Below are 144,179 nucleotides of genomic sequence, written 5' to 3'. Positions count from 1 at the left end.
TACTCACCAGTTACTGAAATTTACCCAGAAATATAAGACCGCTGGCTTTTTCTGCTATCTGATATGATGTTGTTAATCTTCATTCATTCCTTACTGATGGGTTATCGGTTCCGTCCGTGGAACCGTGCCAGCCAATATCAAGCTCGCATCAGCCAAAAACTCTCGAGCCAAGGTCCTACTCAGAATGCTCTGCTCCCTGTTACCTCAGATCTCGTTTGCCATGTTGCTGAACAGCCATGTCAAGCCACTCTCTCAGCTAAGTGTCTAATTTTTTTGACAGTTTATATATTGTTATTACTCTAAATTTTTTTCTCAAAAGTTTATTCTAATATTTTCTTACCCTATCGGCACCGTTGGTGCAGTCACCTTCGGCTCCAAGTATGACTCTTCTGCACGCCAAGGCACAGACTTTTTCAACACCGACATGTACTTCGGTGCAGTCCTTCTCGGCGCCGTCCTTATTGCCAGTGCAGACACTTTCCACTATGGCACCGTAGCCTTAGGGGAAGACCTTTGCCTATACAGTGCAGACACCTTCAACTACTGTGGAGCTGACATTTTCGGCACAGACCTTTTCCACACCATTTTCTTCAGTGCAGACTTCCTCGGTTCCGTGCTCTGCACCTATTGAATTAGCAAGGACAGAATATTCCCCTTCACTGGATCATTATGCAAGCAGTCAGTATAGTCCTTTCCTAGAAAGGCCAGAATTGCCATCAGTTTCCTCCATGAGGTCAACCAAGAGTCTTTCTGAGCAGGATGTGTTGCGGCTTGTTGACCAGTTGATTGTAGCCAGAGTTCTCTCTCAACCATCGAAGTCCATGTTCCCTCATTCAGGTGAGTGTATTTTGCATCAAACCCCAAAGTATACTCCTCCTTCGACTTCCACTCAAGTTTTGAAGGCTATTACTCTGACAGCAGCTTTCCTCCCTCCGACTCCAATAGTGAATCTCACTTTGGAACCAGAGTTGTCCTTGTGGCTTTGGTGCACTGGGCATCAGGCTCTTCTCAGGCCAGTGGCTGTGCCGATGGGGAAGGCATTCCTGGCTCCACGCTGATTTTTTTCTATGGCACCTTCCAAGGATGATCTCTCAATTATGATTCATGGTCCTCTTGAGACTCCTGGTCTGGGGTGGGCTTGTCGGGGTGGGATGTGACCCCGGTTCCAAGGTTGTTGTGCTCAGTTCTGGGCTCCCATCCCTCCTTGAGTGGGCCAGCCTTCCAGGCCATGGAGAGGGAGCTTGCCTCTGCTGGCAAAGTTAATTTGTCGAAGTCCTCTCCTCCCCTCTGTGCCGCAGCTGCCACATGCTTCAACTCCCGGACACAGGGCACAAGAGCCTCAGGTCTCTCCTCCTCAGGAGACCCCCTCTTTGCAGTCTTCCCTAGAACCTCCCATTAAGGAAGCACCCTGCAAAGCATCGTGTAAGAGGAAGCACATGGACTCCACTGAGGAGTCATTGACTGAAGATACGGATTTTGATGATGAGGAAGGGTCCCCACAGTCACCCCCTGATGAGGTGTCCTTTGGTGACATCCTCGAGATCCTTAGACAGAGCAGTGACTGGAAGCCCTCTAATCCTTCCTCTGAGGAATTTGAATTTGTGCAGGCTTTTTGTGCCCGGCCCCCTACCTCCTGGGTCACCCCGCCTGCTGATGAGTTCATCCAGCTCATCGACAGTGCGCATGGAAGGCTCCCGATACCATGGAAGCAATACCTAAGAGGCCAGAAAAAATATTATTGCCCCTTGCTGAGCACCCCCACTGGTCACGTTGTCTTCCACTAGATGCTATGGTGGTGGCAGCTACTACTAAAAAGGATTTGGCAGAAGAGAGTCAAACTGTTCATCCGCCCAACAAGGAGTCCCTGGCGATTGCCAAGAATAGGGAAGGATGTGTTTGCTTCATCAACCTTTGCTGTAAGGTCTTTGAATTATTTGGCACATTTTACCAGGCTTCAGCGAGATCTTATCAACCAGCTCTCTGAAACCTTAGCAGGAGCTGTTTCTGATGAAGTCCGTGATAATGTGGCTTCTCAGATAGCCACCCTAGAGCCCATTTCTAACTCTTCTATGTGTCTTATTTCTCATGCAATGGAAGGGGTGGCTAGAGCAGCAGGCACAGGTATAGTAGCCAGATGACATGCTTGGATGAGCCTTTGTGCCTTTATGGACTCCTTTAAGGATTCTTTCATGAATGCCCCTATAGAGGCAGCTTCTTTGTTTGGCCCTAAAGTCAAGCATATGCTGGCACAGTGCGAACAAGATGGCAAGGCCTTGTCTACCATTGGTGTCAGACACTACACTCCTCAGCGATTCTATTCCAGAAATCAGAGGAGCAGAAAGATCTGACACAAGAAATCACAGGGTTCTTTCTGGGATGCACATGCCGAGTTTTCCCCTAGAGGCAGAGGGGGAAACTCCAATGGAAGATGCCTCTTTCAGGGCAGAGGAGGTCTGTGAAACTGGGGTTCCAGAGATTCTTTCTCTGGCCAACCGTATCAGTGCTCCTGAAGCGTTGCCCGACTGATCACCTCTGGAAGCAGTCATGGGTCATTTCTCCTTGTACCCCACTGCCTGGCAAAAGATAAAAACTGACTCTTGGGTACAACAGATTATATCCAGAGGCTATCACATCCCCTTCCATCTTTGCCCAGTCACCTCAAGAGTATTACCCGATGTTCCACTCAGTCAAAGGGAAACAACAGCACATGAAATCTAAAGGCTGCTACAAAAAAAAGAGTCATCCAGACGGTCCCCCCAGACCAGATAGGATCCAGATTTTACTCAAGGTTCTTTTTAGTGCCAAAAAAGTCAGGGGACTGGAGATCAATTCTGGATCTCAGTACACTAAACAAATTTGTAAAAATAGAGAAATTCCGGATGATCACGGTTCAGTCTATCCTTCCTCTTCTGGAAGAAGATGATTGGATGTGCTCTGTAGGTCTTCAGGATGCGTATTACCACATAACAATTGACAAACACTCAAGAAGATACCTCTGCTTCCATATAGGAGCCAGTCACTACCAGTTTTGAGCCCTGCCCTTCGGTCTCTCTACAGCCCCCAGAGTGTTCACAAAATGCATGGCAGTGGTTATCGCTCACTTTCGACTTCAAGGATTCCAGGCATTTCCATATCTAGACGACTGGCTCCTTACTGGTCCCACCAAGCGTCTACTGGAAGAAGCCTTGCAGTATACTCTCTTAACAGCTCGAAGCCTGGGAATCACTATAAACTGGGAGAAATCCAACACAACCCCAGCTCAGTCTTTGGAATTTATAGGGGTACTGTTGGACATGAGAAATTGCACAGCATCCTTCCAGAGCACAGACTTCAGAGAATAAGCAACAAGTTCAACCGCTGCTCTGTCACCCCAAATCCCCAGCTCAATCTGTACTTCAGCTATTGGGGTCAAATGGCAGCTTCGATTACCATTGTTCTTCTAGCCGAATTACACATGAGACTTCTTCAGTGATTACCTCTCACTCAGTGGTACCCTCTACAGCATTCTTTGTCTTTTCAAATAAGTGTAACTCATAGATGCAAGCAAGATTTACTCTGGTGGATGTCTCAAAAACCCCAACAATGGTCTCGCCCTTTCAACCCCCATTAACCGATAGCCACGGTGACCACTGACGCCTCCCTGATAGAGTGGGGGGGGCTATGTCAGGGAAACTTGGGCCAAGGCACCTGGTCAGAGACAGAGGCCCTTTTGCATATCAATGTCCTGGAACTGAGGGTGGTGCTTCTAGCATTGCAGGCATTTCACTCCATCCTTCCGTCAGGGACTATTGCGATCCAGTCAGACAACATGTCAGTTGTCTGGTACATCAACAAACAAGGGGGCACCAGATCTTACCCGTTATGCCGGGAGACCTTGAGAATATGGCAATAGGTGATAGCTCACAACCGCTTTCTGATTGCAATGCACATTCCTGGGAGCTCTAATGTGATAGCAGACAAATTGAGCAGGTGCATTCTACAGCCTCACAAATGGTCCCTCAATCCTCTGATAGTGGCAAAAATCTTCAACCGCTGGGGCCAGCCTTGCTGCGACCTATTTGCCTCCCCAACCAACTACAAGTGCAGCAACTACTTTGTCCTGATCGCCCCCAGGGACAGTCACCAAGGGAGACTCTAGTCCACGTTTGGCCCTCAGGTCTTCTTTATGCCTGTCCTCCTCTCCCCCTAATCTCCCAATTTCTAAAGAAAGGATGACACTTGAAGAGCAAAGTGATCCTCATTGCTCCATATTTGCCTCAACAAGTCTGGTTTCCCTTCCTGTGGCCTCACCTGCTAGATCAACCATGGATCCTCAATCCATCCCCGACATTGATCTCCCATCCACAGGGTCTGATTCACCCCAATCTAACAACCCTGAAACTGACAGCTTGGTTTCTCCACTTCCTATGATTGCCAGGCATGAAAAGCTTTTGTCCCTTGTGCGCAATATTCTTATTGCATCTCATAAATCATCCACCAGACTAATCTATCTTAACAAATGGAAGAGGTTCTGTCTATGGGCAGCAGATAAGCAAATAGACCCCTTATCAGTCCCGGTCTCGGTGGTGTTGGATTACTTATCACATCTTTTCCACTCTGGGGTGTCTGCCGCCACTATCTGTGTACATTTAGCTGCTATCTCAAATTTTCATATTGGTTTTCAAGATTCTTCACTTATGTCACACAGACTCTGTAAGACTTTCTTGAAAGGGGTTATCCATCTAAAACCTCCCTTTAGAGAAACCATGGCTTTGGTTCTGCAAGCTTTAATATCTCCACCCTTTGAACCTGCGTCTTCTTGTGATGTAAGATATCTCTCTTGGAAAACTTTGTTTCTGATTGTAATCACATCGGCCAGGTGATTGTCAGAACTTCAGGCCTTATGCATCAAACCTCCCTATCTTATCTTCCATAAGGATAGGGTATCATTGAGAACCACTTCTACCTTTTTACCAAAAGTGGTGTCAGAACAATCTATCAACTAGTCTATTGCTCTCCCAGTGTTCTTCCCTAACCATTCTAACAAGGGAGATTTTATCTGAACAGAACAAAATTCACCCGTAGATCAGACGAACTGTTTCTGGCTTTTTCTGGACCTAGATGGCATCATCCTGCATCAAAAGTTACATTGGCTTCATGGTTGAGACATTGTATCACCTTTATCTACAACAAAAACAATCACACCTTGCCTCATAGAGTCAAAGCACATTCTAAAAGATCTATGGCAACTTCAGTAGCTTTCCATGCTTAGGCTTCCCTCAATGATATTTGCTCAGCTGCAACTTGGGCCAAACCTCATATCTTTATTCTTCATTACAAATTGGACTTGGCCTCCAGAGGTAGAGCTTCCTTTGGCTCCATGGTGCTCAGGAATGTCCTTCCATGAGGGCCAACCAGGAATACAGGTATCTGAGCTGGGGACTCTGTTCCACCAGTAAGGAATGAACGAAGATTAACAACATCAGATAAAGAAGTTATGTCTTACCATAACATTCCATCTGTGTTGTTGATCTTCGTTCATTCATTACTTCCCACCCTCCCTCCCCTTTCTGGAGGTACTTGGTTGATCTCATGTACTTCTTTCTTGTAGGTCTGTTATGACCAGAGGTAGCCTCTACTTTTATCTATCAACTTGCAAACTCGATCTGAGGTAACAAGGAGCAGAGCATTCTGGGTAGGACCTTGGCTAGAGAGTTTTTGGCTGATGCGAGCTTGATATTGGCTGGCTCAGTTCCGAAGACGGAACTGATAACCCATCAGTAATGAATGAACAAAGATCAATAACACAGCTGGAATGTTATGGTAAGACATAACTTCTTTTTTTCACTCTAGGAGAGCTAGAATTAAGCTGTGACTCAATGTGCAGCCATCTTCAAAGTCCTTCTTTTACCCTGTGTTTTCATTAGGGAAAAATGAAGTTTATATCAGGTACATATTCTTATAAAGACTCAAGTTGCTCAAAGTTGAATAAATTATCAGAAGCACAAAAAAAAAACTTCATCAAAACTGTGACACCCGTGCCCTGGCCCAGTAATCAAGGAGCCTCAGTCCTCGCCACTAACACCAGTGAGGGGCATCTCATATAGGAGGAAAGGATAACAGATACACACAGTAAAGTGCAATTTCCCTTAAAAGCACACAGAAATCACAGTCAGTCCAGGGCTGGTTGCTCCCTTGCTCTCCAAGTCCCCAATAAGACTCCCGACTGGCACAGCTATAGGGTCCAGATCTCAGCCTAGTGGGCAAACTAAAACCTCCAGCACCCTCTCTGTCCAATCAGTGCTTTGTGTCCCTGCCCAAGTAGCTGACACACACACACACACACACACACACACACACACACACACACACACACACACACACACACACACACTTAGAGAAGAGTTTATACAACCACACAGACACTCCTGGGGAAGGCTGTCACAGATTCTCCAGCTGTACCCCTTTTTCCCAGACTGTACAGTAGTATCAGCTGCCACCACCCACTAATATTTATCCCCTACTCAAAGGCCCTTAAAAGAGTGTCCAATTATTACTGCACAATATTATTATCCAACTAGTAAGTGTGACTAAACAGTCAAGGCTTATTAGAGTGACTTAGTACAGGATCACTATATACATGCAATGTACTCTAGCGTTTAAAGTATCTCTACACAAACAGCCACAGTTAAAAGGGTTTAAAAATATTTAATAATAAATAAAATTACAAGACAATGCTTTTTACTACACAGTGCTAGTCCAGAGTTCAGAGATCACAGAGAAATACTTAAAATAATTCAGTAGTACAGTTCTGACATCACAAAAAACACAGTCTAATCTCTCTAGTTTCTAGCTATTTCTAAGAGAAAACACAAGTCTAAGATAAACTTACATATAGTGCAAAGGCAGAGTGCTGATGAGTTGGATGGTCAAGACAAAAATGCTTAATGCTCTCTGATTCTCTCCTTTTTTTAAATCTCATTCCTGGCTCACATTACATCATTTTTCACACTTCCCTGGGTTCACATTACATCATTCTTCACACTTTCCTGGGTTCCCAGGCTAACAAAAACTACATTTGCATTCTTCGACTCTGAGCAGAAACTAGAGCAATAAAAGATATTTATGCATGCAAATTCTGGCCATTAACTCTGACCTTAACACAATAGCAACAATTCCTTCATCTAGATTGGCCGGAGCTGTGTTTACATCAAATGGTCACAACATGCTTTACTTGGTCAGTAGAGTGCACTGTTTTCCATTTCCACATGTAACACTATTTTTACTATTTAAGACAACAAGCCTGTGGCTTACATTAATATTTACAAATGACAGAATTATCTATAAAATTCTATCTAGCTTGGCTGGCAGCCTTCACAAAATCTGTTCATAAAGCCATAAAAATTATTATACTTTTTATTATTATCTCAGAAGTTATTAAAACAAAACTTTTCAAATGCAATTTCCTACACAATTTAAAATAATCAGCTTGTAATTTATAGTAACAGGGTCAAATATTAGATATGCATTTCAGATCTGTAGACAACAGAGCCAACATTCCATGATCAAAATCCATCCCTGTTTGTAGAATACCAACTTATGCATTTTTACTCAAAACTCTGTTGTTTCTGCTTTTTATTTTGTTGATAATGATTACTTCCTGAAGTTTCTCTTGGAGGTGAAAACTTATACCATGGCATCATGACAGACCAAACCCACAACGCCTTACTACCTAAATTAATGTAAAGACTACTGTATTTCAATGCTAAGTTCCCAGTAAGAGTTTTTTACTTCCTAGAAAGGCAAGTTTGCAACTAGCTCTTGCAGGTAGACTACCTTATATTTAAAACCAATGAAATTATGTGGTAGTGAAACCACAGTGTAAGAGGCTGCTCTTCTAAAGAGATATGCCATTTTGCTTACTGAAAATGTTATGCAGATGCATGTAAATCCTTGCCCAGTACCTACCATAACATCAGTTTGTGGGTGCAGTTTTACAGAAAGCCGAATAAACAGTGAAATTTAAAAAAAGTCAAACAACTCACTAAAATCCATTTTTTTAAATCTTTTGCAACTTTAACAAGATTAGATCTAGAAATTAAATTAACTGAGCGATAAACTTTAAAAAATAAAATAAAGATTACTTAAATGTGTCATATTAAAAAGAGTGAGACTCCATGTTTTCAACTGCCAAATCTATATCTGAGTTACATCTTACCCAAAATGATTTCACTTCAACCGAAACTTGGATGTCAAACAACCATCTTGCTCTACATCCTAATAAAACCAAACTTCTAATATCCCCCTCCAAAAAAATGCCACTCTGTACAAAAATGCTTTTTCTGTCCAATCCCATAATAGTACTCTCACTGAAGTTGTTCCAAGTACCAAATTGCTAGGAGTTATTATTGATGAAAATCTAATATTTGACCTCCATATCCATAGCAAGATAAAAAAACACATAAAAAATTAGCTACCCTATATAGACACAAACACTATCTTAATATGACTGCTAAAAAAACTCTAGCATCATCCTTCCTGCTACCATCTCTACTATATGCTGCCCTAATCCTCACCAACGTCCAGTCCTCCTTGGAAACCAAACTGGACTCATGTTACAACAAGACTGCCAAATTTGTAACAAATTCTAAAAACTCAGCACACCACTGCTTATCTCTAAAACAGCTAAACTGGCTTAAACTCCCATACTACCTCACTTATTCGCAGTTAACCAATGCACATAAACTCATATACAAGCCTTCAACATGCCCCTCCCTCTCCTCCTTATTGACTACATACCACCCTAACAGGCCACTAAGATCCAAAAACACAATGATACTGAAAGTTGAAAAACCTAACCTTGCAGCTGGTCAAATGCTGTACTCTTTTACTGTCTCAGAACTATGGAATGCCTTCCCACCTTTTATCATAACAATCAGTAATCCTGCTCTTTTTAAGAAGTCTCTCAGATCACACATCTCTTCTCTCTGGCAATGTACTTGTGCCAAAATAGTACCTCCTAACACCTGATCCACTACTATATCCCTCTACAATATCTGACTTGCTAAATTCAACTGCTTATGCCTACAAAACTCCAAAAGAAGCAATTAAAACTGTTGCCCTACCTGACTAACTCCATCCTCAGTGATCAAATTGTATACAATGTTGATGTGTAATGTCTGTAAATAACTTGCACCATTGTGTTTAATATTTATTTCCATTCATTGAGACTGCATATACACTGTATATTGTGCTTTTTCTTGTATGCCCTATTAATGTTATTGTGGAGCTTTTCTCCTCGGGCCGCTACTGAAAATGGGCTCACCTAGGCCCAATAGACTTTCCCAGTTAACACATGCAATAAATAAATAAATAAATAAACTGGCTTCATGACAAATGAAACATGAAAAATAAACTATTAGATTTTCAAAATTAAATTATTAAGTTGGAAAGAAAATTGAAGTGAAAACTGCCTTTTATATTAAATAGCAACTGTCTCAAATGATATGTACTGCAGAAAACATTCTTGCTAGCATGTAAAACTTAGTATAGCTAAGATTGTATAACTTTAGTTAACTTAAGGCAAAGTAAGAAAATGAATTACACCAGACAGAAGCTTTGAAAGATTCAAATTAAACAACTTCATTGTACTCCTTTGATATGATGATAAAGATTTTGCAACCCTGCATTGCTCATTTAAACTAGAGACTTTGTCCGTCCATTGTCAAAGTAGGTGATCACACTGATAACGGAGTCCTCTTGTCTGGGATGGAATGAACATATAAATGGTCACACAGCCAAAGGATTTGATCCTTAGAATCAAAACTTCATATCAGTATGTTGGAAATAAGTGCAGTATGGCAGCAGTATTCCTGGATCTTCACAAACTGGAGTCTTGGATTTTTAAGGGTCAGGTGCTAAGATTGTTAGACAGCATCCTGTTGATCTGGTAAACAATAAAGAAGGGGCAATCCATTCATATCTATAATGCAGGGAGACCACTAAATGCTGAGAAAGTGGGCTATTCAGATTAACAGGCCTGTGGTAGCAGTACATATTTGAGGGAAGTCCTGCTGTCATACAAACAAACTGAACCTAAATGTACTGTTTCTCCATATTATGATCCACAGCCAAGCCCGGTGTTCAAGAAGTGCTTTTGCCTTGGATGCACCATGTTTGCCTCTTCATCTAGCATCAAGTATTGGGTTATTTTCTACTGTTTCTTTCCTAGTGGCAAGTAGGAAGACATTGTGATGTTTTATTGGTGCCAAAGGACACAGTATACCTTTCTATCCCTATGTTTGATACCCAGGTTCTGTTTAAGTACCTCAGCGCCATGTTGATATTAATTGCTCCTTACTTTCCCAGATATATTTGATTTCCAGTTCTTAACAGTTGTTCCCTAGTTCTACCACTTCATCTCACGTGTCAAAAATATCTTTTGACACATCCCTCGGGCACATAGCATTACTAAGCTTAATGCACTCAAACTAGTAGCATTGTTCATCCATTTCCATTAGTAGACAATTTAGTGGAATTTTAGAACAGGTAGCATTAGTAAATGGACCTATGTGCAGTCGGACTTTCCTAGTAAACAAATGTTAAATAAATAAATAAATAAATTTGTCATGAAGGACTTCAAAAGTCTTTTTTAAAAAAGGAAGTAAAGAGAAACATTTTTGTCTATTTCAGATATTTGTAGGGTCACAGATCCTTTTTTTTTTTCAATAATTTTTATTTTTATTTTTACATTAATAAATGTCACAAATAAAAACTATCTTACAACATGACCGTATATAAATATATATATATATATATATATATATATATATATATATATATATATATATGTTATACATTGATGTCAAATACCACAGGATATAGGTCATACAACATATCTATTTACACTATGTACATAGATGCTTTCACTGTTAGTTCCACAGTTATATAGACAGTATATACATTCGTAATATCCAAGTTATTATTTAATATCTGAACTTGTATGTGTTCTTTGGTTCCATTTTAGTGTATTTCTAAGTTGCTGTGTGATGAATTATGCTAATATGATATTAAAGGTTTTTTCACAAATTTCTCTGGATTTCATGTTTTTGTTTCTTTTATCTATTAATATTTTATGAGCTAAAAGGTGTTGTATAGCTACTTGTTTAAAACCCTCCCAAGAGATATTTATCGTATCTAGCCATTTAAAAGCTATATACAGTTTCATTAGTAGGAAAATTGTTAAAAGTGTATTTGCTTGTTTTCTTGGTATGTTGGGTGGGAGAATGTGTAATAGAGTGAATTCCCAAGTTAATGTTGATGTTTGATAACCTGTTTTTTGTAATTGTACCTTGAGAGAGTTCCAGAATTTATAGACACATTTACAGCTCCAAAATACATGGATTATGTCAGCTATCTGGTCCTTACAGTGTGGGCAGAAAGGTGATGTTGATGTGTTAAATTTGTGTAGGATTGCAGGTGTAAAATAAGCATTATTATTGATCATGAGCTGAGTGTATGCTAACTTTTTGAGGGGTATAATCTTCAGTGTTAGATTGATTGCCTGGCTTATTTTCTGATCATCTATGGATGGTTTAATTTTTCTCCAGTAGTTAGAGAAGAGGAGGTCTTTCTGGTATTTGATTTCATTTATCATTTTATATGAATTAGTAATAGTTTTCTTTGTTGTGATAATAGTTTTCCAAAACCTGCTACAAGTTTCTATGTCACTATTGGTCATAGTAACATTTTGGAGGTAAATGGAACACAGTTCTTTCATTTGTCTTAGGATTATTATGTGTGATTTAGGGAGGTTTAAGTTGGTCCTCATTTCTTGTATTGAACAGTTAAGGTAGAGATAAATATCTTGGATTGTTTTATCTTTCAGTCTGGGAAAAGGGACTAAGTCCAGCATCTTATTGTTTATTTTTAAATTTGTTTTTTTATGAAGGGGTTGCAGTATTGTTATGGCTTGTCTAAGGTTCAAGAATTGAAAGAGTTTTTGCGCTAAGTTGATAGAATGTTTTAAGGGTTCTATAATATTATAAGTTTGTATTTCTTTCTGCTTCAGGAATGGAAGTGCTTTGGGATTGAAACCTAGAGCTTTAATATAACTATAATCGATTGTCAAAGAGGAGACCAATTTTCCATTGACGGGTTATGTTCAGCTATTCTTAATATTCTGTTAGTGTTAATGATCGAGTAGTACATTTTAAAATCTAGTAGATTTAGTCCTCCTTTGCTTTTGGGTAGTGTTAATTTTGGATAGGAGATTCTGTTTTTTTTGGGGTTCCCATATAAATTTTGCTAGGAACGTATGAATTTGTTTGAAGAATTTATTATGTATTGTTGTCTGTGATGTCATGAATATATACATTAGTCTAGGTAAAATGTTCATTTTGATTATTGATACTTTGGCCAAGAATGGTAGTTTTAGGTTGCTCCATCTTTTACAGTCTTGCATTATATTTTGCCATTTAAGGTTTACATTGTGTTGGTAGAAGTCTTTGTTATTCTGGAAAAAGGTGATTCCCAGATACTTAGTTTCTTCTTTTTTTTTTATTGTGTTTAACAATGGTATTAGTGAGATGAGTTTGGGTGTTTTTAGGGGGAAAATATTAGTTTTATTGAGGTTTAGTTTGTAGTTAGACATAGTCGAGAAATGCTCAATTGCAGCAATTATTTTGTTTATATCTGAATTTGGTGTAGTGCAGTATATGTTCAGATAATTCGCAAATGCAGTGAGGTATATTTTGAAGTTGTGTATTGATGGAGGATTGTGGTATGTATTTTGTTTAATGTATAGAAAGAGTGGTTCTAGGTATAGGTTAAACAGGAAGGGTGATAATGGGCATCCTTGTCTTGTTACATTTTTCATTAGGATCCTATTTGACCAAGTTTTATTTATATATAGAGATGTGTATGGGTTGCTATAAAGAGTTTGGATGATCTGAATGAAGTTATTGGGTATATTAAAGTAAGGTAGTGTTTGGAGTAAGAATTCTAGATTAACCCTATCAAATGCCTTGTGGGCATCCACTACCATTGTGTAGATGTTGATATTGTATCGGTTAGCATAGGATATTAGTGGATCTAATGTTAATGTATTGTCACTGGTCTGTCTATGTGGTGTAAAACCAGATTGTTCTGAGGAAATGATTTTCTCTATCAGATTTTTCATTCTGTTTGCAAGTATAGAGGTAAATATTTTAGTATATATATTTAAGAGGGAGATGGGTCTGTAGCTGTCGGGGTTTTTGGGATCTGTGTGTTCTTTTAATATAAAGATGGTTTTAGAGGCATTAAAGTGGATATCATTTATTTTATAGCTTATTATGTAATTCAGTGTATAGGTTCATAGGTTCATAGGTTCATACTAGGCTATCTGCCCTAGGGCATTTATAAGCCTAGCCAGAATGTGTTTGGCTTTCGCCACCCATTTTAAATTTATTTTGCTATGCCCTTTTTCGAGGTTAATATACTGTGCCTCTGTCTAACAGTGACACAAAAGTGATACCCGGGGTAAACCTATGATCTCCCATCCACTCATCAAGATTCCTCTTGAAGAGAGTCAATGAGGGACTCTGCCTAACCTGGACTGGGATTTTATTCCAGAGTGAAGGGAGCCTCTGGGTTATGAATCTGTCCCTCCAGCATGTCCTATTTATTTCAGTGCTGAGGTTCAAGTCTCTCGAGCATGTAGCTCGATGGGATTTGGATTTTCTGAGGTGCAGCATGTCCATTAATTCTGGGTTGGACATGGCTTTATACGTCAGGCACAGATCGCCTCTGAACAGGCGGTATGCCACTGAGTAGAGCTGGAGTTTCTTTAACCGGACAGCATATGGCATCTGTTTGAGCCCTGTGATCCTCTTGGTGAGGTACTTTTGGGGTCTTTCCAGTTGCTGCAGGTGTCTGGTAAGGTACATCCCAAAAGGGCATTGTACCCAATTATGGGCCTGATGAGGAATGAGAAAAGAGGCACGATGACCTCCCTGATCTAGATGTGAATCCCTTCATGATTAGGTGGGCTATATAAAATGTTTTTCTAACCACTTTGGCCACGTGGTTGTCAAATGAGAGATTGTTATCAACTTGGGTCCCCAGGTCCCTAATTACTTCTTCTGTACTTAATGGATTACCACCTATGTGGTAATTTGTGGGCACTTTGTTTTTGCCAAAGGGGATGACTATACACTTTTGGAATTTAGCTTGAGGCCATGGCTCTGGCACCAGTTGTCTGTTTCTATGAGGCCCTTTTGGAGGATGCTTGTGTCGGCTGGAGAGTCGATTATGGCCCAGTTTGCAGTCATCTGCGAACTTGGTCAGCCACAGTCCTTCCGTGTTGGCCTGTACCTCCGAGAAATATATACCGAACAAGAGAGGTCCCAGGACTGAGCCTTGTGGGACACCACTTGTAACTGGTTTGGAGTCTGACATGGCTCCAGCAATTCTAACCATGTGGGTTCTGTCCTTGAGCCAGTTTGCAATCCATCTAGTGACATAGGGGTTTATATTTAAGCTGGTGAGCTTATCTATAATGCCCGAGTGGGGTATTGTATCAAAGGCTTTTGCGAGGTCCAGGTAGGCTGTGTGGACCACCTTCCCTCGTCAATGGCCTTGGTGACTGTTTCAAAGAAATCAACCAGGTTTAAGAGGCAGGATCTGCCCTTAACAAAGCTGAACTGGGTAGGATCCAGTGTCTGTAGGTCCCCAATATCTTTATTTATGAGGTCCATGATGATCCTTTCCATAGCTTTGCAGACCAAGCTAGTCAGGCTTATGGGGCGATAGTTTCCAGGATCCGTTGAGGCACCACCTTTATGGAGAGGGACCACTGTTGCTGTACGCCACTCTTTGGGCACATATCCTGTAGTAAGGCTGAGATTGAACAGTAGTTTTATGTTTGGGTTTAGCTCTTCTTGGAGTTCATGTAGGACGCAGCCCGGGACACCGTCTGGTCCCATTGATGCTGTGTTTTTTGCTTTGGAGAGGGCGGCTCTTACCTGAGCATCTGAGATGTCAGGGGGCAGCACTCTGCTGGGATAGATTTTTGCCTTTTTGGTGGGGGGGGGGGGGGAGTTTGCACTGAACCTGTCAGTCAGGATGTTGGCAATGTCTGTGGGTTCAGTGTATTTTTTGTCGTTTTGGACTAATTCTGAGCATATCTGGGAATTACCACCCAGGTCCCTAACATAACTAAAGAAAGCCTTGTGATTATCCTTAGTGTCCTGTGCAATTTTTCTCTCAAGCTGGCCTTAGACAATTTTATGAGTGCCCGTAGTTTTTGCTAATACTGATCAGTGATGCCTTCCCTTTTGGGATTTTGCTCTATCATTTAGTAGCTTCCTCCTTCTATTGTATAGTTTGTTTATGGCTGGGGTCCACCAGACAGGACGTCTGCCTTTGGAGGATTGGGTCTTGGTTTTATTTGGGATCGATGATCCATGCATTCCTGAAGGTGTTCATAGAATGCGTTTATAAAGGATTCTGCGGTCTGGGCGTATTTTCCACAGGCCGGGGCTTTGAAGGATTCCACCTCGGTTTTGAGGAGTGTGAAATTTGCTTTAGAGAAGTTTTTCACTGTGGTTTTCTGGGCAGGGGGTGGTCTCGGGATGTGAATATCCAGTGAGATTAGTTTATGGTCTGATCTTACCAGTGAGGGATACACTTCTGGTCTGGAGCATAGAGTCCCCATGTTGGTGATGATCAGGTCCAGTATGTTTTCTCCTCTTGTGGGAGTGGTAACAAGTTGTTCCATAGCATTTGAGTTTATAAATTCTAGGAAGCTTTGGGCTAGGGTGTTGGAGCTAGAGTAATGCTCCCAGTCTATGTTTGGGTAGTTGAAGTTGCCCAATATAATGGTGTTTGGAGAGACCTTCATATTTTCCAGTGTTCTCAGGAAGGCCGAGTGGGGTTCCTGGGTTTGGGAGGGTGGTCTGTAGCAGGCTATAAACTGGAAGGCAGTTTTACCCACTGTTAGTTGCACATGGATAGTCTCTGATGCTTCGTGCTTTGCCACCAACCTGGAGGTGTGGGTATCTTTGATGAATATCGATACTCCCCTCCTTTTGTGGTTTGGTCCAAGTTTTGGGGCGAAAAGCATGGTATGAGGTATAACCTGGTAGTGCTGGGGTGCTCTCGGAGCCCTGAACCAGGTTTCTGTTACTGCACAGATATCGATGTTCTCCATGCTAAGGAGAGTTTCGAAAGCGTGCATCTTGAGGTTTAGACTTCTGGCATTGAGTAGCATTACTCTTAGTTTCTTATCCCTTGTGATACCTATGGAGGTGGGTTTGTCTTTGAGCCTTGCCTAAAAAGGCACTATGGGGTAGCAAGAGCCTTTGCCAATATCCGAAGCCCAGGGGTGACAGGTGCAAGCCGTCCCTAGTGAAGCATCGTGGCTTGTCGAGCATATCATCCCAAGCTGACAGGCATTGGATCCCCTTTGAATGACACCAGTACTTAAGCCAATTGTTGAAATTGATCATCTTGTCTACATATTGTGGCATCATTCTTGGTGAGGGTAAAATGCTACTCAAGGTCAGGGTCATACCGGCCTGGGCTACATGCTCAGAGAGCTCCTTTATGTCTCTTTTCATGTAGTCCAGGGAGGTGCCTCAGGTCATTCACACCAGCATGGACAATGACTGAGTCATATTTGTACTTGCCTTGGAGTGACCTGAGTGCTTGTGTTATGTGGCGGATCCTAGCCCGACAGGCTGCTCACCGTGACCCTCTCCTTGTTCAGCCTGGTGTGCGGGACGCCAGTGTGCCTGACGATAGTGTCACCTATTACAAGTGTATCAGGTGTGTTGTTTAGTCTTAAGGGCTGTGACTGTTCGGCACACTGGCTTTGTGAGATATGTGTTGCACGTGTTTTGTTTTGGGGTAGCGGTTGCTTGGGTGTCTGCTTTGGAGGTCTCTGCTGCTTAGGCAGATCTTTATTTAGAGCCTCCAGTATGTTTTGTGTGATTATGTGTTTGGTTTGCTGTCGTGGTAGGTCTATGTGAGACTGGAATTGTAGTGAGTGTGGTTTCCTTCTCCTCCTGACTGGTTATGCCAGTACTGAGTTGAGAGAGCTTAGCCTCCAGTTTGGCTATATGGTTGCATCTCTCACATGTGTTGGAATTTGTTGGGAGGAGGAGAGGGTTGTCTGTGTACATGAGGCAGTTGTAACATTGCCTCAAGATTCCCAGATTCACCAGCTGGACCGAGAGGAGATTGACAACTGACCTTTGGACATGCTAGAATAATATTGGGAATTCCTTAATAATTGAAAACAAGGGCCAGTGGGGAGTGAGGGTGTAGTGCTTTTAATTTTAGTGCTGACTTATATAATTGCTTTAGTGAGCAAGTGCCAGGTAACTTAAGTGCAATGTGTTACAGGTAACTTAAATGCAAAATGACAAACAGTAACTTTCTTTCAAGTGAAACAAGGAAATAAGTACAGTAAGCAATGCAGATATCACTAGTGATCCACAGAAGTGCTGAGAAGCTGCGTATTAGGTGGAATTAGCGTTCCAGGAAATAACAAGCAAACAAACAACAAGCATATAAACAAAGCTAGATTCAGCAGGCCTGGATCTAGTCTTTGCTACAGCAAACAAGGTGTACCAATTTCAGTAAGATACAGTTCAAATATTCAGGCACTATAAACCTTTAACCAGAAATTCCCAGCTCAGAAGGGCAGAGTCCAGCCTCTTCTCCCACAAGAGTGCAGACCACGAACCTTCTTAATGTAAAATAACTGGCCTGAAGCCCAAGTGCTTAAACCAGAACTAATACACTTTAAGAATAACAGACACTGGGCTCTCAATCAGCAGTTCCCAACTTAGAAGGATGAAAGCTACCTGTCCTGCCACAACAGTGCATGCCACAAACCTTCCTAATGTAAAACAACTGGTCTAAAGCCCAAGTGCTTAATCCAAAAGACTTAGAATGATAGCTACACTTTAATCAAGTTACTACCAAGAAGTAATAAATACAATTGAATACTTTAGAGAATTCCTGGATTAGTGCTCAAGTTACACAAACAAAGCTAGATCCAGCAGGCCCGAATCCAATCTATGCAACAGCAAACAAGGCGCACCAACTTCAGTAAGAAGCAGATCAGATATGCATGCACTATAAGCCTTTAACCAGAAATTCCCAGCTCAGAAGGGCAGAGTCCAGCCTCTCCTCCCACAAGAGTGCAGACCACGAACCCTCTTAATGTAAAATAACTGGCCTGAAAGCCCAAGTGCTTAAACCAGAATTAATACACTTTTAGAATAACAGACACTGAGCCCTCAATCAGCAGTTCCCAACCTAGAAGGATGTAAGCTACCTGTTCTGCCACTACAGTGCAGACCACAAACCCTCTCAGTGCAAAACAACTGGTCCAAGCCCAAGTGTTTAAACCAAAAGGCTTAGAATGAGTTACACCAAGCAGTAATAAATACAACTGAGTACTTTTAAGATGATGCAAAAGTAAAATAAAGTAGGTAGAAACACAAGTACAGTAAAAGCAGATGAAATTTTTTTTTTTTTTTTTCTGAACAAGTGCTGAGATCAAAGAAACAGATTTGAGTGCTGAAACTAGAAAACTGGCTAGTTATAAGAAAAAAAAACTAAGCTAGAAGGCTTCCCTCCAACACAGAAGGGCTTGGGGGCTCAAAAGCCTACATATAGTCTATACCACTTAACAGGAAAGGCAGGAAACAAGCTTAAATTTTTTTTTTCTGTTTCCCAGATGCTCTCTTTGTACACAGTAGGAGTGCCTGAAATCAGAATATGATCTCACTGCACTCAGTTGAGTGAGCAAATGAGATTGGCCCAGAAGGAGTATCCAAACACAAATTTACAAGAGGGGCTGGCAGTTTCAAGGCCACTAAGATTAACACCAAAACAAAAACAGGGAGAGTGGGTGTAACTGAAGAGCAGAGTCAAAACTTCCAGTTCAGTTAATATTCCTGCAACACAGTCAAAATCAATTTAAATAAGTACAGATAAAGGTACTTAAATTCTCTTATACGTCCAGTTGAAAACAGCAAGTTCTTAGCCGGCCAAAGCTGAGGTTTTTAAGCAGAAAATATTTCACACTGTACCACTTAAATAGGCAAGGACAGGAAATCAAAGAATGTGGCTACCCCCACACCTGTAATTACTAGCAAATAACAAAATTCAGCAAACACTGACTAACTTCCAGTTCAGTTAATATTCCTGCAACACAGTCAAAATCAATTTAAATACTGTATTTTTTGAAAAAAGTGCAGATAAAGGTACTTAAATTCTCTTATACGTCCAGTTGAATACAACAAGTTCTTAGCCAGCCAAACCTGAGGTTTTTAAGCAGAAAATATTTCACACTGTACCACTTAAATAGGCAAGGACAGGAAATCAAAGAATGTGGCTACCCCACACCCTACTAGCAAATAACAAAATTCAGCAAACACTGACTAACTTCCAGTTCAGTTAATATTCCTGCAACACAGTCAAAATCAATTTAAATACTGTATTTTTTTGAAAAAAAAGTGCAGATAAAGGTACTTAAATTCTCTTATACGTCCAGTTGAATACAGCAAGTTCTTAGCCGTCCAAAGCTGAAGTTTTTAAGCTTTAGTAGTAGTATAGTATAGTAGTTTGGCTATCAAGGGGGCAAATGCTTTGTAAAATTCTGATGTGAGTCCATCCGGACCCGGAGCCTTATGCGCTTTTTAAGTATTTGATTGTTGTAATAATTTCACTGATGGATATCGGTTCAGTTAGTTTTTTTTGTTGGTCTAAATTGAGTTTAGGGAATTTCAGTTTTTGAAGGAAAAGAGTTCTATCTTCCTTTGAGGTTTGTAGTATTTGTGCTTTATATATTTGAGAGTATATTTGTTCAAATGTTTTAATAATGTCTTCATTTTTTGTGTAGTTTTTGTCTCTGTAGTTTATTTCTGATATATTGGAGGCATTTTTGTGTTGGGAGATAATTCTGGCCAGAGCTCTAGATGGTATTTGAGCTTTTTCTGCATAAGTGGCTAACATTCTGGCTTCATAAAAAGATAAGTTCCTGGTTTCTAACATATATAGATCCCTTTGCAGTTTTAAAAGTTCTGCTTCTGTTTGGTTCTTAGGGTTATTTATTAGTTCTTTTTCAAGATGCTCTATTTTCCCTTTCAGTATATGCTCTTCTTTCAGTTGTATTTTTTTATAGTATGCTGCTTTTTTGATAAACAATCCTCTAATCTGTGCTTTGGTTGCAGCCCATTCTATGTCAGTTAGTACTTGGGAGTTAGTGATATTTGTAAGAGCTATTTTTAGTATTGCTTCTGTTTCTTTTATTACATCCATTTTGGAAAGTAAATTAGGGTTTAATGACCAATTATGACCCCTATTCTCTAAATATATCTTTTTGTCCCAGTTAATGTTCAGTGTGATTTTGGAGTGATCTGAAAAGAACCTGGTATGTATAGTTATTGTTGGGTCCATGTTAATGAATATGTCAGAGATTAAGAAGAAGTCTATCCTTGACCACATTTTGTGGCATTGCAAATAGAATGTGAATTTCCCTGTTTTATCTGCACTGTTCCCATATTTAAAAGGGTCATATCATTTGAAATCTTGTTTGAGTTCATTAAGGGCTAATGTGGCTTGTTTATTATGTGATTTGGTCAGATTAGATTTATCCTTTTCTGGGTTTTGATATGTGTTCCAGTCACCTCCAATCACCAGGTAGTGATCTTTAAATTGGTTTAAGGTTGGGTATAATGACATAAAAAAGTGTTGTTGGTTATTACAGGGTGCATAAACATTAAGTACCATTATAGGTTTTGGTATTGTAGGACTACTAAATGTTACATAACACCATCTTCCTTCCTTGTCAGCTTTGGTTTTAAGTATTTTTTCCTTAAATTAGTTTTTAATTATTATGGCAGCCCCAGCACTGTTTGTTTTCCCCTCTGAAGCTATAATTTGACTTATCCATTTCTTTCTGCTAATTTCTGCCCATTGCTCTGCAGTCAAGTGTGTTTCTTGTATTAGTATGAGGTTGGCTGTAGTTTTTAATGTAAGGTGAAAGAATAGTTTTCTTTTCTTCTTGTTTTGGAGCCCTTTAGCATTCCATGATTCTATTTCCCACATTTATTTATTAGGTGTATTCTGTAGATATGACATGTATATTACTTTTGTTTTGTTATCTTTGTATGTGTTACTGTGTGATGGTTTAGGAAAGCATCTATTTATCCCTGTCCCTACTCTGTGCCTAACCACTATATCCCTGGACCAGGAATAATCAGGGGGGGAGGATGAAGGTTCATTATATGGTTTACCTTTACGTCTAATCTTGGAATGTGTTTTCTTTTTAGATATAGATTTAACCCATAGTATCCCCCCTGTGTTACTATAAACAATGTGGACAAAGCTGAACAAACTAATTCCCTCAACAAACACTGCTACTTAATATCCCTAGCCTCTTCCAACATATTATTTATACAATTATGGTATTTCATTTAAGGTAAAGCATGTATTGTTTTTGTCTTGTGACTAATTCATTTTAATAGTATTTTTAAAACAGCACATTAATATACATTTCTTAGTAAATTATAGCAATATATGTACCATAGTAATATTGTTAAACAATCAATCTTGTCATTTTTACATTTTTCTTTCATTTGACTTCTTTTTCCTCCCCTTTATTTATTCAGATTTTGGCCTTCTTTGGTGCTTGTAATGTTTTTCCACATCAATCTGTGTGGGTTATAAAATATATACTTGGCACCTATTTATCAGAGGTAGGAAGTATAGAGAGACATAAAAAAAAAAAACAGCTTAGCTAAACAGTCCTTCTGCTATAGTTAATATATTAAGGCTATATTTACATTACCCCAAGATTGTTAGGTTATTTTACTATTTTCCTGAGATTACTTCTCTCCAGGATCCTTTAACACATTTCTAGTGTTTACATAAAACATTTAACAATTTTTTTTCCCTTTTTTTCCCAGTATTAATCTATGAGCTAGCCTGTTTCTGACAGTTTATTTCTTGCCTATTATTTAAGGCTGGATTTTCATTCACCTACACAGTACTGGGTATACTGTTTTAGTGAATGGTTCAGTTCAACAGTACCTTATTTCTTCAAGGTTTTGCTTGCAGGTTGATTGACATCTAAGGTGCAGCTTTCTTCTTTTAGCTGGTGCAGATCAATTTTCATTTTTCAGGCAGTAAAATCTTTTGGAGCTTGCTGAAATCCATTTTGACTGACTGTTCTTAATGGAGTCCTCAAAATCATAGGGGGACTGAATTTGCAGACCAATGTCCCAGAAGGAGGCTCCTTCCTATATTCATGCATCGGAAATGGCAGTTGATTTTTGGTTCCTACCCAGGCTGTACTTCCTTTTCCTGTGTTCCTCATAGCTCACATCATGGATTTAAGGGCTTAGACAGCAAGGGGAAGCTTTCAGAGTTGGATCCCAGCTAGAGTGCTCGTGAATGGGGTCGTTTTTTCACCCAAGGGTCCTTTATCATTTTTTGTGGATTTATTTCACTTCTGAAGGTGGAATTTGCTTGAAAACAGCCAGGAATGTCTCTTTTGCCTCTTTGGGGTTAGTGACCATGTATTTAACCTCTTTGATGTAGAAGATTAACTGATTTGGGTATTTCATCTGGAATTTGATTTTTTTTTTTCTATTAGGAACCTGCAGTATGGAGATATTAGTTGTCTTGCTTGTCTTATTTGTATTGGGAGGTCTTCAGCAAAGGAGATTTTATTATTATTCCAGGTGAGTGTGCCTTTTTTCTTTGCTGCCAGTATGATTTTATTTACATCTTGGTAGTTTAATATTTTAATATAGACAGGTCTTGGTTTCAGTGGTGTTTGCATTTCCCTTCAGGTTCTCCTAGCAGGGAGTTCATTATTTGCTTGATTGTTGGTATTAGATTGTTATGAAGTACAGTTTCAGGTATTCCTCTGATGATGATATTGTTCCTTTGAGATCTTGCTTCCAGGTCTGTTATTTTTGCTTGTAAGTTTTGTATTTCTTTGTCATGGGCATCAGTTCTTTAAGAAATATAGTCTATTTTTATTTCATTTTCTATTATTTTGGACTCAGATTTTTCCATTCTGGATATTATTTGGCTGAATGAGTCACCAAAGGTTTGAAATTGTAATGATAAGTCCTTTATTGCTTGCTTGCTGGATAGGTAATAAGGCAGATTTTATGTCTTCCAGATTAGCTGGCTGGTCTGTCTTGGATTTATTTGTAGTTTTAGAGTTGTCAGTTTGTTTAGTTGTCTTTTCGCTTTTTGAAGTTGTGTCTTTCTCAGGTGAGGCTAGTACTGAGAATTTGGTCTTAGTTATTGTTGTTTCCATATTATTTTCCTCTTTTGACATCTTGCTGTATAGTGTTTTACCAATCTTGCAGTCAGATGCAGGGCCTTAGTAGCACATTGCTTAAGCTGTTATTCAGACATCTTAGTTAATCCTGCTGTTTCTGAGCTGAATCTGTCACTTTTTCTTCCTCTTTTGTTTGCTGGATGATATTAGCAGTAAATATCTACAGTTATTTCTGAATTATTAATTCTGCGTTGCCTTCTGGGTTTGTTTTAATCCAGGGTATATCAGAGACCTAGGTGATAGCAGTGCTCATCGAACAGCGGCTATTTTGAACCAAAACACACCGATCCTTTTTACCCCCCCCTACTGTTTCATTACTTCCCTATCTGGCAGAACTTTTAATTCAGATCTAAGGCGTGCTTCATTTAAGCTCATTTAGAGTTGCTTTTAACCATTATGTTGGTAAGAATTAAACTGTGCTATCTTTTAGTATATGGTGACTTTCAAGAATGGTATTTCTTCTCTATTGAAGTAAATATGTAAATTGAATGTCTGGCAATACTGATTCTTACAGGCATACCTCTCAACCTGGAAACATCAAAAATCTGGACAAGGCCCATGAAAAACAGGTACAAATCTGTACACTGATTAGCATAAAATTTGGATATATAATTACATAACCCCACCCACTCCAATGGAATTGTGGGATGCAAGCTTTCAAATGCAAACTGAAGAACAGACAACCAAAATATGGGACCAGAGTCCCCCTGCAGCCATTCCAATGTTCCATTACCTGACTGTTTAGCCCCATTTACCATAAACACTAATGTATATACTGCTTTACTTCTACAATGATTATTTGGATTTTATATTTACATTTTATGGCACAATGCACAAACATTAATAGACATCTGCCAAACAAAGCAATACTGACTCACAATGAAAATAGACTTAGCATTAAAACTGAAACTCACATTCATTGAAACAGCATTGAAACCCACACCACACCCAAAGAAAATGTATCTGGTCAGTGTTGGATAAAGATTACCTTTGGGCTGTTTTCAAATCATAAGCCCCTTGTACACAAAACAAGATACATACATGTGTTCACGGATACACCTTCCTGACTTTATTAAATTATATTCCTTTTATAATGCAGCATACTTGTTAGACTTAGAGCGCATTTTAAATTTTCTAGTAGGCAATGAAACAAAACCAATAATGACAAAACTGCCCAATTCAGAACATTTCCATCATAAAAGTCTACTTCCACACATACATACACACACACACATTTTATATATATGTGTGTGTGTGTGTACATATATATACACATATATATATATATATATATATATATATATATATATGTATATATATATGACAGTAGTCATCATATGCATATGAAATCAGTCATCATGAAGATATCCAAATAGTAGGAAATAGTCTGACCAGCTTGTGTTTTTCTAATACTTGTTTTAATAACCTAACTTACACTGATATCATCAATTTTATGCTGAGCTGCAGACTAATAAATGCTTAAAACTGTTTATTTCTGATTTCTCATACATACATATTATTGTTCAAGTATATAAGAGCTGACAACATTTAAGTGCATATGGAAATGTAACTCACAAAAGAAAAAGTGCTATATTTTTAAATGAAATGCCCAAATTAACTGCAATCAACACTTAGCTAAAATGTTGTAAGCAGCTGAAAAAATCACAAATTATTCCTTGGGTACAGTATAGTACCTGGAAATCTAACATTAGTTGCAGTATGTGTGAAACACATGAAGAGAGATGGATAAAATTGTCTCTAGGAAGTGGTAGGATAACTAAAATAATTTTGTTATAACCATTAAAACTGCATTTAATAAGCACATTGATGCAAGTTTTCTTCATAATCTGAACAGTGATAACTTGTTCTTTACTTATTTGTAGAAAACATGAAGACTTATTTTTCAAACATGCATCTTTAAAAAAATGTACATGAATAAGGAATGCAATTATGAGTCTTATGTTAAGTTATGGGAAGAAAACTCTATTAAAAATATAAACCAGCAGAAAGACTTTCTTCCAAAAAATAATATTTCAGAGTAAAGAGTGGACACACCCTTAAATGATGCACTTAAATAAATAGTAAATTTCTAAAAATCCAAAGTACTATATACATTAAACACAGACAATGAAGGTGTGTGTTCTCCCATTCACATATGCATATATTTTACTTTTAGTTCTGAAATATCTCATTCTCACTCTCTCTGTTTTACTGATAGTAATGTACAATTAAATAAATAAATAACCTTTCTTTTCTATCTAGGTAATCCTATAATTCTCTTTAAACTATCCAACGAATGGAAAGGAGAGAATGTATCTAGTTTCTATTTTATAAATTAGAGTCCAGTCAAACTGATATGTCAGTTAGAAGCTTTGAATGCAAAGACCCTGGTCCAAGAAAATCAATACTAAAGAAATATCTGATTCAAACCTAGTTAAACCTAGACTATATGATTCATCATCTTTGAATGCTCTATGACTATGCTAGTGAAGCAGCTGAAAAATAATAGTGGTAGTGTCGTCTTTCCCTCATACAAATATGAAACACAGTGAAGCAGCTGAGAAATGGCAAAAGTGCTAGAGTGCCATCTCTCCTTCATACAAATATGCAACACAGGCAAGTGAGAACAGAGCAGAGGCAGTACATCAACTCAACGCACTTGAATCCAGGTTCAGAAGCATATTCCTCTCCCCAGCACATACATCAAATAATCAAAGACTGAAAATGAGAGGTAGCACATTTCATTGTTCCTTTTTAAACCACTGCTCAGATAATCAACTAGAACAATTATAAACCTGAAGCCAAATGTCCTACCTCAAGTCCTGGAAGACAGCTCTGAAGAAGTACATCTTTCAATCAGAACGTAAGATAGACTATCTCTGGATTTACAATTTTTTTTGCCCTTTTACTAAGTTATCAGAGAAAATCTGACCATGCTGCTGGAACATCATCTTTCACACGGGCGCACACACACACACACACACACACACACACACACACACACACACACACACACACACACACACACACACACACACACACACACACACACACCAGTTCCAACCCTAAATAAGCAGCTCCACCACAAAATGAAGGCTGAAGTAGATCCAGGCAGAAAGCAGTCCATTCTTTCCTATGAAGCAGCAGAAGAGAAGGCGTTCTTCTCACTCCCACCAGATCGATGCAGAAAGCAGCAGCAGCTGTTGCCTTCCTGCTCGCTTGCATTCACACATCGGAAATGCACATGCGAGTTGAGCTCAGTTCTGACAGGCTGATGGAGCTGACGTCATCACACATGTGATGACATCAGCTCAAAGCCAGGAAAAAATAAAATTTTAGAGAAGTTGGGAAAATCGGAAATAAAGGGGTGCCACTCAGGAATCGCGGCACCCCATTATTTGACCCCAAAACTCGTTAAAAAATGCGTAATTCAGTATGGCTGGGAGGTATGCTTACAGGCAAATTATATAAGCTTTGACCATGGTATTAAGAGAGAGAAATCCAATTTACAGCAGTGAGGGTTATTATTGTTTTGACTGGCAAATGAAACAAAGTGTCATCTAAGCTTTTTAACTCATATTTGCATAGCATCTGTTTATTCAACCACTTCACAAATTCTAGACTGGGCTACAGTATCAACAATCTGTCTGTAACAAATTTCATGAATATATCTGAAGTTTAAGTAAGACAATGGGACTGATAAATTTTGAAAGATATGTTTTTATAAGTATAGAGAGTCCCAGTGGATTTTTGGTATCTGGAGCACTAAGCTTTAAGGACTGCAGCCCTCTACTTTTCTTGAGGCCCTGTTTTTTCATTTTGTCATAAACAGACATGGTGGCATGCCTAATCACATTTTCATCCGCCTTAATCATTAAACTGTCTGCTTTGAAACAATGCAGTCCTGCTCTCCCACTGTGTGTAAAATACAACCCAATGTCAAATAATTGCTAAGGCAAGGCAAAAGTACTTTTGGATTGTCATTTTATATCTACAAAGCATTGGAATGCACTTTATCTGTAGCCCCTGCTAGGAGTGGTGGGTGATGACAGGACCTATCCTTTGAGTGTTTTTCTAACTAGTTTAGTATGGCTGTGATTTTTTTTTTTGAGTTCTCTTTACTTTAGAACAGAAAAGCTGGCCTTCTCAGACGGTTAACTAGAAATATGTTCACATAAGACAAGATTATATTTAGCAGCATATATTACATCATTCATTATATACATTCTTCATGGAAGGCAGACACTGTCTCTTCTGATAACACTGATGAAGTGATGATTACAGTTGTGATATTTCTTAGTCAGATTTTGAATATATTTGTAGATCATAGTGACCCTTACTTGATGTTTACGTAACATATGTTAAACTCCTTTTCATTTGCAAAACTTATGGAAGGGTGAACTTGAAATTAAATAAATTTAGATAATGTTGAACTACTAGGAAGAGTTTCTTGTACACTATGTCTGAATCTTAACTGAATTCAAATGCATATAGTAGAGGCTGATCCACAGAAACAATTTATTTCTCATAAAACAAATAAAATGCATAAACTTTCACATTTACACATAACTCTTCATCATTTTTCCTGGTTTTATGCTGGCTAGAAAGCATTAATTCCATATGTGAAAAACAAAGCTGGCATACTTATTTTGTTATGGAATTCAAATACTAAATCCACTCATTTGAATGTCAGCTGCCATTTTGGTAGAATGGCATTTGTACAGGAATATAACCTAAGATTTTAAGGGTTACATAGTGTAATCCATGCTTTAGTCTATTTTTTGTGGGACAGTTTGCTGATTCAGTGAAACAGTGAAGGGATTTAGATACATGTATTATGACAGTAAGGTTATTTTCTGACTGTCTTCAGTCATAGGTTAAACCATTGTAGAAGGACTCAATAATGAACTATTGAACTTCATTGTGTTTAAAACAGTGCAACTAAATCAACCAAAACATATAAAAATGTTGAAATAGAAAACATTGCAAAAAATAAACTTAATTTTTGTAGAAGGGCTGGGGATCTTCATCTGCACCGCCATCCCTAAATATATTATTTCCAAGGCCTTACAACCTGAGAGGAAATGGAAAAGTAAGAAAAAAAAAATTAAAAAACTCATCTCTTATTTTTACTCTGAATTGTCTGATCTCAGACACAATATTAATCTGTACTGGTGTCAACCCAACAGCTAATGCAAAGATATATCACACTTCTAAGTATCAGGGAAACCTTTTCTGACATGAAGCAGCCACCACTATCAATTGGAAAGCAATCTTTTGGGATAAGGACGATTCCATTTTATCTGCAGGCAACATTACATTTCCAAAGGTTTTAGCAGCCAGTATGATGAATGCCATTATAAACACAAAAAGGTAATAAAGACTGTGAACAAATATAAATCTGTAGTGGAGTAATTAATAAAGTAAAACATATAAGCTATGAAGTAGTCAGTTATTTGTACAATTTGTTAAGACAGTAACATTCTACTTGTACATCTGAACAGAATTCTATGCCTATGAATTATTTGACAAATATTCCACGATTAACATTCAGCAATATCAGTACAAGTAAAATTGGGCAAAACAAAAAAATAAAGTAGGTAGTCTTACGATTTTAAGGAGTATATGGCCATGGCGGTGTGGGTGGCTGTGTTGGTGCAGCAGTTAGCATTGTCACCTCACAGCAAGAGGTTCTCCGGTTCGATTCTTAGCTGGGGTGCCTACCATGTGGAGAGTGCATGATCTTCCTGTGGTCACATGGGTTTCTTCCAGGTGCTGCGGTTTCCTCCCACATTCCAAAGACATGCAGTAGGTGGACTGGACACTCTAACTAGGCTGTAAGTGAGAGTACGTGTGCGAGTGAGTGGTACAAACTAACTACCGTGGCAGGGCTAGCCACTTGGCAGTATATACCTTGGCTCAAGGTGATTGTCACTGGTGAAGTGACACTCCAACCCCATGTGCAAAATGGGAAAAGGGGTCGAGAATGGATGAATGTGGAAAAACATGGTTACAGTGATGCAAGTTTAGCCTACTCCTGCACATTCTTGAAGAAACTGGAAGCATGCATATTTAACCATTCAATACATTTTCCAAAGAAACTGGTCAGATCTCAGTGAGGTGTGTGTGTGTGTGTGTGTGTGTGTGTGTGTGTGTGTGTGCGTGCGTGCGTGCGTGCGTGTGTGTGTGTGTGTGTGTGTGTGTGTGTGTGAGACAGGGGAACGTTGCCTGTTGATGACTGGTGCATGAATCAGCCTCAGTACACTAGTGATGATGTACAAGTTGAGTAGCTCAAATGACCTGAAAAGATGTAGCTGCATCAATGTTTTAACTTAAAAAAAGACAGATTCAATTGAATCAAGAACTAATAGGCAAGATATCACAGGCCCAAAAGATGCCTAGCCATATTCTTTTAGCAGAATCTTTTTCAACTTAATAGTGCTCACACAAATAGACATACACACACACACACACACACACACACACACACACACACACACACACACACACACACACACACACACACACACACACACAGACACACACACACAAATGCATATGTATATGCAGACATACTTATACACACACAGAAACACATGCATGCACTCATTCACACACATTATGACTTAACTACATCAGCAATCTAAGCAAGGTGAAGCAAATTTGCTTCACTTTCCACAAACGCCCATCACTGAAATTCTTAGACCTGCACAGATCTTTCATAATATTCACATCTATGAATCCCATCTAATGCATGTCTCCACTGGGAAGCATTTTGCATAGACACCACCCTCAGACAGCTGCACTTATTTCCAGCTGTAGATAGCTCACTGCCTATTAATACACAGTGGTGCTTATAGCAGAGAGTGAGGTTCTATGATTAGGGACATTCTAGAAGAGTAGTATTGCAAGGCAGCTTGAGCTCACCTTGCATACTTCACAAACAGACTATGAATATTAGCTAAGGAGTTCTTCAAAACAAGAAGAGAAGCAAACTGGCACAATTTAAAAAAAATTAAATCACATGACAAAATGCAAACCAAACACGTCATTTAGCAACCAGCTGGTTCACATAATTCAAACACTATTAAAAGCAAACATTTTTGGAACATCAACAAAAAAAAAGCTTAAAGTTCATTTTAGGAGAATCATAAGAGCTTTAAATAAAAATGTCTTCCACAGGAAAATCTGTGAGCACTGTACAAAATACAAATTTGTGAATACACTGTGTGTGCATGTATGTATATATATGTGTGTGTGTGTGTGTGTGTGTGTGTGTGTGTGTGTGTGTGTGCATGTCACATGCATGACTGTGTGTATGTGCGTACATATCTATATATGTATATAAATAAATATGATATATATGTATTTGTATATATGTTTCTCTAAATAAAATATACACAAGTGCACACACCTGCACATTTGCTCGTGCGTGCGCGCACACACACACACACACACACACACACACACACACACACACACACACACACACACACACACACACACACACACAAAAGCTATAATAGACTTTCATTCTTTTCATTAAAGGATTCATATTTTTGTTTTTAATATTCCAGTTTAGCTAGAATATGTATTTTAATGCACTTCTTCATCTACATTGCTAACATATATACATGAAATTATTTATACTCGTCAAACTAGCACAACGTCGGCAAGCAGTGTATCGATGTACTATCACTGAAACTTGAAACGTTGACATGTTGTGCGGATGCTCCAAGAATTACTCTGGAGTGGGCTAAACCAACAGCAATTATTTTTTGAGGAAGGCAAGCTCCCCTGATCCCCTCCCCCACACCTCCTTCTAATTATGTATACTAACTCCAAGATCACACAGTCCCCAGGGAAATGGAATCTTCTCCTACCTGGGAATTATCAACATCTTGCAAATGTCACAACCAAACAGATGCTGATGTTTTACTCATTTGAAGAGTAATTTTACAGACGTGTGTGTGTGTGTGTGTGTGTGTGTGTGTGTGTGTGTGTGTGTGTGTGTGTGTGTGTGTATCTGTGTGTGTGTGTGTGTGTGTGTGTGTGTGTGTGAGTGTGTGTGTGTGTGTGCTTGCTACACACACACACACACACACACACACACACACACACACACACACACACACACACATATATATATATATATATATATATATATATATATATATATAAAAGACAAGTAACCAAAGCCAAATGCACTGAAAGTGAAGTGTCCAAAAGAGTAGGAATCAAACCAGCTGGATACCAACAATGTTTATTATGTTATAATGAAATACTCAATCTATAGATCTAATCTTCTTCTGCAACATTAACAAAATGGTTTGGAGGGACAGGTATATCTGGCAGAGGATACCTCTTCTGTTTAACAGACTCCCCATCCATGTAAAACAAAGTTCTTCCCTGTCCATATTCAAGAAAAACCTAGGTCTATAGATAGGAAACAGATAATTTACCCAGGACTGCCTCTGTACTACTAATGGACAGAGGCAGCTGATGAATGCTTTAAACCGTGCATTGGTCCCCTCAAATTATCTATGATCCCAGTTATTTTCATTAGGGTAATATATAAGTATAGACAGTGGGATGGGTAAGGTCAGTCTATAACCAAATGAGATAGGTTATTTCCAGCACAACTATAAACTTATGAACAAATTTTAGAACAAAAATGGGAGAATCACAAAATGCTGAATTTCTCATAAGAGTGAATCACAAAGCATCAAATACTTCTCTACCACTAAAAAATGCCCTAGATCAGTAAACCCCAGCTATGAAACCAAGATCAAGTGTTGTCTTGGTAGTGATACAGTTAGGGAAAGAGTTTTTAGTAACGTAATGTGTAGGAATGGGGTCAGGGGGCAGGGTCCTGCACCACCTTAGTAATGAGTATAATTCTGATGTTAATACTGCCCTTTCCCGCAACCCTAACCCTACACCTTACCTTCATAAAACACTTCCCATAACACTGCCACTGCACATGACACACTGGGCCACACAAACTTTCACAAACACACACAAAAACAATATATTCCCTAACCTAACCATGACCCTAACCCTAAAATACACAAACTTGCACACAAACATACAACACCTATCCTTCACTTATCCCCAACCCTATCCCTGACTTCCCTAACTCACATACACATGCACATTCTCACCCCTCCAACCCCACTTGTCTCAAAATAATACATCAACAACATTTCCTCCTCTTGGCTAGCCATACCACCGACATTAATCCATGCCCCCTGCATTTGTCGAAGAAGTGTTATTCAACAAAATGATATATATATATATATATATATATATATATATATATATATGTATATATACACACACACACACACACACACACACATATATATATATATATATATATATATATATATATATATATATATATCTATAGATATCAATGGAAGGTGATGTGGTCATCAAAACTGATACTCACCACAATGGGTTCTGCCACTTTTCGAATTAATTAAAAAGCAATGCAAAGTTAAAATGTTGTGTGATTTCTTGATAAGCTTTTTTTATCACTGGATGACTACATGGTTAGCATATAAAAGTTTAGGAGTTTGCACCCCCCCTACTGGGTTGTTTTTAATATTTTTTTGTTTACTTCTTCATTTAGTCTTTCACTGGTTGTAAGCTAATATTTATTTTATGATTATTTTTTCAGCCTTTGCTTAATTCCATGTATTTGAATTTCTTTCTTGATAAATTATGGTTAAATTACTTTTGGTACAAACTGGTTAGTTTTGATTGTTGTTGTTCTATTCTGGTTCACTGGAAAGAAATTTCTAGTTTTGATACAGAACCTATGGGTGTGTGTGAGTTTTTGTGTGTATGTGTGTCTGTTTATCTATGTGTATATATTATATATACAAGTATGCGGAAGTGAATTCAGATGAATTTCCCTTTAGTTGACATTTGTTTAATCAACAAAATGTAGTCGACTGCACAGATAGTCAACAGTTGTGTGAGATCGACAATCCTTGGGTAGGGGAATATTCCCTTCCCTGGGGATTGTACAGAAGATTGCCTTTCCTGGGGACTGTGTGATCTTGGAGTTTATATAATTATCAGGGGGTGTGGGGGGTACAGGCGGGGTTGGTCTCTGCAAAAAACAATGTTTTATTCTGTTTTTTTATGTTGTTTTGCACGCAGCAAGATTTTTATTCGGCACATGCATAATAGTGCGTTGACATTTGCAAAGCTGCCCTTTTGTGGTCAGTCTAGTGATCACTGATATTTTGGTCATTTGTTATTTTTCAGTAGACCTATGTATATGATGTATGTAAGATAACTAGTCTGCAAAAGATCAAAGCAAAGATTTTTGACAAAAATTGATTAGCTCTCAAAATGCTCACAGCCCAACACACATCCTCCAAAACACAAAAGTGGAGCATGCAAAGTGAGAAATATCATTTTTAAGGGGGGGGGGGGTTTCAAATCTTACTTCATGCCTCCATGTAGGAGGCTGCACCCTCACACCCCCTGTATAAACCAACTCTTGAGATTGCACAATAGTGGAGAAAAGGTATATTTTACATCTCTCTGCTATTAGAGTGATCTTGCATCAGCAACTTAGATCATCTGATATGTTGCCAAACAAAGTAAACAGAACAGCTATCGAACAAACACAAAATGATAAACCCATATATTGTATATAACAGCGGTCTCCAACCTTTTTTGAACCAAGGACCGGTTTCATGTAAGTCAATTTTCCATAGACAGTCCATCGTGCACATAACAAAACATAACAAAGTGCACATCATTTATTTATTTATTTGACATTTATTTACCAGGGAGGTCCGACTGGACTAGAAGTCCATTCTCAGCCGAAACCCAGGGAGAAAAGCTCCAAAGTACAATAAAAACACAACTGGACAATAATTGCCAAAAAAAGTGTACATTCTGCTTAACAGCATAACATTGATCTGCTGTTGTCAAGAGGTACATAAACCTAATGGCAACCTAATTGACTTTCCAAGTTTATAAGAGCAGTATTTAAAATCAGTCCCTATTATTTGGCTCTGTCCAGATTTATTGTGCAAGAGGCTGAGTGGTATGGTCAAGAGGTACTTAACCTAATGGCAACCTCATTGATTTTCTAAGTTTATAAAAGCAATATTTAAAATCTGTCCCTATTATTTTTGGCTCTGTCCAGATTTATTGTGCGAGAGGTTGAGTGGTATGGTTGAGAGGTCCGCAAACTTTATTGCTGCTGCTACTACTGCCAGGGATCACTGTCACTCTCTCTCGCACATACATGCACACACACACACACACACACACACACACACACACACACACACACACACACACACACACACACACACACACACACACACACACATACACACACATACAGACACACACACACACACACACACACACGCACTCACACACGCAGACAGAAACATACAGACACACACACACATACACACAATGTCTCTTCTACTTTCATGCAAGCATTCACTCACACGCAGCCAGAAACTTATATACACCCACAAATGCACACTTTTTTCAGTTTCCTTGACTTTTATTTTACACTGACTAAACAGCAAAAGCGCTGCTTAGCGAGTGTAAAATAACAGCTCAACTGATCTCACTGTTCACTCTCTCTCTAATACATACACAGTCTCTTCTTCTTTTACACACACACACATACATTCTGCTTTGATGCACGCATTCACTCACACATGCAGACAGACACAAACACATTCATATACATACATACACACACACACATTCATTTTTTTCATTTCATTCCATGCCTGGAGGCCTGCTACCAAATGATCCATGGCCCAGTGGTTGGGGATGGCTGGTATATATATATATATATATATATATATATATATATATATATATATATATATATATATAGTGTATGTCTTGATAAAGAGCATATTTATATGTGTGTGTGTGTGTGTGTGTGTGTGTGTGGGGGGGTCTAGTTCTTTTTAATGAATTAACACTTCATTGAATGTTAAAAAAGTGAATCCTGTACTTCGAAAGCACCCATCTCTGAAAATACACTGCATCAAAACTTAAACCAATGAAAAACGTATGCACGAACCAAAATACCGCAACCGATAAACTCACACACAACTATTTCAGTCACACTTCAGCTAGTTTAACTAAAAGTATCCAACCTTAAACAAGAAATACAATATTATAAAATACCCTGCAATATAATAATTAAAATACACACACCATTATAACTTGAACTTCTTCTTCACAATGTCAAAACATGTACAATACCTTCTCACATAATAAACGTACTTGCATTCAACTCTACTATAAAAATTTAAGGAAAATATCCAAACACAGGTTATTAAATAAAAAAAGCAAACACATTTTCAAGTATTTTTGCAGGGGAGCAAGACCCCTGCACCCACACATCCCCTGCAAATTATATATACCAACTCCAAGATCACACTACAGTGAAAAGAAGTGCAGATCTCCTGATCCTTATTGCAGTGCAATCTCAAACTAAAGCTACCAACACTCTTAAAATAATAATTCTGCTCTTTCTACATATTGCAACACCTACCTCATAATCTGGCATACCACAAAACTAGTCAGCAATATGACCAGCTACATAAACAGTAAAGAACGTTTACCTGAACTTCTCCCACAACCAGAACAGCGTTAACTTCATTGATAAAACGTAATCCGGTGAAGTAAGCTTTCGGAAAACTGCACATTCGATAAACTGGATTCTCTTTTCTAATGTTCAGTGAAGTGTTAATTCATTAAAAAGTAGACCCATATATATATATATATATATATATATATATATATATATATATATATATATGTGTGTGTGTGTGTGTGTGTGTATGTATATGTCACAAAAGGAAATATTGCTAGCCCAGCTATTTGGAATTTTGTCAATAAGCATATGTCATTTGTGAATATTAATGTGATTTATATAAAATTGTAACAAAAGGAGATACTGCCACCCCAGCTATCTGGAATTTTTAAGTGGTTGTGTGTCATTTGTGAATATCAACATGATTCATATGCCTGTGTTACAAATGCATTAGAGCTTTATGTCATATTGTATAGACGTGTGCTGAAGAGAGATTTTTAAGCACTATGTAGCTGCTTAACAGACAGTCTGAAACACAGAAGATTAATTTGCAAAACTCAGAAGAATGGTTGACGTTAAGTTACTTTATAGCTGGGCCATAAACAAAACTCATCCCAAAATAGTTACTCTGATATTTCACCATCACTCTTCATTCACAAAGACACCACCACTTTCAAGACCAAACTGCATTTTAATATACCTAAAAATCAAACAATTATACATCTCATATGCATACTCCATACTTAACTAGATTTCATCCACAATCTTAACCACTATCTTCAATTTATTGTGCCAAAGTGGAGATATTCTTCCAAACCCTGGACCCTCTCCCACCTAACATATTAACAACTCTACATCACTCTTAGTGAAAACACCAAAAGACCCTTGCATCATGACATTAAACATCCGTAGTATTTGGAACAAAGTAGTAGACTTCCATGCATGGCTTACACAGTATACACCTGATATAGTTGCTCTAACAGAAACCTGGCTCAAACCCCAGATATCTGACTCAGAAATACTTCCCCCTGGATATCAAATATTATGAAAAGATAGACTTCATAAGAAAGGGGGAGGCCTGGCATTAATATATCGTAACCACTTAAACATAGTACCCCAAAAATCATTCCCACTTTCAATAATATGGAAATCCTATCAGCATCACTATTTTTCAAAAAACATAAACAAATATCTATTGCCACCATCTATATTCCTCCATGTTTCAATATCCAAACACTGGAAGACTTCCTATCATGGTCTAACCATTACATCTGAAATGAAACCATCATCCTCGGTGACACTAATATAAATTGGCTTAAACTAACACAAAGCAACTCCACAAACTCCATCAATAAGTTCAAATTTACACAAATTATACAAACCCCAACACACACAACAATCACCCGGAATCCACCTTAGACTGGATATTAGTATCCCACCCACAGTACTACCCCAATCCCAATACCCTTCCTAACACCCTAAGTGACCACTTACCAGCCCTGATACTCAGACTATCAACCTCCACTCCAAGCATTCTTTCATACAAATATACCAGAAATTTAGCCAGTTTTAGCCAGTCTCACTTTTGCAAACTATTACAAACACTAAACTGGAACTCATTTAAATATCTTCCCTTCAATGAAGTAGTACATTATTTCAATACTGTCTTCCTAGATACCATTAATTCCATAGCCCCCATAAGAAAAAAGAGAGTTAAACATAACCATGCTCCTTGGCTATCTTAATCAACCAAGCAACTACTGATTAATAGAGACCAAGCATGGCACAAATGGAGAAAAGATAAGACCCACCCAACAAAACCACCTTCAAAATACTTAGAAACAAAGCAAAACAGGCCATTAATGAGGACAAAAAGACTTACTTCTCCCATCAAATAAACACCCACAGTAATAATCCCAGACTTTTCTGGAAATCTGTCAACTCATTACTAAATCCTGGCAGAACCCAAAACCCATATCCAATTCCAGACAAAAGCCCAGTTAAAATCAGTGAAATATTTAATAAAAACTTTATTGATATTATCCTTACATTAGTAAATGCAGGCAATAATCCCAACCCTCATTAAACCATCCATCATACCTCAAAGCAATATCAGCTCCATACCATCTTTTAACTTCCAACCTGTAGCATCCTCTCAAATACAAACATTAATTGGCAAATTGAAACCAGGCTACTTATCCACTGATAATCTCCCCCCAGAATACCTCAAAAGTAGTGCTAAGGCAATATGTTTCCCAGTAAGTATCCTTATAAACTGATCACTTGCAGAACACACAGTACCCGAGCTCTGGAAAAAATCAGTAATCACCCCACTTCATAAAGGTGGAAACCCTCATGACCTATCTAATTTTAGACCCATTTCCATACTGTCCCCTCTATCTAAAATAATGGAAAAATGCATCCACAAACAACTGGTTGAATACCTAACCAACAACAACCTACTATCCCCTTCGCAACATGATTTTTGACCATCCCACAGTACCATTACTGCCCTAGTCTCCTTCACATATTACATCTATAATGCCCTAGATAGTAACCTACTTACATCAGTCCTGTTGTTGGATCTCTCAAAAACATTCGACACAGTCTCCCACATCAAACCTATCCAGCAACTCCACTCACTAGGATGCTCTGTTCACTAGTTACTTGGAAAATCGACAGCAATCCGTAAAATGGCTAAATAACCTCTCTAGCTTTCTCTCAAATAACATAGAAGTGCCCCAGGAGTCAGTCTTGGGACCCCTACTATTCAACATTTTTATAAATGAAATAAATAAAGTTCCCACTGACTGTACTACCATACAATATGCAGACGATTCAACTATAATCTTTACCTCCAATAACTTCTCTGACCTCCAAAGGTTAACACAAAAGGCCTTCACATCCATTGGCTAAACCAATCACAGCTATTACTTAACCCTAATAAATCTAAACTACTCATGTTTGCATCTAAACCTGTTCCCACAGACTTTACTATATTCTCCATAAACAAAACCCCAGTAGATTTAATAAATCAGGCCAAATTGCTAGGAATTACTATTGACAGCAAACTTAGCTTTGACTTGCATATTAATAATGCAATAAAAAAGACTCACTTCACATTAGGTAAACTTTATAGAAACAAACAATACTTAGATAAATTCATCTGAATAAAGCTTTCAAAATGTATTCTCCTTCCATCCTTACTCTATAGGTCTCCTATCTTCACCAATCTCCACAACTCTTTGCAACACAAACTACAGTCCTATTATTATAAGATTGCAAAATTCGTATCAGCCCAACCAAATCGCACCCACCATTGCCAGGCAACTAAAGAACTAAACTGGCTAGAATTTGGACATTATCTACATTACACACAACTTACCTTTGCCCATAAACTCATTTATAAAACCGAGTGTTGCCCTTCCCTGAAAAATATCATTGAACTTTACATCCCATCCCAAAATCTACGCTCTAACAGCAAACATCTACTTAATGTATCAAAACCTAGTAAAAGACCAGGTGGCTGCCTCTATTCCTATTCCATAACTAAGCTGTGGAATACCCTCCCATCATCAGTTACAGAATTAGACATCATAGTCTCCTTTAAAAGAAAGCTAAAACAACATCTCACTGATAACCCCAGCTGCACATGCAACACATATCCGCAGCCTCCTTAATCTAGCAAAACTGTTTCACGTAGCAAATATACTTATGTATATGTTATGCTGTTACACCATACAAGTTATCCCTAATCTTTAGTATCATAGTCCACACATCAATACAACCATCTTAACACATTTTTTCTACTCTGTCACTTTATACTTTTAATGCTACCATTAAATATATGCCACCTATAATTTAATTATTCCCACTAACTAGCTGTAAGATTCTAAGTATATCTGGCTTACCTTTAAGTTTAAATCTCTAATTCTATCTTTCCCTTTTCCTACTCCCCCCTCAAAAAAAATTGAGCTGTATTGTTAAATATTTCTAACTGTATAATTTTCCTACATGCTAATGTTCCATTGTTACTGTATTGTGCCTTTTTACAACATATTTGCTGTTTAGATATTTTTCTGTATTATTTCACTTGCTTTGAAGTTATAATTTTGTTTCCTTACAAATTCATGTAATGATTTTCATGTAACTTGGAGCTTTTCTCTCCAGGCCTCCACTGAAAATGGGTCTCAAGCCCAGTGGACTTTCCCAGTCAACAAATGTCAACAATAAACAATAAATCTTTCAGTTTCAGTCAAAAGGAGACAAAGTGTCTATACTAGGGGACTCTCTGTATTACCTTGAAAGAAAGATAATTACTAGGCTTGAGATGTAGAAGTGTTTTATTGTTTTAGGACTTCCAGGATCTGCAAACATCTGAGGAAAAGCCTTTGTTTATGTATTTTCACAGGTAGATGCTAAATGCTACTTCATTGGTTGTTTTTGAGCCTGGGAACTGAAGTCAGATGACAAGAAGTGATGTCATGCTGCAAGAATCCCAGCAGCAATATTTGAGATATTAATTTAACAACCTTCTGTGAGAGAGAGAGAGAGAGACTGTGCATTCTGTATTTGCCTTTAACCTGGCAGCATCAGCTGGGAAAACCCACTCATCACACTTTTCTTGCTATGTAAGTAAGTTAACTAGGGTACAGTAATTTCTCTTATATACAGTTAGGAATATAGTGAAGTATAGCACATGCATCACATAACAATGACGTCATTTCTTAATCCACATTGCCTCCTTCCTAATCAACCTATTATTAACATAATACAAGATTATATTGCCTTAGACTTATAGACTTGTAGCCTATTAGGACTGTTAAACTCAGCATTGCTATAGCACATGTCTCTATTTCTAATATTGTCTGTTTTTTTGTCTGTTTTCTGTTATTATTGCCTCTAATTGTGGAGCTTTTCTCTTCAGGCCTCCACTGAAAATGGACCCAGTCCAGTTGGATTATCCCGGTTAACAAATGTAAAATAAAATAAATAAAATAATAAAATATATGTTTTCTTTATTTATTTGTGACTGTCCTGCAATGGTGTTTTAAATATTTCCTGTGATTTTGAACTCTGAAGTTACTGTGATGATTTACTGAGTATTTTCTTGTTCTTTTATTATTTATTATTAAATATATTTAAACCTTTCAATTGTGGCTGATCTGTCTAGAGATATTTAAGTACTTCCATATCTATTTGGTGACACTGTGCTGGCCACTTCTAATAGCCTTGCTCTTGGTCAAACTACCATTTGGATTAATAGTAACATTACACAGTAGAATTGGCCACCCTTTGCTAAGGGCCTTAAAGTAGCTGATAAGGAGTGACTGGTGGCAGACGAAACTACCTTATAGTCTGGGTAGAAGGGGGCATAGCTAGTAAATCTGTGCCAGCCTTTCCCAGGTGTGTGTGTGTGTGTGTGTGTGTGTGTGTGTGTGTGTTTGTGTATAATTCAAACCTCTAAGTGTGTGTGTGTCAGCTACTTGGGCAGGGATATGAAGCACTGATTGGACAGACAGGGTGCTGGAGGTCTCGGCTTGGTCACTCAGCTGAGATCTCAACTTTATGGCTGTGCCAGTGGGGACTCTTACTGGGGATCTGGAGAAAGAGGGAGAAAGCAGCCCCAGACTGATTTTGGTCTCTGTGTGCTCTTAAGGGAAATTGCACTTTACTGTGTGTGTACTTGTCAGCCTCCCAGTCTGTACATCCCCCTCTTTTGCCAGTAGTGAGGATTGAGGCTTCTTGAGTACTGGGTCAGTGTTGGAGCGTCACAGTATATAATATGTAAATTCTTCATTGAGCTTGCTTCTTTCAAAAACCTAGCATCAGCATGTTTGCTTGTGATGACTTCCTCAATGAAAAGCAATTTGCTCCGATCACACAACAAAAAAAAACATCCACAAGTGAGCATAAAAGGTCCCAATAAGTCAAGTCATTTGCAGCTGATTATACCATAGAGCAAATAGACATCCAGTTTTCTCTAGTTAGATGACATGTAAGAGCACTCAGGATGCTGCAGCTATTAAAATATATCTTCAGTTTCATGGTGAAGCTGCAGCTTCCTTCCCTGTCAGCAAAATTTTAAGATATGGGGGAAAATAAATGTAATCATCTTTCCTGTGCACTCTTTCTCATTTCTTTTTTTTTTCAATAATAAATCTTTATTCTTTTCCAATTATTAATACGATACTACAACATATGTACATTATATACATGAATGCTTCCAACAGTTGCATAAGATCATTATACATTAAGATAAAATTCTGTCCTTAAAAATCTAGTATCAATATAAGGTTTATCTATACTAACCTCCATATTAAGTATGTACTTCCCTGAAAAGTGGATTAGAACATTGCTAACACAATGTTAAAGATTTGCCTAAATTGTTGTATTATTTATATTTTTCTTATGATCTTTAATTAGTAATTTATGTGCTAAAATATGTTTTATCGCTATACTTTTAAAGTTTTCCCATGAAGTCTGTACATTTCCAGATCAATTGTTGATTCACTGTTATTCAGTTTATTTAAAACCTTTGACAGCTCTGAGCACCATCTTTTTAATGGGAGAAGTGAGGAGTTGAATTCATGGGGAATTAATTGGACATAGCTATAGAAATCAGAAGATTGCATGGATATTTGGTAGGATGGAGTTCTAGATGACAGGGCTTATCTTAGAGAATACTCTAATATGTAGTTAAGGTCTAGCTGGATCTGATGTGCTAGAAAATGGAGTTTGAGTTCTTAAACTCTAGTCGGTGATGGAAAAGAGAGGTTGAAGGCTGGACAAAATGTATAACTAAGAATGTTATAAATTGTGGTGACAAACATGTAGGTGGCACAGACTATTACCAGCATTGGTTGAATTTAGGAGATTATAACAATGTGTTCATTGGCCAGCAAGTAGTGTAAATCTCTCAAGTTTATATGGGGATTGCTAGGATCATCTAGGGAAAGAGCATATCCTAATTTTGTGAATAAGAAATTCTTGACCATTGCTTTGTTAGAGTCATTTGAGAGACAGAATAGGCCAACCTTCACATCAGTATCCTCGAGATGAGAGCGGTCTTCCAAGAGTTGCAGAAACTTCAGAACTACCTTACTCCAGGGGTGATTTCTGTCCAAATGAAAAATGTGATAGCAGTTTGGTACACCAACAAGCAAGGGGGAACCATGTCATATCCCCTATGCCAGTAAGATATGAGGGTTTGGCAGTGAGTGATGGCTTTGCATTACTTTCTAGTGGCAATGTACATTCCTGTGTTTCTCAGCTCCCTTGTAGACATGCTAGGCATTTCAATCTGAGTACCTCAAGAGCAGTCTTTCAATCCTGTGGTGGTGCAGCAGAACTTCAACCCCTGGGGCCATCCTTGATTCAGTCTTCTTGCTTCCCCATCCAGTAACAGGTGTGGCAAGTTCTTCACTATGATCCTTCCAGATGAAAGATCCCTGAAGAAACACTCTGACTGAGCAATGGCCTTCTGGGCTACTATTTCCTTATCCTTCTTTACTCTCTGAATTACAGGTTTTTACAGAAAGTAATGAAATGTTAGGCATCCATGGTCCTCATTGCCACCTTTTGAACCACGCAAGTTTGGCTCCCTTTCTTAGGCCTCATGCTAGGGGCATCCTCCTGGATTTTGAATCCCAAACAGGATCTTTTTTCTCAGCCAACCTGGAAGCCTCAACTGGACTTAGACAACCTCTAACTAACCAGTTGTTTTCTGCAATTTCAATGATGGACAATAATCCATACATTTCTTCTAATATAGTTATGATTGTTACTGCCTCTCTGAAAGATTCCACATGCAGGTTGTATCCCATGAAGTGGAAACACTTCATTATCTAGGTATCTTCCCAAGACATTCACTGCTTTTCTGCTTCTGTCCTGAATGTTCTCTGCCTATTGGCCACCATGTTTGATTCAGGATCCAGCTTCTCTTCTTGGTTAGCATACATTTCTAATTTCCACATTGGTTAAGAAGTACAGTCATTGGCTTTGCATAAACTTTGCAAAGCCTTCATCAAAGGAGTTTTTCTTCTCAGGTCTCCAGTTAAAGAACAGGTCCCACCATGGGACCTCAGTTTCATCCTGACATCCTTGACAAGACTTCCATTTGTACTAACAGCAAATTTGAAGTTTCACTCTTGGAAAGCTATTTCTATTAGCCATCACTTCTGTGAGAAGAGTCTCAGAACTTCAATCCCTCTCTTCAATGGTACCTCATGGAGTCTTTCACAAGGACAGGGTATCTGTAAAAATCCTTTCTTTCTCCCCAAAGTGGCTTCCAAGGCAAATGTGAATCAGCCAATTCCCTTACCAGTACTTTTCCAAAATCATGCCAATAAAGGGGAATATATCTTGCATACTTTGGATGTCCATAGGCAGCTGAGGTTTTACCTTCATGGAAACATATAATTCAGGATAGACTCCCAACTCTGCTTCCTTCTCAGTTAACAAACTGAGATGTCATTTGTCTAAAGTCAGTATTTCAGGGTGGCTTTCAGATTACATTTATTATATATACTCAGGTCATAATCACTATTTACCATGCAAACCTCAGGCTCATTCCACCAAGTATGTCGCTACTTCCACAGCCTTCTTCAAGAGTTCCTCAACTGATGAAATTTGTGCAGTAGCAACTTGGACTAAATTGCATACTTTTTATTAAACACTACAAACTGGATGCTATTTCTAGGGCTAGAGATTCCTTTGGAGCCATGGTGCCACCCAAGAGTTTCTGATAGCTTGGGATTCTGACCCATAAGTTAGACTGGATGGACTGAATGGATGAATAGGATACAGTTGTTATGTACTTACCATAATGCTAGATTGTTTCATTCACATCTGTCTGATATGACAAATTTGCCCTGTCCCCCTTCCTTACCGTCACTGTAGGACATGAAGTATATTTTTATTCCTTACCATTGTTTACCTAAGACTATTGTTCCTTTAGCATTATACTTGATCTGAGGTAATTTTGCACTCCAGGACATAATGCAAAAGAATTCTTAAAGGGGCTTGAAGCAAGAGCACTAGTTTTACCCGGGCAGATCCCACAAGTGTCTTGAAGCCCCATAAGTTCTATCAGACAGACGTGAATAAAAAGATCCAGCATTATGGTAAGTACATAACTACCCTATTTTGGTCACAGCATAAGTGTCAGTAGAATCAGACCAGATGCAAGCAAGGTCAGAGCTGTAGCCAAACTAAAGAACCCATCTTATGTGACTGAGTTAAGACAAGAGCTTAAAATGACTAACTTCTTGGGCAAATTTTGCCATATTTGTCTAAAGTGCTACATGCATTGACAGACCTGTTAAAGAAATACATACCCTGGTTAACAGGAGCAGCTGAAGCCCAAGTTTTTAACTGAGTAAAAGAAATGCTTACAACAGTTCCAGCGTTAGCATACTATGAAGCGGCCAAACCAACAATTGTGAGTGCTGATCCAGGAAGCAATGGGCTAGGTGCAGCATTATTTCAAATGGCTGAACAAATGTTATACCTATTACTCCTGAATGTCAAATGATGCTGAACACAGATATTTGCAGATTGAGAGAGTGTATTGCAAGTGTGTGGGCATGTGAAAGATTCTCCAGGTACCTATTGGGGTTATAGAATTTCCACCTTAAGACTGAACACAAGCCAATGGTTCCACTGATTAGTTCTTATGAGTTAGACAAACTGTCATCCAGATGTCAAAAATCAGTAGCTTAGCTAGGGTAAGTTGAAGGGGGCAGTTGCCCTGGGTAAAAAGTAGTGGGCATGATCGGCAGATGCCAATTGTTCTTAAGTGCAATGCATTACTGGCATTCAGAAGTTAATGTTGCTATTGTATTTGTGGTTAGAACTGAAGTGCTTAGTGCTCCATGTCTGGCAAATATAGCAAGCAGTTTGCTACAGCTTAAAAAGAAAGAGTTTTTTGTTAGAACTGAAGTGCTTAGGTGTCTCCATGTGTGGAATAAACTTAGAGAATGCTTGTTATAACCCCTTGATTTTGGGGGTGTGGAGGACCATTTTTTATTTTGCTCCTCAGTTTAGAGTTGAGGGGGGTGCCAGATGCCAAGGGGATGGCAATAGCTAGCTACACCTCTGTCAAAAACTACTCATGAGTGTGAGATAGTTCAATGCCAGAACAATCCATGTGTCTGGATTAACTCTAGTAGAAATCCTATATGTGACCAGCTGCTGTCAGATAGCAAAGGAGATGTTGCCACCTAGTGCAGAGGATAATGACAGCAACAGATAAATAGTGTGGTGCATGTGATAAATACTTTGAGGTATAGAGTGTAATACTACATGGATAGGGGTTCTAATCTTAGAACATCCAACTAACTCAGTGTGTGTATATAAATATGTCCCCTGACAGCACTAGAGACATGACCTTGTGGCTTATTTCTGTGCATTGTTTAGTAAGGAAATGCTCACCCAGACTCTGCTACAGTTTGCTGTGAGGGAAAAGTTAGTTTGCTTTTTATTTGTTGTATTTTGTATCACTTTATTGCTTTTTGCTATTTTGTATACTGTGATTTCTTTTCTTTACACTGTGTTTTACTTGTATTCTGCTTTTAACTGGATATTAAAACTTGAACAGAGACCACAGCTCTGTCTCATGTGAGTCAGACAGAAATTTTTCCCACCCTCCAACCTGGTTACTGTTGTGTTCTTAAACACCACTGTCTTTCTAGTTGCCTGCCCCTTATGTTAATTTTACCATAAGTATGGTAAGGTATATAGAGGAATGATGAGGATGCAGGGAGTAGGTGGTGAAAGGTGGATGAGTTTAAAGTACTGAAATCACAGTTCAGTGTAATGATGATGTGTGGAAGATAGGTGAAGAAAGAGAGTACAAGCAGGATGGGTGGGTGGAGAAGAGTGTCAGGAGTGATTTTTGACAGATGGTACCAGTAAGAAGTGAAGGGGGGTCTACACAAGAGGGTAGTGAGACCAGCTATGTTATAATGGGTTTGAGACAGTGGCACTGACAAAAAGTCAGGAGTCAGACCTTGATGTGGCAGTTGAAGAAGTTAAGAAGATTTGTGATGGGTGATGGAGATGGACCAGGATTACGAATAGGATATATTAGAGGGTCCCTTAGGGGGAGAGGTTTGGAGACAAAGCCAGAAGCAAGATTACATTGTGGTGGACTTGTACTGAGAGGGATGCAGAGTATATTGGGAAATATGCTAAAGAAGAAGCTGCAGAGGAAAGGAAAAGGTAAGAGGAAGGCCTAAGATAATTAGATGTGGGTTGAGAGGATATGCAGGTGGTTGGTGTGGTGTGGAAGAAACAGTTGATCTGCTGTGGCGACCCCTAACGGGAGCAGCCGAAAGAAGAAGATCTCATTTCCTCTCTGCTTTTACTGGCTGGTGTGAGTAAGCACAAAATTATCATTTTGTGAAATCACTCCTCTTCAACTATTTAAATTTATTGGTCATCCTACTGTATTCCATAGTACGAGAATACAAAAGTGACCGCCCCTTTTCAATCTGTCTTGCTGTTTTAAAAATAGTAACTCTCTACTAAAACTTAACTTTTTAGACAGATAAAACTTAAGTTATTTATTTTCACATCTAATTCCTCAAGTGCACACTGCAATGTTTAGGATAAACTATTTTTTTTTTCATCTTACCTTTAAGCATCTATTGCAAGACCACCAGTTATTTGGAGAGCGCGCATTCTGCCTCTCAGTAGTCATCTTGGGATTAGTGCTTCTGTTTTCTCCTGGTGAGAGAAGGAGTGCAGTTACATTATTTCCTGGAGACTGCTGATCACCAGAAAGCTTAATAACTGCTTTATAGGTGACAGCTTGGAATCTGTGCTTATATCCTGATCATGGTGAGAGTAGGAGCAGTGTGCATTGATTCCTGACTCTCTCTGGTTGGAGAGTGAGTGTCTGTGCTTAACGTACCTGATTGGTCTGGTTGCTATTTGAGGCATCTACCAGAAAAAGGCTACAAGCCTGCAGACCCTTGCATCATCTGGGACAAGACTGTGGGCCACCAAACAGGTCATGGCCTGCTTCTTTTCTTGGGATTGGTGCTAACATTTTGCTTCTGGTGAGAGACGAAGCAAAGGAGTATTGTATCCCAACAGAGGGAAGCTGTACTGAGACCAGCATTAGTAGTAGCCATTCATGCGACTCCCCTCTTTTCATCATTCTTGACAAGCTAATTCTTTATTTTTCAGTAAGTACTGTTTGATTTCTTTCTAACTTCAGAATATCTCCCTAAATACTTCATCTTTAAATTTTCATGGTCTATGTATTAGTTTCCCCTCAAGTGTTTGGCAGTGCTCTATACAGACTCAGACACCTTGAGTGACATTTGTCCTGTAAAAGGAATATATAAGGAAACAGCTCCAGTAGTTAGTAATAATGACCATCCCTCCTGGCATGTCTAAAGGTCAGTTCCCTGTGCTTTCTCCTATTAACCTGGTGAACTTGGGCATTCTGAGGCAGGGTGGAAACTGCCTCATGTACACAGACAACCCTCTCCTCATGCCCCCAACACTCAGACTTGTGAGAGATGCACTTATATATCCAAATTTGAAGCCATGCACTATCAAGCCAAGACTGGAATAGCTGGTCAAGAGGAGAAGGTCAACACCTGCACCACACCACATGCAACACATAATCCTCCAGTCCTCCAGAATACTCACCATTACAGCTCTCACATAAAAACAAAAACTACGCACCCACCTTCGCGGAGGATCTCAATAGAAATCAACCCAAACAGCAGAGACCTCCAAGGCAGAAATGCACTCAACCACCACAACACAGCACAAACCACAAGACACATAGCTCACCTACACAGTGTGCCCCTTACCTAAGCCCCTAAGGCAAAACAGTTTGCCCAATACACTAATCATAGGTGACTTGTTAGTGAGGCACACTGATGTCCCACTCACTAGGTTGAATAAGGAGAAGGTAACAGTCAGGTGTCTATCAGGTGCCAGAATCCGACACATAACACATGCACTGAGGTCACTCCACAACAAGTACAGGTATGACTCTGTCACTGTCCATGTGGGTGTGAATGACCTGAGAAGCACCTCCCAGGACTACATGAAAAGAGACACGGAGGAGCTCTTGGATTATGTGACCCAGGCAGGTATGACCCTAGCCCTGAGAAGCATCCTACCATCATGCAGAATGATACCACAGTACAAGCAGAAAATGATTGACTTCAACAATTAGCTACGTTTCTGGTGTCATTCTAAGGGGATTCAGTATCTGTCTGCTTGGGATGACATGATTGACAGACCTCGATGCTTTGCCAGAGATGGCCTGCATCTGTCACCCCTGGGTTTTCAGATACTGGCCAAGGCTCTTGGCACACCATAGTGCCTTTTTAGGCGATGTTACAAAGGCCAAATTACTGCTGTAACAGCTATAAATAAATGCAATCAGAGGGTCATGCTGCTCAATGCTAGAAGTCTAAATCTCAAGATGCACTTGCTCGAAGAACTCCTCAAAATGGAGAACATCAACATTTGTGTTGTAACAGAGACATGGTTTAAAGCAGCAGAAAGCACCCCTGCACTACCAGGCTATTATAACTTATTCCACACCTTTGCGGCCCCAGAACATGGACAGAAGCTCCAAAGATGGTGGTGTCTCCATATTCATAAAGGATATGCACACCTCCAGACTAGTAGCCCAGCATAACACATCTGAGATACTTCAGGTACAACTAACATTGGGTAAGATGACGATTCAGGTCATAGCCTGCTATAGGTTTCCAACCGTATCCCAAGACTCTCACTCCATGTTCCTAAGCACCCTGGAAGCTACTAGGGTCCACCCCAACACTCTCATACTAGGTTACCTCAACTACCCCTCCATCAACTGGGAAAACTACTCATGCACCAATACACCAGCCCAACACTTCCTGGAATTCATCAGTTCCAATGTCCTGGACCAGTTCATTCTTACCCCCACTAGAGAAAGCAACATCCTTGACCTGGTTATTACTAACATGGACAACCATTGCTCTACACCAATAGTCAATTCCTCCCTGTTTAGATCCGACCATAAACTAATCACCATGGAAATCCACATCTCACCCACAACCCCCCGCAAAGGTAACCACCATGAAAAACTTCTCCAAAGCTGACTTTGGGCTCCTAAAAATAGAGGTGGCTAACTTCACACCACCCATGTCAATGGAAAATAGATGCATGACTGCTGAATCATACACCAATTCACTGTATGAACACATACATAAATGCATGGAACTAGCCATAACAAACAGAACCAAGATGCTCTCCTCCAAAAAAAGGAAGGCAATCTGGTGGTCCCCTGCCATTAATAAACTCTACAACAGAAGGAAGAAACTGGTGCAGAAAAAGGTGAAGTCCCAAAACTGGAAAATTTTCCTTATTAGCGTCAACAAAAAGTTGATATCCCTCATCAAAACCTCTAAAGCCAGCTATGAAGGCAGAATTGTGGCAGACACTAAAAACAACCACAAAGCCTTCTATAGATATATCAAGAATCTCCATGGCAATACCCAGGTTTGCTCTGAGTTACTGCACAATGGTACCTCCTATACTGAGCCAACAGATATTGTCAACATACTGGCTGACAGATTCAGTGCCAACTTTACCCCCCCAATGGACCAAGAACAATACCGGAGGAATGCCTGGCACCCAGCATTACTGCAGCGCAGGTTAAAGCTGCATTGTCTAAAGCCAAGAATACAGCTTCCATGAGACCCAACAATATCCTTGGATTTGTTCTACATGAACTACAAGGTGAACTGGCACCTCATCTGTGTGCCCTCTTCAGTCACAGCCTCACCTCAGGGTTTGTCCCTACTGAATGGCGCACTGCTACAGTCTCCATAAAGGGAGAGTGACTGGGAATTATCGCTTCATTAGCCTGATGAGTCTGATATGTAAGGCTGTGGAGCACATCATCATGGACCTAATTAACAAGAATATAGGGAATCTCCAAACTCTAGATCCCATGCAATTTGGCTTCGTGAAAGGTAGATCATACCTGCTCAACCTGGTTGACTTCTTTGAGTCAATCACCAGAGCTGTGGATGAGGACAAGGCAGTTCATGCAGCCTACCTCAATCTGGCCAAGGCCTTTGATACCATTCCCCACTTAAAAATTATTGATAAACTCACCAAACTAGGCATCAACCTCTGTCTCAATGGATGGGTTGCAAACTGGCTCACAAATAGAACCCACAGTGTGAAAGTAGTGGACTCCAATTCAGACTGCCAACCATTCACGAGTGGAGTCCCACAGGGATTAGTCCTGGGTCCTCTCCTGCTTGGCATATACTTCTCAGAAGTCCAGGCCAACACGGAGGGACTCTGGCTGTCCTAGTTCACAGACGACTGTAAGCTGGGAGCCATTATTAAGTCCCCAAGTTATGTAGACATCCTCCACCTCACTGAGACCAATGCCTGGTGTCGAATCCATGGCCATAAGCTCAATACCAAAAAATGCATCATCATCCCCTTTGGGAAAAACTCAGTTCCCACTAATTGCCATATCGATGGGAGCCCACTGAACACTGAAGGCGTTATAAGAGATCTGGGGACACAGGTTGACAGTATCCTCTCCTTCGACCACCACATTGCCACTGTGGTCAGAAAGTTCTTCTATGTGGCACATCTCTTTACCAAGGGTTTTGTATCCAGGAAGAAAGAGGTCATCATCTCTCTCTACTCTTACGTCATTAGGCCAGTCATTGAGTATAATGCTCCATTTGGCATGTACCTCACTAGACACATGCAATAGCTGGAAAGGCCACAAAAGTATCTCATGAAGAGAATCCTAGGCCTTAAACACATGTCCTACATGGACAGACTCAAAAAACTCCAGCTATTCTCTGTCTCATCTCATCTACAAGAGGCGATCTCTGCTTAACTTAGAAAGCCATATCTGATTCAGCTCTGTTAGAAATGTTACATCTTAAAGAAATCCCAATCCCTCCGTACCACATGCTCCAGAGACCTCAACCTCATTACCACAATCAACAGAACATGCTGGAGCGACAGGTTCATAACCCAGAAACTGCACACGCTCTGGAATAGATTTCCCATACATATCAAGCAAAGCACCCCATTGGCCCTCTTCAAGAGAAATCTTGATGAGTAGATGGGAAATAGAAAGTTTTCCCTGGGATCACTCCAGTGGCTCTACTTGATAGAGACACTTGGAACTAATGTTGGGCGGCATTATGCCAGGGCACATCTATGGGCTAGGCTTGTAAAGGCTCCAGGGCCATTAGCGTAGTACACACCTATGAACAGTAATATCTACAAAAAGACTTCTTCTTCTTCTTCTTTTGGCTGCTCCCGTTAGGGGTCGCCACAGCAGATCTACTGTTTCCATTTCTTCCTGTCCTCTGCATCTTGCTCTGTCACACCAACCACCTGCATGTCCTCTCTCACCACATCCATAAACCTTATCTTAGGCCTCCCTCTTTTCCTGTTACCTGGCAGCTTCATCCTTAGCATCTTTTTCCCAATATACTCTGCATCCCTCCTCAGCACATGTCCAAACCAACGTAATCTTGCCTCTCTGGCTTTGTCTCTAAAACTTCCAACCTGGGCTGACCCTCTAATATATTTATTCTTAATCCTGTCTATCCTCGTCACACCCAGTGCAAATCTTAACATCTTCAACTCTGCCACGTCAAGCTCTGACTCCTGCCTTTTTGTCAATGCCACTGTCTCCAACCCATATAACATAGCTGGTCTCACTACCCTCTTGTAGACCTTCCCTTTCACTCTTACTGGTACTCGTCTGTCACAAATTACTCCTGACACTCTTCTCCACCCACTCCATCCTGCCTGTACTCTCTTCTTCACCTCTCTTTCACACTCACCATTACTGTGAACTGCTGATCCCAAGTACTTAAACTCATCCACCTTCATCATCTCTACTCCCTGCATCCTCACCATTCCTCTATCCTTCCTCTCATTCACACACATATATTCTGTCTTAGTCCTGCTGACCTTCATTCCTCTTCTCTCTAGAGCATATCTCCACCTCTCCAGGGTCTCCTCCACCTGTTCCCTACTCTCACTACAGATCACAATGTCATCTGCAAACATCATAGTCCACGGGGAATCCTGTCTGAAATCGTCTGTCAACCTGTCCATCACCATTGCAAATAAGAAAGGGCTCAGAGCTGATCCTTGATGTAATCCCACCTCCACCTTAAATGCATCCATCACTCCCACCGCAGACCTCACCGCTGTCACACTACCCTCATACATATCCTGTACCACTCTTACATACTTCTCTGACACTCCCGACTTCTTCATACAATACTACAACTCCTCTCTAGGCAACCTGTCATATGCTTTCTCTAAATCCAGAAAGACACAATGCAACTCCTTCTAACCTTCTCTGTACTTCTCCATTAACACTCTCAGAGAAAATATTGCATCTGTAGTGCTCTTTCCTGGCATGAAACCATACTGCTGATCACTAATTTTCACCCCCCTTCTTAACCTAGCTTCCACTACTCTTTCCCATAACTTCATGCTGTGACTGATCAGTTTAATCCCTCTGTAGTTACTACAGCTTTGCACATCACCCTTATTCTTAAAAATTGGTACCAAAACAGTTTTTCTCCATTCCTCAGGCATCCTCTCACTTTCCAAGATTTCATTAAACAATCTAGTTAAAAACTCCACTGCCATTTCACCTAAACACATCCATGCTTCCACAGGTATGTCATCTGGACCAACAGCCTTTCTGTTCTTCATCCTCTTCATAGCTATCCTTACTTCCTCCTTGCTAACCCACTACACTTCATGATTCACTATCCACACATCATCCAACCTTCTCTCCCTCTCATTCTCTTCATTCATCAGCCCCTCAAAGTACTCTTTCCATCTGCTCAACATACTCTCCTTGCTTCTGAGTATGTTTCCCTCATTATCCTTTATCACCCTTACCTGCTCCAATTGGTACAGGTCCTTTTCTCCCTCCTTAATGTCCAACCTTTTATACAACTCTTCATATGCCTTATCCTTAGCCTTTGCCACCTCTCTCTTTGCCATGCACTTCATCTCCTTATATTCTTGTCTACTTTCTTCATCTCTTTGACAATCCCACTTCTTCTCCTTTGCCAACCTTTTTCTCTGTGTACTCTCCTGTACTTCTTCATTCCACCACCAGGTCTCCTTGTCCTCCTTCCTCTTTCCAGATGTCACAACAAGCACCTTTCTAGTCATCTCACTTACTAGCTCTGCTGTAGTTACCCAGCTATTCGGTAACTCTTCACTGCCACCCAGTGCCTGTCTTAACTCTTCCCTGAACATCACCTCACAATTACCCTTTTTCAATTTCCACCATTTGATCTTTGGTGCTGCCCTCACACTCATCCTCCTCTTCTTGATCATCAATGTCATCCTACAAACCACCATCCTATGCTGCCTAACTACACTTTCCCCTGCCACCACTTTACAGTCTCCAATCTCCTTCAGACTGGCCCTTCTACATAAGATATAATCCACCTGTGTGTATCTTCCTCCACTCTTGTATGTCACCCTATGCTCCTCCCTCTTGTTAAAATATGTATTCATTACAGCCATGTCCATCCTTTTCGCAAAATCCACTACCATCTGACCTTCTGCATTCCTTTGCTTAACACCATACCTACCCATCACTTCCTCATCCCCTCTGTTCCCTTCACCAACATGCCCATTGAAATCTGCTCCAATCACCAGTCTCTCACCCTTGGGTACAGTCATCACCACTTCATCCAACTCACTCCAAAATTTTTCTTTCTCATCCATCGCACATCCATCTTGTGGAGCATATGCACTAACAACATTCATCATTACACCATCAATTTCCAGCTTCATAAACATCACTCTATCCGACATTCTTTTCACCTCCAAAACACTCTTAGCATACTGTTCCTTCAGGATAATGCCTAAACCATTTCTCCTCCCATCCACACCATGATAAAACAATTTGAAACCACCTCTGATACACCTAGCCTTGCTCCCCTTCCATCTGGTCTCTTGCACACACAATATACCAACCTTCCTTCATTCAATCATATCAGCTAGCACTCTCCCTATACCAGTCATACTGCCAACATTCAAAGTTCCGACCCTCACTATCACAGTCCTAGCCTTTACCTGCCTTCGGGCATGCCTTTTCCCTCTTCTCCTCCTTCGGCCAACAGTAGCCCACTTTCCGCCAGCACCCTTTTGGCCAACAGTTCTGGTGGCGGTTGTTGTTAACCCGGGCCTCAAACAATCCGGTATGTATTTCTGTACTGTTGTCTGCATGTATGATTTGGCAAAATTTTATGCCGGATGCCCTTCCTGACACAACCCTCCCCATTTATCCAGGCTTGGGACTGGCACAAAGAAATGCACTGGCTTGTGCATCCCCAGTGGCTGGGTTAATATCTACAAAAAGACTAAAAAAGTAAAAGCAAGCTACCGAGAATGACCATGAATTACAAACTATTACTGAATATGTTCAAGATGGATGGCCTTCTCTCTGGACACAAATAAAACGTCTTATGTATAAGTACTACACAAACAGAACACAGCTATCAGAACATGATAGTTTATTGCACCAAGACAGAATAGTAGTAACCACATCACAATATTCTGAAGTACTAGACAAATAAGCAAAGGGCAATAAGGTCTCACAAAATGCTATGAGAGAGCCAAAATGTCAGTGTGGTGGCCAAACATTAATCAAGACATTGCAAAGCTTATGTCAATGTACCAATGTATTGTTCATAAACTGTCTGAAATATGAAAGCCATACATACTGACACTGTTACCACAAGTCTTTGATAGCTGCTGACTTTAGTGAGTTTGAAGGCAAAAGCTACTTAATAGCAGTGCAGTACCACTCTCAAGACATTGAAACATATTTACTGACTACAACTAACTAGCAAATAATAGCAATGTTCAAGACAGTGTTTTCAAGATATCTGAATATTGCTGATCTCTGTCTGCATTTTATTTTGAATTGAAGTTTTTCATTTAAGGTTTGGTTGCTTCTATTTTGTACCTTATTCTTGTATTAAATTTGTTTTGTTTTACATTTTCTGTTCTGTTGGAGTTTTAAGAGGTCTTGGCTAGGGTCTATTAGAAAAGTTAGCAAAGAATTCCTTTGCAAACAGTGACTAACATCAGCTAATTAGTGGGAGGAGTTGAGAAATAGCATTCCTCATTTAGCTAGAAATATCTCTATTTAGCTGGAGTGCTTGTTTGGGTTTCTTGCTGTACTCTGCCTGAATATTGCTAATCTCTGTCTGCATTTTATTTTTCCCACCCACTTGCCCAACTCTTGTATTCTTAAACTTGGTGGCTTTTGAGTTGCCCGCCTCTATCAAAAATCTGATTTTGGACACTCCTCCCAATCCCATCTCACTATCTCACTCTGCTGAGTACAAAGAGATCATTTGGGAAGGCCCACCCCTTTAGTTTCTTAACCCTGAATTATTTTCTATTTCCTCCCTTCCCATTTAACTTTAAAAAATTGCACTAGATTAGCTGCGTTCACTGTATTTGTGTTTTGTCCTACTTTATTACTTTATTTTGCTACTTTTTCTTAAAAGTGTTCAATTGTTTTTATTCTGCTGCATTTATTACTGCTTGTTAGTAGCATGATTAAATTGTAACTGTTATTCTAAGCCTCTTAGTTTTGGTTTAAGCACTTAGCCTTCAGGCCAGTTATTTTACATTAAGAAGGTTTTTGGTCTACACTCTTGTGGCAGGAGAGGGTAGCCTCTGCCCTTCTGAGATTGGAGTTGCTTGTTGAAGGCTGATTGCACCTGATTATTTGAACTGTTTCTTTTTTTCTGAAATTGTTGCACTTGTTTGCTGTAGCACAGACTAGATTCAGACCTGCTGAATCTAGTTCTGTTTTTATAACTTGAGCACTAAATCAAGCCTTTTGTTTGAGAGGGTTCTCCTGTACCCTAGTGGCATGAGTGTGCAGTTAGAACTAATCTGATTGAAGGTTGTTGGAACAGGGCTCAGTTGTGAGCATTTATTAGTTAATTTGTTTAAATCAGTTTGCTCTAATTTGCTACACAAGCACCATGTTTGCACAGGTTTGCACTTGTTTTAGCAAAGCTCCACAGGTTTGGCAACCAGCTACTGCTCTGCTGTATTTATTTGATCAATCCAAGCCATCTGCTCATCTCTGCAAAAGTTAAGTAGAATTTTTCACTGTATATTGCACTTTTGAACTGCATTTTTACCATATCACTGCTTATTTGAAGTGTTTTTTCCCTGAAATTGTTGTGCTTTGTTTGTTGTAGCATAGATTAGATTCAGACCTGCTGAATCTAGTTCTGTTTGTATAACTTGTGGACTAAACCAGGTCATCTTTTGTTGGAGAGGGTTCCCATGCTCCCTAATGGCAGGAGTGTGCAGTTAGAACTTATCTGATTTAAGATTGCTGGAACAGGGCTCAGTTTTGAGCTTTTTTATTGGTTAATGTGTTTAAATCAGTTTGCTCTCATTTGCTACATAAGCACCACGTTTGTGCTTGTTTGCACATTGTGCACTGCCGATCAACAGTGGGCACTGCTGGTGGTTAAGACGCAAACACTTGTGCCTGCAGATTTTTTCTTAGTACTCTGCTGCTCCATCAATGAGCTCTTGTGATTGTCCCTTACAGATAGTTGATACATTCAGCAAGCTCCTGTTGTACCAACACAGATCCTACCCTCTAGCTTTTTGTATTTTTTGTCCACTTCTCCTGTCCTCTACTTTACCTAGTCCTTCCTGTCCTCTCCCTGCTTTCTGACCACATTAACTTACCTAGCATTATGGATGGACAATTTCCCACAGTTTCTCCAGACAGCCTGTTCGACATGGGCATCCTGAGGCAATGTAGCAATTACCTCATATACTCTGACAACCCACTTCTTGTAGTCCACACAAATTCGTTATGTGAGACATGCATCTATATCATGAACCTAGAATCCAGGCTGTCTCGCTCACCAGTCAGTTCATCTGATACTAAGCAGGTTGTCAGCATTCACACCTCACCTCCTGCACCTACCAAACCAACAACAAATAAACCTACATACACTTACCAGAAGCTTACCTAAACATCAGGAACCTCCAAAACAAAGCAGCTGCAGAACATAGTGCACATAATGTATCACATACTAGTGTCTTACCAGTGAAGCCCCAAAGGCATAACACAAAAACAAACATTTTAGTCATAGGCGACTCACTTGTGAGACACTCACATGTCTCTTTCACCAGGTTGCATAAGGAAAAACTCACGGTCAGTTGTCTCTCAGGTGCCAGGATCCACCACATCACACACGCACTCAAGTCGCTCAACAGCAGGTACTATTATGACTATGTCATAGTCCATATTGGTGTAAACGACATGAGACATACCTGACTGGACTATATGACAAGAGACATGATTGAGCTCTCTGATTATTTCTCTCAGGCAGGTATGTCCCTAGCCTTAAGCAGCATTTTACCTTTGCCTAGGATGATACCTCAGTACAAACAAAAAATGATTGCCTTCAACAACTGGCTTAGTTTCTGGTGTCATTCAAAGGGGATCCAGTGTCTCTCAGCCCGGGATGACATGGTCGACAGACCTTGATGCTTTGCCAGAGATGATCTTCATCTGTCACCCCTGGGATTTCGGTTACTGGCTAAGGTTCTTGCCACCCACATAGTGCCTTTTTTAGGCAATGTCACAAGAACAAAATTCCTGATGTAAAAATCCCCTCAAAAACAACCTCAAGTTATGCTGTTAAACACTAGATGTCTAAACCAGAAACTGCACTCACTGGAAGCAGTCCTCACTTTGGAAGATGCTGACATTTGTGCAGTCACTGAGACCTGGTTTAAGGCTGCGAAGAGTACCCCAGCTTTACCAGGTTACATTTTCTTCCACATGTTCCGACTACAAACTGAAGGCATGAGAACTAAAGGAGGTGGTGTATCAATATTTAATAAAGATAAATACACCTCTAGATTGGTTAAACAGCACGATTCCCTTAAATTACTTCAGGTGCAATTAATTGTAGGTAAGACCCCTCTTCAGGTCATTGCCAGCTATAGGACCCCCTCCATGAATCAGGACATCTACTCAGCCTACTTGGATCTACTTGAGTCAATCAAGATACAACCAAACACCCTGGTTTTTGGTGACTCTAATTACTCATCCATTGATTGGGTAAATTATATGTGTTCTAACTCACTTGCCCAAAGGTTTCTAGACTTTAACTCCAGTGCCCTGAACCAGCTGGTTGACACACCCACAAGGGGCTCAAGCATCCTGGATCTGGTGCTCACCAACAAGGGGGACTGCTACACCACCCCCAGTGTGTGACCATCCCTGGTGAAATCTGACCACAAATCAGTCTTGCTAGAAGTAACTATAACACAAGACCCCCCCTTAGCAACAACTAGACTAAAAAATTTCTCCAAGACCAATTGCAACCTATTACATGACAACATAAATAGCTTCATAACCCCTCTCTCACTGATGGAACACACACCTATGCTGAGTTATACACCAATGCTTTATATGAGCACCTGTACAGTTGTATTGACTCTGCTGTACCTGATAGAACCAAAGCAAGATCTTCAAGGAAAAACAAACCTGCCTGGTGGACAAATGCCATTAAAAGGCTATACAATAGGAGAAAAAATTGCTAAGAGTAGGAAGGAATGGTCTCAAAATTGAAAAACTCCCTCCTCAGCTTAAACAAGCAAATAAGACTCCTACTTAAGTACTCCAAAGTTAACTACAAATCCAAATTAGCTTTCTTAACTAAGGATAACCACAAAGCATTCATGTGAAGTTGTTCAATCTCGCCATTCATTCTTACACATGGGTGCAGAGCCAATCCATCGGCTCTGAGCTGGCCGCTTTCACAAGCTCAAGATCTTAGAGTAGCTCGAGGCCAAGTCCCTATCCCATGATGCTCTGTCTCACCTCAGATCTAGTTTGCCGCTGCAACAGATCGGAGGTCGATAGAAAGCTCGGGCCAACATTCTTGTTTATTATCATCTTTATATCAAAGATTTTTTTTTTCTCTCGTCAGAGTGTGTTTTTGGGCTAGTTGGCCTTAGTTTTAGTTCAGGCTTTATCCTTGCCTTTCCTTCTGATGAGATTTTCATCCTTTAATAGTGGTTGCTCTTAGGCCTTTTGGCCGTGCTTTAGTTGTTTCTAAACAGTGTGTTTCCCTATCCTTGGTAGTTTGTTGATATAGATACCTTAAAAGTTAGCAAATTGTAGTTGCTGTTAGAGATAGATATATTTATATATCTAGATTTGCTAGTTCTATACATAACGGTAGAGTTTGCTGTGTGTGTGTGCTGTGTTAATAGCTGTTACCTTCTAGTGTGGTTTACATAGGTTTTCTAGATTGCTTTCTGATTGGTGCATAGTTTTTGTTGTTTATATGGCTGATCATCAGGAAAAACAAAAGTCAGGCTTTAAAAAATGCCCTAAGTGTGGGCAGAAAATGGCAATTACTGACTTGCATGTTAATTGTGTTTATTGTTTGGGGCCAGTCCATCTCCAGGAGGATTGCTCCATTTGCCACTCCATTAGCAGCAGGGTGTTGCTGGAGCACAGGAGAAAACTGGTGGACAGAGGTTTGCTGAAACCAGAATTTCAGGAGTCCTTGGATAAGGCTGACCAGGCTTCCAGGTCATTAAAGGGGTCGACGTCCACTAAAGCTTCATCGGAGCCCAAGTCACTGGCTCTGAGCATGGCTGTTAAGGTGCGGTCGTCAGCTACGCAGTCTTCGGAGCCATGCACCGAGCCAGTTTTTCGGAGCCGGTACCCGGTATTGGAGCCGGTCTCGGAAACCTTGAGGTCACCCATTTTGCAATCAGTGGCCTCTTCGATACCTTCGACTCATTCTTCAAGAACCCTCTCCGATGTGGATGTGAACCGAGTGGTGCAGAGACTTCTCGAGAACCCAGCACTGGCCAAATTATTATCGGCTTCAATCCAACTGGTTTCGGAGCCGAAAACCATTGTACCTGCTGTGACTACTCCTCTTCCGAGCCGAGCCGGGTTTTTAGAGCTGGGAGAGGGGGAACTGATGATTGTGGATCCTTCAGAGCTGAGGCCTGTTCCAGTGCTATCGGATTTGTCAACTCGGACTACTTTGGTGCCGTTCGAGGAGTCTGGGAGCCGACACTCTCTGGTCGGCTCCAGAGGGGAGAGTCGAACTGATGTGACCCTTCCTCTTTGAGCTTCGGCATGGATGAGCTGGGTTTCCCTTCCCTCGACTCTATCAACTGGAGGAACCTTGGATTTTGGACACAGTTCCAGATCTACTGACACATTCGTCAGGGGCCCTTCATCCCTCGCTTCATTCCCTCAGACTGACAGCTTAGCTGCTCCAATTCCCAACTTAGCCAGGTCACATGACTTCTCCTTGGAGGTACAGCATATTCTTGTATCTTCTCATAAAGCTTCCACTAGAAAGATGTATGCCAGCAAATGGAAGTGATTTGTTTTTTTGGCCTCCCAGAATAATATTGACCCTTAAGTTTCCCCAATTGCTAGTATTCTGGAATTTCTGACTAAGCATTTTCATGAAAGTGCTGCAGCTGCCACTATAAGAGTTAAATTAGCTGCAATTTTCTAATTTCCACCTTAGATCTGAAGATTCTTACCTAATGTCTCACAGACTATGTAAGGCCTTCTTAAAGGGTATCATTCATCTTAGGCCACCTATCAGACAACCTTTTACTCCCTGGAATGTCACAGATTATCTTTCCTCCCACTGAGCCTGCATCATCCTGCCATTTAAAATTTCTCTCTTGGAAAACAATTTTCTTGGTGGCCATTACCTCAGCATGTAGAGTGTCCGAGCTTCAGGCCCTATCTATAAAATCCCCATATTCGGTGTTTCATCCCGTCAGAGTGTCACTGAGGACTAATCCTTCCTTCCTTCTAAAGTTGTGTTCTGAGACTATCCTGAATCAAACTATTGAACTCCCAACTTTCTTCAGTAACCATTCTAACAAGTTGGAGTATATGTTGCATAAGCTTGATGTTCACAGGCAGTTAAGATTATATTTGGACAGAACAAAGAAATTCAGAAAATCAGAACAACTCTTTGTTTCTCATGCTGACACTAAGAAAGGGCTACCAGTATCCAAAGTTACTCTTTCCAAATGGTTAACTGACTGCATAAAATTTACATATTCTTCAGTGAACCAACCATTAGAGCATGGAGTGAAAGCGCATTCCACTAGGGCTGTTTCTACTTCTTCAGCTTATGAGGCTCAATTGCCTTTGGACACTATATGTGGAGCTGCCACTTGGTCTAAGCCACATACCTTTATCACTCATTACAAAGTAGATAGGGACAGGACTTCCTTTGGTTCCACTGTCCTCAGGAATATACTCCCGTGAGCCACCCAGGATTAGGGTGCTTGGGATGCTACCCATGTCTAAGAATGAACGGCAAGATTGAACAACTTCACATAAAGAAGTTATGTACTTACCATAACGTTCCATGTGAGTTGTTCATCTCACCTTCATTCTTACATTTCCACTCGCCTTCCCCCTCCAGGTTCTCGAAAAACGAGTAAGACTTGTTGTCTGGTGGGTCTTGTTATACGACTTCTTACTCTGGCTAGAGTACCTGTTATGTGTTATATATGTTACATGCTGGGATCAGCAAACTAGATCTGAGGTGAGACAGAGAGTATCATGGGATAGGGACTTGGCCTCGAACTACTCTAAGATCTTGAGCTTGTGAAAGCGCCCGACTTGGAGCCGATGGATCGGCTCTGAACCCATGTGTAAGAATGAAGGCGAGATGAACAACTTACATGGAATGTTATGGTAAGTACATAACTTCTTTTTTAGTTACATCCATAACCTCAAAGGTAAGGCCCAGATTTGCACTGAACTCATAGTTAATGGTACTACATATACAGACCCTGTGAATATAGAAAACCTGCTGGCTGACAGGTTCAGTGAAAACTTCACTCCCCTATCCACCCCCAACATATACCCCTAAGCATCCCTAACACCTGTCCCCCACCTAGTATCTCCAAGCATCCAGTCTTAAACACCTTCTCCATGGCCAAAGATACAGTCTCTTTGAGACCAGACAACTTCTCAGGCTGTATTCTACATGGGTTAAAACAGGGATTAGCATCACCACTGGGCACGCTCTTCAATCACAGACTAAGCACTGGCTTTGTCCCAGCAGAGTGGAAAACTGCTACAGTCAACCCTTTGCACAGAGGGGGTGCATCCACAGACCCTGGGAACTATAGACCCATTAGCCTGACCAGCCTTATCTGCAAGACCATTGAATGAATCATCATGGACCTTATTAACAAAGATATAGGAAATCTCCAAATGCTCAACCCACCCAGTTTGGCTTTGTCAGTGGGAGATCATGTCTGTTAAACTTGGTGGACTTCTTCAAGACAGTCACCAAAGCCCTAGACTAGGGCAGATTTGTGTGTACAGCCTACGTAGACTTAGCCAAGGCCTTTGACACAATCCCTCACTCAAACATCACTAATGAACTCACCCAGTTGGGTATCAACCCATATATTGTCAGGTGGGTTGCAAACTGGCTCACTGATATAACTCATATTGTCAAAATGGGGACTCCATCTCCAGCAGACCTATAACCAGTGGGATTGGTTATGGGACCCTGACAGTTTGGAATCTACTTTTCTAAAGTACAAGCTAGAACTAAAGGACTGTGACTAAAAAATTTTGCTGACAACAGCAACCCCTAGCAATGTCAACATCCTTCAAGAAGGATTTACACAGACTAATGACTGGTGCTAAAGTCATGGTCTTAAACTTAATGCAAAAAAATGCATTATCATCTCCTTCGGCAAGGTGATATTCCTGCAAACTACCACATCAACAGCAATATCCTAAGCACACAGTCAGTGATGAAAGATCTGGACACACAGGTCAACAGCGACCTTAACTTTGATCACCATGTCTATACAGTGGTAAGAAGGGCATTTTATATTGCTCATCTCATAAGTAAGGGCATTGCCTCCAGAAAAATAGAGCTTATAACCCTCCTGTACACTTCCCTCATCAGGCCAGTAATAGAGTGCAACGCTGCCTTTGGTATGTTCCTTTCCAAACACCTGTAGCAATTGGAGAGACCATAAAGGTTCCCTACAAAACAAATCAGGGTCTTCAGGATCTGTCTTATGCAGACAGACTGAAATCATTGTCACTTTACTTTGTATCATACAGACTGCTCAGAGCTGACCTGTGCCTTGCATATATAGCAATCTTTGACCCAGCTTTAATGGAAATGCTGCACATTCACAAGTCAAATAGCACACGTGTCACTCGCTCAAAGAACCTTAACCTGGTATGTGACATCAACAGAACTTGCTAGGGAGATGGATTTGTCTCACAGAGTTTGCCCCACCTTTGGAACAAGATTCTTACTCATGTTAAACAAAGCCCCTCATTGGCCCTATTTAAGCGTAATTTGGACAATTGGCTGGGTAACCAGAAATTCACCCTGGGGGTTCCACTGTGTCCCTCTTGGACAGGGGCAATAGGTGCTGATTTTAGTGTCGGCTTGAACCAGACACCCTTGAGAACATGGGTTGAACTTGGATAGGCTTATAAGGGCCCTGGGGCTGTTAGCCTAGTGACCTCCTATGATCCTATGGCAGACAATTACACACAGTTCGTTTCACCTGAATTCAGCAGTTTGGCAGCAGCTGGGGTATTACTCATACTATATCCAGGTTCTAACTATTCTCAATCAAATGGAACCACAAAGAGTGCAGTCCAAACAGCTAAAAAGATCTGCAGACAACCTGATCCTCTCATAGCTCTCATGTAATACTGAATTGCTCCAGGAGAAAGTCCATCTCAGCTAATGCTTGGAAGACAAATAAAGACTAATATACCAATGTTAGAAGCCAAAATTGAGCCAAAAATATTTTGTACAACTTAGTTAAACAAAATTACCAAAGAACTAAAATTTTGTACAAAATGTTTTATTACAGATACTATTCCAGACAACCACTACCTGTCCTTCAACCAGGTCTACTAATGCACCTAGAGTTAAGAAGAAAGTTAGAGGGGGGAGAGAAAGTGACCACATATGTAGCAGTGTGAAAAACTGATGATCCAAAGTCATACATGGTGAAAACAGAGGATGGTGCCATTGTTATATGCAGTTGGGGCATTTACAAATAGTTCCTGATGAGCCTCAAGCTGAATGCCCTTTTCCTAAGAGTAGGTGAGATGTTTTGGGTTGAAAATAATCAGGTTATCATCTTTTTAGTGTGTTCCTTTTCCCTCAAAAGCATTATTACAAACATGTATTCAAAACATGGGTGGAACTTCAAAATCTATAACATGTAATGACAAACCTTGTGCTGTTCATCTGAGTGTATTTGTTCCTGAACATTTTGAAATCATTATGCATTGTGATTCTAGGCATAATACTGTTCATTATAATTTCCTAACCATTTTCCTTCCATAGGTTCCAATTCCAGTACTGTTGGAGTGATGTGTACTGGGAGAGAAGTAAAAATGCTAATTTGTAAAGGCTGTAACAGAGTAGCATAGACAGAAAAGTGACTATTTTGAATGTTCCCTTGTTGAAAAACATGTTCTTCTAAAGTTATGCCTACCTCAAGTACTGATATTTGTAAATAATTATAACCTAGCATATGCAAACAAGTTTAGAGCACCATTTACTCAACAGCATTCAGAAATGTTAAATATATTCACTTACAGATTCATTGCAGATTGTTAAATAAGTTCATCAGTTGTGCACATATCTGTACTTTATAATTTAAAAAGAGCGGTCGGTCTGCCTTTCTGTTATTGGTGGAGGAGATGTGAAGTTTTGTAGAACTTCTATGCATCAATATAGATACTGTGAATATACATTATAGTACTGATAGTTTAGTGGAAATGTGTAGCATTGCAGTTTTAAGAAGTAGTGTATTCCATAATGCACTGAGTCTGGTACCAATGCCCAATGTATTTGTGATGAGGCAACTGTTATTATCCTTCTTACTGTATTGCTGTTTTGTACAGAATAAAATTTACCATTTTTATTGAAATGCTGGTACATCTTGATGTTGTTTGCACTGCCATTCGTCATGACTGAGTAACCAGAGGTGTGCATCATGACAGCATTTATACATATGTGTGCGTGTGTGTGTGGGTGTGGGTGTGTGAATGCATGCCCCCTTCCATACATTGGAACAATTATCATGTAGGTTCCACAGCTGATAGAAAGGCTGTTATTATGGAATCTTGAAGTTGGTGTATAGAAAGAAGTGGGTGTGTATGGGGTGCAGGGGAGCTTGTTCTCTTTCAAGAGATGCTGAGAGTAATTTTGCTTTGTGCGTTACTGTGGATTCTGTGCTGCGTTTGTGTGCGCGTGAGTGTGTGAGTGTGTGTGTGTGTGTGTGTGTCTGTGTGTGTGCACGTGCACGTGCGTTTGTATCCGTTTGTGTGTATGCTTATTTAAAATGTGTACTTTTTAAAACATGCTGTCTCCATCTGAAACTTTTATCCAGGTCTTAAACTCAGTAGTCCCAAATAGTGCAAAATGTATCATTATATCATGTGACCATTACATTAGGCAGAAATGGTAGCCTTCATTTCAAACATATTTTTATACAGGATACGATGGACCTATTTAACACCAACCCCTGAGACTTACATGTATAATAGGTTAATGTGTAAACCATGGAATTTGGATTGTTTTACCACTGAGCTCCTAATCAAAGTATTAGAGAGACCCTTCACATTCCTCTTCATGTATAAAGTGTGACAGATGCCAGAGCTGTTATTTGCAATGTTTATGTTCACACAGTGTCTGAGGCAGAAATTGGACACTGACAAATTCCTGTTTAATGAAAACTACTTTTGCCATTTTGAGAAAACTGTTAATGTGAATAGCTGGAAGAGAAAGACAATAGATTCCTACTCATATCAGTCATACATACTGCACCAAAATTATTCCATTCATTCAGCATGCATTGCTTGTTTTTCAGCCATATACTATTTCTCACACTTGCAGGCAGTCTGTTTTACTAGTTATTTCACACCTCACAGATGACAGGGATTAAATAAAATATTTTATAATGTGTGGTGCACATTATTTATGGCTGAGTCTTCAAATGATGACACTAATCTCTAAAATTACTTGTGAAGTACTTGTGTAGAGAAACAAGGACCCCTTCACATAAATACAGAATTTAAACTGGAGACTTAACTCAGTTCTAAAGGGTCATATTATAAAACAGACTCACAGCTAAGAGGAACAGCATTTAATAGTGCTACCTTCCCTTGAAGAGGCAAAAAACATTTGATTAGCTTTTAAATAATTTTAATATCTACAGTTCTGAATTAAAATGAAGGAATAGCTCTAGCCCAGCTTCTGTTATAGTAATGGTGTAACTCACACTATGATTAGCAGCTTAACACTATCTTTGCTAGAAATGCACAATTCTCTTGAAGACCTTGCAACCTAAAGATGTGCAAATGCTGTTATGTCCTTCCAAGATCACTGTTGCAGTATTACTAATGGATGGAATATTTTGCCAAGGATAGCCATATGCCTGACCAGCATGCCAAAGCCTGGGTGCCTTCCTTGTGCTGTATGTCCTACATTTGACCTAAGCCTGAGGATGGGAGGTACATAAGGGCCTTGCAAGTGCAAATGACCTCAGAGCCTCTTTGCTGCAGCTTGACAACAGAACTTCTCTTTTTCCTTGGTTTGGGAAATGTATGACTAATGCAGCTACCTAACCGTGGGCAGATAATTACCCTGTTGGAGACCTTTCCTTTTCTCATTGCTTCTCTTAATTGTTGTACAAGTCATCCAAGAGAGGGAAATGTCACTACACACAAAGATCATCACATAAGGTGTTCATTTTGCATTGATGTTGAGCTTAACTACAGTGTGTTATGTCAATCGTTTCTCCCAAAGACCCTACACAGTCGCCTCTCATCTTTAAAGATATATTTAGCAAACTAAAGGCTCAAAAAGCTCACGCACAATACATTCTCATCTGAGCCTTTCCTCCCTAATGTCCAGCAGTTACCAAAGAAAAAGCCTAAGAAGGCTAAACTGTAAGTTTAGGCTTTCCAGCCCAACCTGGATGTCTCTGCTGTGTCTATTGCAGAGACCTTGGACCATCTGGTGTCTACAGCTGTCCCTCTACCACAACCCGTCAGAGGCTGATAAGCAGCCCATGAACACATCCACTGTGGCTGATCAATGTCTGTTTCATACTGGAAGCGAGAACCTCGCCTGGTTAACTCCAAGGGACCAGACTGTATTCCTCAAATTTTAGTTAGAGAGGAAATTCCTGGTTCTCTGATAGAAGTCTGTCACAGCTCTGATCCACCATATTTTGTTTAGGCATATTTCTGAATAAAGAAAAGAATAAAAGACCAAGCATACTTACCTGTGGCAACTATTGAGAGATGCACAGAAAGAATGACAAAACCCAGGGGTTGTTAATACCCTAGTCTTTGAAGCCCTCTCAGTATTTTCAAGCTCCGCCTGCTGCTATACTGCCTTCTTCTATCCCTCCTAAGACACAGAAGGAGTCTTCCTCTGAGGAAAAATTCAAAATTCTGATGAGAGTTCTCTTGCATATTCTTCACAAATCCATTTCCCTTGGTTGTGGCTTCTGATGAAGGTGATATTCTTTCTCCTGATGCTTCGTTGGAAGAGCTCTCTTTCAGAAATACAGTGGTCAGAATGGTGCAACATTTTAAATGGAAAGCACCGAGATCACCGCTGCACAACACAAATATTATGCCCTTTTGAATATGGGTGCTCCTAAGCTGCCTGCCATCCTCCCTGACCTGTAAGCCCTCTTAGATGCCTTCTGTAATGCTTCTCTGAATCCAGAATCTTAGTCTCCTGCTCCCAAGAAACCAGATAGATTCTATAATGTACCTGAAGACCAAAAAGTTTATTTATAAAAAACCCTCTTCTGAGCCTGCTGTGATTTCCCTGTCTATGGAAAAACACACTAAACTATTGCTTTCCTGTAATGTGTTACCTACAGATAAGCATCACAGGACCATAGAAAGTTATGGTAAGAAGGTTTATACCTCTGCCACCCTAGCCTTTAGGACTGTTAACTATCAGACCCATAATACAAGGTATCTTTTATCTATTCTCTGTCTCTAACCTGGGGGAAGTAATCAATTTCATGCCAGAGTCAGACAATAAGTCTTCTGCTTTAACTCTACTTAGGCATCCCTCTCAGGTGGTCAGGCATGTCATCAAATGCAGTTATGATGCTGCAGATTCATCTTCAGCTACATCATGATCTGCCATTCATAAATATTCTTTGTTAAGACTTGAGTCCTTACTGGAAGATGTCAAACCCAAACTGTTAGATTCTCCACTGAACAAACAGTACATGTCTGGATCTGCAGTTGTGGATCTGTTTAAGACCTTACAGGAAAAGGGAACATTATGCAAGACTTAAAGCAGATTTTCCTTTATCCAGTGTCTAAATTCCAGAGAAATTACCCTGTTAAAGCTGGTCACTTTGTCAGAACAGAACAAAAGCAACCCAAAAAGGCAAAATTATTAACAAGAGGATATTTTAAGACAAATCAGGATGAATGACCTAAGCCCTCCTTTCCTGATAAACACACACCCCGTTATCCTCAGCCAGGTTCCCCTATACCAAAGACCATCTCTCTCTCTCTCTCTGTCACTATAGACAGGGGAGTTCTTCCTGTTGTGGGAGAGGGGTATGGAATATCTTGAAAGTCTTGTCCCCTTTTCTATGTGATCCCTGAACCTCCTCAAAATCAGTTAGGTGTTCCTCTTTTACAGGACCTCCTAGCACAATGAACTATTCCGCCAGTTTCCCACTCTCAGTATGGCAAGGTTTTTTATTCCAGCAAGTTCCTAGTCCCCAGAAAAGAGGGCTGTTGGAGACTAGTTCTGGATCTGTCCTTTTTCAACACATTCCTGAATATCCCAAGTTTCAAAATGCTAATCCTACATTCCCTATTCCCTATGGACCTTCCTGAGGCCTTTCTATTGTCTTTGGATTTGAAAGATGCTTACCTTCACATCCCTCTCCATCCTGTTTTGGGGAAATACTCGAGATTCTCTGTTTTTTCATCACATTTTCAGTTTTCAGCTTTACCCTTTGATCTTTCTGTGACTCTGATGGTATTCACAAAGTATCTAGTTCCTGTCATAGCCTTCTGCAGACTTCGAGGACTCCAAATATTCCCGTATTTGGATGATCTACTTCTCCAGGCTCAATTTCACAATGGAGATACCAAAAAATGCTTGCAAGTACAGCAGGTGCAAATGGCCAAAAAACTGATCCTGCAGTTCAAAAAAAGCCGCCAGCACCAAAGTGTAATAAGCACACATATAGTTTCATAGTTTCATAGTAGTGTACTAGGCTATCTGCCCTGGGGCATTTACAAGCCTAGCCAACAATGATGTGGCTTACGCCACCCCGTATTATATAGTTGCGCCTCTCTAGTAGTGACACATGTGGGACCCCATTATTTAGTAAACTATACCTCTATCTAGTAGTGACACTGAGGTGACTCCCGGGGTAAACTTACGATCTCCCATCCATGCATCGAGATTTTTCTTGAACAGTGCCAATGAAGGGCTCTGTCTCACATGAACTGGGATTTTGTTCCAGAGTGGTAACCTCTGTGTTATGAATCTATCCCTCCAGCATGTTTTATTCATATTTGTCCAGAGCTTGAAATCTTTAGCTCGTGGTTCTGGTGGATCTGGATTTTTGAGATGGAGCATGTCCATCAGTTCTTGGTTGGACATGGCCCTATATGTTAGGCACAAATCACCTCTGAGCAGGCGGTATGCTACTGAATAGAGCTGGAGTTTCTTTAATCTAGCTGGATAAGGCACATGTTTGAGACCCATGATCCTCTTGGTGAGGTACTTCTGGGGTCTTTCCAGTTGTTGCATGTGCCGGGTGAGATACATCCCAAATGGAGCATTATATTCAATCATGGGCCTGACAAGGGAGGAATATAGAGGTACAATGACCTCCTTTGATCTGGATGAGAATCCCTTCATGATGAGATGGGCAAGGTAGAATGTCTTTCTGACCACTTTGGCAACATGGTTGTCAAAGGAGAGGTCACTATCGACTTGAGTCCCCAGGTCTCTGATTACTTCTTCCGTACTCAGTGGGTTATTGTCTATTTGATAATTTGTGGGTACTTTGTTTTTCCCAAAGGGGATGACTATACATTTTTTGGCGTTAAGTTTGAGGCCATGATTCCGGCACCAGTTGTCCGTTTCAGTGAGACCTTTCTGTAGGATGTGTGTGTCAGCAGGTGAATCAACTATGGCACCCAGTTTGCAGTCATCTGCAAACTTTGTCAGCCATAATCCTCCCATATTTGCTTTCACATCCGAGAAGTAAATGCCGAATAAGAGTGGTCCCAAGACTGAGCCCTGTGGGACACCACTCATGACTGGTTTTGAGTCTGACATGGCTCCAGCAATTTTGACCTTATGGGTTCTGTTTTTTAGCCAGTTTGCTACCCATCTTGTGACATATGGATTTACATTTAGGCTGCTGAGCTTGTCTATGATGCCAGAGTGTGGTATCGTGTCAAAGGCTTTAGCCAAGTCCAAGTAGGCAGTGTGGACAGCCTTGCCCTCGTCGATGGCACTAGTGAGTGTCTCGAAGAAGTCAACCAGGTTTAAGAGGCAGGATCTGCCTTTTACAAAACCGAACTGGGTGGGATCAAGGGTCTGCAGATCTCCAATATTGCCATTTATGAGTTCCATGATGATTCTTTCCATAGCCTTGCAGACCAGGCTGGTCAGACTTATGGGGCGGTAGTTACCAGGGTCAGTAGAATTTCCCCCTTTGTGGAGTGGGACCACTGTTGCTGTGCGCCAGTGTTCAGGTACATATCCTGTAGTGAGGCTAAGATTGAATAGCGTTTTATGGTGCGGGTTTAGTTCATCTTGAAGTTCACGTAACCGATACCATCGGGTCCCATTGATGCTGTGTTTTTTGCTTTGTTGAGTGCTGATTTCACCTGTATGTCTGAGATGACAGGTAGGTTACATTCAGCAGGGATAATTACTACATCTTTAGGGGGTGAGGGAGGGGAGAAATTTGCACTGAACCTATCTGCCAGAATATTGGCAATGTCGGTAGGGTCAGTGAATTTTTTGTCGTTGTGTACCAACTCAGAGCATATCTGAGAACTTCCTCCCATGGTTCTGACATAATTGAAGAAGGCCTTGTGATTGTCTTTGGTATCCTTGGCAATCTTTCTCTCAAAGTTGGCTTTAGATGTTTTAATGAGAGAACGTAGTTTTTTACTTGTGCTGATCAGGGAAGCCTTTCCCTTGTGGGATTTGGCTTTGTCCTGCAGTAGCTTCCTTCTTTTGTTGTACAGTTTGTTTATAGCTGGGGTCCACCAAACCGGCGTTTCTTGGTGGAGAGGGTCTTGGTTTTAGTTGGGATTGCTTGATCCATGCATTCTTGGAGATGTCCGTAGAAGGCTGTTGTGTAGGATTCAGCATTTTGGGATGTGGTTTCCATTAACCCAGTAGGCTTAAAGGATATCATTTCTGACTTAAGGAGTGTAAAGTCAGCTTTTGAAAAATTTTTCACTGTAGTCTTTTGTTCTGGGGTGGGGTGGGATATGTACATCCAACGTGATCAGTTTATGGTCAGATCTTACTAGTGAGGGGTTTATATCTGGTGCGGAGCATTTGGACCCCATGTTTGTGATAATCAGGTCAAGTATATTATCTCTCCTCATAGGAGAAGTGACCAGTTGCTCCATAGCATTTGAGTTAATGAATTCCAGGAATCTTTGGGCTAGGGTGTTAGGGCTAGAATAGTGGGCCCAGTCTATGTTGGGGTAGTTGAAGTCACCCAATATGATGGTGTTTGGTGTGACATTCATATCCTCCAGTGTTTTCAGGAATGCTTGATGGGATTCCTGGGATTGGGAGGGTGTTCTATAACATGCGACCAGTTGTATGGCAGTTTTGCCTATGGTGAGTAAAACTTGCATGGTTTCTGATGCTTCATGGTAGCCACCAATCGAGAGGTGTAGGTGTCCTTTATGAAAATGGACACTCCCCTCCTTTGTGGTTCGGCCTGGAACTTGAGGCGAAAGCATGATATGAGGTAGAGCCTGGTAGCGCTGGAGTGCTCACAGAGAGCTTGGACCAGGTTGCAGATACTGCACAGACATCGATGATCTCCATACTGAGAAGTGCTTGAGTGCCTGCATCTTGAGATTTAGACTTCTGGCGTTGAGCAGCATTACCCTTAATTTTTTCCATTTTGTTTTTACGGAGGTTGATTTGTCTTTTGAGCATTGCCTAAAAAGGCACTATGGGGTGGCAAGAGCCTTGGCCAGTATCCGAAGCCCAGTGGTGACAGCTGCAAGTCATCCCTTGCAGCATGTCATCCCAGGCTGACAGACATTGGATCCCCTAGAATGACACCAGTGATTAAGCCAATTGTTAAAACTGATCATTTTGTCTTTGTACTGAGGCATCATTCTTGGTGAAGGCAGGATGCTGCTCAGGGTCAGGTTCATACCAGTCTGGGCTACATAATCGGAGAGCTCCTCAATGTCTCTTTTCATGTAGTCCAGGGAGGTTCAGGTCATTCACACCAGCATGGACAATGACTGCATGATACTTGTCCCTGCTTTGGAGTGGCCTGAGTGCGTGCGTAATGTGGCGGATCCTAGCTCGATAGGCAGCTCACCGTTACCCTCTCCTTATTCAGCCTGGTAAGTGGAACGTCGGTGTGTCTGACTATAGAGTCACCTATTACTAATGTCTCTGGCATAGTGTTTTGCCTTAGGGGCTGTGATTGTGTGACACACCTGTTGTTTGAGGTATGTGTTGTAGGTGTTACGTTTTGTGGGGGTGTATTTCTGGGTGTCTGCTTTGGAGGCCTCTGTTGTTGTGGTAAGTTTTTTATAAGAGCCTCCGAGTATGTCTTTGTGTTCTTATGTGTTTGGTTTGTAGTGGTGGTGGTTTTATGTGTGACCGGTTTTGCTTGGTGTGGGTACCTTCTCCTCCTGTCTGGTCTTGCCAGTCCTGAGTTGAGAGAGTTCAGCCTCCAGTCTGGATATATAGTTGCATCTCTCACAAGTATTTGTGTTAGTAGGAAGGAGGAGAGGGTTGTCTGTGTACATGAGACAATTGTAACATTGTCTTAAGATTCCCAGGTTAACCAGCTGAACAAGAGAGGATGCTAGTGGTCTACCACTCGACATACTAGAATATTACAAGGAGTGCTGTGCCTTTAAGGGAAGTGGGTATTCACAGGGGTAGTGGATGGCTGTAGTGCTTACTTTAGTATAAGAGTGCTTACTTTATTATAAGAGTGCTTGCTAAGACTAGAAGTCCGAAAACAAGTGCTAATATATACAGCTAAATAGACTGAGTAGAGCTTTCTAAGTGAAAATTGAAGAGCAGACTTGGAGCCAGAAATAGTTTAAACCTGTATAACCACTGCTGCTATTATGGCAACTGTGCAAAAAACCCTGAGGTGGATTTTTATACAGGGAACTTGAAAAGAGCTAGAAATGGTCCAAAGCAACCAATAATTTACAGCTCAAGTGCTGAGGTCACTTCCCCAGGGACAGATAGGCTGCTCAAGGCTCCCCACTCCCACTGGTGAGCTCAGAAACTTCCTTCTATCCAAGTAAGGCAATGGCCAACACAGGAACTACACACAGCCCAGAATACAGCAAAGCCTGTATACTGGTCCAAACTAGTCGAGCAAAGGCGGAAAACAAGGAGTATTTTTTTGTTTTTGTTTTTCAGGAAAGCACACAGAAATGCAATTAAGCAAACAGTAAAATCGATTTACACAGGCTAGCACACTTTAGTGGGCAGCCTCAGCAGTTAAATTAACAAAAAAACAGTATTAATCGACCAGAGTCGACCAAAATGCTACTTTTAAGTGCAGATACTTCAGAAATCAGCAGATAGACACAAAAGCAGTTATAGCTAGTTAAATGAAAGCCAGAGAGGACAATGCAGATAAAAAAAGCCAAAAAATACTTAAATCTGGAAAGTGGTCGCTTCTTTCAGTTCTCTGTTGCCAGGACCCTTCTGCAGGACCACGTGGAGCTCTGCTTGGGTATATAGCCAGAAAAAAACGCCGTGAGGCTGATTTTTATACTGGGAACTTGAAAAGAGCTAGAAATGGTCCAAAGCAACCAATAATTTACAGCTCAAGTGCTGAGGTCACTTCCCCCAGGGACAGATAGGCTGCTCAAGGCTCCCCACTCCCACTGGTGAGCTCAGAAACTTCCCTCTATCCAAGTAAGGCAATGGCCAACACAGGAACTACACACAGCCCAGAATACAGCAAAGCCTGTATACTGGTCCAAACTAGTCGAGCAAAGGCGGGAAAACAAGGAGTATTTTTTTTTGTTTTTTTCAGGAAAGCATACAGAAATGCAATTAAGCAAACAGTAAAATCGATTTACACAGGCTAGCACACTTTAGTGGGCAGCCTCAGCAGTTAAATTAACAAAAAACAGTATTAATCGACCAGAGTCGACCAAAATGCTACTTTTAAGTGCAGATACTTCAGAAATCAGCAGATAGACACAAAAACAGTTATAGCTAGTTAAATGAAAGCTAGAGAGGACAATGCAGATAAAAAAAAGCCAAAAATACTTAAATCTGGAAAGTGGTCGCTTCTTTCAGTTCTCTGTTGCCAGGACCCCTCTGCAGGACCACGTGGAGCTCTGCTTGGGTATATAGCCAGAAAAAAGCCCTGAGGCGGATTTTTATACAGGCAACTTGAAAAGAGCTAGAAATGGTCCAAAGCAACCAATAATTTGCAGCTCAAGTGCTGAGGTCACTTCCCCCAGGGACAGATAGGCTGCTCATGGCTCCCCACTCCCACTGGTGAGCTCAAAAACTTCCTTCTATCCAAGTAAGGCAATGGCCAACACAGGAACTACACACAGCCCAGAATACAGCAAAGCCTGTATACTGGTCCAAACTAGTCGAGCAAAGGCGGAAAACAGTATTTTTTTGTTTTGTTTTCAGGAAAGCACACAGAAATGCAATTAAGCAAACAGTAAAATCGATTTACACAGGCTAGCACACTTTAGTGGGCAGCCTCAGCAGTTAAATTAACAAAAAAACAGTATTAATCGACCAAAGTCGACCAAAATGCTACTTTTAAGTGCAGATACTTCAGAAATCAGCAGATAGACACAAAAACAGTTATAGCTAGTTAAATGAAAGCCAGAGAGGACAATGCAGATAAAAAAAGCCAAAAAATACTTAAATCTGGAAAGTGGTCGCTTCTTTCAGTTCTCTGTTGCCAGGACCCCTCTGCAGGACCACGTGGAGCTCTGCTTGGGTATATAGTTTATTAATTTGAATTAAAGTAGTTCCACCAACATGAGCCACTTTAATTCAAATTAATAAACTATATGTGTGCATATTTCACTTTCACAATGGATCTTCTTCTTGGTCTAGTATTCACTGTAAACCTAAAAAAGTCTGTTTTGACTATTTCCCAAAACCTGATCTTCTTATGGTGCAGGATTAACACCCTTACAGTGACAGGTTTTCTTTCTTTGGACAAAGTTCTGTTCCTGTCAGAGTTTTTTCAGAGCCTTCTCTTTTTGCATGACCTCAGCAAGAGAGTTTTTGAGAACCCTGGGATTCATGGCATTAACCATTTCTATGCTTTCTTATGCCAGACTCCATATGAAGAAGCTGCTGTGATATCTCAAGTCAGTTTGGTTTCAGCCCTGCTACCCATTAGACTTTCAGATTCCTTTCTTGCCTTACATCAGAAAGGAGAAACTGGTGGATCAACCAGATTTTCTTCTATCTTGGAATGTCCTTTCTGGTTCCTTCTCCTTGCCAGGAGCCCTACATAAATGCATCCAATCTGACATAGGGAGCATGTTCCAATAACATCAAGATCCACAGAGTTTAGTCTACCAATTTGAGGAAAGAACATATAAACATCAAGGAGTTGAAGACTATATGATTCCGGCCTATCAGTCCTTGAACCATCTTTGGACTCCAGGCTGCCTTATGGTATTCACAGACAACACCACAGTCATTTGGTACATAAACAGTCAAGGGGGTACCAAGTCTTGCCGTATTTGCTGATTGCACTTGATGGCATGAAAGATTGTAATTCAATGCAACCTTGTTTTTCAGGTAATTTACATTCCCTCAGGAAAGAATACAGTGGCAGACAAATTCAGCAGATCCTCACAAATGGATGTTAAACAGGGAGGTCTTCCTGGACATTGTCCATTGTGGGGTATTCCACAGATAGACCTTTTTCTTCCACGCACAACAGACAGCTAAACCTGTTCTGTTACAGGAATCCATACCCTCAGGCATGGAAGATCAATGCCATGTCTTTTTCTTCGAAGGAGAAGTTCCTCTATGCTTTCCCTACCCTATCTGTGTTGCTAAGAGTCCTCCACAAAACGCTAAAATTCTTGTTGGTGACCCCATTTTGCACAGACAGCACTAATTCTCCTTTCTCTTCCATTTAGCCAGGGGCAGTTATCACATGTTACCACACAAGATGGACCTGCACACACAAAATAAGGGCTCTCATTCTCCCTCATTTCAAAACTGCAATTAAATCTTTGGATGATAGAACATTGATTCCTGTCAGGCACCACTTTTCTGAGGACTTGCTTCTGGTTTTACAGGAGCCTAAAAACAACTACAATAAAATCTTATGTTTCACAATGGAAAAGATTTTCTTTCTGGTAGAAAAAGATGAACCAGAACCATTTTCAAGTGGGAATCTCTACTCTTCTCTCTTTTTGTGTAATCTCTGGCCTGGCATACTCTTCTGTAAAGTTTATTTGTCAACTATATCTACTTATCTGCCTTTAGATCAACCCCTTTCTGCATGTTTTAAGGTCAAACAATTTTTGAAATGAGTCATACACATTAGGCCACCAAGAAAAACTATTCCTCCTTCTTAGAACCTCAACTATGTCCTGGAAAAGCTGACTGTGGCATGTTTGAACCAGCTGATCTCTGGCCTGGCATACTCTTCTGTAAAGTTTATTTGTCAACTATATCTACTTATCTGCCTTTAGATCAACCCCTTTCTGCATGTTTTAAGGTCAAACAATTTTTGAAATGAGTCATACACATTAGGCCACCAAGAAAAACTATTCCTCCTTCTTAGAACCTTAACTATGTCCTGGAAAAGCTGACTCTAGCATGTTTGAACCAGCTGACATTTCTTCCTTAAAACTTTGCACAAAGAAAATGGTTTTGTTAGCAGATCTTATGATAAAAGATGTTCTGAGCTGCACACTTTGTTGGCTGTCCTCCCTTCCTGGTTTTCCACAAGGATATGACTATTTATTTATTCATTGACATTTGTTTACCAGGAAAGTCTACTGGGCCATGAAGAGCCCATTTTCAGTTGCGGCCCGGGGAGAAAAGCTCCAATACAAAATAACAATATAAAATGCAAGTTTACAAAGTATTATAAACTGTAAAAAAGCAAAGAAACAAACCAGAGTATCCATACATGTTTACAAAGTATAATGATATAATCCACAAAAAATAGAAGAAATGCAAAGTAACCATAGGAGCAATTTAAGAATGAATAAAATACACCAAAGCCAGGTAGACAAATGATACAAAATGTGTACCTCTAGTAAATAAATTGTGGGGAATATAGAAATAAGAGCAGAATGAATACAGATTTTCAGTGACAATTCAGAGTAGTGATAGGGTGATTAATGTTAGTAGCAGGAAGGAAACCGGTCAATACAATTACAGCAAATGTGCAAGAGATAGAATGGATAGAGAGGTTAGTTAGTAGAGGCACAATACAGGGTAGTTAGATTGACTGTAAAGGTTCGAAGCGAGGCTGAGACTGATACAGAGAGAAGTCAAGTAATGGCATTATAGGTAAAATAATAAAATAAATAAATAAATATTCTGGAGTATTTTTCAAAGGCCTGGATTCTAGAACTATCTTTGAGGCAGATACATGGTCCTTAGTTCATGGCATTTAATAAGCATTACAAGTTAAGTTTGTTTTTTAGAGCCAGAGTAAGATTTGCTAGGTTCATCCTTCAGGGCCTGTTGGACCACAGTGCTGTTCCTCTTTCCTCATATCTTTCATCCAATAAGCATAAGTATGCTTCCCATAAGTTAGTTATACTGCAACAGTGATCTTGGGAGGATATAGTACAGTCATGTAAGAACTTAACATAAAAGATGCTCTACTGATTACCTTTGCAGCATTACATCCTATCCCCCTTCTGGGCTTGTCTTGTCCTTTCTGGATGAGATGGACCTCTTTTCCTTCCTTCTCTTTGGAGGGCATGTACAAATGCAAATAGTTACCTCTCCTTTTGCTTCAATATTTCGGTCTGGGACAAACAAGTTCTGAGGTAATTTGTGCATATAAATCCCTTATGTACCTCCCACTTTCAGACTGAATTCATACATTGAGCATGTGGCGTGAGGCACTCAAGCTTTGGTATGCTGGCCAGACATACGGCTATTCATAGCAGATTATCCCATCATTTATTAATACTGCAACAGTGATCAGTAGGATATGTAGTGTTATGGTAATTTCTTACACAACTGTGCTCTCTTTCCTCATTTCAAAATTATTATATCTGGACAGTGATCATCTGCGTATTTGCTCTGGCAAATTAAGAGGAGCTTTTTGATTTTCCACAGTGCATTGATTTCTGTTTATGAAATATAACCAAGTGAGACACAGGAGTTGGGCATTTTAGGAAGGACTAGACAATGGCAATAGAATCTGACTGTTGGAATATGGAGTGCCATCTCACAGCTGGAGAATGAGCCGGAGCTTGTGCAGGAAACTGGAAAATACCAGTTTGACATAAATGGTCTTACATCTACATATTGCAGTAGTCTGGAAGTAAGAGTTTTTGATTAACATGACTTCAAGTTCCAGAAAGAAAAACTTTTGTCTTTTGCTGATGATATGCAACTAAAACCTGTTCAAAGTATTCAGGCGTCTTAGAGAATATAGGTGAAATACACCCATTGACACTGTACTCCTTCCCAAGAATTCCCTGGTCACATGGGGATGATGGTGATATCTGGAGGGAAGTGATTTTGATGAATGACTTGCTTGATATACACCTGAGTGATGAACCTTTTTTGGACTGTGCCACACACAGGTTGTCCGTAACAGACATCATATTTTTAACTATACTTTTCCTTCTGTACCTGACAGCCATTCAGCCTCCCCCAATGGCCTTGATCCTTGCTGCTCCCTTACTGAATGGGAAGTCCTTTGCTTTGCATGAGGCCAAAAGCTGACTGGAGGAAGCAGTCATCCATGCAGCAATTAAGGAGTTTGTTTCTTTGGCTCACTTTCAGTCTCCTTGTGTCACATAGGCAGAATGTGCACTCATCCCAGTGGCATAAAGATCTGCTTTTACCCCCTTCAGATTGGGACCATTTCAGGATTGGACCTTACTTGCCCTTAGCCCAGGGAACTACACAGTGCCACCAACCCAGTGATTGCATCATCCCAAATGCAAGCCGTGTATCTATTTTTGCTCCACCTTCCACCTGTGATGGCTGATGTGGATGTGCGTATCACTGTGAGGGCCTACCATGCTCTCCCCTTGTCCTCCCTTTGGGTGTGCATGTTTCCACTCACATGCCTCATGGGGACTACCATTGTTGGTCTGGTAATACCAGGGCATGTCTCCTGTCTCCTTCTGTCTCTTTAGCACCCTTAAGCCACTACTTGCTAGTGACAAAGCTACAGACTTAAATCACCACTCCCTCAACAGTACAGGCTAGCCAGTATCAACCACTCACTCCCAACCTGCTGAGGTCTTTCCTGGAGTTTCCTGTGTTGGCACTGACAGGATCGATGCAGTGGTGCTAACAGTGATGTCTCCAACTCACCTGACTCTAGTCGCATTGGAATCAATGGAGTCTTAGTGCTGATGCCTCAGCGCCTAAAGGCACAAGATAAACATTCATCCAGCCATGAGAAGAACATTCTCATTGCAAATGAAAAGAAAAATAAGATGAAAAATGCATTACATTTTTTACATTATGCTTTTAACTGTTCCTTTAGCCTGACATTACCCATGATTTTACAGTACTAACAGGACCTGTAGCATTAATGTAAGGAAAGGAAACAAAAGCAGTGTAGAGGAAAAGCCCTAATTATGTCCTAGACAATGTCTGACTAGTGGCTTAGGTAATGGAGGAGTTATCATGGGGAGGTGGGAATGAAGTGAATGACGGTGGTTCACCAATGTTAGGGAAAAGGGCCATTGTTTTGGCCATTTGGGAGGACCATACCTTTAGCTGCATATCAGTGCATAACACTGTCTCTGGGTATGGCATATATCCATTAGCAGCATTCAGATGTGATCATTGCAGAAGCAGCTTGTAGGAGTTCTGGAAAAAAGCAAAAAATTCCTGAACCTGCTATAGATGACAACTCTTCCTTGGCACTTGACTGTTGACCCCCAGGCAGAACAAATGGCCTGACATCTCTCATTCATGGAGATCAGATGCCAAAAAATATTGCAAAAGAAAGGCAGCAGAAATATGACCGCAGAAAACTGAATGAGGCATCACTGTAGGTGCTGATGGCAGACAGAAGTTTACATGAATGTTTATCTGGGGCAATTGATGTTTGTAATTCCAGTACCATTTTGTGTATTATCATATTGTTCTGCATTACACAAATGAAAACATTTTGTTGGTCTTATCTTTGATATACCATTCATGGTTTCCCAGTGGCAGCAACTTGAATCACCAGTTCAGGTACCCAGATATGCAAGCTACTATAGCACATGTTTGACAGTGACCTGCATTGTAGCTTTCTTCTGCATATCTTTGGGGGTTATGGATCAGAGGTTTGCTAATCATGGTTGTTGGCTGTAACTAGCATCTGTTAAGAAACTTTATGCTATTAATGTGCTTTTTGCTATCACTCGATGCTTATTCCACATTTACACAGTTAAACAGGTCATTAACCAGTGTTACAATCATTTGTGTCTCTATAACTTCTGCCTACTAGTGGTCATTTTTTAAATATTAAAAAGAAAAATTAACAAGCTCAGGAATCTGTCTAGTTCCAACCTTACCACCATGAGTGTTGAGGAAAAAAAAAAAATGTTTTGATTTTTTTGTTACTGAGGATCGCTTGTCTGTGATGAATAAAGGCTTGTTGCTTTGGAACACTAGCAGGGTTTCATAATTTTCGGAAATTATTGTGACTGAGCTCACCAATGAAGTTTTTAAGACCACTAGTTTCTCTGTTTTTTATTTTCTAGTTTTAAAATATTGTGTCATCTGTTTTTCAGATACAAGCTCATGTTGCTGGCCTGCATTTATAACCAAAGCACAAACATGAAGCAGCCTGATCTTCATTCACCAATATGTATTTACATTTGCACATACCTATTTCAGACCTTCTGCTCTATCATAGTCACAAACTGTTGGATATATATAACATCACCATTAGCGACATAGTTATGACCTATATCTATATTCATTATTATAGCTCTGTTATTATCCATCTACTTACTGGCAAAAGCAGTATACATGCTCTGTAAAAAAAAAAAAAAATCAAACATGCACATTTCCAGTCACTTCTAATGGCTGTGTCTTGAAGTGCAGTTGCATGGCACAGTGAGAGTAGACTACAGCCTATTGTTTCTACATGGGTTATATACTTCCATGGCAGCCAGGTTATGTACTCTTCTGGCAAGCAATAACAGCTATGCTTGAATGAAAACTGATAGTCCCAGACTTCCTGTCACTGTACTTCAGCTGCCATTTACAAGATGATCTTTAGCACAATAAGAGTTGTACCACACTATTTGCTGTCTGTTCACTTTTAGGGAATAGACCTACATAGCTGTGCCTAGAATCAGATTTGTAGTGCTAACAACACTGCACTTCAAACACTGCAAATACAGTGCATATTATATGCTTGCTGATATTGCTGCAGGAACATATTTATACAATATACACTTAATTCGATTGTAGTGCTGACGTGTATCTGGGTACATTGATCGCATGGAAATTATCTAGCTGAATTACAAACAGACTGCTGTGGCATGACATTCATGACTGTCTACCCATCCAATGTATATGCACTTTACTGTGACCCTTCACCAATGCTAGCATACTATGCACGTGATTTGCACATATGCTTATACATTGCTTAAACACACAAGCTCGTTTGCGTGCACCACATGCAGAAACACATACATAATTTGCGGTATCTGGTGTGTGGAGAATGGGGACTATGCCCTTAATTATGCCTTGTGACTTTAAATTCTCACTATTACTCAATTGATTGGTTGTGTTAAATAAAATAACGAGACACCGATTACATATTTGTGTGTATGAAAGGCAGTGCCTTGAAAACAACAGAAAATGTTAGAAATGTTAGCAGTGGGCAGATTTAAAAGAGCATTACATAGTAGTGGGTGTTACAAAGTGATACTGAGATCTTTGACAAGTTAGTAACTAGAAGAACGCTTATTAGTCAGGAATTGTTGTTGTTGTTTAAAATGTAATTGTCTGCTTCTAAATTTAAAGCTGCAGTAAGAAATTTGCAATTTCCTGGGAAAGAAATAGTATCAAATAAGGAATTAAATCATTTCAGACGTGGAGGGAGTGGTGAAATAGCAAGATTTTATTTCAATATAATGAGAAGACTGATGGTACTGGAAATGCAAAAATTAATATGCATATTACAAAAGAAATTGTTCCTATGGAATGTTCTAGAACTTATGCTAAGGTTATTGAATTAACATTCCTTCATTGCACTGCAACCAAGTTAGTAAAATGTACTGTTGTTTTAGAAGGGAGAGAAATATAAACACTGTTGAATTCTGGAAGCACAATTACCCTTGTTAGAGGTCCCTATATATGTAAGCATAAGATTAGTAACAAAGAAAAAGTAAAGGTGATATTTATTCACAGTGTAAAAAAAGAATGTCCAATCACCTATGTGGAAATTCAAACAATTCTAAGAAAATGTTTGCACCCTGTAGCTGTAGTTCCTGATGTTATAACAGGAAAGGCTTTAACACAGTGTAAAGCCCTATGAAAAATGCAGCAAGAGGGACCACCTATGCACACTGTGTGGCAGGTTAAAACACCTAATAAGAAGGGCATAAATCAAAAGCTTGATGTACTCATCCTTTATAAAATGGGGAAGGGACAGCAGACCAGTAACACACTTATACAAACTACTAAAAGGACTAAAGCTTGGTTATGGTTAGATGGAAAAAGGATCCTGGATATTACCAGAAACTTGTTCCAACAACAGATCAAAAGAAATAAGTAAGCAATATAAACACAAGAAATAAAAGTGAACTGATAAAAACACTGAAGTAAGAATCTTCACAAAACAAATGCTTGCTCCGACAAAGCACAGAAGGAGAAAGACATTTCATTGAGAACCCTAAGAGCAAAGAAATGATACTGAGTGCTAAAATGAGACAAGTAGGAGAATGTAGAGGTCTAAGCCTATTTTTGTCAAAGGAGGAGCAGAAAGCTAAAGAAAAGGAGAATTCCCAAGAGGCTTGTACATACAGTAGACAATATTAAAACAGAAGAAGTTTTTGTCCAGCGGGGGGGAGGGGGGGTTCTTTCCACCTCAAAAAACACCAGTGAAAAAAGTAACCCTGAATTATTAATACACATAAATAAGCAACAGATTTTTAAAAAAGTACAGTGCCATGATGAACCATTAAGTAGAACAGAAGGGCAAAAATATAACTGAGGTCATATGTGAAGACACTGAAGATATGAACATCACATCTACCGGTATGTCAGACAAAACTACTGCATTCAAAAAATCCTTTGCCTGTGGCCTTACGATTCTGTCACAGGATCCACATTCATTGTGTTTCTATCTAGATGTCTTAGACTTAGAATTGGACTGTGAGATATGCACATCTTAGGGAGCTGGGGCACTACAAGGATGCTAAGATAAGCTCATGCTGAAGGGCCTTGTTCCCACCCAGGCTGGGAGTTTGGCCACTCCTGCTCCAGAATTTTCTTCGCCTTTGGCTAAGAAGGCAGAGAAAGCAAATGTTCTAATGGTGAAGGAGAAAGAGAAGAAGAGCAAAAGGTCCAAGGAGTCAGGTAGAGAAAAGGAAAAAGAAAAATGAGAAAGGTCCAGGAAAGGGTCACCGAAGCTGTTGAAGCTTTCTGGTTTGGCCTCAAAGACACTGACTCATTCAGATCTGGAACTTTGTCAGATCCAGACACCATCTTACCCTCTACATTTCTCATTGGAGCTGGTGAGTCCGTGACTTCTTTCCTCTGCCATGCAAGAGAAGCACTCTTCTTGGCCACCTTTGGTAGCCTTATCCTTCAGGTCATTCCATTTGTTGAGGAGTCTTTCTGAAGACTATGTTGACAGGATGATGTGGAACTTCCTTGGAGACAGATTCTGCTGGGGGTCATAACTGCGTCAACCCCTTTGGTGGCCCCAGGTACTGCCCATACCACCCCTCCACAGGTTTTTCCTATTCTGGTCTGACTATTGGATCCAAAGCCCATGGACCCAAGTCTGCTCTTTACAGCACCTACATCAAAGTCAACAGGATTTTTGACTTTAACACTGATGGTTTCCCCCACTCTCTTGACTTCAACCTTCTCAGATTGGGATGAGTCTCAGAGGTGAAATACCAGAGCTGAGGCTTGGGGGTTGAGGTTGACTCCAAAATTATTGGTGCCATCCCTTTGCCTTGGCACCTTGGTGCTTGACAGCTTGACTCCTCTGCTGGCCTCAGAGCTGTATGGGGTTGAAATCAAGGGCACCCCAATCTTTCCCTCCTGCAGCTTGGTTGGGTACTCCCTTAGCTCTAATTTCATCTTCTGCCTTTGAGGCATTCATGAGGGTCCAGAGAATAGGTCTCTCTACTACACTTGGTACTGAGTCCCGATCACTTGTGGTTCCTGTTTCTGTAACTGCTCACCCTGATTGACAGGGACAGTCTGCCTCCTTCAGCCTCAGGCATTCTTGCCAGGTGAGTTCCCTGTCTGATTCCAAACTTTGCCCAAAAGCACAGATGGAGGAGATTCCTAGGAAACTGGCTTGTAAGAGGAAGCATTTAGACTCTCCACCAGAGTCAGTCAATGAAGACACAGATTTTGATGAGGGAGAGAGTTCCCAATGATCCCCTCTAGAAGACGTTTCATTTGGAGACATTTTGGAATTGTTGAAGCAAAGAGGGGGTTGTTCCTCTGACGTTCCTCTCCTGAGAAGTCAGTGTTCCTTGAGGCTTTCAGGGCTAGCTGTTCTACTTCTAGGGTGGTTCTATCCACTGACAAACTAATAAACCTAGTTTTTCAGTGGGCATGGAAGGAGCCTGATGTGATAGAGCCAATTCCATGAAAACAAGAAAGGATTGTGATGGCCCCTCAAGGCTAGGTCCTGCTGGAAAAAGGGTGCTCCATTAGGTGCTATGGTTGTTGTGGCAGCTGCAAGAAAGGAGTTCTCAGGAGAGAGCATGTTTGTTCATCTTCTAATAGAGAATCAAGGGCATTGGACAGATTTTGAACCAATGCATGATTCAGTGACTTTTCCATTAGGAGTGCTGAACTACCTAGCTCATAATGCCCATTTTCAGAGGGACTCAACAAAGGAGTTGACAAAATCCCTCTTGGTTAACTTACCTGTGGATATTCAAAAGTCAATTGAGGCCCAGTTGTGTACCGTCCAGTCAATGAGTAATGTATCCATGCATCTGCTTTCTAACACAGCTAATGGTTCAGCCAGGGTAGCAGACACCAACATGGCTACTTGTCGGCATGCCTGGATGTGCCTATGTGACTTTGCAGAAGGCTTCAAGACATCCTTCATCAATGCCCCCTTTGATGTCTCAGCCCTAATAGCAAAAGTGAAGGAAACATTTAGTAGGAGTGAGCAGGAAGGCAAGACCCTGTCTGCAATTGGCATATGCTTTTCTACCCCACAAAGGACTTTTTTCCCCAAAAAACAGAAGGGGAGCATAGTTCTGAAAAACCTTGCTCAGGATGCTTCTGTGGACAGACCCTCTCTTTGAGGCAGAGGAGGAAGTAATTTTACTGGAATTCATTCCAGAGGCAGAGACGAGCCACAAAATCAGTGCTTTCAATGTCCTTTTATGGAGAAACCCTACTAGTTCTCCTGAAAAGTTGCCCTACTGCCACACAATGGAGGCTGTCAGGCGACTGCTTATCCCTGCACCCTCAAACCTGGAAGGCCATCAATAAAGATTCCTGGGTGCAGAGGATAATCACTAGAGGCTACATTATTTTCTTTGTTTCTCCTCCTCAGAAAAAGAAGAAAATTCCTGATGTATCACCCAGTTAGATAGAATTTGCAGCAGCAGAAGTAAGAAAGCTGCTAGAAAAGAGTCCTCCAGTAGGTCCCCTCAGGCCAATCTTGATATCTGGAGTTTATCCAAGGTTCTTTGTAGTTCTGAAGAACACAGGGGACCTAAGGCCTATCCTAGACCTAAACCACGTCAATCAGTTCTTGAAACAGACAACATTCTAGATGGTCATTGTTTAGTCCATTCTACCTATTCTGATGAAAGGCAACTGGATGTACTGCATAGATCTCCAGGATTAGTGCTATCATATCAAGATAGCGAAGCAGTCCAGAAGATTTCTCTGTTTCTGGTTGGGATCCAATCATTTTCAATCCAGAGCACTGGCCTTTGGCCTAATCACAGTCCCCAGGGTGTTCATCAAATGGTGGTAGCAGCTCAGGATGCAGGGTTCCAGTTTTTCTCATATTTTGACAATTGGCACCTTACCACACCATCCAAGTATTTACTAGTTCAGTGCAGCGGCTTCTTTGGGACTGGTTTGTTTTGGATTACTGTTTATCTTGCTAAGAGTCAGTTAACACCAGTGCAGATGATAGAGTTTATTGGATGCACAATCATCTAGAGCCAAGGTTTGCAAGACAGGGTGTCTAACTGTGCCACAGCTGTTCTTCTATAGCACTGACTCACATGCACACTCATGCCTGTGGCCAGTTTAGAGTGTCCAATTAACCTATTGCATGCTTTGGAATGCGGGAGGAAACTGGAGCACTCAGAGGAAACCCACGCAGTCACACTGAGGGCATGCAGTCTACACACAGAAAGTACCCTAGCTGAGAACCTAAATGGAAAACTTCTTACTGTGAGGTGACAATGTTAAATGCTGCGCCATAGTGCACTTATATATAGTGCACACACACACACACACACACACACACACACACACACACACACACACACACACACACACACTATATATATATATATATATATATATATATATATATATATATATATATATATATATATATATATATAGTACATTACTGAGTGGAAATGTTCCCCTTTCAGTTGCTCTATATATATATATATATATATATATATATATATATATATATACATACACACACACACACACACACACACACACACACACACACACACACACACACACACACACACACACACACACACATATATATATATATATATATATATATATATATATATATGAAGTTATAAGGGGCTGTGGGTGAAGGAGGGCTTGCTCCTTGCATAAAATGTGATCTGAAGTTGTTTTTTCATTTGATCTTCAACCTGTGGGTTCGATCTGACAATGGAGTCGACTTAGCTGTATACTACACTACAGCTGTAGGATCCAAAAATCTGAGCTCCTCCCCTATCCATAATGCCCTGCTCTCCCCTCAACCCCTAAGATCTTGTTTGCTTCATTTTCATCAGCATCAGGATTGAGATTGTCTGAGTGCCCTTGGGTTATTTGTAAGTGTTTTCTTTTTAAATTTTTCTTCTGTTTTTCTCCCTATTGTAGGATTTCTTTCTAATATTTCCCAACCCCCTTTTCTATTTTGAAAAAAAACACTTTGGTCTGTTTATTTTAATTTTAGGTAAACTTCTACTCAGTCTGCCAGAAGTGCTTCCAGGTTACTTTCTATTTGGAACATCCTGAGTCTTCTGATACCTCCCCAGAGCACCCCACCGAGGAGGTCCATCGTAAGCGTACATACAAAAGGAGGCACTTGGACTCCCCTCAGGAATACCTCACTGTGGACAACGATTTGGATAAAGGGAAAGGGTCCCCAAGTTCCCCACCTGAGGATGTCTCCTTTGGAGATATTATGAAAATCCTTTGCCAAAAGGGTGGGTGATCTGTCCAAAGCCCTAACCCCGAGGAATCAGTTTTCCTGGAAGCCTTCAGTTTAGGCCCATCTACATCTTGAATGTCCCCCCTGTGGACACCCTTATTGATCTACTCTCCTGCAGGGCATGGAAAGAGCCAGACACAGTACAACCTTTTCCAAAACACCCAGACAAAATCCTTAATGCCCCATCTGATAGGCCCCATTGGACTAAGGGTGTCCCAGTAAATGCCATGGTGGTTGCAGCAGCCACCAAGAAGAGTTGGCCCAGGAAAGCTCCTCTGTCCCCCCTGTAACAGGAAGCCCAGGGCAGTGGACAGGCTTGGTAAGCGGATGTACACTTCAGTGATCTTTGCACTGCGAGCAATGAACTACTTGGCACATGTGACCAGAATATAGAGAGACCTGATCAAGGAGCTCTCTAGCTCTACCTTAGGGTCCATGTCTGCAGAGGAAGAGAAGACCTTTTCCTCCAGAATGGCCACTCTTCTTTCTATAGAGAATATGTCCATGAGGCTAATCTTGCATGCGGCATCAGGTGACTCACAGGTGGCCGGTTCAAGCATTGCTGTAAGGCTCCATGCCTGGATGCAGCTTTATGATTTCACATAACCCTTCAAGGAATCATTCACTATTGCCCCTTTTGACGGGTCATCCTTGCTTGGTCCTATGGTTAGAGACACACTCTCCCAGAGTGAGAAGTATGGAAAGACCTTGTCTGCCATTGGAATCCATTTGGCCAAACCTCAGCGATCCTTCTCCAGGAACCAATGTGGTGTTAAAAAGTTATGGTTCTGAAATCAGGAATCAAAGGGAGATTTTTCCTCCAGAGGAAGAGGGGAAAATGGTGCAAATGGCAGATGCTGCCCTCGTGGCAGAGGGGGTCTGATTAACTAGAGGTCTCGAGATACCTTCTCGGACAGACCCAGTCAATGATCCTGAGGGATTACCTGACTGATTATCTCTGGAGGCAGTCGGTGGATGTTTATGTCTACACCCAACAGACTAGGAAGCCATCACAAGTGACTGTTGAGTGTTAAACAGCACATCCAGAGGTTATGTCATACCCTTTTTCCAAACTTCCACTCCAGTCAAGACCCTCCCCAATGTTCCACTCAATTTGAGGGAGGCTGCAACATTAGAAATTTCAAACCTACTTGCAAATAGTCATCCAGACCATCCCCCAAGATCAGCTCAGATCATTCCAGATTCTTTTTAGTGCCCAAGAAAATGGGGGATCTCAGACCCATTCCAGATCTTACAACCCTGAACAAATCAGTTGCCTATTCAAAGTTCTGAATGGTCACAATTCAGTCCATTCTGCCCTTCCTGCAGAAGAATGATTGGATGTGCTCTGTAGACCTTCAGGATGCTTACTATCACATCAGAATGAACAGGCTCTCCAGAAGGTTTCTCCACTTCTGGCTGGGAGCCAGTCATTACCAGTTCAGAGTACTCCCCTTTGGTCTCACCACAGCCCCCAGGGTGTTCTCCAAATGCATGGCAGTAGTGGCAGCCCATCTGAGACTGCAAGGATTCCTTGTGTTTCCCTATCTGGATGATTGGCTCCTCACTGCTCCCACCAGGCATTGACTCCTCCAGGTCAGAGACTACATTTTTCAGCTAGCCTCAACCTTGGGCATCTCCATCAGTCTGAAGAAATCGCATCTCCATCTGGTCCAGGTGATAGATTTCATCAGAGCCCATCTGGATACAACACATTGCTTCGCTATCTCCTTCCAAATAGGGTCTCCACTTTCAGACTCCATGTCAAACAGATTCTAGACATCCCTTTGTCTCCAGCATGTCTTGTTCTAAGAGCATTGGAGTCCATGGCTGCCACCATAACTCTTGTTCCTGCAACTTGTCTCCATATGAGAATAATTCAATGGACACGGAGTCCAATGGTCTCTTCTATGTTATTCTCTAAATCATCCAGTTGGACTATCTTGAGTATGCAAGGAATCTCTTTGCTGGTGGCTTCAATTGCAGGTTCTCGAACAAGGTCATTTCTTTATCCTTCCTCCCTCAAAGGCCACAGTGACAACAGATGCTTCTCAGCTGAGGTGAGGGGGCATTACTTGGGTCAGACAGTTCAAGGCACGTGGTTCTCAGTAGGGACCAATTTGTTCTGTATATAAACATCCTGGAGATGAGAGAAGTGCTCCTAGGGTTGCAAGCACTTAAAACCTCTCTTCCCACAGGAACCATTACAATTCAGGCAGACAACATGTCAGTTGTTTAGTACATCAGCAAGCTTGGAGGAACCAAGTCTTACCCCTTATGTCGATACGCCATGAGGTTGTGGCAATGGACAATCTCTTCCAACCACTTTCTAGTGGCAATGCACTTTCTGAGGAAGTCAAACATTCTAGTGGACAGGCTCAGCAGGACCATTCTGATGCCTCTCTGAAGCCTTCAATGGCAGACATGATCTTCCAGAAATGGGGTCAACCTTGCTGCAATCTCTGTGTCTCCTTCCAACACCAAATGCAGCAATTTTTTTTTGTCCTGATCCCTCCTCAGGGACAGTCAGTGAGAGATGCCCTAGTCAATGCCCCCCCCCCCCAAGTCTGCTTTATGCTTACCTTCCACTTCCTCTCATTCACAAATTCCTCCAGAAAGCTCAGAGGTTGAAGTGCAAATTAATCCTCATTGCTTCCTTTTGGCCTTGGCAAGTTTGGTTTCTCTTCCTTTGGTCTCACATGATATGACCACAATGGACTCTGGATCCTATCCCAGACCTTTTGTCCCATCCATCGGGGTGCTCTCACCCAGATCTATCCAGCCTGAAATTGACCGCTTGGTTATTCCAATTCCAGTGATGGCTAGAAATCCTGGGCTGTCTTCCTCAGTTAGAAAAAATTTTAGTTGCAGCGCATAAAGTTTCCACCAGAAAAATATATAACAGCAAGTGGCAGAGATTTTCCATTTGGGCTCAGCAGAATCAGCTGGGTCCCTTTATGGCTCCCTTTCCTGCTGTTTTAGATTTCCTAGCATATGTTTTTCATAACGGAGCTAGTTTTTCTACTGTTAAAGTGTCATGGCCAGCTATCTCTAATTTTTCACATTGGGGAAAATTCGTCAAAGTTGTGCAAGACCTTTCTTAAGGGGATTTTTCTTCTTTGACTCCCTGCCAAAGATGCCACAACTCCCTGGGACCTCCTATGGTTTTGCAATCCTTGGTTGCACCTCTTTTCGAACTGGCAGCTAAAGTTAATTTGAAGTTCTTGTCATGGAAGACTACCTTCTTAGTAGCCATCACTTCAGCTAAATGAGAGTCTGAACTACAAGTTTTATGTATTAAGCCACCTTATTTGGTATTCCTCAAGGACAGAGTGACTTTGCATATCAATCCTTCTTTCCTGCCCAAGGTTGCACCTTAGGCTAACATCAATCAGGTCATCAATCTCCCAGTTTTCTTGCCCAATTTTCAAAACAAAGAGGAATACAAACTCCATATGCTAGCTGCACATAGACAATTATGGTTTTATTTGGATAAAACTAAACATTTCAGAAAGTATGACCAGCTCCTTGTATTTTTCTCGGAAGCTAATTTGGGGAAACCAATTTCCAAAGAGACTCTGACTAATTGGCTCAAAAGCTGCATTTCACTTGTTTATTCCATTAAAGGAATACACTTACCGGTACCGATCAAGGCTCATTCTACCAGGTCTGTGTCCACTTCTGCTGCATTTTGTTCTAGCATTCCTGTTGATGATATCTGCTCTGCACCTACTTGATCTAATTCACATACCTTTGTATCTCATTACAACTTGGACATTATTTACAGGAACAGGGCCTCCTTTGGTTCTGCTGTGCTCTGGAATATCCTTCCATCAGGGCCTCACACCGGTTGAAGATCAAATGAAAACAACGTCAGATAAAGAAGTTATGTACTTACCATAGCATTCCATCCATGCTGTTGTTTTTTCATTTGGCTTCTACCTTCCCTCCCTCCATCCCCCTTCCAAATTTTTAAGACTTGACAGATATGGGTATGGATATCTCTTTATCTGTCTGAGCTCCTGAAGTGCTCTTTTTCCTACAATTCAGGGACTTATATTTAAAACCTTTTGTTGTAAAAACTAGATAGAGTGTGAGCGGCAAACTCGATCTGAGGGAATGAAGGGAGAGTAGGGCCTTGTGGGTAGGGGAGGAGCTCAGATTTTTTTGATCCTAGAGCTGTAGTATATGGCCAAGTCGGATCCGATGTCAAATCTGAACACACAGGTTGAAGACAAATGAAAAACCAACACCTGAGATGGAACATTATGGTAAGTACATAACATTTTTTGTGTGTGTGTGTAAATGTTGTTCGTTGTTTTGGACTTAGTGTTTTGTGGTTAAGGGATATGAGTACTTTTTTATATAAAATGGTTCTATAGTTCTTCTGCCTACTGATTCAAAGTTGGTGTACGATATGTAATTGCTGATGAAGGAAGTATATTACATCCAAAATATAAGTTAAGCAGGTATGCAATAATATACACACACACACACACACACACACACACACACACACACACACACACACACACACACACACACACACACACACACACACACACACACGTGCGCACACGCACACTTGTGTGCAGACATATCTGTACACAAACAGAAGGATACAGAGACAGAGGCATACAGACTTTCACACATATACAGAAACTCATATGCCCACACAGACACACAGACACACACACACACACACACACACACACACACACACACACACACACACACTCACACACACACACGCACACATCCTAGTAACTGGTGCTGCATTTACTTGTGTTCGTTCTGTTTTCATTTTTATTTTTTCTTGTAATGGTTTCTAAGAGTGTGGTGTTTAATGTCTTTAAAATTAAATGTGTAGGGCGTGCACATGCACATTGTTTAGCAGATGGAAGCCTTCCTCAATAGCTCTGTGTGATGACAATGTTTTGGAAAATAAACATTGTCAGCTAGTGTTTTATTTGAATTGAATGTGATGCCAGTAGTGTCAGCAGATCTGCTGAGGAAGCTATTTTAATGACGTAATGGAGAATTATGTTTAGCATATAACAGTCTCTGAATGGCAATGCTGATGAAAATAAAATGGTGATAAAATACTTTTTCTGAGACATGTTAGTATTTGGTCTTGAAGGAACACTGCAACAACTGTGTTTATTTAATGGACAATTGAGTAATTACACTTGACACTTGGAAACTTGTGAGGTGAATAATGGCAATTTGGTTAAAGAACAGCATGATACAAATGGTCAGCTGAAGCAGGTTGACACAAGGATCTAGGATTGAGCAATAGATATGCAGCGATGTATGGCCTACATTCAGCAGCAGATAGTATGTTTTGGAAAATGAAGATAAAAAAAGGAAACTTGCAACTGAGTAGTGTACAGAAATGCAGGAAAGCTGAGACTACTTACAGTTTCCTAAAACAAAAATAATGATATGAAGTGGCTTTGCTAAGTGGAATTAGGAAATCGAAAAGGCATTTGAATTACATTTGTTATTAGCTGAAAAATACGGTAAATAGATGATTATTTTAGTATAATTTACATCCTGGTATGGAATGAAACACGTATTGTGGCACTTGTGGCACCCAGGTAAAAAGTGTAATAAAGGGTTAGTCGGCCTTTTTTCATCATGACTGATCAGTTGCTTTCTCTGCAACAAAGACAGCAATTTTTGACACAGTAGATGTATTCAGGAGGCAAAAAATTAGCTATAACTTGACTTTCTTGGCTGAATTAAATGTTTTTTCATGCTGCCAATACTGATCCTCATGAATATGAAGTTGGCATGGGCAAGGTTGGAAAAGACACCCCAGTTACCTGATATGGGTTTTGGAGACACTGAGTAGGCTAGACATGGGTTGGTATCTGTACCCCCTCCACACACACACACACACACACACATACCTGACTGTGTTAAAAGATGAGTAGGGAAAGCAAGATGGGACTAATGAGAATGTTAGATTAATTATGTGTCTAGCAACTGGATTTTATCTACAGGGAGAGTTTATATGCCTCCATGTCTGTTTGTTTGATGAACAATAAGTTCTTGGGAGTGTAAGTCTTTGGCTGACAATTGATGTTGTAGGCAGTTCATGAATGCCAAATGCCATACTGTTTAATATGCATGCTGACCTTGTAATGGTACTAAAATTGTTGAATTTATGTATGGCTGTACTTGTACTGCTCAGCTTTAATATGTTTTCAATAATACTTGATTAATAATATGTAATTAACCTTACTTTTTCCGTACTTTTAAATAATTGTGATTTTCTGAGGGTTTTAGAGCTGTTGATGAGTTACAGAAGGAAAAATGATACAGTATTTTATTTAACTGATATGAATTAATATTTGAAGGTAAACACCAATCTTGAACCTTAATGCCCTATGGCTTAATGTAAATGTTAGTTCTTCCATGGGACTGGCAATAGTGGGTTCAGTTAAATAAGTATTTATGTTGTCATATTTTGAAGTTTGGAATATCTATACTGCTCAGCTTTGACTTGTCTTCAATAACAATTAACCACTGGCACTTCATTCCTTCAACATATGAGCACTATAGATTGCAACCATGTGGCAATAAAGGCCCCAGCTGTTGTTCACAGACAATGCTACATCAACAGAAAGGATACCATGTCATCAGCTGCCAGGTAGCATGCAGTGGTCAAGGGCTCATTATTCATATGGCTTTATAACACCCTGGAAATGTCCATCATTTCCACAAATGGCATACAAGTCATTTGTATCACTCCTTCCTCCATGGTGACATCACACAGGACTACCAATTAGATAAGTAAAACCATACTACTGCTCCCATATATCGAAAGCCACAGACAGTGTGTATACATATTTCATCCCATGTGTTTACTATCAACCTATATTTCTTTAATGTATTGCAGGCGATGCAGTATTCCCTCTGGCAACCTGATGACATGTATGCAGAGCTCACAAAGCATGACCAAACCACCAACATAATATTACTTACACTCAAACCAGAAATGTAGTAGAGCATGTGTTTGAACTACTGAAATCCTGAATGCTCATCATTCTACTGCTGCAGTAGCTTTTAAGCTATAGGGGTTGTATCTAGCCCCAGGCAAAATAACTGCCCATCTTCCAAAAGCTCTGACTGCCTCCTACACTGCCACTGTGACTGTTGATTGGGCAGCCTTGGGGAGGGAAAATCAACTGCTAGAGTGGAAAATCTTAAGTACTTTCTTGCTGCCTCTGCAAAAAGCAGCTCAGAGGCTTCACAGGAGATGCAGCTGGCATTCAGCTTCTTTCTTTTAGATGAATCTCCTTTGGAGAAACCCTTCCACACAGAAATATTTTATTTTTACATGTGTGTTTTTAAATGCTATTTACTTTATTAACTTTTTAGCAGGACTGTCTCTTTAAGAAACCCTTGTTTTCCTATTCTCAGAAGTTTTTTGCTAGGTACCATTATTTTTTGCATCTGTTAATTTGGGGGCTAATTTTGTGATGAAATGTGCTACTTGTGTAATGTTTAGTATGAGGGCTTGGGAGGTAACCCTTCAGCACTCATTAACCCTCCAAGCATCCTACCATCTGTCAGAGCAAAACATAGTAGCAGACAAGCTGAACAGGACCAGGACAGACCTTATGAATGGAAACTGAATGAGGGAATCTTTCAAAAATTGATCCAGTTGTTGGGAAAACCTCTAGTTATCTGTTTGCCTCTTTTTAAAACAGACAACTGAATAAATTTTGTTTCACATTGCCCTGCAGGGAGACCTGGAAAACAGATGTGTTTTCATCCTCATGGATGGGAAAGTTTCTGTATGCATTTCCACCCTTTCCACTGATATCAAGGGAAGTTATGAGGAAAAAATAATTGTGATGACATCCTTTTGGTCCAGGAAACATTCGTTCTGCCTTCCTATGGAATTGGCCAAGGGCAGTTACCACAAGTTTCTTCACAAACTAGGCCTACTCACAGAAGACAGGGGGAGTTTGATACACCCAACTCTCAAACATCTTCAGCTAACTGCCTTGATGATTTAATGTACTCCATCTATTCCACTGCCATTTGATTACCCTCTGTTTGTCTGTTTATGTGTATCCCCTATTGTGTATGTACATCCACCCTTCTTTTTCTGTGCTGTTCCAATGACTTCATTATTTTTGATTTCCTATACTTTATCAACCTTTTTATGCAACCTATAGTCCAATAACTATCATTCATCAATTGGTTGATATGATTAAAAAAACTCATAGCTGAATCTACCCATATACGCAGGTCCTTAAATGAGTCTACACTTTTAATCACTGTGTGCTGTATTAAATATTCACCTTTCAAATTTATGTCTCCCAAATCTCATATGTTTAGTTTTTGATGCATTTATCAGCATACTATTCTCCTGTGCCCAAATTGTCAATTTAGTCAAGTTATTTTGCAGACATGCCTTATCTGTAACACATGTAATCAGTTTACCCAATTTCAAGTCGTCTGCATATAGACTGTAGAACACCTCAGATGAAAAAGTTAGGATGAAAGATATAATCTAAACAAGTAAAGGCCTAAGACAGAGCCCTGTGGGACACCCTGAATGTAACCAAGGATTTCACATGTCCATTTGCTGTATGATACTTCCCATTAGTTGTACGCCATTCAGCTATCTATCTTATCAAGAGTACATCAAGACCTAGTTGTACTAATTTATTGACCAGTGTTTTGTGTATGACCCTCTCAAATGCTAAAGTTAAATCTATATAAACTTCCCATCACAGCACAATTTTTTATTCATAGCTGTTATTATATTGTTATAGAACATCATGTTACAGGTGGTAATAGATCTGTTTTCAACATATGCATGCTGATATATGGTTTCAAGTTATTGTCAGAACGGGATAGGTTGGGACTTGAAACCACACATCAGCATGCATATATGGTTTCAAGTCCCAACCTATCTCGTTTTGACAATAACTTATCCAATATTACTTTCTCCATTATTTTTCCACAACATGAAAGTAGACTTAAGGGTCTGTATAACTCTGGGTTTATCCTACTCCCCTTTTCCTTAAAGACAGTTTAATAAGCACATGTCCCCAGTCTTGACGAATCTCCCCATATTTATATGACCTAGTGAATAATAGATATAATGGTTCTGTTACATTACATTGTATTTAAGTGCAGCTCCATGAATCCTGGTTTCGTTAAAATATAAGAATTTACCATGTTCAGTTTTGTCATGTTTTTTTAAGCACGAAACATCTTTATTTTATTATCATTTGTGACATGGACAATCATTCATTTATATAAATGTAAGCAAACCATATTGACATATTTTCAGTTGCAAGCATTATACTCTATGTATAATTTTCTATATATCTCCTGTACAGTCATTGTCAGTGAAACATTACATAGCTCATTCAATTCCTGCTTTTCCTTAAACCTCATTACTCCTTCAAAACATTATTCTGTATTTATTAATCCCACAATTCCCATTTTGCTATATAATTTGCTCCTTCCCTTTCCTAAAGATCCCACTTTCTCAGTTTTGCCATGTTGTTAAAAATTTATCTTCTTCAGTTTTGATATTTTACTACAATAGTAGATTTAATTGTCTGTAATCTAAACATTTGCATTTTATTAATGCTTTATATTGTAGTATCTTTCTACTACTTTCAGAAATAAACCAGTTTTTCGTAGTGAGTTTCATAGTTTCAAAACAGATTATTTACAAGGACAAATAAACTAAGGAATAAGCAGTAAGGAAAATGCATCCATCCATACACAGCTGAGATTTTTATTGTCAATTCCCAAGTCCTAAAATGCACAAGATATATATATATATATATATATATTCTCTCAAGGTCATTGTCTTCTCGGTATACACAGACATTTCAGTCTTTTGCTTCCAGGACTCCTTTTCCACTCCCTAAGTAGGGTAATTCCATCAACATGTTGGCAATGAGCATCACTTCTATTCCTAACTTCAAGCTTCAGGGACAGCTTTCCTCATACTCAAAGCATTGCTAAACCTGAAAACTTCTTTGCAGATCCTCTGTAACCCAGAGGTCTCAAATCTCAAATCTAGAATCTAACTCTTTGCATGGCAATGGGCTGAAATACTTCTTCCAGCAGCTGATTCACATTACTGTCCTACCTTCCTCCTGTTTGCCTACCTGTCTGGCATTAAAGATACAATGGTCTCTAGAGCCAGCAGCCACCATTATGCCACATTATGTGTATATATGTTGCGTGAAGAATTTGGAAGCTTGAATGTTGCATCTAAGCAGTGGTAACCAGAACCACAACTGGTACCCTCAGCTCTAAGCTGAGAGAGGTCTGCTCCTTGATGTTGTACCATCACATAAGAAGCAGCAAAAATCAGATCTGTTCTTCCCAAATCTGTACCTGTAACTTCAAGCTGAGGATCAAAAAAAAAAACTTTCTGCTTTTAAAAACTGCAGCAATTGGCTGGCTACAACTTACACAACACAGTAAGCACAGAAGCAAGTACATCAGTCCTGACCTCAAAACCATTATCTGAATTCATTTTATTACTGGCATTCAGAAATGCCAGTATGGAAATAAATACAAATGCTGCACTGCTGATTGTGCCCCCATCTCCTTGTGCCCAGAGATGCTGCCTCTTTTGCACCACCCTAGCTATGTCTCTGGTAGCATCTTCAGCTTGACATTAAGGTATGCCACTGAATTTTCAGTGACTGATTGATGCTATCCCTTTAATGGTCTTAGCATTGTTGAATATGTGATATTAAGGAGTATTGCATAGATCTGTGTAATATTTAATTGGAAATGGTATTGAAGGGTATGTTTTTCAAGGAGTTTAAAATATCTGATTGTTGTATCAAATGATTGTGATCTAAATTAGTAGGTGCTGACAAGTTTTTTTTTTAATTCCCAGTGATTGAAGGTTTGTGGAAACACTGGTGTTAATGTTGTAGATATTTTGGAAGGAATTAGTTTTTTAATTAGGCAAAATAAGGAATGCTTTTATTTCGGCAAATGGAAGAAGCTGTAGGATTGAATTACTTGGGATATAGCCACTTATTGGTCTGACATTGGCTAAGCAACTTTATAATGAAGTTGATTCTAAGAGTACCAATTCATCGTACTCATGGGTGTTCTCTCTCTCTCTGTCTCTCTCAGGGATAGTATTCTTCATATATGTATATATTTGCTAAAGTAAAACGCTGATTAGTACTTAAAATATGGAGACAGTGTTAGTTACTTTGAATGAATTTCTTGCTGCCATTCATGTTGTTGGGCTTCGTATTCTTTGAAGGCACTATGACGACTTCTGGGAAAAGTGGTATTGTAAGTCTTCCAAAATAAAATGGCTACTACAGTAGCATTTGCTAATGCTGCCTGCTAGTTAGTTACCTGACAGACTTGTAAATACACGAAGGAAATGTGAACATGAATGGAATTGATAGCCAAACTTGATTTATTATGTTGATGGGTGTTATGGATTATATTCATATACTGACTTGAATGATAATTTTGGAAGGAGTCACAGTGGGAAGACTGCATATGGGCATGGCTTTGTGCTTAAATCCACTGAATAATCTGAGGAAGAATCAATTGTAGTATGATACAAGACAAGGGAAGGCTGATGGTAGTCTTGATGGAAGGTCATTATTTAACATTCATTACTTATTTTTAAGGAAGAGAGTGATGGAGGAGATTGAGGTAGGAGTTTTTAGCATAAAGTTGTCTATCAACAGCAGGCCAGCAATGGCTGACATTACACTAACTGAGGGCTTTTAGAGACTGGAAGGGGAAGTATCTCTAAAGACACTGAGCTCTGAAAAGGTTATTATTTATTCCACAACTTGGGAAAAAAGATGGTTGAAGATTCATTAACGCCTACACTAAATGTACATGATCTGTATTCAAGAACATCCCTACCACATTTATTGTGCTTTCTAGTCACTCAGAAGGATCACACTAAGTGTACATTATTCTACATTTTATGGTAACTTTTATGTATCCCCCTCGATATTTAAGGCTGCAAGAAAATTAGTAGGAAAACTAAAATTAGAGGGAGAAGGTATGAGTTACACTTGTGTTGTCTGCTTTCTCAGAATGGTGTACACAGTGTAGGAATTAATGAATCCCAGGGTTTAGTTATAAATGGAGCATTCACCTTTGCAGGTGCTAATACATAAGAGGCCACATTTTGGATGGGGGGGGGGGTTGAAAAGTCTTAGTTTAAATTAACTATAAATATAAGTTAAAATTCAAGTTTTGATAAAAACTGAGAAGCAATGAATAAAACCTAGGTAGATTATTTTTATTGATAGTATGCCTGTTGAGATTATGGGCCAGATTCCAAAAGAGGTGCTCTCAGTGTAAATCTGCTTTGATTCCGAAAGACTTGCTCAGTGGAAGTGACTGACTTTGGTGTAAGGACTGTCTATAAACATGTTTACTCCAGGATCCAGATTCCAAAAGACCTACTATCAGTGTAAGTGGTTACTTACACCGAGAGCAAATCTTTTGGAATTTGGCACTATGTTAACTTGTCTGTTTAATATATTTGGAATTAGTGTCTTTTAGAAAGGAAAATTCTTTTAACTATCTGGAATTTCGAGAATATTCTAATTGTTAAAGTAATTGAGATGTTATTAAAATATTATGTATGTTTTTCATAAAGGGTGCATGAGATAAATGATTAATAACTTAGTGGTGTATTAAATATTAAACATGTTTGTTAAATATTAGATTTAAGAGTATGCTCAGTGTCAATGTTAAAGGAAGTCTGTGTTAGAAAGATCAGGTTTAAATATGAAAGTTAATGCAGCACCCATATGTTTTTCCTCTTTTCCTTTGAATGTTCCTTGTTTGATTTTGGGATTTTTAAGATTATGTTACATTAATGCTGTGATTGTCACTTTGACTTAATAAATATGGTTCTTCAAGAATTAGATTTTTAACATTTATGAGGGCCTGTGAAAGAAGTCCTTTGTTGCTGTGTTGTATATACAATTACAAACTGGTTAAATGCTCTGGCTGCACTGGTTAAATGTTACACTCAGAGATTTGGTAGTTTTCCAATGTATAAGGCTTTAAATGTACAAATCTTTGTTTTGTGACTCTTACTCTTCAAGAAGGATAGTAGCTACATTGTTTATATTTAATTTCTACACACAAATTGCAAGCTACGATATTGATAAAATACAGTGTGGTCATACATATAATGCATTAACTCCTATATACATGTGACATCTCTGAGTATAATATGCAACAGTAAGAGGCTGAGAAAATTTTCTGAAATGTATTCTATTATTCTTGATATGGGATGGAAAGCTACCTAACCATTATTATGGCCGCAGTTTTCGGTAGATTCAGTAAACAGATACTCTTTAAATGCCTGTTCAAGCTTTAAGTTTCTAGATTTCTGATGTCAGTAGGCAGGTAGTTCCAGGAAGCAGGGCAGCATAGGGAAGGCTGCCTTGCCTACAGCAGTTTTAAATGGTGGGAATACCAGAGAGAAAATTATGTCCTGAGTACTTACATAGGAGTTGTCATGTAAAGGTAGTGTTACTCTTAAAGGGGCCAGTGACCATGTTTTAGAACTCTGTAAATTAGAGTATTTAGAAGAAACATTGCCTTGTGAGGCACTAAAAGCCAATTGGAATGTTTTATTGAATTGCAGTGGTATATCTGGGGGTCAGCTAATAGCAAGAATCTGCAGATTTTATCCACAGCATTCTATATTCTGTGAGTATATTGGTCTGAATGCATACTAAGAAAGGAAGGCCATATTCCAATTTAGGTATTAAATTATTTTTAGCTCCAGATCTAAAAAGCTATATAACTTACAGTAAATGGATACTGTGAAGAGAGGTTCCTATTTCATCAGTACATCTGATTCAACTGATGGGTACTAAACTGTTCCTCATATACAGTCTAGCCATTCAGTAGTTCTCTAGTGTCTCAAGCTCCTGCAGGTTTCCCATCATCCTCTGTATCCTTTCAGATCCCACAAAAATATTGCATCCACCACCAAAGTAACTGTCTATTTATACTTTGTTATTAAGGGAGTTCTTTCATTCCCAGTCTTCACTATCAGGACTCCAATCTTTGGTTCCACCCACCATGCCTTGGTAGAGTAGGAGATGGTACTGAAGAAAGAGCCTTTGATACCAACAGATTCTGGTTTGGTGTTCAAGACTGTAGAGAGGATGAGTGCCTCTTCTCCTTCTAGGCAAATAACATGACATCCATCAGTACTGGTTCCTTCCTTAGTTGTAGTTTTAACTCTTATGCCTGTTCACTAAAGTTCATAGGGTCAGAGCAGAGCCATATCCATCAGAGATATGCATACAGGGTGCATTGACTCTTCTGTGGATTCTGATCAGTCACAGCCAGAAATTCATTGGATGAGAATTTGCAAAAGGAAATACATAGATTCCCTCTCAGAGTCATTCACATCAGAAAATTACTTGGATGAAGGAGAATGTTCCACGTTGGCCCCTCTGGAAGACATCAGTTTTGGTGAGGTCCTGCAACTGATGAAGCAAAGAGGATCTTGGCCATCTGACCCAACCTCCCTGGATAATAACGCACTCTTTGAAACTTTTGGTTCTGCTCTTTTTACTTCTTTTACTTCTGGGTTTGCACCTCCCCCAAGGACCAGCTTATAGATTTGATCTTAAGGTGGCAAAGCAGGAACCAGAAACTTTAGAAGCAATTCTCAGGAAACCTGATAAGATTTTATATTCTCCTAAGTATAGAAAATACTGGTCGAAAGGTTCTCTGGTGGATTATATCATATTTGCAGTAGATAGCAAATAAGAACTCACAGATGAGTCTTCAGCTGTCCATTCCCCCCAGCAAGGAATCTAGGGCTATGGATAGGATGGAAAAGTATGCATATGCCTCGGGTACCTTTGCCTGAGAGCATTAAACTACTTAACACATATGAACTGGTTCCAAGAGGATCTGAATAAACAGGCTATGGATGCTTTGTGACTACCCATGATACAGGATTATATGAAATAACTTCAGACCATCCTGAAATCCATGATGTTATGTTGTCCTATCTCGCCTTCATTCTTGATGGTTGGTTTGGAACTGAGCATCGTTTCCAAATCGGCTACATACTAAAGCTCAAGAGCTTTCACTGGCTCGAGGCTATACCCTATCCCATGATGCTTAATGACAGTTATCCAGATCTCATTTGCCACTTGCTGCTTCAGGATTGCTTTATGCTGGCTCAGGCTAGTATTTTATTTATGTGATTAGTTCATAGCTTTTTCTCGATACCGTTTTTTGGAAAAAAAATCTTGTCTTTCCCCACTTTAAGGTACTGTAGTGTACTTTGGCTGTTTAAGCCTTTACTGTTGGTTTTTCACTGGTTTTACCATTGGTTGTATAGGCCGTCATTGTCACAGGCCTCTTTTTACCCTATCCTTGGATTTTAAGTTGGTCCTGAACAAATCCATTTAATTTAGAGGATTCATTTTTTGCCACTTTTATTTTAGCCATTTAAGTTAAAGGCCTCTCCTCTAGCCCTTCTTTCCCTCTATGAAAAAAAAAAAAAAAAAAAAAAAACTTGTTTTTTGTTTCTAATATTTGTTCTTTCTATACCTTACTGTGCCGTCATAGGCTGTACCTTGCATTAGCCTACTGTGTTTATAGTGCTTGTCTATTGTGGACAAATCTTTTCAATATGTCTAAAGATTCTACTAAAGAAGTTATGCAATTTGGATTTAAGAAGTTTGATTCGTACACACAAAAGATGATACTAACAGAAGGGCACACAAGTTGTGTATGCTGCTTAGGCGCTATTCACCTGCAGGATTTCTGTTCTATCTGCCACAGTTTCAGCTCCAGGGTTCTGCAGGAACGCAAGAATAAACTGATTGTCAGAGGTTTATTGAAGGGATATTTTGAGGTGGACATCACTCCTCAAAATCCTCCTCTGAAAGATCCACTGCAAAATCTGCTTCTTTGGCTTTGGTTTCTGACCCGACTAAGAAGCCTGAGAAACGTGTTGCTTCAGATCCGAAGGTTGTCAGACCCGAGAAGTCAAAATCTCCATTGGCCCCACCAGCATTATCGGAGGCAACTCAGAGCCAAAAGAGAAGCCAGTCACCGACCTTGGAGCTGATCCATTCAGTACCACAATCACCCCTTCTGCAATCAGTGGCTGGTAGCCATAGATCCTCCACCCTTTCCTCTTGATCTTCCAGGAGTCTCTCAGACAATGATGTGGAGCAGGTGGTCAAGAGGTTGCTTTGAACACTGGTGTTAGCAGAAATTCTTTCAAGCTCAGCCCAAACGGAAGTGGAGCTGACAGCCATACCTGCCTTATCTTCTGTCCCTCCTCTGACTCAGATTAGTTCAAAGCCGGAGTGCCCGGATGTCCTTGTGGTGGAATCATCAGGTCTGAGAACCACAGCCGCATTATTAGTCCTGACTTCTGCTCCAATCTCTTCGATGTTGTCTTCTATCGAAGGATCTGTGAGCTGACACTCCCTCATTGGTTCTGGGGAAGAGAGTCAAATTGGACCCTTGTCAGATCTGACTCTTCCCCTCGGGGCTTTGGCACAGGTGAGTTCAGTGCCCACATCAGCCTCGGAGCCATCCTCCTTGGTGCGGGGGAGATCTCCAGGTTCCTTGGAGCCGGAGGCTCTCTCTGGCTGGGATCGTGGTGTCTTTGAGGTGATGAGGAGTGTGCTTTCCTCCGAGACTGCTCGACCCTCAGCTCCAGCTACTATTCCCCCTAAGGGACCAGTGCCCACCTCTACACCATCCCTCCAGCCCAAGCATAGAGAACGAGTGGCTCAGGACACCCCATTGAGTGAGACACTCTCTTTTCAAACCTCCCCAGAGCTCTCTGAGGAAGTCCCTCATAAGACAACTTGTAAGAGGAAGCATCTAGACTCCCCTGAGTCTGTCACATCGGATACGGACCTAGAGGATTCAGAAGGGTCCCCACGGTCACCCTCTGAGGATGTCTCCTTCTTAGACATCTTAGAGATCCTGAAACAGAGAGGTGGCTGGAAGACCCTCTCCCCTTCTGAAGATGAGTCTGTATACCTGGAGACATTTGGATCTCGACCCTCCACCTCTTTGGTGTCTCCACCTTTTGACTAGCTCCTTGGTGTAGTAATTCAAAAGGCATTGGGCTCTCCAGAATCTGTGGAACCGGTTCCAAGGGGGCCCAACAAATTTATTACAGCCCTTGATGACAAACAATTCCTGACTAGGTGTCCCAGTAGATGCTATGGTGGTGGCAGCAGCCACAAAGAAGGAATTAGCCAAAACTTCTTCGTCTGTCCATCCACCAAATAAGGAGTCTCAAACTATGGACAGATACGCGAAGTGTATGTTTTCTTCAGCGGCCTTTACTCTTAGGTCACTGAATTACTTATCCCACTTTACTCAACTACAGAGGGATCTCCTCAAGGAGCTAGGAGATACCTTCCAGGGTACTACAGCTGCAGGGGTGCCTGACAAGGTAAACTCTCAGCTTGCGACCTTAAACTCTGTAGTAAACTCCTCCAAGTGCAAACAGAAACAATTATAAACTCCAAAAACGAATGACGAGCGTGGCAAACAATGTAAAAAACAATTCCTTTTATTGAATGAAGCGCTTTTCGTCCGATCCAGTACATGAACTTCTTCAGATCCAATAAGAAAAGTGCTTGTTACTTTTTAAATAAGCAAAGAGATGCATCAGCTGATGCTTCAGAATTTAAAGCGCCAAACCTTATTTAAAATACTTCATATTAGGAAACTTTTTATATAATAAAATAGTTCTATTATTAATAAATTTAACAAATGTTGTTCCCATAAAAACAAAACACCATTCCAAACATGGAAAAAGACTAATATTAAGCTAGTTAAAAATATATATACTCTATTGACAGCTTATACAAATCAAAGCATTCTAATCAGCAGCAGCAGATGTCAGACTATTTTACACTCAGCACCGTCTAGTAGTAAATCACCGTATCTACCTCCAATTCCTAAAAACAGGATACTAATACAACATATTACATCATGCAAATTATTAAAACAGTCTATCTACAAAGACTTCTCAACTTTAAAATAAGAATAATGGAGCACATATCATTCAGGCCCGGAAAATTATATGCATATAGCCGGATATGCCATAATAATTATAACCTCTCCAATTCTATTTCTATTGGTCCTCCTCTCGTATTTGGAACCAGCTAATCCAAAATCCAAAATTTAAATGCATGGCTGGGATATTCTAGGATATGCTTAGCCAATGCATTTTCTTGTTTAAGTTTACCTATGCTATAAACATGCTCATATATATATATATATATATATATATATATATATATATATATATATATATATATATATATATATATATAAGGTTTGACGCTTTAAATTCTGAAGCGTCAGCTGATGCATCTCTTTGCTTATTTAAAAAGTAACAAGCACTTTTGTTATTGGATCTGAAGAAGTTTGTGTACTGGATCGGACGAAAAGCGCTTCATTCAATAAAAGGAATTATTTTTTATGTTGTTTGCCACGCTCGTCATTCATTTTTGGAGTTTATAATTGTTTCTGTTTGGTTTAGCGGTTTTGTAGTATGGCGAACACTCAGTTGGACAATTCCTCTGAACTTTTTTCTGGGACAGCGACTGTATCAGTGACTATAGCTGATAACAATAGTGGTCTTCTCACTGTTGTGCAAACTCTAGCACAGCATGTGGAGAGACTGACAGAGAAAGTAGAAACGTTTAGCGTTCTACATAACCAGCAGCAGTAGCATCAGTGTTCTTCTTCGAATATCATAAATAGAGCCGTTATAAGTTCTAATAATAGCACTAACAATACCGGTATGGTATTAACAGCTACAGCAGCACCAAATCAACAACCATCCTCTCCGATATTATCGGGTTCCATCCCTAACGGTCAAGGTGGATTAAATATGTGAGGGCAAAGCATTAATAGTGGTACTAATGTTAATGCAACACATGGTCCAGGCTCAGTGGATGTAATCGGTACTCCTAACCCAGGGCTTATTGGACTCCTGAATCTAATAGAATGGCTTACTACATCTATGGGACTGAATCAACCTAACTGTACAGCTGCAACGGTGAGTCCGGCTAGGGAAGAGTCTAATTTGGTCGATTTATTGAACTTGTTTGACCATGTACTGCTGAAATATAAAAAAACTTAGCCTTGAAATAGAGTATTTCACTGAATGTAGCAGACTTGAACTAGTGCCTAAGGGTCTTAGAATTTGTCAGTACCCTACAGGCCTAGTTCCTGATTCTCAGTTTCATGTGGAATTAATCAAATTGTTTAATAAACAGGGCTTGGAATTGTTAGAAATGATGAGTAAAAACTATACAATAACAGTGGAAGAATTAAAGGACAATATCACTGTATTGGATACACAGATCAAATCGCGTCCTGATTTCAACAGATATAAATATGAATACTCACATATTTTTCAGACAATTGATGCATTTGTGAATAAGGCAAGGGCAGTGAAATGTAAAAAATTACAACGTGATCGTTTGCAATACCAGCAAGGGTCTGCCTACCCACGCCCACCACCAGCACAGCAGTGGAGAATAGGTGGGTATATTAGGGAAACTGAAGGAAATACAAATAACATTTCAGTTTTGGGAACTATACAAAATCAACATGATTCAAGTACACAAGAAAGGAATATGCAAGGGACTAATATTTTGCACAGGAGTTGTACTGACAGTAACTCGTAAACAGGTTTTTCCCCGGATGGAGAAAATAACGAGGAAGGGCCACGTAGAAGTCAGCATTTACAGAATCAGTCTACTTCTAATATGCGACCTAATACTAACAACCAATGGGGCAATAATAATCAGCAGGGTTTTCAGAGGGGGAGAATACGAAGCAAACAAAATCAAAGAAAAAAACACAACAAATGGAAATAAATGAGCCATTGGAAAATGATTCGAGCAACTACCCCCTTATTATCACAAATTCTGAGGGTGACTTTTTTAGTTATAACTATTCCTCAGTAGATGTCCCTGTTGACCTAGCTAATTTGCTAGCTAAAGGCCTCACGTTTATTCCCTCAAAAAGACTGAATGTTACTCAATGTATACTGGACTTAAAAATGTTTGTGAGAAAATTAAATCTGACAGTACTTTTTGGTAATTTGATCTTGATGCATGGTAACCAATTTAGAATTGCTAGCACTTATAACCCACCATTACACAATCTTTTATATACTTTTGAAAAAATGTGTGAACTTGATTTTAGGCACATGGAACAATGGAGAATTGGCTCTGGAAGTAAAAAATAATCTGTCAAGCGAATAACTTGACTGGATTAAGTATATAAAGGACACAAGGGTTCGTATAATGAAACTGGACAAGGGTGGTGGTCTGGTTTTCATGGTCCTACTAAATTATGAGAATAAAATGGAGTTAATGTTAACATCTGAATCATATGATAAAGTGTTCCCTGAATGAATATAATCAGGCAAATGATAGGATTAAAATTTATATCAATGATCTGTTTATAACAGAGAGAATTGATATTGATTTGTATAACTATTTGATTATGTCAGCACCCCTTGCTCCTACTATATTTGGTATGCCAAAAATACATAAGAGTTTAAGTGATCCACCTCTTAGACCTATTGTGGATGGTAGGAATAGTGCAACTTATGCATGTTCGAAAGTAGTGGATGGACTCCTTAAGAAGTATGTAGCTTCTGAAACTTGTATAAGTAAAGATTCTTGGTCTCTTTTGGAGAAGATTAATGATATAAATTTTGAAGAACATTATAACCTATTAACAGTAGATGTAAAGGACCTTTACACGTCAATTCCACAAGAATTAGGTATAGAATGGGTCATCTTGAATCTTAAAGAAAAAGGTGCACCCACATCGGAACTGATTTTAGTGGAAGAATTACTTAATATTGTATTGGCCCATAATTTCATAACATTCAAGAACAATTTTTTTCATCAGAAAAGCGGGGTGGCAATGGGTTCACCTTGCGGCTCAAGTTTTGCGAATTTAGTTATGAACTACTGGGAAAGGTCCTATATATTTAACAATGAGGGTATAAATTCACAAATAATATATTACACATGATACCTGGATGATATATTTATATTATTCAAAGGTAACGAAGACCAAGCTAAGAACCTTATACATTAATTTAATCAAAGCACTGATTTTCTTGAGTTCACATATAGCTTTGAGGAAAAACAAATTCCATTCTTGGATGTGTTACTGGTTAAGGATAATACTCACAAGAAGTATGAAACAAGAATTTATAGGAAGCCATGTTATTCCAATATATTCCTACATTTTTCAAGTGCGCACCCCACCTTTCAAAAAAAGTCTGTAGTGAAAGGACAATTAGTGAGGGCGGCATGAATGATTTCAAGGGAAGATGACTTTGATGATGAATGTAGGAATTTAAAACAGATGTTTTTAAGGAGAGCATATCCAAATACATTCCTTGATAACATCATAGATGAGGTAAAAGGAAAAACACTTAGAGGTATTTATAAACCTATTGTGAATAGTGTAATAGAGGAAGTAACCCATGTGGTATTAACAAATACACATGAGAATCAGACTTCGGAAGTAATGGATGTTCCTTTGGATACCACTCTAGTTAAAGATACCTCACGCTTAGGGCACAACCTCATCCTTACTTTTAACATTGACTTCTACTTCATAAAAAATATTGTATGTAAAAACTGGAATATATTTAAAGAAAACAAGGAAGTATTGGATAAAGTAGGGGAAATACCAAAATTTATAGTAAGGAGAGATACAAATTTTAAAAATGTATTTGAAAGTATACATAATAATAATAATAATAATAATAATAATAATAATCGAAAAGGAATGTATAATTGTGGATCTTGTTCATACTGTAAGTACATTCTAGTGAGCAATTGTGTAACCATAAATGACTTAGATCTGACAAGTAAAGGAAAATATAATTGTATTTCCAAAATGGTGGTTTACCTAGCTAAATGTCAGTATTGCCCATGTTTTTATGTAGGCAAGACAACTCGTAAATTAAAAGAAAGAATATATGAGCATGTTTTTAGCATAGGTAAACTTAAACAAGAAAATGCATTGGCTAAGCATATCCTAGAATATCCCAGCCATGCATTTAAATTTTGGATTTTGGATCAGTTGGTTCCAAATACGAGAGGAGGACCAATAGAAATAGGATTGGAGAGGTTAGAATTATTATGGCATATCCGGCTATATGCATATAATTTTCCGGGTCTGAATGATATGTGCTCCATTATTCCTATTTTAAAGTCGAGAAGTCTTTGTAGATAGACTGTTTTAATAATTTGCATGATGTAATACGTTGTATTAGTATCCTGTTTTTAGGAATTGGAGGTAGATACGGTGATTTACTACTAGACGGCGCTGAGTGTAAAATAGTCTGACATCTGCTGCTGCTGATTAGAATGCTTTGATTTGTATAAGCTGTCAATAGAGTATATATATTTTTAACTAGCTTAATATTAGTCTTTTTCCATTTTTGAAATGGTGTTTTGTTTTTATGGGAACAGCATATGTTAAATTTATTAATAATAGAACTATTTTATTATATAAAAAGTTTCCTAATATGAAGTATTTTAAATAAGGTTTGGCGCTTTAAATTCAGAAGCGTCAGCTGATGCATCTCTTTGCTTATTTAAAAAGTAACAAGCACTTTTGTTATTGGATCTGAAGAAGTTCGTGTACTGGATCGGACGAAAAGCGCTTCATTCAATAAAAGGAATTGTTTTTTACGTTGTTTGCCACGCTCGTCATTCGTTTTTAAACTCCTCCAAGTGCCACATTTCCTATGCAGCCAATGGATCAAGTAGGGCAGCAGGCACAGGAATAGCTCTGAGGAGACATTTTTGGATATGTCTTTGTGAGTTTTCTGAAATCTTCAAGTCTTCCTTTATCAATGCCCCTTTTGACAGCTTGTCTTTGTTCAGGCTAAAAGTAAAATAGGCTCTTACCAGGTGCGAACAAGAAGGCAAAACTCTGTCTGCCATGGGAGTACATTTCTCCGTCCCTAACAGACCTTATCCCAAAGGTCAGAAGGGTGGAAAAATGTGGTTCCAGAAATCCCAAAGAGCTTTGATGGATGCACGTGGTGAATTTTCCCCCAGGGGCAAAGGGGGAAATAACAATGGAAGATGCTGCCCTCGTGGCAGAGGGGGTCTGGATAATCAGGGCTACAGAGATATATTCTCTGACAGACCTTTCCAGCAATCTTGAAAGGAGGCCCACCTGTCAACCTCTGGAGGCAGTCGGGGGGAGATTATCTCTGTACCCAAAAGCCTGGCTGAATATCACTCAAGAAAAATGGGTACGGTGGATCATATCCAGGGGATACAATGTTCCTTTCCTTTTTCCACCCCCTCCATCAAGATCCATCCCAGACATACCACCCAGTCAAAGGGATCAAGCAACCCTGGAAATTCAAAGGTTGGTAGGAAAAAAGAGTCATCCAAGAAGTCCCCACCGACCAAACCAGATCCAAAATTTACGCAAGGTTCTTTTTAGTTCCAAAATAAACAGGGGACTGGAGACCAATTTTGGATCTCAGCAAACTTAACAAGTCTGTAAAGAAAGCAAAGTTTTGGATGTTAACACTGCAGTCTATATTCCCTTTTCTGGGATAAGACAATTGGATGTGCTCAATAGATCTTCAGGATGCGTACTAACACATAAAGATGAAGAGGCGATCCAGGAGATATCTATGCTTACAGCTGGGAGCCAGTCATTACCAGTTCAGAGCTCTACCCTTTGGTTTCACTACAGCCCCCAGAGTGTTTACCAAATGCATGGCAGTAGTCATGGCTGACCTGAGGCATTTAGGATTCTGGGTGTTTCCGTACTCAGACGACTGGCTCCTAACAGCCACCACCGAGCATCTACTAACCAAGGCAAGGGACACTACCATTCATCTCTGTTCAGAGCTAGGCATTACCATAAATTTTGAAAAATCTGCCTTGTTACCTTCACAGCATATTACCTTTATAGGAGCAGACTTAAACACAAGAGACGTGGTAGCAAAACTGCCTCATGAAAGGGTACTAACATTGCGCCAAGAAATATCTATTTTGCTCATGAAGAAAAAAGTACAGGCAAAGTTTGTTCTCAAGGAACTGGGATCAATGGCAGCTGCAATAACATTAGTCCCTCTGGTGCGTCTACACATGAGAATGTTACAGTGGCTACTCTTTGCTCAATGGTCCATGAGAAGTTGCCCATGTCACACAAGATCCTCATTACGGACACCTGCAAGGATCTACAATGGTGGCTTCAGTCCTTGCAGGTAACCATAGGCAGACCGTTTGTTCTTCCCCAACCTGTAGCTACAGTGACCACAGATGCCTCCCAGATAGGGTGGGGGGCATTATCTGAGACAGACTGTCCAAGGGACTTGGCAGGAATGTGAATAACACTTACACATCAACATCCTAGAGATGAGAGTGGTGCTTCTGGCATTGCAGGCATTCCAGACTTTTTTTCCACTAGGTACAATTGCAATTCAGACAGACAATATATCCGTCATGTGGTATATCAACAAACAAGGCAGAACCAAATCTTACCCCCTCTGTCAAGAGGCTCAAAGAGTATGGCAATGGGCAACACCTTCTCAACGTTTTCTGATCACAATGCACATTCTGGGGACGTCCAACATGGTAGCAGACAAATTAAGCAGGGCAATTCTTATGCCTCACGAGTGGTCCCTGAAACAGGAAATTGCGAACCAAATTTTTTTTAAGTGGGCCAGTCTTGCTGTGACCTCTTTGTCACATCCATGAATGCCAAATGCAGCAGCTATCTTGCCCTAATTCCTCCTCTGGGGGAGTCACCCAGGGATGCACTCATTAAAGATTGGCCCCCGGGACTTCCTTATGCATTTCCCCCATTTCCACTAATACCCAAAGTTCTTCAGATTGTTGAGTTGCAGGCTAATTCTCATTGCTCTGTACTGGCCTTGCTGGATATGGTTCCCCTTATTATGGCCCCATCTACAGGAGGAGCCTTGGATCCTGGACCCAGTACCGGATCTTCTGATGCATTAATAAGGAAAGCTCCATCTCTCCATTCAAACCCTCAAGCTGACAGCTTGCTTTCTCCACTTCCCATCTTAGCCAGGCTTCCAGACATGTCCCCAGCAGTGCATCACATTCTAGTTTCATTACACAAGGCTACTGCTAGAAATCCTTATGCTAGCAAATGGAAAAGATTTTCTTGTTGGGCTGGCAAAAATAATATTGATCCCTTTACAGCCCCTATAACTACAATTCTGGAATTTTTAGCAGAAACCTTTAATCAAGGAGCAGCTGCAGCCACTATATGAGTACAACTAGATGCCATATCGAATTATCACGTGGGAGACATGGGATCCAATGTAATGTCTCATAGATTATGCAAAGCTTTTCTGAGAGGTACTTTTCTTTTAAGACTTCCAATAAGAGAACCACCACCTCCATAGGATCTAAATTTGGTACGGACTGCTTTAACTCTCCCCCTTTTGAGCCAGCTGCCTATTGCCCACTAAAGTTCTTAAAATGGAAGACAATCTTTTTAACAGCCATTACTTCGGCTAGGCGAGTTTCAGAAATGCACGCTCTATCTATCCGTCCTCCCTATTTGATTTTCCACAAAGACAGAGTCACTCTTAGAACTAATCCTTCCTTTCTGCCCAAAGTCTGTTCTGAGTCCAATTTAAATCAGTCTATTGAACTACTTGTCTTTTTCCACAACTATGGCAACAAGGCAGAATGCAAGCTTCACCAACTGAATGTCCGTAGGCAGTTATGCTTCTATTTACACAGGACAAAGCAGTTTAGAAAATCGGACCAATTATTTGTCTCATTCTCGGAAAATAGAAAAGGAACTTCAGTTTCAAAAGTCATTTTATCCAAATAGCTTACAGATACCATTACTTATGCATATAGTTCTCAGCATAAGCACTTGCCAGGAAAAATTTGGGGCCATTCCACTAGACCTATGTTGACTTCCACTGCCTTTCAAGCCAGACTACCCTTAGATTCAATTTGTACTGCAGCCACATGGGTCAACCCTCATAGCTTTAGCACTCATTACAAAATAGATGTGGCCTCCCGGAGCAGGGCTTCTTTGGTTCCACTGTTCTGAAGAGTTTATTTCCTTGAGCTACCCAAGAAAGAAGGTGCTGGGGACGGTGTCCCAACCATCAAGAATTAAGGCGAGATAGGACAACATAACATAAAGACGTTATGTACTCACCATAACATTCCATGTTTGTTGTCCATAATCTCGCCTTCATTCTTGCATCCCACCCTCCTTCCCCCTTCCTGGAGGATCAAGAGGAAATTTTTGGAATTGGTCATAAGTTCTCTGATTCCTTTCGTGCCTCATGAGACATGCACAAAAGATTATTGTGTTACCCTAGTGGGTTAGATAGTCTAGTGATGGGTATTTGCAAATGAGATCTGGGTAACTGTTGCTAGACATCATGGGATAGGGTATAGCCTCGAGCCAGTGAAAGCTCTCGAGCTTTAATATGCAGCCGAGTTGGAACCGAACCAACCATCAAGAATGAAGGCGAGATTGTAGACAACAAACATGGAACGTTATGGTGAGTACATAACTGCTAACCTCTCCACATGTTTATATCACAAAACAATTGATGAGGTAGGTAGGATGGCAGTACTGGCTTGCCCATGAGATGTTATACGTGTCTGCACTTATTTGATTTTACAGATAACTTCAAGGCTTCCTTTACTAGCACCCCATTTGATGATTCCTCCATCATTGGACCAACAGTTAAGGATAAGTTATGAAGTGCAAGCAGGATAGGAAAAATCTGTCTGTATGTCATGGGAATAAGATTTGAGAACCTTCAAAGAACTTTCAACAGGAATCAGAAAAGGTTCTGAATCCCTGTGGCTCAAAAAGAACCAGCATCAACTCCTTGACTTCCCCTATGGTAAGGGTGGCCATGGCATAAATGGCCCCTTCAATGATCGCCAATCATGAGGTCTAAGAGGTCCACAAAACCAGAGGTATGGTGGGCGATTTCAAAGAAGGCTAAATTAGCACCTCTGATATCTTGCTCAACTCTCTATCTCTGGAGGCAGTGTCTGTCTTGGCATCGTGCGGAGTGGATGTCCCTCACACAAGACATATCGATCTGAGATATTATATTCAGTGGCTACTCCATACTCTTTTTCCAGACTCCACTAGCAATGAAGCCACAGTTACCAGACGTTCTATCCTGACAAAAGACAGAGGTTGTAAAGGGAGTTGCTTCCCTTTGATGAGACCAAAGGACTGTAGACTTTCAGTTTTCCCGGTTAGGGGTCGCCACAGTGGAACTCCGGTCCGCTCATGATTGGCAGTGGATTTTTACGGTGCTGAGTTGCCAGCCCAATGCCCAACCTTCAACAAAGGCACGCCCATTCATGCTCGCACCTACCTGCATGTCTAACGTCACTCGACCATGGTGAGGACATGCAGACTCCACACAGAAGGTGCTCCAGCCGAAAATCGAACGGGAGAACCTCTTGCTGTGAGGTGATAGTGACTCTGAATTAGTAATGATTGGCTCGACGTGAAAGTGCAGAATCTTCCTGGACTCCTTTGCAATCTTTATGAACAGGTAGGTGTCCTTGAAGTCTGTTGAGCACATTCAATCATTCATCTTAATTCAAGGCAAAATCAATGATACAATGATCATCCTGGACTGGGTGTTCACCAAGTGTATGGCAGCAGTTGCAGCCCACTTGTGACTCAGAGGGATTCTGCAACTTTCTGTACCTGGACAATTGGCTTCTATCTGCAATAACCAGATAATCCTTAACAGAAGCCACAGATTACTTTTTGCAGCTTTGCCTATCCTTAAACATTAACATCAGTTACCAGAAATCTCACCTTTAACCTTCTCAGCAAATTTCCTTCATTGGAAGCCACCTAGACTTAATATCTTTCCAAGTGACCCTCACTGAGGAATGTCTACTTTCTCTGGGAAACTACATACAAACTTTGTATATTTAGCAAAGTCCCTTAGCTCTCCTGGTTCTCAAGATCTTAGGACCGATGCCAGTGTCAAATATAAAGGTCAGTTATGCCTGATTCCACAAGATGATAATTAAATCCCATGCAGTGGTCTCTTAATGGACCCTCCATCAGTCATGATTCAGATAACACAGATCTGCAAGGCTAACTTGAATTGGTGGCTAACTTCACCTTTCTTCGAATGGGAGAATCTTTCTTTCCACCCTACCCATCAACAATTTTGACTATGGAAGCCTCCCCTCTGGGGTGGGGGGAGGGATGCATTTTGAAGGGAGGACAGAAGCCAATCTTCACATCAATATCCTGAAGATGACTGGAGATGAGGCAATCCTCTTGGTGTTGCAGGAATTTCAGGACCTCTAACTTGGTGTGGTAAAAGTAGAGTCAGGCAATGTATTATTGGTTTTGTAGATCAACAAACAAGAGGGAAACAAGTCCTACAATTAGCATCCCCTGCTAATTATGAATACTAACTTTAAAACAACAATGAAAGTGAAAAGCCATCAGCATAAGGAAAGAAAAAATAAATGAAAGAATGAATGCATAAAGTTTTACTTTAGAGCATACAGGTTGTATCCTACCCATAGTATTAATTATACAGAGGGTTATGATCGAGTTGCCAATCCTAACTGACTTATTATGTGTTCAAGACATGGATTCCAAAAACTTAACCTTGAGAGAGAAGCTCAAGAGATGAATTTCTTGGCATCTATGTCTCAAACACATAATAATAATTTAGGATCAAAGACCCAGTCATAATTCATTTTAGTGAATGGAGCTTTTATCTGCTCCATTTACTACAAGTTAAAGGGAAAAAGAAAAAAATTGCGAAGTGTTTTACTAGTTTTCAAAGCAATAAAGCACACAGTCCCTTCTTTTTACACTGACCTTCCCATGCCTTTCAGCTATCCAGATTTTCACAGAATATCCAGATTTTTGTCTCATATATTTGGTTTGTTCCTCATCCATTGTTGTCATATAAATTACTGAAGATTGAATATAAAATAAAGACAGACACATTGGTTTCAGACTTCGTGTCCCTCAGAAAATACAGCTGAACACACATCCTGTAATTGTGGTAACTTTTAAGTTTATTTCAGGAAGTCAGGGTCAGGGACATGTTACAGATGGACAGTGAGTAGAACAAAATATTTTATTCTGCCACTGTCTTTTACTGGTCAGAGCAGGCAGATTTTACTGCCGAGCGCTTGACCCAACATTAACAACTTTAGCAGGGAGTGCTTGACATTTGTTAAGGTTGGGTCTTGCCTGACTCTGACGCTTCACTCATTTGTCTTTTTCCAAATATCAAAGCATAATCAGCACACTCCATGCACTATGCAATATCTATACTATAATAATTATATTTTATCCCGGCTGAGGCTGAAATAGGTCCATTGGGATCAATGATCTATCCCAGTTAAATTCAAAATAAAATAAATATCTTTACTTATGCCAAAACCATTCCTTGCCAGTGAAGACTGACACCATCAGTTATCCACCCATGGCCCCACTCATTAAACACATCGATTCCTGGCTTGTCTTCCCATCACTTTCCTGCTTCTGTCCTGTGCTTCAAGGACTGGAAGTCTTACTTTTCAACTCATATCTTATTATCTTACTTATGATTAGCTAGCTAAACACTGTGCATTAAACAATCATTAACCAATCATGCAAGGTGGGCTGGCGAGTATTTTAAATTGAATGGCATGTAATTCAGCTTATAGTCTAGTATCTTCAAGCTGCTAGACATTACAGCCTACATGAACTTCATTACAGCTGTACTTTCACTGAAGGTACTAGTAAGTAGTGGGGATCCTCAGTTTTGCAAGGCTGTTTACAATTCGGCCCAGCAGTCATCAGTTAGCAATGCTTCTTCTCTCCCTCACCTTGTGTATAGTTGACTTACATTCAGATATGTTCAGATCACATAAAATGCATACTCAGAGCATAATCATGTTGAAGTGAATAAGTTTTGTCACACAAATAACAAGAACAGATTGACACAGAAATTGAAATAATTAAATAATGCAAGTTGTTCTGCAAAAATAAAAAAATAATAAACTTTTGGAAATAATATTTAATACAAAGGTATGGGATGTAACCCATAAGTCCAATAGCACCAGCCACTCCAGGTTATACATGCAAATGTATACTAGAACACAGTAAGTGTAAACAGGCATAACTAGTACATGCTGCTACTGCAATACCATTAGCTGCCATTTGGCTCCTGCTATGTCAGAGGAGAGAGTATGACAGCATATAGTGTAATCAAATGTTGGGTGGTATAAAAATGCTCTCCTTCTGCCTTTAGGAGAGCTATTGGTCTGCCTATTTTTTTTTTACAGTTTTCTTTCTGCCATCTTTGTTTCTTCAACCTCAATTGCAGCCATTTTTTTTTTGCATAATGTCCAGATTTTCGCCTCTTATTTTTGGTCTGTCTGTCATAAAATTTGTGGATTTAAGGCAAATTATTTAGGACTGATATCACTAAATAATGACACACATCTGAATTTTAGACTTAATATCCTTCAGAAAATGCATGTTAATGCAAAACCTTTTAGTTTATCAACTTTCTAAGTTTATAAGAGCAACATTTAAAATTGTGCCCCCATTATTTTTGTCTTTCTCCGGATTTCTTGTATTTACAGGTTGAGAGGTACGACTAGCTGACTCTTGCAGTTGTTAGTAATTCTATATATAACCAGTTAGAATTATGACTGACAATTAATTTTATATTGTAACTATGAAATAAACCTTCCTTATGTAGTTGCAGATTTCATGAAGCATGGCTTAAAAATTGGTATTTTGAAAATCTGAAACTGAAAAGTTAAGAAGTGGACAGTGTATTATTTACTGACAGCAGTTTAAAACAGTGAATCGGGAAACCCCATTGAAGCATATCCCTTTGTTCTTTTCCTGAAGAATTATTGACCAAGCCAAACCTAATGGGAAGACAAAGGCCCAAAATCAGGATCACTTTATAAATATCACTCTGATTCATTTAGAAAGTTGATAGAGCAACAGGTTTTGTATCAACATGCATTTTTCTGAAGAAAAAGAAGTATGAAACTGTAATGTCTGGCAATATTAACTAGTTAACAGTACTCACTGATTTACCAGAAAAAAATCAAACATTGCAGGCGAGACAGGGCAAAAATATGATGTAAAAATCTGAGACTTTTTGTACTATCATGGACAGTTCAGAACAGTGAAGTGTATAACTGCAATTAACTAGTTATATTACCTCCCCGGAAAGAAAGGAGTCCAATAGCTATCTTCTGATGTCATTAATAGGTTAGGGGAGGGCCGATGATGCATTGCATAATGAGAGGATGACAATGCACTCTTTTCTGCATTATAATAAATATTGAAAAGTACACTTTTACATTTTACTTCTGGGTTGAAGAATGACAAACTGGTTATCAAGTGTCATTCGCTAAAGAATTCACACTGTGTCATAAAGTGTTAAATATACTGATTAATGTGGAAGATATTTTTGTGTGTGTGTGTGTATGTGGGGTGTGGGAGAGAGTGATAATAGAGGATTAGATTATTTCCATTTCTCACAAAAAATACGTGTATGTGTACTGTAGGAGTATTTCACCATTTACTGGTGGTGGTGCTGCGGTAGCATTGTCGCCTCACAGTTAGACGTTGCCCGTTCAATTCTCAGTTAGAGCATCTTCTGTGTGGTGACATGCGTGAATGGGCATTCCTTCGTTGAAGGTTGTGCGTTAGGCCCGGCAAGCCAGTACGTAAAAATCTACTGCCAATCATTAGCGGACCGGAGTTCCGCTGTGGCGACCCCTAACCGGGAAAAGCCGAAAGACACAAACAAACAAACAAGGAGTATTTCACCATTTACAGTAAATAGCATTTTCATTTTAGAACGTGGGATGTATTAGCAGTCTGACCAAACATAGCTATTTTAATTTAATTTAATTTAATTTAATTTAAACATTTCATCCTGTATTGTCATTTTCATAGTATATGTGATGCAGGTGTGAGTATGAACATTTTCTTGATTGCTAGAAATGTCAGTACTGGTTTTGGTAATGAAGTGAGAAAGAGGAACTGCAAACCAAGACTTTTAGTCACATAGTCTATACTATTGTATTGTACATTTCAAAATGATGTGCCACTGCTGTTAATACTGTCAGTAGATCACTTAAACTTTGCATATCTGTGTAATCCAGTATATTTGCTGGTAAAGCAGCCAGCATTATTGAAAGAATGAAATCTTCAAACATTGTAAGAAATTCACAGAGTGCCAGACAAATGCATTGACAATATGTGCTTGCTGACCACCCCCTCAAAAAAAGAGCAATATGGTTGTTTATAATCTTCACTGTTTACAAGTTCAGGGTCCAGTAGCTTATAACAAAAACTAAATTGTCCATGTTAATGTTAATTTCAGCCAATCAGTGCCATGATTTCAATTTCTCATTACCAGTCAGAATGTTTTAAGATATGGAGACTTGCAATGGTATGACCACTTTTTTGAATAGTCTGGGAAATAATTTAACCATTACATAAGACTGTTAGATAACAATGCCCTTAAAGAAAGGACTTTCTCCCTGAGAACTAACAAATTAAGTTGTTACTATAAATTCTTTAAATAAAGAAGGATTTAGTGTACTGAAATGAAAGAGAATTAGTAGCTGAAAAACAGTGACTACTATTTGGGTAAGGAAGCAGTAATATGTAAAAAAATAACTAAACAGTTTTTCACAGTGGAGGATGTTAGGAATTATCAAACTATTCAGATAAGGAAATAAGAAACAAGATCAAGATAAGATACTGTATAGGTTAGTCTGTCTGTTTTCATTTATTTGTTTGCATTCATCTATTAACAATGCAATCATAGTAGGCATATCAGGTAATTGGGCTGGGTTGCATGGCTACGCTTATAAAGGCCCTGGTGGTCATTTGCCTAATATATACCTATGAACTTAAAAGGAAGACCCAGAAGTTGGAGCAAACACAATAAAAACCTAGGCCTTTGCAAAAAATGCTTGCCAGCACAAGGAACCAAAGCTGATAACGAGGTAATGAATACAACAGGACAGAACTTACGCCTGTAAGAATGCTGAACCACACAAGAACCACAGTAACAGAAACAGTGTGGATTGTTACACATATGTATAGAATGATATAATAAATTAACAAGGTAGAATAATCTAGCCTGTCTATTTCAACCTCAGGATTGGTCAGCTGCAGGCAACAGTTCCTTCACCTTTAACACTCTCTTAGCCTCTAAAACTCCAGCTTAGCTCCCATAATGCGCCATGTCTCCCCTTCTCTCCAAATCTCTTTTGTGGAGTTTGAGTCAGCATCAGGTGGTCCTCCCAGGCTCACCTGCCAGTCAGTTGTGTGAAGAAAAGCATGGAAAAAGTGCTGTTTAAGTAATTTCCTAGCTCAACAGGTTAGATCTTTCCAGTATTCATAAATCTTGTGTTTGGTTTCCTACTGCAAGTCCCAAACTGCCAAAAGAAAAAGATCAAAAATATACAAGAGAAGAGCAAATATTGAGGAAGGCTTTTATTTTTTTTTTACACTTGTTTTTGTAGGAGACAAGCTCCCCATGCATCCCTGATGTGAGGGGAGCAAGCCCCCCACACCCCTCAAACTTATATATACCAACTCCACACTCATCATACCTTGGAGAAAAAGTATTTCGAGAAATGACAATCTCAGACTTAATATATGTAAGTTTGGATTTTTGGTCATTCATTCATTCCTCACATTCTGTGACTCATTTCAGATGGTGACCTTGACTTTTGCTTAGTTGATATAACTAGTTTTATCTTTAGGATTATTTTTCTCATGCTATGGTACCATCTTGTTTATTTTGTGATTCCATTTACTTGTTGTTGAATTGTAAATAGCTAGGTGCTTTACTATGATAATTTGCTCTTGGAATTCTGTTAAATTTAGGAATAATTTTTCTGAATTGCCTTCTGGGTACTTGCCTGTGTCATTTAGTTATTGACAATGGCCCTGAATTCTGTAAATAGTCCAGATGTGGGCACAATATTCCCCCTCAAGAAACGTAAACTCTTTCTGTAGTGTGCCTGGGGTGGAACATCTTGATGCTGAATGATATTTTTGACAAATTTTATTTTAGGACATTGCAAGAATGAAGAAATACATTGATTTTGTAGGGTTTGCTCCCCTCCAATATTTCTGGGTCTAAACCTAGAAAAGAAAGCTTTAAAAAGGAAATACGAGGATGGGTGAGGTTAATAATTCAGATAAGTATTCCTCTTTTGTACTAAAAGTGACCTGAGTGGAGATTTCTTCATCCTCTGCACTATACTTCTTGGTTTCGCAGGATCATTCACTGGCTGTTAGGGTTTCTCCTTTGGAAGTATGTTTGGTACTGCCCTCTCTGCTAGAAATAAGGTCACCAGTTTCTCTTCTGAAAAAGAGTTATCTCATTATTTAAGAGTAAAAACTGCCTTCTTTCATGTCTATACATTCCTTGGGTCTGTTTAGTTCCTCATTCCATGCTGATTTAGAGGTGATATGAGCACTTGTAAAAATACTGACTAAGTTGAGCATCCTCTATTTCCCCTCTATTTGTAGGCAGCAAAAGAAAAAACATATACTTTTTACTTTGATAGTTGCTTCCCTAGGCACTTGGCACCAGATGCTTTGGTGCTGACTGTTCCTCCATTGACTCCTCCATCAGTTCCAGTGCCTTATTTTTTGCTTTGGCACACACAGTGTCCTCTGCATTGGTATGCTTAGCACTGAGACTTTCAGTGCTAAAGGTTACTATGGCTCAATATCGACCCTGAAACTTTTAGAGCCACAATTAGTGTTGATCAGATCAGTGTGTTCAGTGCCTTGTTACCAAAGCCTTCCTCAGTGATGGCATCTCTCTCTGAGTACCAGAAGATGCTGTGGTCCCTTGGACATTGAGGGCATCAGTGATGACATTAAGAATCCTACTGTCTTCCACTATGCAACATGTGTAAATGTTGGCTGTTCAGAAGCAGGAAATGTTACAGAGAAAATCCTGAGAGCTGGTCCAGATCACTTTGGATATAACACAAATGTTGATTTCACCCCTGGACACCCCTCAGTCTGGGACTTTAGCTTGATCATCCTCCCACAGCAGTGGTAGGCAAATGGAAAGTCACCACAGGGACAACGCAATTCTGTCTAGTACATCTCATGATGTGAAGTTGTTCTATCTCACCGTTCATTCTTACAGGTGGGTTCAGAGCCGATCCTCGGCTCTGAGTTGGCCTACTACAAAGCTCGAGGTCTTCAGACAGCTCGAGGCCAAGTCCCTATCCCACGATGCACCTTGAGTTACCTCAGATCTAGTTTGCCATTGCAATAGATTGGAGGTTTCCTAGCACAGTTCGGGCCCGTATAGCTTTTTTCTTATAATAACTTGCTAAGTTTATTTCTTATAATAGTTAGAGATAGTTTTCATAGTCTTTCATATTTATAACATTAATAGCTTATTAGTAGTATATTTCTTCTCCTTTTGGACTTTGTTTTCCATAGGCCTTTAATATTCTCTTCCCTTCCTGGTGTGCCTTTATATAGCTTTGTAGTTTACATAATATTCTTAAACTTTAGACAGTGTGTGAGTGCTTTTGAATAGTTATAGTTAATTCACAGTTTTTTCTTATACAGCCCATTTGTTGTTTCGGGCTTATTTCTGTAGCTTAACTTTACTAAAATTGTGTGTGTGTGTGTGTGTGTGTGTGTGTGTGTGTGTGTGTGTGTGTGTGTGTGTGTGTGTGTGTGTGTGTGTGTGTGTGTGTATGTGTGTGTGTGTGTGTGTATGTGTGTGTGTGTGTGTGTGTGTGTGTGTGTGTGTGTGTGGGCTCTCTTTAAAACTACAGTAGATTTTTTTTTGATACTGTAGACTTTATTATGGCTGACCAGGAGAAAGACAAGCATCCTAAGTCAGGCTTTAAAAAGTGTCCAAAATGTGGACAAAAGATGTCTGTGTCAGTCATGTTAATTGTGTTTATTGTCATGGAGCCTTGCACTTGCAAGAAAGCTGTTCCATTTGAAATTCTTTTTTCTCCAGACTTCTTCATTAGAGAAAAAGAAAACCCATAGACAGAGGACTTCTAAAATCTTCATTTCAGGAAGCTTTGAGTGACCAGGATAAATCTAGCACATCTTCAAAGACTTGTAAGACTTCTTCTTCTTCTTCTGATGTGACAAAATCAAAAAAAACATCAACGTTGGCTCCATAGCCTTTGGAGCCGAGCGTGCTGTCTTTTTGGAGCTGGTCCCCAGTCCTGGAACTGGTATCCAAAGTATTAAAGTCTCCCATTCTCCAGTCAGTGCCTCCATCCATACATTCATCTCGGTCCTTGATCAGCCTATCCAATTTAGATGTGGATCATGTGGTGCAGAAGTTGCTACAGGCACCAGCGTTTGCAAAATTTTATTGGCTCTGACACAAGTGGCTTCAGAGCTGAAAACTCTAATGCCATAGACTTCTCTTCCTCCTCTGAGCCATATCAGTTCTTCAGAACTGGAGGAGTCAGACCTGATGATTGTTGAGCCTTCGGAGCCGGCACTCTCCGGTTGGGTCTGGGAAGGATAGTCAAACTGACTTGTTGGTTCTGACTTTGCCTCTCGGGGCCATGGCTCAGATGAGTTTGGCTCCTACCACTGGTTCAGAGCCCACTGTTTTGGTGCCGAGGGGATCAGTGGTTTCTTCGGATCCAGCAGTCCCTTCTCATTGGAGCAGAGGTGCCTTTGAAGCCATGAGGAGAGTGATGTCTCCTAAGACATCTACAACTTCAGGTCCAACTGCCTCTTCCCCAAAACTACCTGTGCCCACTTCTGCCTCACAGATCCTTTTGAAGTGTAGAGACCCTGAGCCTCAGGAAGCCCCACTGGGTGGTCCCTGCTCTTCCGAGACCTCACTAGAAGTTCCCACTGATGAGGCTCCCAGGAAGAGAATTTGCAAGAGGAAGCATCTAGACTCCCCACAGGAGTCTCTCACATCTAATACTGACTTAGATGAATCAGAAAGTTCCCCATGGTTCCCCTCTGAAGATATCTCATTTGCTGAGATATTAAAAATCTTTAGGCAGCGGGGTAGCTGGAAGTCCACCAACCCTAGTGAAGATGAGTCGGTTCTCCTGAAGGCTTTTGGGTCTCATCCCTCCACCTCTTGGGTGTCTCCGCCCTTTGATGAGCTCATGGAGCTGGTCTCACAAAGGGCATGGGAGTCTCCAGACACCATAGAACCTGGCTCTAGGAGGCCCAATAAATGTATTTCTGCCCCCCAGGATAAGTCTTTCCTCACCACCAGGCATCAGCTAATACAAGCCAGGGACACCACTCTTACTCTTTGCAATCATCTGGGCATTACCATAAATTCAGAAAAATCTGCCTTGTCACCATTGCAACATATTATCTTTATCAGAGCAGAATTGGACACCACCACCACCACTTTAAAACTTCTAGCAGAAAGAGTTTTACTACTTCGTCAACAAGTCCAGAACATCATATCCAGAGACAAGGCTCCAGCATCGGAAGTGCTAAAGTTGTTAGGCATGATGGCAGCTGCAATAATAGCGATACCGTTGGGTTGCATGCGCATGCGGATTCTACAATGGCTGCTATTCACTCAATGGTCTTATCAAGAGCTCCCAATGTCTCATCTCATAATTGTAACAAACACATGCAAAAAGGATCTTCTGTGGTGGTTGACCTTGTGACGCCTGTGCCCTGGCCCAGCAATCAAGGAGCCTCAATCCTCACCACTAACACCAGTGAGGGGCATTTCATATAGGAGGAAAGGATAACAAATACACACAGTAAAGTGCAATTTCCCTTAAGACCACACAGAGATCACAGTCAGTCCGGGACTGGTCGCTCCCTTGCTCTCCAGGTCCCCAATAAGACTCCCCACTGGCACAGCTATAGGGTCCAGATCTCAGCCTAGTGGGCAAGCTAAAACCTCCAGTACCCTCTCTGTCCAACCAAAGCTTCGTCTGCCCAAGTAGCTGACACACAAACACACACACACACACACACACACACACACACACACACACACACACACACACACACACACACACACACACACACACACGCACACACACACACACACACACACATGCACATACACTTTAAGAAGAATGTATACAACCACACAGACACTCCTGGGGAAGGCTGGCACTGTTTCTCCAGCTGTGCCCCTTTTTCCCAGACTATATGGTTCTACCAGCTGCCACCACCAACTAATATTTATCAGCTAATCAAAGGCCCTTAAAAGGGTATCCAGTTATTACTGTGCAATATTATTATTCAATTGGTAGGATAGCCCAGGGCTAAAGGTATTAAAGTGGCTTTGTACAATTTTACCAAAGGCATACAAGTACTCTTAAGAGCTTAAATTATCTCTACACAAAACAGCCACAGTTGAAAGGTTTACAAATATTTAATAATAAGAAAAACACAAGACAATACTTCTTACTACACAGTGCTAGTCAAGAGTTCAGAGTTCACAGAAAAATACTTAAAATAATTCAGTAGTACAGTTCTGAGATTACAGAAGAACGCTTAGTCTAATCTTTCTAGTTTCTAGCTATTTCTAAGAGAAAACACAAGTCTAAGATAAACTTACATATAGAGTAAAGGCAGAGTGTTGATGAGTGGGATGGTCAAGACAAAAATGCTTAATGCTGTCTGATTCTCTCTGTTTTTAAAATCACATTTCTAGTTCACATTACATATTCTTCACACTTCCCTGGGTTCCCAGGCTAACAGAAACTACATTTACATTCTTCACTTCTGGGCAGAAACCAGAGCAATAAAGAACATTTATGCATGCAAATTCTGGCCATTAACTCTGGCCTTAGTACAATAGCAATAATTCCTTCATCTAGACCGTCTGGAGCCGTGTTTACATCAAAGTGTCACAACATGCTTTACTTGGTCAGTAGAGTGTACTGTTGTTACATTTTTTCCAGTTCCACATGTAACACTGTTTTTACCATTTAAAACAAGCCTGTGTTTTACATTAATATTTACAGATGACAGAATCATCTCCAAAATTTTATCTGGCTAAGCTGGCAGCCTTCATCTATCTTCACCCAATCTTCACATATCTCCCCCCCTGGAGAACTCAAGTTAGTTTTTCAAGTGACCCTTGAGAAATGCTGCTTAAGGGAGTTAGGTCTATCTGAGTATACCTTACCCCGTTCCCTGTCTTGAGACTCCATCTGCATTGGTATTGCCAATCCTACTGCTGCGCTCCACTGACACATTATTTGCTTGCAACCCCAGGCTCCATCCCAGCAACTTGGCACCCTGCTCGCTGGCTCTGTTTAGCCATGTTAGGGGGTTGTAATCTGTCAAAAAAGCGAATTTCCTTCCATACAGATAAGGCTGAAGTTTCTGCAGTGCCCACATCATGGCTAGACATTCCTTCTCCACAGCTGCACAGCATTCCTCCCTTGGTTAGAGCCCATGACCGAGACAAACCAATTATCGACAGGTTGTTCTTTTATCCTACCCTCACCAGCAGCCACAGTGACCACGGATGCTTCCCTTATAGGGTGGGGGGGGGGCATTTTCAGGGAAAAACAGCCCAAGGCAAATGGACTGAACAAAAGTCACATATGAATATCAATGCTCTGGGGATGAGAACAGTACTTTTGGTGTTGCAGCACTTTCAGGACTCTCTCCCTCTGGGGACAATTGTGATTCAGATGGACAACATTATAGTGATCTAGTACTTGAACAACAAAGAAGAACCAGGTCCTATCCCCTTTGTTTCGAGTATGGCAGTGGGTTACATCCGCCCAGTGCTTTCTGATGGCACCACACATCCCGGGATATCCAACATGATTGCAGACAAACTGAGCAGGGCAATTTTGTTACCTCACAAGTGGTCCCTCAAAAAAGAGATAGCGGAGAGAATATTCCACAGGTGGGGCCAACCTTGCTGCAATCTTTTTGCTTCCCACATGAACACACAACGCAGAAGCTACTTTGCCCTGATTCCCCCTCTGGGAGATTCCCCAAGGGACGCACTCATACATGATTGGCTTCTGGGTCTCCTTTATGCATTCCCACCAATTCCCCTGATATCCAAAGTATTACAGAAAACAAAAGCCCTGGGAAGGACCATCATTCTAATAGCCCTTCATTGGCCTTTTTAGATTTGGTTCCCCTTCCTTCGACTTCATCTGTTGGAAGACTCTTGGATTCTGGACCCAGTTCCAGACCTTTTGACACATTCGTCGGGGGCTCTTCATCCCTCTCTTCAGTCCCTAAAATTGACAGCTTGGTTGCTCTAATTCCCAACATAGCTAGGTTCCATAACCTTTCAAATGAAACACAGCATATTTTAATATCCTCTCATAAATCCTCTACCAGGAAGTTATACCTTAGCAAATGGAGGAGATTTTCTATATGGGCTTTTCAAAATAACATTGATCCCTACCAAGTCCCCATTTTCTCTATATTAGAATTTTTGACTATGCTTTTCAATAAAGGAGCTGTGGCAGCTACAGTTCGGGTACAACTTGCCGCCATCTCTAATTTTCACCTTGGCTTTGAAGGATTGAACATAATGTCACACAAGCTATCCAAAGCCTTTCTCAAAGGGACCTTCTTCCTCAGACCACCTGTGAAATCCCCTTATACCCCATGGAACCTAAATTTTATGCTTTCACGCATTATTCTCCTACCTTTCAAGCCAGCTTCCTCATGTGATTTGAAATGTTTGTCTTGTAAGACTATCTTTTAGTAGCCATCACATCTGCCCATAGAGTATCAGAGCTACAGGCCTTGTCCATAAAGCCGCCATATTTGATTTTTCATGCTGACAGATTGTCCCTGCTAACAAATCCTTCATTTTTGCCTAAAGTTTGTACTGAAGCTAACCTTAGCCAAATCATAGATTTACCAGTGTTCTTCCCCAAACACACCAACAACTTAGAGTATATGCTGCACAAGCTTGATATTCATAGACAGCTCAGATTTTACCTGGATAGAACAAAATAGTTCAGAAAATCAGAACAACTTTTTCTTTCCTTTTCAGATTCTAGAAAAGTTATGCCAGTGGCAAAAACAACACTGTCTAAATGGTTATCTGACTGCATCACCTTTACTTGTCTTCCTTTACAACACAAGAGTAAGGGTCATTCTACCAGAGCAGTGTCCACATCTTCTGCCTTTTCTGCTAGGCTTTCTATAGACAACATTTGTGCAGCAGGCACTTGGTCAAGACCTCATACCTTTATCACTCATTACAAACTTGAAAAGGCCTCCAGGGGCAGGGCCTCCTTTGGTTCTACTGTCCTGAAAAATATACTCCCGTGAGCCACCCAAGAAAGATGGTGCTTGGGACGCTACCCATCTGTAAGAATGAACGTTGAGATAGAACAACCTCACATAAAAAAGTTATGTACTCACCATAACATTCCTTGTGAGTTGTTCATCTCACCTTCATTCTTACTTCTCTTCCTCCTACCCCCTCCAGGGTTTTTCGACGACCGAGATGCTAGTTTTATCCTGGTTGCTCAGTCTTTCTATGGGCTTTCTTTCCTAAAGAGTGATAGAATGACACATGGTATTGTTAGAAACAGCAAACAAGATCTGAGGTAACTCAAGGTGCATCATGGGATAGGGACTTGGCCTCGAGCTGTCTGAAGACCTCGAGCTTTGTAGTAGACCGTGGCTCCAAACCCATCTGTAAGAATGAAAGCGAGATGAACAACTCACATGGAATGTTATGGTAAGTACATAACTTCTTTTTATGATACGTCCCCCTGAGTTTTCCTTGGAAGAGGAGGTATAAAATTAAACCCTTGGACTCACCTACTGAGTCCCCCACAATGAATACTGAACTAGAAAATTAAACTTCTGTGGTATTCCCCTCCTGTCTCCACACTTGTGAGTGTCTAGGGTTTATGAGGCAGTTGAGGGTCATGACCAACTGGCTCAGTTTCCTCAAATGAGGGGATTCTGCAAGAGCCTACACTGTCTGTCTAGGTTGTTTCCCCTGCAGACCATGTGGTTGTGTTGGCTATACAGATGTATAGCACCTCATCCAAGGACATATGGCAAAATCCTTAGTCAGTCAGTGGTGAACTGTTCCACTTCCACTGTTAAGGAGGGTCTTGCTTTGACATGTTTGCATCATCAGTAAACTCCAAATGCTGCAGCCATTTTTTCCTAGTACTTTCATAGGGACAAACACCATGTTATGCTGTAGCCCAGCACTAGCCACCAGGTCTTTTATATAACTTTACTTTCTTTTTCTAATCATGATAAAATTCTTGCAGAAAGCAAATATGCTCAAAGCCAAAGTTATCCTCATAACTCTATTTTGGCCCAGACAAGTTAGATTTTTTCAGCTATGGCATCACCTGCTAGAGAAAATACTTTCCCCCTGACCTCACAAAGATTTTCTAACCTATTTGTCTGGTAAACTTTACCTGGATTTTCAGTTCTTCAGACTAACTGCATGGTTTCTCCAGTTCTCCTAATTGCCAAGGTCCCATTTTTGTCTTCCAGGATTGTCTAGATCCTGCTTCTCTAAAGTCAATGATTACTAAACATTAATTTCTAATTTTCATTAGGGTATGAATTCCCTTTCATTAAAGGTATGCAATGCACTATTTTCTGGAGGGTGGCTTTCCGGGTTAGCCCTCCCCTCAAGGAATCTGGACCTCTGTGGGATTTAGGTTTTATGCTGGAAATATTAGCATTGCTCCATTGTCTTCAAACCAACAATTACAGCAGATCTTAAGTATTTGCCATGGAAGACTCAAGCTGTTACTTCAATTAGGAGAATTTTTGAAATCCAGGTTTTATCTTTTAAATCTCCTTATTTCATAATGCTAGGGGTTCCTTATGAACAAATCCAAATTATATGAAGAAAGTCTCAACATAAATTAATAGTAACCAGTCACCCAATCTTTCTTTCTTCTTTACTGAATAACCCAACTGGGGAGAGTATTTGTTCCATTGCCTACAAAGTCATCATAAGCTGTGCTTTTATTTAAGCATAACTGGGGATGCAAGAAAATATCAGTAGTTATTTCCTTTGTTATAAACAAAATGGGACAAAAAGTGATGAAGGACATTGTCCAGGTGGCTCTCAGATTGCACTTTTTGTTGTGGAAAGTACAATGTCAATACAAATTTACACGAATAATTTAGGGTACATTCTGCTAGAGGTCTAGCTACTTCATTGCTTTGAAATAAAAAATCCTCAGCTGAAAATGTCTGTGTAGCTGTGACATGCACTTCAGTGCATACTTTTCTAGGACACTATAAGTTGAATGTGACCTCAAGGCCTAGGTCTGTCTTTTGGGAAACCATACTTCATGGTATCCTTGTCTTAACACTACACAGAAGGCTAGAGATTGACACTCTGTGCTGAGGTTGAAGTGGACAGAATGCATCATGTAAGATACAAAAGCTAAGAACTTACAGTACATTAGATGTTCATCATTAGATCAACTTTGCCTTGCCTTCCACATGCATTTTGCAGCTACCCCAATCATGCAAGCATATTGGTATAGGAAAAACATATATGCATGCCAAAATTCATAAGTTTCTTACTGTTGTACACTTAGTCAGACATGCCATCAACTTAGTGGCTTCACTATTAGCAACTGACTTTGAGTACAGTTTTGGGGCAGATAAGTACCCAGTTGGGATCTGCTTTTTTTTCTGTAGAAAAGTTATTTCAAATTTTGCATATTTCTGTCAGGAAAGGCAAATGTTTGTGGGCTAGGCAAATACCTTATACAGACACCCACATAGACTGTGTTTCTGTTTAGGAGAAGATTGTGACATTAGAGCTTGTGATATTTGTATGTCCTTTACACCTAAAATGATTAGAAGTAGGCAGAATTCTCTGAGACTCTTGAGAACTGATATCTTGAGGTTTTGGTACATATGACTATGACTTTTGTTTCTTCTTCAGTTTCAAGTTATCTCCCCCTTCAGGTAAAGAAAAATAGAAATTATTAAAGAAGTTTCTGAAGAGACTTATTCATCCATTTCTGTTCAGCAGTTTGAAACAGTTCCAATGAGGCAGATATGCAGCTCTCAGACCATCATTCCAGTTTACCAGGTCCCTTTGATAAGGCTCCATGGGAAGCCACTAAAGCCCAAGAACAGTGCACATCCAATCCGAATGGACTTCAGGCACCTTTTTCCAAGAAGGGAGAAGCTCATTTTATTCTTATTGAAGAGAAGGGAGGAATCCACCAGGTTCTGGTAAGGGAGAAATTTGCTGGGTCATTGATGGAAATCCAGACATCTGATTCTTACTCTAAAACTATCAGACTAGAGACCTCTAAGAAAAAGTCTCAGAGAACTAAACATTTGCCCCCACACACACACACACACACTCTTCATTCAGAAGGGCTTTAGGAAGACTGGTACAGTGCTGTCCAAGAGCAAGGCAGTACAGTCTTTCTAGTCTTCCCCAGTGTCTTCCCCAGCTAAAAGGATGGGATCTCCTTCATCTGAAGAGGAGATCATCCCTGAAACAGAAGAAGGTCTTGACTGTAGTTAACAGCTTTCTTCTCTTAGTCTGTGTGAATCTGAATCTGTGGACAGTTTGTCCTCAGATTTTCCTAATGAAGAAATCTCTTTCTCTGATACCATTTCTGTAATAAAAGAGTTATTTAGGTGGGAGAGGAAAGGGTCAATAATTCAAAACCCTTTTCTTAATCAAACCCTGTCCATAATGGAAAAGAAGCTTTGTGTCTCTTCCATGTCAGCTTTTAGAGCGATTGATTTACAGACACAAATGGCAAAACATTTGCTTTCTATCTTCACTGACATGCAACAATCTATGGCTAGCCTATCTACTTCAGACACTAAATTCAGTTTGCTAAATATGATCATTGCTATCTTCCAAGTTACCAAACACTCAATTAAGTGTGTGTATAATGCAGTGGATGTTGCATCCAGAGCTGCTGCTATAGGGACCATGATATGTAGAAATGCAATGGTCAGAATGAAAAGTTTCCCAAAGATGTTAAGGTCCTGATTTTAAATGCCCCTTTGGAGAAATGCTTTCTTTTTGGAAACTCCCTGGCTGAGGTACTTAAGAAGTTAGAGGAGAGAGGAAAATTGATGCAAGTGGTCAAACAACACTTTTTATCCCCTTCCTCTAAATACCAAATTAATTATCCTTATAGCCCTCGACTTTTCTTTCATAAACCCTTCAAATCTTTTCAGCAGAAATTATCAAAACAGCAGTGCAATTAAGATGTCACGGAAACTCAAAGAAAGGGAATGGATTCCAAGGATCCTCCTTTCAAAAAAAAAAACAAATATGCTTGAGTACCCATAGACATCATCACTCCTCTCCCAAGCCAACCATCCATCCAGGCTTGCAGGCAGTCTTTCCTACTCTTTACATTTCTGGAAACAGATAAAATCAGATACCTGGATACTGAAAATAAGTCAGCATGGCTGCAAACTTCAGTAGTTATCTCTTCTACTTCAGTCAGGGATTCCCCTGTCCCCAAAGAAGCAAACCCACTTGTTTGCCCAAATCTATTAGATATATTTGCCCAAGGAATAATACAGCTAGTTTCACCTTGTCAACAGAGAAAAAGGCTTCTATTCAAGAATTTTCTAGTACCCAAAAATGAAGGCTCCTGTATACTAGTTTAGACTTACAAGTTCTAAATACTTTTCTCTTAGTCCCAAAGTTAGAAATGTTAACCTCACAGATGCTTTTTTTCCCTCTTCTTCCCCAAGCCTATTTAACCACTCTAGACCTTAATGATGCCTGTTTTCACCTCTCTGTTCACAAAGACCACAGATGTTATCTAGCATTCTTACTTTGGAGTTGCACTTTTCAATTTACATCTTTCATGTTTCATGGCTCTGCCTTTTCAAGGGTTTCACAAAATGCTTGACTCCAGTTATTACCCTTTGTAGACTTCAAGGAATCCACATGTACCCCTACCTAAGTGATTGCCTCATTCTGGCTACTGCTGCCCAAGACACTCTAGCATTCCTTCAGTTCTCCATGAATCTGTTCTGCAATGTAGGTTTCTGGTTAAATCTGGAAAAGTGTTCTCTGGTCTTTCTATGATGTCATCTAGATACCTTATTGAGAGTAGCTTACCTTTATCCAGAGAAAGTTTCCTTCTGCCATCAGCAGTTCCTACATCTATCTCACTAGAGGAGTTCTACAGCAAAATAATTTCTGAAAATTCTTCGTTGCATGGCTTCACCCATCCTAATGATTCCTTTAGCCACACTTCACATGAGGAAAATTAAATGATTTCTCAAATCTGTCTGGATCCAGCACAACATCCTCTTTCCTTTTCCATTGTCCTAGAATCCATAAAAAAAAACTGTTCTAGTGGGCCAATAAAGTCCAACAGAATCCATTCCTCCCCTTTTCTCCCCCCATTCCTACTCACTCAGTCACAACAGATACCCCAAGCATTGCATTTGTGGGCAATTTCTCAAAGTATCAAAGCCCAGAGTATGTGAGAGCCTAATTCCAGGCATAAAAATGCATAAACCTCAAACAAATTATGGTTCTGATAAAGGCTATGAAAACACTAAATAAAAAAAATGGAGAATGCAGTCCTACCCCTGTGCAGACTGGCCATGGTAGCCTGGGAGCAGACAATTCAGCACAATCTCTCCCTGCAGGCAGTTTAGCTTCCATCAGAACAGAACACAGTAACAAACTCATTGAGAGAATCCAGAACAGATCCCTACAAGTGGATGTTACAACCAGAGGCCTTCTAGAAAATTGTGGGAAACTCCCCAAGTATATCTATTTGTGTCCTGTTACACACAATTTTAACAATGCTGTACCGGAGCTCATTTAAAAAAGGCCTGGAAAGTAGATGCCTTTTCCATCCCATGGATGGGAATGTTCCTTTATGCTTTCCTCCCCTTTCATTTGATAACCAGAGTATTATTAAAGATAAAGGACTTGCCAGTGATACTTTTGGTAGACTCTTTTTGGCCCAGACAATATTGGTTCTCCCTTCTTATGAATTTGGCCAGGTGCAGTTACCAAAAGCTGTCATCCATTCCAACATTCTCAACCTCCACCTGACTGTATGGACAATAGGATTTGATCCATTTAGGCACCTCTTTTCAGCAACAGGTATTAAAGGAGGTTAGGAAACTTGCAACTTGGAATCAGATTTAGACAAATGAAAGTGATTTTCTAGTTAGTGTTGTGACAGAGACCAGGATCTATTCTATGGGGAGGACTCAGGTGGTTCTCAATACCTGTGTAAAATGCGCATGCTAGGTCTTTCTTACACTTCTGTCAAAGTGTATCTTTCATCCATTTCTACTTGTTTGCCATTACATTCCCCTTCCCTCTTTATTTCAAATCAAACAGTTATATATATATATATATATATATATATATATATAGATATATATATATATATATATATATATATATATATATATATATATATATATATATATATCTATGCCAAAAAGAGACTAGGGTTGGGAGGGTGGCCTAATGGTAAAGGTGTTTGCCTTACGAACACAAGGTACAGAGTTTGAGTCTCACAAGGGATAATTGGCTAGGCTTAAAATGGCTCGCAAGGGCAGTTAACCTAGTATTAATCTATGAACCTAATCTATCTATGAACCTACAAAATGGCATATTATGAGGCTGAGAAAAGTTTCTTATAATCTCTGTTATCTGTGATAGGCTGTAATAACTATCCATTGTCATGTTAGTAAGTTGCAGGTTGATTATGTAAACAGATGCACTTTAAATGCATCTTTGAAGCTGTTAATATTTTCTACATTTTTTGATGTCAGTGGGCAAGTGGTTCCAGGTAGCAGGCCCCTGTCAAGAGAAAGCTGTCTCCCCTACAGCAGTTTTAAATGGAGGGCATACCAGACAGATATTGTTGTCATGTGTACTTCTTAGTTCCTTGACCTACACATCCCATATAGCTAAAGGCTACTGCAAGCGATCTATTTGAATATCTACTTTTATGATAAGTTAACTTACAGAAGTATGCTGTCTTTATGATCCATATCCATCAGCTTCAACAGACCCTCCTACCTTCTTCTTTCCATTCTCATTTGTTTTTGTGGTGAGACGTGGCAGATTGTCCCTGATATTATCCTTTAGTTAGTGTGACCTGTGTGCTCTTGGAACAAACTAGATCTCTTCAAAGAAGAGAAGGTGTGGTGCACTGTGGGAGCTGAGGAGAAGTTTTAGAGCTTGGAAGAGTTAAAGAAGCTGAGCAATTTTTTTTCTTATGGCTGTCATGAGGTTGAATTGGATGGACATAAATCATGGAGATCTAACTTATATTAAGAAAATAACTTTCATTTATGTAATAAGATATTTCAATCTAACAACTGCCTTGCTATTCAGAATTAATGTAGTAGAACAGCACAGCTATAAATAAGCAGTAATATGTGGCCTTAGCACATAGTACTATTATAGGCAGGTGTTTTTTACAATGACTGCTATTTACAGGTAGCCCAGGAACTGCATGTGGTGTTCTGATTAAAATTCCGTCCTTACAAATGAAAGTAGATTACAAAGATCCAGTGGAAAACAATATGACACAACTGCAACTGTAAAGCTGATTGCCAAAGAGTCAGACATTTTACAGTTGTGAGAGGCTTTAAACAATTGATGCATACTGAAGTGTAATGGATATAAATAAGACTTTTGGCAGAGCAGGAGAGAAATATTTATTCTAGTAGTATCAAGCACAAGGGGAAATATGATACAGCTGATGATGATGAAAATGCAACGTAATAAACTGCCATTTCTGAAGGCTGGCTTTTGGCAACAACATCAGCTGCATTCTTTAATATTTGGATTCCAAATGGAGTGGTACCTGAACATCAAAGTATGGCCATTGCTGAAAGACAAAGAAGGGAATGGATGAGTAACTATTTCCCTGCCATTTTTATATCTATCATAGACAAGATAATTAAATATTTGTTTAAAGGTCATGCTCCTCTCCTTGTCATTCCAGAACACCTTCATCAACTTTGGGCTAAGCAGCAATGGTTTACAAATGACAGTCCACCAAAGCAGTTTCAGGAAGGTTTTCAGCATAACCACATATAACAGTCTTTTAAGTAAAGTAAGTTTTGCAGTAATCAGGGATGGTAATGTCTGGATTGCAAAATGGCTTAGAAACTGACCTCTTAAATCTGTGGAAAATAACCTGCAATTAAAATGAGGAAAGTTATCAATGATGACTCATAAGGGATGATGGTGAATCCTGTCCCCCATCCGGTGACAGATATTAAAATGAAAGGGCAATAGTTACCCATCCATTTCCTACTTTACCTTTCAGCAATGGCCATACTTTGAATTCAAATATTAAACATTAGCCACCTCTACTGTGCCTTTTTTTAGGTAGTGTCAAAATAACCAACCTCCCAACATAACAAAATTCTCTCTCTTGATAAACTGAGGGAACTGCTGCTTAATGCTAGGAGTCTAAACAAGAAACTGCACTCCCTGGAAGCACTCCTCACTTTGGAAGATGCTAACATCTGTGCAGTAACCAAGACATTCTTCAAAGGCACTGAAAGCATCCCCGCTGTGCAGAGCTACAATGCCTTCCATACCTTCAGAGCACAAACTGAGCATGAAAGAACCATAGGATGAGGTGTATTCATCTTCATTAAGGATGAGTACACCTTGAGACTAATCAAACAGTGTGATTCTCTTGAGCTACTCCATGTCCAATTAACTACAGGCAAAGCTCCCTATCACAACATAGCTATAGTTCCTCTACCATGAAACAAAATAAGCATACCCCATACCTGGACTTACTGGATTCATTTGCCATACAGTCCAACACCTTACTCATGGGTGATTTTAATTATCCTACTAGTGAATTGGAAACATATGCGACCACAAGCATGCTGGCTCAGAGGTTCTTGGATTGTGTCAATGTAAATGCTTTGGAACAGCTAGTCAGCACACCCACAAAAGGCTCAAATGTCCTGGACATAGTACTCACTAACATGGGAGAGCATTGAACCCCCCATGATGCCCTCCCTAGTAAGAATGGATCATAAATCAGTCTTGTTTAATGTAATTATAATACCAGATACCCCATCAAGCTCAAAAACACTTAAGATTTTTTCAAAGGCAAATTACCTCCTACTAAGTGATGGTATAAGAAGTTTCAAAGCCCCCTCAAATACAGATAACACAGACTCCTATGCAGAGGTGTACATCAATGCCTTGTATAACTACTTAAGCAGTCATACAGAATCAGCTGTACCTGACTGAATTAAAACCAGGTCTTACCAAAAAAAACAAGCCACTGTGGTGGAACCCTAGTATAAACAGTCTATAAAACAAGAGAAAAAAACTAATGTCCAAGAACAAGAGGGAAGTGGCTCAACAGAGGAAGAAATCCCTTTCTAGCTTAAACAAACAAATTAGAGATCTTGTCAAGTCCTCCAAAGCTAATTATGAATAAAAAATAGCCTCCATAGCTAAGGATAATCGCAAGACATTCTTTAACTACATCTGAAATCTAGAAGTGAATACCCAACTATGCATTGAGATGATTGTGGATGGCATCACCCATACCCCTCTGGAGGTAATAGCTACCTGCTAACTGACAGATTTGGAACAAACGTCACCTCCCTGCCCCTTCCAGCCATCCCCCAAAGTATACCTGCCACCATTCCTCAGCCTATTATCTCAAGAGAGTAGGTCAATTAAGGGCTCTTCAACACCAAAAACATGGCATCAATAAGACCAGACAGCATCCCAGGTTGCCTTTTAAACAACGTAAAGCATGACCTAGCAGACCCACTTGGATCCTTGTTTAACCACAGCCAGCAAACTGGCTATGTTCCACTGCAACGGAGGACAGCAACAGTAATTCCTCTGCACAAAGGGGGACCATCAACTGATCCTGGGAATTATAGGCCCATAAGCTTCACTGACCTCAACTGCAAAGCCATGGAAAGAATCACTATGGACCTTATTAACAAGGAGATAAGTAATCTCCAAACTCTGAACCCAACCTAGTTCGGATTCATTAAAGGTAGTTCATGCCTGTTAACGTGTTCTCTCCAGAGCAGCTCAGAAAATGCTGCCTGCTTACTTCCACAATAAGAACAACAGTGCAGCCTGAGCTCATTTTCAGATAATCCATTTGTAATACCATATAGAAAACAAATGTTCATAACTCTTTAACCATAAGAACTAGACTAAAAACGTAAATGCGAAAGTTGTTCAGCAGACACTGACCTTTCCAACAGTGTAAATGTTGGTAGTGCGGATCTAAGTCAGTATTAAATATTTGCCAAGGAATGCTGATATTGTGCATATTTTTTACCTTTTTGGATAAACAAAGCACAATATCTTGGTCAATGTACCATGTAGACCCATACAATTTGTATTTAATATATTTGACTGAATGTTAGCTTTAAAATGATACCTTAAATATTACTGTGTGATGCTCCTTTACAGAGATATTCACAGAAATATGATTAGTATTATATTTCTCATAATCAATAAAGAAACAAAGCATAATATCTCATCACCTGTAACAGACAGAGGGTATGTATCAGTGTAGAAGTTGTGCGTCTCAATGTCTGCTTCAAAATGATGCATCATTTGTGTTATCACCATGCTCCCTTGCAAAGATATCGGCATAATAATGAGAAGCATTGGAAATGTATAATTTTCATAATCCTACAAGACTAAACAAACTGTGATATCTGTACATGTGTACAGTACACAGATACAATTCTTTTACCATGTTGTAAGGAGGAAAACTGTCTTCAAAATTAGGTATTACTTGGCACATTGACATGTTTTCTTGCAAAGGTATTTACCAAAATAAGAACAAAATCATAATTTCCATAACTTAAGTCCTAAACAAACTTTGATATCTGTACATGTGTACAACATACAGACACAGTTCTTTTACTATGTTGTAACTATAAATAATGTCTTCAAAATGATGTATCACTTAGCATATTGAGATGCTCCCTTGCAAAGTTATTTGCCGAAATATGAAAAAAAATCATAATTTACACAACTTAAGTCTGAAACAAACTTTGATATCTGTACATTTGTACAACATACAGACACAGTTCTTTTACCATGTTGGAACTATGCATACTGTCTTCAAAATGAGGTATGGCTTAGCAGATTGAGATGTTCCCTTGCAAAGTTATTTAACAAAATATGAAAAAAATCATAATTTCCATAACCTAAGTCCCAAACAAACTTTGATATCTATAAACGTGTACAACATACAGACACATTTCTTTTACCATGTTGGAACTATTAAAAAAAAATCATAATTTCCATAACCCAAGTCTGAAACAAACTTTGATATCTGTACATGTGTACAACATACAGACACAGTTTTTTTACCATGCTGGAACTATTAATACTGTCTTCAAAATGAGGTATTACTTAGCACAGTGACATACTCCCTTGCACAGTTATTTACCAAAAATATGAAAAAATCATAATTTCCATAACGTAAGCCCTATACAAACTGTGATTTATGTACATGTGTACAGGGCAAGACCACAATTCTTTTATCACATTGTAAGGACTAATACTGTCTTAAAAATGAGGTATTACTTAGCACATTGACATCTTTCCTTAGCTAAGTCATTCACTAACATATGAAAAAATATCATAATTTTCATAACCTAACTCCTAAAAGATGGATATCTGGACATGTGTATAGCATACAGACAGTTATTTTATCATGTTGTAAGGACTAACACTGTCTTCAAAATGAGGTATGACTTGGCACAATTACATGCTACCTATCAAAGTTATTTACCAAAATATGAAAAAAATCATAATTTCCATAATCTGAGTCCTAAACAAACTGATATATGTACATGTGTACAGCATTCAGACCCAATTGTTTTACCATGTAGACACATATCATTGTAAATATACACATTCTTGGTGTAGTCAACATACTGCTGAATGGGTACATGTAAAGAGGAAAGGCAAGGTAAGGACCGCGACTCCACTAATTAACCTAAGACAGGCATGGGAGTGAAGTGGCATGCAAGGTCATCTGATCTGTCCGATACCTGTTCTAGCTACCCACTCAGACAGCTGATACCACTACAGTCTCATGACCCCCTTCTCAAATAGAAAAGTAAACCGTCTTCAACTGTGTAACATATGTTTATAATATCCACCTTACTGCCCACAATTTGAGCACAGATAATAACACAGTTCACAATAAGCTGCAGACTAGGATTGTAGGCTTCCTTGAACAAGAATGTTTAGGCATATTGCCCTTACCTAACAGCTGTGACATACTAAAAAAAATGTCAACATAATGCACTACAGTTTTTGTGCCACTGCAGTTCTACAACAACCAAACATAAAGCAATTATTTCACTTTACTATCAGCAGAGAAAAAAACAACAAAAATGCAACTCTATCAAACATCTTTTTTGTCAATGAATAAAACATTTTTCAACTTCTTAATAAACCAGAGCGTTTACAGAAATGGTGGTAAGTGATGTTTTTTTTATTCTTTTACACTACTGTGAGATACTTCTACAAAATATGAAGACCACAACCACTTCAGCTCATAAATATATTGTTCACGCAAGTTGTCCTGTATTCATTTCACTCATTATATGTGCATAGTCCCATGTCAGAGCCTAGTAATAACAAATATTTGTTTACACCTCACACTACCCCATTTGGATTGCTCATGGGCATGTTTTCTTATTGTTCATGAATGGATACGCTGAAACACACTCACCAATCTGACATTATTTACCAGCCAAGCTTCAAGTCCTACTCTCTCAAAAGATTAGGCGCCCCCACTACTAAGATGTGCTTATACCTATACAATGCATTCTTGAAATGAGTCAGTTTTCTACCTGAAACCTTTAAATCGAAAATGCCAAAATTAAGCATCAAGTTTCATATGTTTAATCAGTAACACATTTGTTTATTTACAATTGTTCACCAGTGTAGCACACCGATCAGCATTAGCTAATGAACAGTATTATATTCATTTTCAAATACACAGTCTACCATATCAACACCATGGTTGCGATGATACGTAACATAAGTACTGGCAAAATTTTTACTACATAGCAGCAACTTGTTCATACTGTGAACATACTGAGTTTTTGTCAGGCTAGTAATTAAAACTGTCCTTATATTTGTTAAGGAAAGGACAGAAAAATTAACAGAATAACTCAATTGGAATGCCCGTATTTTCAGAATGGCAAATTATGATACGATACTTCCATATTCCATCGTGTCACAGTATTTCATTAAATAAAAACTGTCTGAAGTCAGTCAACCATGAATAGCAATGCAGGAGAGCTGAGATTCATTTTTTTTTTTTTAGGATGCAAAAGCAGCCTTACAATTTTGGTGCCTATGCTTCTACTAAGCTTCTACTAACTAGAATAATAACTGGGTGCTGGCATCTGATCTGTGTATAAATAACTATCACCAGGATTCGTAGCGGACTAACCATAACCATAACAGCTATTGCCCACATCAGATTATATGCTATAAAATTACTTGGATTTCAACACCAAATGTGATAAAGTACTTGCAAATGCATCATACCTGAATAATAATATTTGTACCATAGTTTTTAGGCAAAAGCTGAACCGGGAACTCCTTGGGCCAAGCTGAACTGTGAAATCTGCAAAACCGATGCCTCTCTAATGGTCTCTGATGATCTGTAAGTGCCCAAATAAAATAGAGGGATCCAGTAGCAGGTAAAATCTCCAATATTAGAAAAAAGAAAAGAAATACCTGCTGTTGGACCCTCTATTTATTTGGGGAAAACAAAAGAAAATTAGGTTGGGGGTGGAGGTATTACGCAAGTGGTGGCTTGGATTGCAAGAATCTGACTGGCTGCCACCACTTGCTTTATCAACAACTTCTTAAGCATATTTTCTACTATACGTTTAATGTGACCTTAATGTAAAAATGTGCTGAATCGTAACTAC

Source organism: Protopterus annectens, chromosome 7.part0 (genome assembly GCF_019279795.1).
Source record: "Protopterus annectens isolate FY-2018-M chromosome 7.part0, PAN1.0, whole genome shotgun sequence".
NCBI classification, from domain to species: Eukaryota; Metazoa; Chordata; order Ceratodontiformes; family Protopteridae; genus Protopterus; species Protopterus annectens.
The sequence above is the reverse complement of the archived record's forward strand: the minus strand, read 5'-3'. Positions refer to the sequence as shown.